At 44.1% G+C, this 144,179-nt stretch overlaps 1 protein-coding gene, 1 long non-coding RNA gene and 1 pseudogene across 4 annotated transcripts; 1 reads left to right on the plus strand and 2 right to left on the minus strand.

Annotated features, from left to right (window-relative positions):
• Positions 1-33,849: 33,849 nt before the first annotated feature.
• Positions 33,850-72,353, minus strand: MOSPD1 (motile sperm domain containing 1). Of its 2 annotated transcripts, none has more exons than XM_075538163.1 (6): positions 72,198-72,353; positions 49,810-50,065; positions 49,403-49,478; positions 46,803-47,008; positions 38,566-38,727; positions 33,850-36,460 (listed from the first exon to the last, which is right to left on the minus strand). In XM_075538163.1, the coding sequence occupies exons 2-6, from the start codon at positions 49,961-49,963 to the stop codon at positions 36,429-36,431; spliced, it is 630 nt and encodes a 209-aa protein (XP_075394278.1). In that variant the 5' UTR covers positions 49,964-50,065; positions 72,198-72,353; the 3' UTR covers positions 33,850-36,428. The 2 variants fall into 2 exon arrangements, with proteins under 2 accessions (XP_075394278.1, XP_075394279.1); XM_075538164.1 differs by lacking the exon at positions 72,198-72,353 and adding an exon at positions 72,160-72,180.
• LOC142434529 (protein FAM50A pseudogene) lies at positions 64,243-65,448 on the minus strand (annotated as a pseudogene).
• Positions 71,877-108,339, plus strand: LOC142433049 (uncharacterized). 2 transcript variants are annotated; one of them, XR_012781070.1, is made up of 4 exons: positions 71,877-72,321; positions 77,077-77,195; positions 85,602-85,704; positions 106,553-108,339. It is a non-coding gene; the product is annotated as an uncharacterized LOC142433049 (long non-coding RNA). The 2 variants fall into 2 exon arrangements; XR_012781071.1 differs by lacking the exon at positions 85,602-85,704.
• The last annotated feature ends 35,840 nt before the right edge of the window (positions 108,340-144,179 follow it).

Here is a 144,179-nt window from a genome sequence, read left to right on the forward strand (position 1 = left end):
AGCAATGTTGATAAATTGTGATTTTAGACATTTTTATGAATTACCTTTTAGCCATCATTGTGACTAAGGATTTTTGATTAAGTATATTAAGATTTTTTTTGCAAGAATGATGTGCTTTCAACTATTCCTTTGGGGCTCTAAAGGCTTGTTTAAATACCAGTTTCCTTTTTAAACTTCTAAGACAGTGGTTCTCAACCTGTGGGTTGTGACCGCTTTGGGGGGGGGGGGTCAAACGACCCTTTCACGGGGATCACCTGATTCATAATAGTAGCAAAATGTCTGTATTAAGTAGCAACGAAAATAATTTTATGGCTGGGGGGTCACCACAACATGAGCTATATTAAAGGGTCGCAACTTTAGGAAGGTTGAGGGCCATTGGTCTTAGAGATTCAAATTCCCTTGCATTATATATACTCTTAAATCTTTAAGCATATTATAAATTCAGACATTACATATTATAGGCAAAATTATGTGTTAAAAATTTAAATCTAAAGTAAATGCTCTAAGTAATTGGGTAATGTAAGCACTTTGAAAAATGGGAATGTAATTTGAAATACAATTGAGAATTGGTTTACATTTGTGTCTGCTAAAAGTTCCCACATTATCAGGAGAAACTAATATATGGAGAAAGACACACTTGGTAAAGTAGAGGCTCATATTGACATAGTCTACAATTTTTAGACTAGTTCCCTATATACAGAAAGGCTTAATTAGATAATTGTTGGATATATTTGGAATTATGGACTTAATTGTTTTATTTAGTGATAATAAAACTTATGAATTCTATTGTTTTTACCCTAAAGTGAGAATTTTTTAAAGTGTGACTTTGTATAAATAAGGGGTCTTCAAAAAGTTTGTGGAAAATTTGACGCTCTTTAATTGCATTTTTCCACACTTTGTGAGGCCCCCTTATATGTTTGAAATGGGGTGGGGGGTAGGGGAACCATACCAAAACTTATGTATAATAGTCAGCTCTTATTCTTACATATTTTAGAAGATGAGATCTAGGACAGATGATTCTTAAAATTGAAGAAAAATGAAAGAAACGAAATAAAAATTCTAAAAAGTTGGTGTCGTGGGTTGAACCACATCTCTGCTAAAGATATATTGAGGTCTTCAATCCTGATACCTGGGACCTTACTTGAAAATGTTTTACAGATGTTATCAAGTTAGGATGAGATCATACTGAGTAAGGGTGAACCCTAAATACACTGACTCATGCCTTTATAAAAATGGGGTTTTCTGCCCCTGTAAAGACTTTACAGCTTCAGAAACTCCCAAGAGGGAAATTCTACTCTGTCCCATAGGATCGCCATGATTTGGAGTCTACTTGCTTTGGGAGTTTGTCGTGATCTTGCTTATTGGTCCTGTTGTGAGTTGGTCCAGTTTTGTTTTTACTATATTGAGGTCTAAGCAACTAAGTCTGTATTCTTTGATCTTCATCAGTAGCTGCTTTATGTCCTTGTCACTTCCAGCAAGCAAGGTTGTGCTATTTGCATATACCATGTTGGTCAAGAGTCTTCCTCTAATCTTGGGGTCACATTGCCCTTCATATAGTCCACCCTTTTGGATTTTCTCTTCAGTACATAGATCAAATAAGTATGGTGAAAGAATATAACCTTGACACACCTCTCCTGATTTTAAGTCATTCAGTATTCCCTTGTTTTATTCGAATGATTGCCTCTCTTGGTCTATGTACGGGTTCCATGTGAGCACCATTAAATGTTCTGAAATTCCCAATCTTTGAAATATGAAGAATATATTATGAATTCATTTGAAGACAGTGGGAAAAGATAGGAAGGCAATATTGGAATCATTGAAACTTGGAATTTAAAACAACTTACAAATCTCCTAAAAAACAAAAAGCAAACTCACTGCTATACCTTTGATTCCAACTCATACCAACAGTATGGGCCAGTTGCCCCGTGGGTTTCCAACATGGTAACACATTATGGGATTAGAAAGCCCCGTCTTTCTCCCAAGTCTTTTAAACCAGCTCTCAGTGCAGGAACCCTTAAGCATTCTACTGAAGATACCCTTTCCATTTTCATTTGAAATTTCATAACCTCACAAGACATCCTGCCGTGTTATTGGATAAGTCTCACTTTTAGAAAGTTCTTACATTAAAGAGGTGGTAGTGGTGGTTAAGGAATGCCAAGAACTGCCAGTGGCCCATGGAAACTAGGAGAAAAGTTCACAGAAGGAAGCAACATGGCCAACACCCTGACTTGGATGTTGAGCCTTGAGCACAGGGAGAAAATCAGTAGATTTCAAATTATATCTAGCATATATACTCGAATATAAGCTGACCCGAATATAAGCCGAGGTACCTGGGAAACCAGAAAAACTGATTGACTTGAGTATAAGCCTAGGGTGAAAAATGCAGAAGCTATTGGTGAGTTTCAATAATCAAAACAAATGAAAATAAAATTACTAAACATTGAAATATCAGTGGGGTAATGTATTTAAATATTTATTTTAAATAAAAAACAAATAAAAGACAAGAAGTCATCTAACATTAGTAAACCAGCACGGTAAGTGGAAAATAGGTTCAACAAAAACAATAAGGTATCAACAATGATACCTTCAGAGTACTATTCCCTGAACTCAATCAGCAACCAAGCTAAAATGTAAAGAGTTAAAATCCTTCAAAACTGGATTCCTCGTCACGATCCGTATCCCAATGCAGAGCTTCAGCTGGTGTGAGGTCATCATAGACGCTATCCTCACTGAGATCGCCGTCATCACCTTCACTGCTGTCATTTTCATATAAAGCACAGTCTTCACTGCCATCCATAGCATTACTAATACTACATTTCTGAAAGGCACGTCGCACCATGTCTTCTGGAATGTCTTCCCATGCATCTTGAACCCACTTTGCTATTAGCTCTATGTCAGGCTTCATGAGATTTCCTCCCTTTGTTAGTCGGGCTTGACCAGATGACGTCCATTCATGCCATATCCTTCGCGCATGATCTTTAAAAGGCTTATTCAAGATACATGTCATAGGACAGCTTTGGTTGGCTAGATGTGAGTAAACAAACATTCAAAGCCCTGCAGTGTCAGCGGGGCTTTTAATGAACAGCGGAGAAACGGCAATCACCCACGAGATAACGGACACTTGTCCAGTTACCTCGGGGGGGGGGGGGGAGGTGGGCAGCAAGATGTTACACCTCACTGGGGTACTACTTACCCATATATAAGCCGAACCCCCGGTTTTCAGCACATTTTTTGTGCTGAACAACTCAGCTTATACACGAGTACATACTGTAGGTGCCTATATCTTCATTTGACTTGTTAGAGCTGAGGTATATCAAATGGGCTATGCAAAGCACATGAGCTAGAGTAGAATTTTGCATTCATCTTTGTCTCCGTTCCTTGAATTATTATTACTCCCACTGCAGGATATATTTAATCTTATCTCCTACATGAATTTTTAGAACTCACCTGGAAGCAACTACGTATAGTACCCACATGAAAATGCATGTGTGGTACCTTGGATATCTATGGGGAAATGAATTGCGGTGCGCCTGAAGTACTTCTAAGCTTTTTAAATCATAAGAGTTGAGCCTGAATTATCTAATCAAACAGGCTTCTCTGCCAGATCGTTGAAATGGTGTGCTTTGAAAAGGCCGGGGCAGTGTGAGGGGGAGGGTGAGAAAAGGCTAGGGGACCATAGGCACTTTGGCAAATAGGTAGCCGTGTTCTCCCCGGATTCCATGATTCCATGATGTCTCACAGATTTAAACCAAGAGTGAGTGCAGTGGATTTTCCCCAAGTGTCTGTAATGTTTAGATGGAAAGCGTGCTCTGGCATCGCATTCAGCCGTTAATAGTGGTGACTGGGGTCTCCCAGAAGTGCATTAATAAGTGGAAACATCAATGGAACCCTAGCCATGGCCCCAGGCTTCTGTGTGTGAAACGGGGGGGCTCTCTGTGGCTTTCCTGAGGGAGCCCTGGTGGCACAATTGTTAGGCACTCAGCTGCTAACGGAAAGCAGTGTTAGGAAGGCGCCAATAATTCCTGAGGAGAAAGATGTGGCAGTCTGCTTCCGTCAAGATGACAACCTTAAGAAACCCTGTGGGGCAGTTCTTCTCTGTCCATGAGATTGCTCGGAGTCACATTCGACTCAACAGCATACCACAAGCACACGGCAACATGGCTCTCCTGCCAGTAATGTGCCTTCGTCCCAGAATTGCTCTTGTCAGTTCTCTAGCGGAAGAAACAGGAGTCAGGTGGGCTCCAGCACTGCCCCTAGCAAGTCACTTCACCTCTCTCAGCTTCGGGTTTCTCAGCTATAAAATGAAGCTGGATTTGATATTTGTATGATCCCTGCTGCCTCTGACAATGTTGTTGATTCTGTGAAAGCATTTGCCTTGCTCTTGGCTAGCACAACAGTGATGCCTTGACACTTCAGAATGCTCTGAGAAAACATGCCGGAAATCTGAGAGCTTCATACCTAAGAGTTGTATTCTTGCCGGCAACAAGAAACTCATTTTTCCCCCCAGCCTCATCAATAGCTTTCCCTCTCTGCTGAATTATGCATGATTTATGATGAAAGGTGTAAAGCTCATTTCCCCTTGGTTTCTTGTTTTGTGCGAATAAATGATCCTCTCAGGATTTCCATATTAATAACAAGTCCTCATAACAAAGCACTCACCAGAAAATTGTCTTTCCGCTGGAACTACAGCTTGTGACCGAGAATATAGTTGGTGTGTGTGTGTTTCAGAGACACAAGGGAGATGTGGCCAGCAGCTACATCCACTACGCAGACTCTGTGCCAGCATACCCTGGGGAAAAGATCACCTAGCACAAAAAAAGACAACTACGAGCTAGTTTGCTTTTGTCCATGATCATTACTATAGGATAATCATTAACTTCACTTTGTCTCTTGCTTGTGCTTGGTAACTTGCCATTGAACACAGATGAAAAGGGTCCCAGCCAGTTGGTTTGTGACTGTGTGGAGGAAGGTGAACTTCATTCAACTTTTTCACTTCTTGTTTACTTCTCCTTTCACCAGACTCCTAAACTATTCGGTGGTTTAGGTTGAGTCCTAGTGGGAGACCATCTTTTCCTAAGAGCAAGGTCTTTGGAGAGGAAGGTGCTGAGACCAGCATGGCAGGCTGTCTTGAGATGTTCTGCTGGAAGGTCTTCCATTTCAACTTTGAATACATCCTCCTGCCACATTCCACGGAGCAAAGATGTTACAACAATGTCCATACTTTCAAAGGTGGTGCGAGTCCGGGCAAAGAGGCATTTGAATTCATTGTAGTGAATCCTTGATGTCACGGTGGCTCTCAACCTTCCTGCTGCCGTGGCCCTTTCATGCAATTCCTCATGTGGTGGTGACCCCCAGCCATCAAATAATTTTCCTTGCTACTTCATCACTGTCATTTTGCTGCTGTTATGAATCAAGTGACCCCTGTGAAAGGGTCACTTGACAAAGGGGTCACGACCCACAGATTGAGAACCACTGCTCTAGAGGACCGTTTGGTAGCATGTATCAGAAGCCTTCCAATTGGCCTCTGGTGATGGTTGAACAACCCGAGGAATAGAAACCATGGCTCTGGCTTGGACATGTAAAAGTAACAACTATTTGTTATATGTATTAATCAATTTACTACTGTTTAAAAAACTTTGAAAATATGCACACCATTTGATTGAGGAATTTTGATGAAAGAATTTCTCATCGAGGAACAAAATGCCCTGCAAAAAGCCCAGTGTCTAACATGCAAGGGTTTGTTAAGCCAACCTTTCTCAAGGCATTTTATAAAATGTGAATAAACAGATATTCAGAAGAATCTGGGCCAGTGGGTCGGAGGGCTAGAGCCCATGGTCAAGTAAGCTTGAGAAACTTGATTGTGTTCATCTTGCTGCTTTTAATTAGTAAAAGCCCAAGAAAAGGGGATTGGCTAGGAAGCCTTTTCAAACTGCTTACTCCAAGTTCCCATGCTATGGGGCTGGTGCCCTGTTGAGCACCCTATGGGAAACATTGGGTTGAACAACTGACATTTTGTCCAAAGAGCTCTGTGTACTTGTTAGGAAGGATGCTATTGATGGCCGTATATCACTCAACAGAAGGATGTTTACTGGAAAGTAAAAGAGCAGGATGAGTAACGGGACTTCGTTTTTGCTTGTGAAAAGCTTATGTATATAATTCACATGGATTTCTATAACACCAGAAAAAAGTCTGTAAGGTTAGATGCCAAAATATTTAACAGTCTCAGGAGTGAGGAAAGATGGATGATTTTCTTCTCATTTGCTCTTCACTCTCTTCGCCTGAACGTTCTCATTTTTCCATGTAGAATAATGGTTACAGGTGAAAGACGAGGCTTTCTGCTTCCATAAAGTTAGTCTTGGAAACTAACCGGGGCAGTTCATTCCTGCCCTATAGTTTTGCTACTAGTTAGAATCAGCTCAATAACAGTGGGTTTGGGTTGCAGGATAGTGACTGTTACTTGTGTAATCAAAGAAGAATCCCTGGAGGCATAGTGAGCTAAATGTTGGACTGCTAACCACAAGGTCAGGAGATTGCACCCATCAGTCCCTCCTCACGAGAAATACTGACTTTCTACTCCCATAATGAATTACAGTCTTGGATCCCATAAAGGCAATGCTACAGTGTCTTATAGGGTCACTATGAGTCAGAATAGACCCGATGTCAGTGTGAGTGAGTTTAAGTATATAATCGAAATAACAGAAATTAAAATAACTATGTTTTTTGAAACTCAAGTTCACTCTCACTGCATGGACCCCTTACCACTCTATGAGCCTTTACTCACTTTAACTCAATTTGCACTTTCCTCCAAGGAGAGCTTGTTGATTTGTTAGAAAGTTCTAGTCATTGTAAAATTCTTCCTGATGGAAAAAAAATTCTTCCTGATTTTGAACTAAAATAGATCTTTCCTCTTTTCATCCTAATTTTCCCAGGAGAATACCACAAAATTAAAAAAAAAAAGGCATCTCCACCCCATTAGCCAGACCTTCAGGTGTTTGGCACCCAGCAACAATAATACCATGTCCTTGAGTCTTGTCTCTTCTTGGTTCCCATTCTCCCCACATTCTTTCTATGGGCTGGTTCTAAGACCTCCTTCTGCCTTCTGCTCTTGCTGTTGTGTTTCCATGAGAAGCTGGTCTCAAGTTCCCTCTGATGTCGAACAGCCTTTCTTGTTCACTCTGTATACAGGCGCGTAGGCTGTGTATGAAAGGGCAGCACCCTATGGGGACATTCCAGGGCACCACATGATGTTAAGCTTTCCTTAGGGGGTGGCATAAGCTCTTGAGGAAACACGAGTTCATCCATGTTGTAGACTTTATTCAAGAGAGCTGAAATCAGTGAAAGACATATCTCTGGCTCGATTTCTTTAGATGAGTAGATTACAGTTCGTCTAATTTCTTATGATCTCAAATTGTGTGTGTGTGTGTGTGTGTGTGTGTACAGCAGACTTTTAAGGCAGTTGAACAGCAAATAATACTTGTATGCCTTGAGAGATTAAACAGTTAAAAGAACCCAGTCATTGTCTCTCACTGATGTATGCATAATTTATTCTTATTTATATTTTGCTTCCGGACAATTAAGCTTTGAATAATATTGAGCTAGTTTGTTAAAGGGTTTGTGAATGGATAGTAAATCCAATGGAAGCTGGAACCCATGTAAAGCAGGAATCTGTCAGAGGGGGGGAGGGGAAGTCATGAGGTAGAATTCTTTAGAAGAAGTGATAGAAAAGTTGTCCAGGCCTTGTCAACAGCAGAACATGTGCAAGATGAGGAAAAATGGGTTATGGTTCTTAGAGATTTCACTACAGTCATTCGATTGCCATCCTCATTTAGAATCATAAGGTGATGATCATCCACACTGTCTGTGACCTAGGACAAAAAAAGTTAACACAAAAACACCAACTCACTGCCATGGAGTCAATTCCAACTGACAGTGACTCTGGTGGTCATACTTTGGGCTTCTCACTGCAAGGTCAGCAGTTGGAAACCCCCAGCCACTCAGTGGAAGCCTAGGGACAAAGGTGTACAGTCTCAGAAACCCACAGGGGCAGTTCTACTCTGTCCTGTGGATTGGAATCAACTCGATGGCAATGAGTTTGTTCTCCTTTTTGTTACACGTGAGGAAATGGACACATTTTAAGGCCAGCTCATTTGCCCAAGGGCACACTACTAGAAAGATGGTGCCAGGATTTGGGCTAAGCATTGAGCTGGGTCAGTGATGCAAACACACCGGTCGCTCCTTGGAAGAAACCCAATGGAGCAATTCAGCTCTGTCTTACAGGGTCTCTAGGAGTCAGAATGACTCAGTGACCGTGTTTCTTGGGGGCGGGGGGCTAGAAGGAGAAGGAGAGGAGCTCTTATGATGGCACAGTGATTAAAATGCTCAGCTACTAACTGAAAGGTTAGCAGTTTGAACCCTCCCAGTAGCTCCGTGGGAGAAAGATGTCGCAGTTGGCTTTGTATAAAGGTTTACAGCCTGGGAAAGCCTATGGTGGGGTTCTACTCTGTCCTATATGGTGCCTGAACATCAGAATCGTTTGACTAGAGAAACCAATTCAGTGACACTCATATATGTGTAAGAGAGAGCTCTATAGAAAAGAGTAATTGTACATTGAGGAACAACAGCCCAGTCCAGATCAAGTCCAATACTAGCCCATCAATCCCTTTTCAGACTCACACAGCTACACGCAATGGTTCTGAATACAGGAAGAGCACAGGCCGGTGGGTGAAAAGGCTTGTGGATCTAATGGCGGTGGCAGTATCTCAGTGATGGTATGGGTCCCCACATCTCTCCTCCAGCTCTCTCAGGTGTGGCTTTTCAACAGGAAAGTGAAACAGAGGCGGGGGGGGGGGGCTGGCCTCCAGGGAGTCATTTATCTCAGTCGTTCTCCCATCAAGCTACCACCCCTTCAATCTTAATACCTTCAAGTTGACACGAGATTACAACTACCACACCCTCCTAACAGATATATAATTTACTAATGATTCTTACAGTTTAATTTTCCCTATTCAACTATAACCCCCATGTAGGGATCTATTTCTGTCTTGCTTTTCCCTCTCTATGAGTATCACACAACAGAGTCGAGGTGTTGCAGTGGGTTATGAGTTGGGCTTCAAACTGCAAGATCAGCAGCTCAAGCCCACCAACTGCTCCACAGGAGAAAGATGAGGCTCTCTGCTCCCATAAAGATTGACAACTTCAAGAACCCACAGAGGAAGTTTCACTCTGTCCTACGTGGTCACTGTAAGTGAGAATTGACTCAGTGGCAGTGTGTTTGCTTGGTTGGTGAATATCATCTAAAGCAGTGGTTCTCAATCTTCCTAACACTGTGACCCTTTCATACAGTGCTTCATGTTGTGGTGACCCCCAACCATAAAATTATTTTCGTGGCTACTGCATAACTGTCATGTTGCTACTGTTGTGAATTGTCATGTAGATATCTGATATGCAGGATGTATTTTCGTGCTTACAAATTGAACATAATTAAAGCATCCTGATTGATCACAAAACACTATGTCACTATACATTGTGAAATATTTATTTCTAATGAGAAATAAATGAAATTTTGTCTTGAAGCATGGTACAGCATGGGTAACAGTCTTCACCCCGGGTACTCGTGTGTGGGTGTATCTGCATGTGGGCGGACTCTCCTGGAGACGGATAGAGGAGTTGTGTCTCAGTTCCTAAGACCATTGGAAATAGGTGTTTTCCAGTGGTAGGTGACCCCTGTGAAAGGGTCGTTCGGCCCTCAAAGGGGTCTGGCAACACCCACAGGTTGAGAACTGCTGATCTAAAGGATCCCTAGTAGCACAATAGGGTAAGCATTGGACTGTGAACCATAAGGTTGTCGATTCAAATCCACCAGCTGCCCCTCAGGAGAAAGATGAGGCACTCTGTTCCCATAAAAATACACACTGTCTATATGTATATATATATCATATTAAATGAAGGGGGAAGTGCAGAGTGGAGACCCAAGGCCCAAGTGTCGACCAATGGAGATCCCCTCATAGAGGGGTTTAGGAGAAGAGATGGGTTAATTAGGGTGTGAGGTAGTATCGATGAAGAACACAGCTTTCCCCCGGATCCTGGATGCTTCCTCCCCCCAGCTACCATGATCCGAATTCTACCTTGCAGGGCTGGATAGGACAGAGGCTGTACACTGGTGCATATGAGGGTTGGAGGTACAGGGAATCCAGAGTGGATGATACCTTCAGGACCAAGGGTGTGAGGGACGATGCTGGGAGAGTGGAGGGTGAGTGGGTTGGAAAGGGGGAACTGATTACAAGGATCCACATGTGACCTCTTCCCTGGGAGAGGGACAGCAGAGAAGGGGGGAAGGGAGACTCCGGGTAGGGCAAGATATGACAAAACAACGATGTATAAATTACCAAGGGCATATGAGGGAGGGGGGAATGGGGAGGGAGGATGGGGAAAAAAAGAGGACCTGATGCAAGGGGCTTAAGTGGAGAGCAAATGCCTTGAGAATGATTGGGGCAGGGAATGTATGGATGTGCTTTATACAATTGATGTACGTATATGTATGGATTGTGGTAAGAGTTGTATGAGTCCCTAATAAAATGTAAAAGAAGAAAAGAGAAAAAAATGATTAGGGCAAAGACTGTACAGATGTGCTTTATACAATTGATGTATGTATATATATGAACTGTGAAAAGAATTGTATGAGCCCCAATAAATTGTTAAAATTAAAAAAAAATACACACTGTCCGAAACCATATGGAGCAGTTCTACTCTGTCTTAGAGAGTCATGAGGAGTCACAATTGACTCCAGGGCAGTAAATTTGGTTTATGTTTGAGTCTCGGCCAAGTGCCTAGAACAGTGTTTGGCTTCAGGTCAGCGGTTCGTGAATACTTGGCAGCAGACTGATGAATGGCAATACTGTTCCCAGTCCTTCATCGTGTGGCCACATTTGATGACCCAGCCTTACCTCTGCCTCCTCTCCCTCCTGTGTGTCAGTGATCCCCGCATACCACATGCACTCCACACATCTCATTCTTTTTGCTCCGCCCCGGGTGCATTACTGGATCAGCGCAGACTTGTGGTTCTAAGAATGCACGTCACCATCTAGGTTGGTGAGGGTCTTAAAAAATTGAAACTTGAGGTTCAATCTCCACTGATAAGAGATTGATTTAAAACAGTCATAATAACCTCCCCTTGATGGAGGATAATTGGACTGAGTCTACCAAAATTACAAATGTGTGTAGCCTTTGAAGCTGCACTTGTGCTTAGAGGAATTCAGCCCACAGCTAGATGCGCATGTGTGACGCATAAATATTGTTGGTGACTCACAGCAGGGCCTGAGTCACTCTGCTCAGACACCGTAGTGATAGCACTCATACAACTTTTAGGTAGAGCTCTATTTATGGACGTTGGAAGATCCTAAGAGCTGACATTATTTCGACTTCCCAGGTGTCAGGCCTAGTGATCAGTTTTTAGATATTTGTATCTCATTGAATCCTCTTAACAGCTCTGTGAAGTAGTTCCTAGAATAGAACCCACTGGACAGGGTGTAAGTCTTTACAGAAGTAGACTGCCTCATCTTTCTCCCACGGAGTGACTGGTGGCTTTGAACCACTGGGCCATTCATTTTTGTCCCTCAGAGGAGCTAATAGGTTTGAATTGCTGCCCCATAGCAACAACTGACCACCTGAATTAGTTAGTAAGTCCCCACTTTATCCAAGATGCAATTGACTCTGAGAAAGGAACTTGCCCCAAACCAGACAACCATTAAGTGGCCAAACTGAGAGAGATGCATATTTGGAAGGGAACAATGAAGGTGACCAAATGGTATGTCCACACTCATCCAGTTTGGTAAAAATACAAACGTCGGAGCACTAATGGTACAGTGGTCAAGGGTTGGCTGCTAACCGAATGATGGGGGGGGGGACTGTCTGTACACGCATGTCTACAAAGATAGGAAAAGGGAACTACGTTGAACAATTAACCACTGAATTAGGGGTGACTTTTATTTTCTTCTCTTAGCTTTGCAGTCATTTGGGATTTTTCTATTAAATCATGGGCCTAACTAGGAAAGTGGGGAGGCCCCGAGACATATGCATTACGTGTCGCAATTAAAAGATTGCGAAACTTGCCTCTTTGGCAGCCCAGTGGAGCCGTGCCGCTGATGGGAGGGGAGGGTTGTCGACGTGGAGACGAAATATGGGAGAACTTTTCTGTGAGGAAAAGGGGGTGGCCTAGTAAGAAGGCGCAGTGTCACCAGGAGAAGGGGTCACCTTGAGGAGGAAGAAGTAAGCCTCCTTCCCAGAAGGCAGGAGGTAGGGGGGTGGCAGAGACATGGGGGAAGGACAAGGTGAGGAAGGGCAATTTGAAGGGGCTCCTGCCCGAGGAGCTAGGCCCTCTGTAGCAGCATCTGGGGTGAGGTTGGGGATGGGGGAGAGGTGTGGAGGATCCGGAACAATCATAGAGCGAAATGTGATCCCGACATATATAAAGGGCCTGCCTCGCAGCCCCTGGGGCCCAGCTGAGGCTGGCCGGACAGGCTTTGTAGAGTAGCCAACGGTCTGACCTTCGCCCGCAATCTTAGCAGCCTGAGAGGGGGGTTGGGCCACTCCAAGGGCTGGACCCTGGCCGAGCAGGTGCAACAGAAGGTCGCAGGGAGAGTGACTAGGGAGTTGGTGAGAGCAAAGGCAAATGGCTGACCCTGGGAGCCACTGGGACGGCGGAAGGGAGGCCACTGATGGCCTCTGGGAAAAGAGGCACAGACAGTGATAGAGGGAGGCTAAGGGGAGGCTGAGGCCAGAGGGGTGTTTCTGAGCTTCAGGTGTTGCCTTGGGCCCCCAGGGGCCTCTGGGAAGAAGTAAAAAGGAGCAGCCAGGACACTGCAAAGGAAAAGGACAAGGGACATAGTAGCATCACTCTGCCCCAGTGTGTTCCCTCATAGCTCTGGAAAGGACACGTGCATTTGTTCTTGGTGCTTCCAATTCCACCCTGGCAAGTTGATCCTGTGCATGTTCAACTGTGAATCCAGTATGCCTGCACGTGGCCGGGGAGTCCCTGCAGCAGTGCTTATAAGAATCTGATCTGCAAGATCAGCCGCTTGAAACCACCAGTGATTGGCTCCACAGGAGAAAGATGAGGCTTCCTCTTCTCAGAAAGAATTTTCCCTGCCAGAGAGTTGATTCCAACTCACAGCCATCCTGTAGCACAGGAGAGAACTGTCCCTGGAGGTTTCCGAGACGGGACTTGTTTCCAGGAGTAGAAAGCTTCAGCTTTCTCCTGAGGAAGCCGTTGGTGGTTTCAAACTGCTGACGTTGAGGTTAGCAGCCCCAATGTATGACTACTACAGTCTCTGAAACCCACATGGCGGTTCTACTCTGTCCTATGGGTCACTGTGAGTCAGAATCAACTCAATAGCAGTGAGTTTGGGTTGCAGAATGGAGTGCTGGAGCGCTGAAAAACCCAAAAGGCAACGAGGATGTGCGGTCCGGGCTGACACGGAGTGTCCTCCAGTCCAACTGCTAGTGGAGGAGGTGAGGTACAGAACGGTGGGAACAGCTTGCGGATACGGCGGGGGGGGGGGGCGGGCTTCAACAAGTTGGTGGGAGATCCTTTCCATTCCTTTTTTGCTGCACACTTTCTTTTTTTCAAATATTTTTATTTGCTGCCCTGGAGTTTACAACAAACCTTTTAAATTAACCTAAGTTCATTTTCAAATAATGCGTACCTTTTCATATTTTTTATCCTCTTTTTAAAATGTATTATTAATTGGGAGTTAACACATATCATAGTTCAATCATGTCAAACAGTGTTGTACAATTGCTACCAAAATCATATTCCAAACATTCTTTTACTTTCCGGACTCCTTGACATCATCTCCTTTTTACCTCCCCACCAACCCACCACTGTACCCACCCACCCACCACCCACCCCCCGGAAACCCTTGTTTTACTTGCTGTCCCCTTAGGTTCACCAGGCCTGAATTGCATATACTGAAAACAGAGCAGCATATAACACAACTTCAGTAAGGTGACCTCCAATGGCATAACACCTCTGAGGAACACCCTAATATGAACGAACAAAAACAAAACAAAAATATAGGAAATATTGAACAACCAGATCAGGTCCATCGTGCATCAGAGGGAGAATCAACTGATAAAGTTTTCACTGTTCCAGTCAAATTTATGCCTTTGATTATCTATCCTCTTCTCTCCAATGCTCTTTAGTAATCCTTTACCCGCCCCCCATCCCTCAGTGATGGATAGGGGGCATTCCCCAGAGGCTTATTTCCAATGTCGTCCCCACAAGTGAATCTTGGGCTCCCACTGTCATCCCCAGCCTTCTGCAAGCCAGCAAGGCCATCAGCTCCGCATTTCTCTCCTTTCTCTTCCCATGCCCTCAGGGAAGCATTACTCCTGTGACTATCTCTGACGGGTTGTCTTTCTTGTACTGCACAATCTTAAATGTACAAATGAACATATGTAAATCTAATATGATTAATGAGATAATACAGATAGAAACCATAATTGTTAGAGAAGGAAATAGTAGGGAACTAGAGGATAGGTATACAGTTCACCAGTGCCATACTGCACCCTGAATTTATCATCCATTCTGGTCACACTATTTGACCACCCCCGCCCCCATGTCCTCGTGTATGCCCAAACCATCCCTGGAAGGATCCATAAAAACTGTCAATATTGGTTGTCTGCCAGGAAGAAGAGCTGTTGGCTAGCTCAAGGACAGGGATTGCAAGTGGATATTGATGTTTGTCCTTTTTATACCTTCTGATCTTTGAGTTCTCTGGGGCAAGAACTGAGGAAAATAACTAGCTGTTTCTTTATTTATGTATATTTCCATGTCTGTCTGTATGTATCGCGTTGGGCTGCGATCCACAAGATCAGCAGGAGAAAGTCGGGGCTTTCTACTCCCCCCAGGAGTAACAGTCTCAGAGACGCACGGGGGCAATTCTACCCTGTCCTATAGGGTTGCTGTGAGTTGACATGGACTCGAAGGCAGTGGGTTTTGGGTTTTGTTGTTGTTGGGTTTGGTGTTTTTTTTTTTTTTGCCCTTTTTTATGTATGCAAGAGGCCCTAGTGCATAGCCCTGGTGGGTGACAAGTTAGGCTACTCACAAGGTCACCAATTTGAAACCACCAGCAGCTTGATGGCAGAAAGAGGAGGCTGTCTGCTCCCATAGAGCTTTACAGCCTTGGGTACCCACAGGGGCAGAGACTACAGGGATGCTGCAGGGTTGCCGTGAGTGAGAATCAACCTGATGGCAGTGGGTTTACTTTGACTTGGTCTATACGTGTGTGGGGGGGGGGGTGTCGGCGTGTCAAAACACCATAGGGAAAGGGAATTAAAAGATTATCAAATTTTCCCACAAACTTTTTGAAACACCCCCCCCCCCCGCCATATGTGTGTTAAGTGTGTATCATTGGACCTGCTTTGATACATGGTAAATCGTTCAAACCACCACAATAAAAACACCCACCAGAGATGGGCTTCAACCCAGTCCCAGTCAGTCCACAGGCCCCTGAGCGAAATGAAATGACCTGGGCGTGGATGATTACCGAGGCTGGGTGATGAGTGCACAGAAGTTCACGTTCGTCGGACACCAGTGAAATGGCCATGTTATCAGGTCAAAAATGATCGGATTTCGTCAACTTCATGTGGCTTGACCTAATGCTGTTCTGTGTTTGTACAGTTGTCATTATAGAAAAGATTAAAAAAGCAAGGGACAGTCCTGAGCGTTCACATCCTAGCTTGTGGTGCCCGTAATTGAGTGGAAATTCCCACTCCCCATCGACTTAGGAAACAAGACTCACTGATTGCCTGTGATAGGGAACCGCCACCAGGCCTCGGCCTCGGGATTTTTCCTATTAGCAGCACCTTTCCCTGGGATGTGTTAATTGAGTGCTACTTTCTCCTTATTTGCTGATAAAGTTCATCCTGTCCTCGACAAATCACCCCTTTCTTTCATTTCGTAAGCTCACTTGACACTCCCTCCCTGTCATTGGGTCTGTTCCAAGCCTGTGACTGCCAGTTATCCACCCCAGGCTGCTGTCTCCAGGGCAGTCGGTATTTGGCGTTGCCCTGGCCCATGAGCCCACTGCTGTTCAACCTTTCCGCCTCCAGTTGTTTTGCTCAGGCCTGTGCTTCTTATGTTACCTCCGATGCTATGGTGAGCTGGGCCACGTGCTAGTCAATAGTTGTCTGTCCTCAAGAGACAGCTGGCTTCCTCTTGCTGCATCCCAGACTGCCACTCACCTCTGCTTACACAGCCCACTGGTATTCCCCATGAAAAATGGGGCCACTGTTGACCCAGCGTTAAAAAGGCCTCTCCTTCAGCAGAGCTCTCACTCTGGCCCCTGAAATCAAGAGTCAAAAATGATCTACCCTCCTGGTTAAAAAACAAAACAAAAAAATAGCCTCCTCTGTGTTCCCTGACTCCATTCACTACCTTTGGCTTGCTTCGTCCTCCATCTCCTCACCAAGACTCTGGGCAGTGTAAGCAGTCAGCATGCTCAGTTGGTAAACAAGAGGTCCAAGCCCACCTAGAGGGGCCTTGGTAGAAAGGCCTGGCGATCAACTTCTGAAGAATTGGCCATTGAAAATCCCAATTCTGTTCTAACACACCTGGAATTGCCAGTAATGAGAATCGGCACCTGATTTTGGTAGTCATGTGGTTTAGCGCTCAAAATCGTGTCCCCCTCCCCACCATTTTCCATTTGAAATACTTTCCAAAGCAGTAAACAAGCAAAAAATCCTTTCTCATGCCTTTTATCAAAATCCATGTAGTGTTCACATCTTGCCACATTCTTTCTCCACCCACACCAGCACACAGGCAAACATTTAAGCATCAGTTACAGACAGCAGCCCCCATAATATTTCAATGTATCTCCTAAGAACAAGGACTCAGTTCCAGGAAAGAAAATGTTGCTATAATACGCTGCATCCATTCTGCCTGTCACCTACTAGGATTCCTCCTTCATTCTCGGATTCCCTTGGAATCGAGAACAGTCCTCAAATGTTCTTTGTCTTCATGGCACCGACATGTGGGAAGAGTGCAGGTCAGTTATCTAATCTACAGTTCACATTCAAAATTCAGTAGTTGTCCCAAGAATGTTCCCAAGGGCTATTTTTCCCAGTCTTCGATCAAGCCTAGCTCACACATTATATTTCATGCTCATGTCTCTTATTTTGCTTTTAAAAAACCCCACTGCTTTCAAGTTGATTCTGACTCATAGCGACCGTGTAGGGCAGAATAGGACTGTGCATAGTGCCCTTGAGGCTGTGAATATTCATGGAAGCAGATAGCCTCGCCCGTCTCTCAAAGAGGTGGATGCAAAACACTGACCTTTCAGTTAGCAACTTGTTGCCTAACCTCCTGTGCCACCAGAGAGCACCTCGTCATTCTCTAAAGTCGCCTGAAATCAAGAATAGCCCTCCACCTTTCTTCGTCTTTGATGCCATCAACAGCGGGGAAGAGTTCAGGTTAGGTCTTTTCTGGAACACCCTTGGTTTGGAGTTCCCTGATGTGCCCTGAGGCCCAATGGGAGGTTATGCCGCTGTAAAGAAGGAACCCTGTGGCACGTGGTTCAGCATTCAGCTGCTAACTAGAGTCGGTGGTTCCAACCCACCTGCTCCTCTCCTCCTCAGGAAAAAGATGTGACAGTCACTTGCTATAACGATTTTCAGCCTTGGAAATCCTATGGGACAGTTCTACCCTGCCCTATAGGGTCGCTGTGACTTGGCATCAAAGGGGTGGGAGTGGGGGATTGCCTTTGTGGGAATAGTACAACATAAAAAGACACATGGGTGATGACACTGACTTTCATCACTAGGTTTAGGGGGCATCTGCCAGGTTTTTCTACTCGAAAGCTATGTGCTAATTTTCTGTTTGTACTTCATAGCTTAATAGTATGGCGCAATACTGTAAGACTGTGCAAATAGCACGTTTCTCATCCAATTTTCACCCAAAAGGTGTAGAATCAAATGGGACATTGTCTGGTCCTGGGCCATCCGCACAGTCTTTGAGATAGTTGAGATCACTGTTGGCACCATTGTGTCTCACCATTTCATTGATGGTTTTCCTCTTTTGACCTGATCCCCTCCTTTACTAAGGTTGGTGTCCTTCTCCAGGGGCTGCTCTCTCTGGACACTAAGTCTAAAGTATGGGAGACAAAGGCTTGCCATCCTGGCCGCTAAGGAGTATTCTGGCTGTACTTCTCCAAGGCAGATTTGTTTGTTTGTTTGTTTTTGGCACTCTATGATACTTTCAATATTCTTCACCAGCACCCTGATTCCAATGCCTCATTTCTTCTGCAGACGCCCTTATTCATTGTTCAATTTTCACGTGCGTATGAAGCCACCAAACTACCTACTGTGCTTGTTGCCAATGCTTGTTTTCAGAATAATACACATGCATAGATTCAATGGATTGCCTTTTGTTCTGCCCTCCCCCAAAATCAGCCAACCAAACTCGCTGCCCTCGAGTCCAGGCTTCTCATGGCAACCCTACAGGACAGGATCGAACTGCCCCTGTGGGTGTCCTAGACGTCACTGTTGACGGGATAAAAAGTCTCACCTTTTCCCTGGGGAGTGGCTGGTAGTTTCAAACTGCTAACCTTGAGGTTAGCAGCCCACTGTGTAACCCACTACAGCAATCGGGCTGCTATTACTGTCCCACAGAAGGGACAAATAGGTCTCAGAACGCCTCCCTGTCTAGGACAGCCACCTCTGGTTGGCATCACGGATACCAGCAGCCGGGCTCTAAAGCACAGTGGTATTCTGCAGCCCTTAGAAATCTTGGATGCGGTCTGTTTGCCTCCTAGCCTCCCTGGCCCTTTGCAAGCTCCAAAATGGACTCAATGGCTTTCCCAAGATAGCACCCCTGTTGAGGGCCAACAGCCGCAGCTGTTTACTCAGTAGGTCTCATGCCTGTAGGTCTCGTGCCTGCGTGCCCCTTGCAATTTTCCATCAAACTTGAGACTAGAGAAGGTGAGGTGGCGGATGTAGGGTGGGGGTGGGGGCGGGGCACGGGAGAGGGGACACTCTTACCTTTCCTTGTGGCAAATTTCCAAAACATGAAACAGGATCCGTTGTCTGCCCAAGCCCTTGAGCCATTGCGGAGACCCACATTCATCAGGCACTTGGATCAAGGCGCCATCCTTATGTGGCTTCGTGAGCGTAAAAGGAAAGGGTCCCCTGACTGCAGGCGAGGGCCGAGGGCAGCACAGCTGAGCTATTCCTGGGTGCGGACAGAGCCTCACTCAAACTCGTTTGAGAACAAGCGTCATGCGGCTTGCTGCTCCCCAGAGTGCTGTGGCCTCGTGACAGGCCTCTCTCGAGGTCCCTCCCGCATGGACGGAAGGAAACTGAACTGAGCAAAACCCACTCAGCCCCCTCGAAATAGGCTGGAGACACAATTCGCAAATGAGCACGGCTCTTCATGTAACGATTACAGAGAGGACAGTAATAGAGAACAATCAGAGTCTGACAGGCTCGCGCCCTGCACCCCCTCAGGTCAGTAGAACTCCCGGAGTGATCCTCCGGGAGCAATGCCTGTGCTACCATTGGACCGATGGCGAGCGTGACGCGCTGAGAGGGGACGCGACTTTCCCTCGCATGATGCCACCTACTGACGTCGGAACGGCCACAAAAGGCCGGGACATTTGGGGGAAGCGCAGAGCCTGGGCCCTTGTAGACACTCAGTGCGTATTTGTTGACTGGATGTGCTCTCGGCACCATTTCCTGATTGGTTGCAGACAGTCCCCCCTGGTTTCTTTGAAGTTTTTAAGTGGAATCCCTATGTGAGTCGGAACAGTTGGGTCCAGCTCTCTAATACCAGCTAGTTAAATGTCTTCCTATAGAATAGACAGTGTTCCTTTCTGTGCATGAAAGCACTTTAGAGAAACACTTGCAGGCAGACTAAAACCTCTGAGTCACGATCTAGTAATAATGACAGTGTTTGCAGGCACACAGCAAAGGGGCATCCGTTTGGCATAATGAACTATTGTATGTACAGGACGGGGGGGGGGAGTTTTTGTATTTTGTAGGTAACTATGGGTCAAACATAAACCAGGTTTGGGGACATTCATCCCTCTGGGGACTGAAGGCCCTTGTTCCACTGTACCCCACCCAGCCAAGCATGTGACAAGATGTTCTCTTACATGCTTCTCTCATAATTAGTTAAGATGTTTCCTTAGATGATTCTCTGATTTGGACTCAGAGGGGCCTGCCTTCCAATTCCAGTCTCGCCACTACTAGCTTGCCCCACTGGGCCAGCTCGGCTCCTCTCTCGGCTGTAGTCCAGAAGCAGACTGGCAAGTGTTTCCTCCCGCAGAACCACCGGTAGATTTTGATCCACGGCCCTAAGGGAGAGCAAGTACAGTGCCACTCAGTTTTCTTAAAATGGACTGCCAACACCAAGGTGTCACCAGGACTGGGATTCTGCCATGATAGAGAATTGCACATGCGGTGAGCATTGGTCTCACGCAGCAGTCTCTTGTTCAGTGTTTTATTGTGGTGAAAATACAAAGCCAGGTGTCCACCAATTCCATCTCCATGTTCACGTGTGTGACGTTGATGACAGTGTTGTACAACCATCTTGCCGGCCCTTTGCAGAGCTATTGCATGGTCATTGGCATCCACTCAGGGCTCCCAAAGCAGACACTTTTGCTTCCTCCATCCCTTCCCCCGCTCTCCATTACCACTAATAATTCCTCTCCATTTGCTTACCTCATATTTTCATCTAAATAGGCTCATCCAGTATTGGCCCTTTTGGAATGTATGTCATTCAGCATGCTGTTTTTACGGTTTCCCCTGTGGTAGGTCCTTGGTACTTCTAGTCTCTTGATGGATGAGCCATGGGGACCGCCCCCAACCCATCCATCCTCCTGGGCTGTCCTCTCCCTCCCCCTCTTTCCTTCCCTGAGGCACCTCTTAAGGGAATTAACACGTCTCTGCTTTGTTTTCCCTCGGGCAGGATGAAGAGCTGGATTTGTCATGTATAAAATCTACGCAAGCATTTCCAGTAGAACGACTCCATTGAAAATGTCAAACCTATCAATTAAATTAGACACATGCGTTGTTTGCCTTTTTTTTCTCCCCTAATGGAGAAATGCATGGAAATGGGAAAACACTGATTCCTAAGCCTCTATGTCAGCAGTTCTCAACCTGGGGGCCGCGACCCTTTCACAGGGGGGTTAAACGACCCTTGGGGGTTAAACGACCCTTTCACAGGGGTCACCCGATTCATAACAGTAGCAAAATGACAGTGATGATGTAGCAACGAAAACAATTTTATGGTTGGGGGGGGTCACCACATCATGAGGAATTGTATAAAAGGGTCGTGGCATTAGGAAGGCTGAGAACCACTGCTTTATGTAGACACAGTTTCTCAAAAGGCAAAGAGTTAGGAGCTCGTCTGGTAGTTTGATTCGAAACATAAAGGAGTTTTTGGCAGGGCACTTATAAGAAGCACAGGCTTGTACTGGTTTTAACATTTTTTAAATTAGTGATAGATCCACATGAAGTTGCCCTTCACCCAGTCTCCCCCAATGGTTACATCTCACATAATTGTAGCATAGCCCAATATAAAAATCAGGCCTGTGTAATTAGTGTCATGTATGTCTATAGTTCTGTCATATTATTACATGGAACCAGCCTTGAAGTCTTGATAGAGAACCACACAGCGCATCACCCCAGTCCCTCTAGTTCTAACCTGTGCCCACCCCAACTCAGTTCAGCCTTTGAGCTGATCCCAACGCGTCAGTGTCCCGTAGGACAGAGGCGCACTGCCCCTCAGGGTTTCCAAGGCTGTCATCTTGCTGGAAGCAGACATCTTCCTCCCGTGGAGCGGGTGGTGAGTCCTAAAAACCACCATGTCCCAGGGCTCTTGTCTCGATCCCTAACCCTTGCTCACGTGTTCTCCAAATCGGCAAATCTGCTGGCACCTGTGGTTTTTCACAGACTCGCAGGCTCAAAGGAGTGGGCCCTCCCAGCCTAATCTTTGTGCCTCAGTTTCCCTGCCAAGTGTCCATCCAGAACTTTCTCTGTGGTTTTATGAGTATTGAGTCATTTGTGGACATTGTTTCGCCCGGTAATGATTCAGTATCCCACACTGGTACATTTCCATTGAGTGATCTCAAGTGCCCTGTCACCTACTGATCGTCCCACTATGCACTGCCCAGTCCTAGCAGACGCATCCGTTTACATTTTCTGTTCCTCTTATCTATCGAGAGGGGTGGGATGCAGGAGGGTTGGGCAGTTCCCAGAAAAATTCCAGAAGCCTTGTATTTAGCTGGTGTAGTTTGACTCCTAGCAACTGAAGGCATTTATGTCCCAGGTGGATTGAAGTCCAAGTGTTTGCCCAGGCCTTTCAAGAGAAAATCTAGTTCGGAGCACAACTCCCCAAGATTCCTTAGTGGCTAGATAACAGAGAGCACACCGCTGCTCTTCCTTGTAACCTCAGAAGATAACGTATCAAAGTTAACACGAAGCTCAGAGGAGCGAGCAGGTGACACTCCTAGACAAGCCGCGGCCCGGCCACGTATAAGCCATACCGAGAATGACTTTGGGTCCCCACACCCTGCCCTGACTTTCTTGACTTGTTTGTTCACGTTGCAACAATCCACCTTGCCTTTCACAAAGAGTTTTCAACAAGTCAATGGCAACTGCAAAGAAATCTAGGTTCGGACCCATTAAAAACACCGAACCAGTTGCTGTCCAGTCAATACCGACTCCTGGCAACTAACTGCTGCTTCATAGAGTTGTCGGTGGCTGCCTTTTTGTTTGTTTTAAAGCGATAGCTAGGTCTTTATTTCTGAGGCTCCTCTGGGTAGGCTTGAAACCCTAACCTTTTACTCGAGCCATTTCTACCAGCCAGGGACTCCTCGGTCACACTAGGATTGGCCACTCGGGCAGCGTTGTGGTTTCCCAAGAAGTGACTCTGAACTCCGTTTCTCTGAACGCTAGCCCCATTGTGGTCCAGTGGCTCTCTTCATCATAGTGTTCCAATTCCCTCCTTGCTGAGTAAGGGCTCCCTGCCTTCCAGAACATTCCTTCTGGGTGAGTTAAGTGTGACCAGTGATGGGGGAAAGGGGAGAATGGCATGTGGCACGGCTCTGGGTCCTCATGCAACCTACAACCAAAGGTTCTCGGGAAGTATGAGTGCATCTCCTTACGGCTCAGGGCTTCTCCTATTCCCATAGATACACTTTCTGATTCCCAAAGGGAAACACACTTCCAACTAATGTCATAATCCTGTTCTCTGCTGAAGGAGCCCGGCTTGGAGCAGTGGTGTAAGCACTCAGCTATTAACCGAAAAATGGGTAGTTTGAACCCACCAGGGGGGCTCCTTGGGAAAAGATGTGGCTGGCTGCTTACATAAAGAGTACAAGCATTGGAAACGCCGTGGGGGCAGTTCTACTCTATCCTTGGAATCGACTCGACAGCAGTGAGTTTTGCCTTTGGTTTGGTTGTCACCTACCTTGGCCTGTTAGGGGGTCATTTCTGTGGCTCTCCTTGTGTTATGTTTTCCTTCCACCTATGCCATGGTAAGTAGAAGCAAGGCCGGAGGAGTCGTCCCGAGATTTGGGTGCTGAGCTTGGTTCTGCTGCTGACTCACTCGGGAGGCCTTCTATTGGAAAGCCAGTTCAAGTGAGAGCTCTTTCCTTGTCTGTAAAAGAGGGACAGAGAATCACTGCCCTTGTGGCCTTACAAAGTGTCCCTGGGGGGTGCAAATGGTTAATGTACTCCGCAGTTAACGTGAAGGGCAGAGATTTAAGTCCACTGAGATGTACCTAGTGATATTAGCCTGCCCGAAACATCAGCCCTTGCCACGGAGCGCAGTCCCACTCTGCACACGGGGGTCAGAGACTCTTCCAGGGCAATTGGGAGCCAAGCGTACAAAGGAAAGGGACAAAAGAAAGCTGAGAAAAGTCTTGGTGAACTTTTTAGAGGGAACATTCAAGAGGGCTTTAAAAAGATGCGTGAGGAAACTCCATCGGTATTTCTTACTTTCGTGTTCCCACGAACTCTTTGAAGCCTCCTTGGAACAGTGATGGCATTTGGTATATTATTTTCTTCCATGTTGAGAAGAGCATTCTTAAAATCACTCTTAAACTCGTAGCTATTTTTCCCTTCCAAAATACCCACCAAACTCACTACCATCGAGTCGATGCGGACTCATAGCGACCCTACAGGACTGGATCCAACTGCCCCTGCAAGTTTCTGAGACTGGACTCTTTGCAAGTGTAGGAGTAGAAAGCTTTGCCTTTCTTCCGTGGAGCAACTGGTGGTTTTGAACTGCTGATCTTGTGGTTGGCAAGCCTAGGCAACCAGAGCTCCTCCCAGCAAGTGTTTTGGTGGGCCCATTTTCACTCAAAGAACAATACCTTTGGAACAGTTTACAGTTGGCCAGAAACTATGAAGACATTCATTACCAGATGGGATGAGACGATCTAGTTATTCTTGTGGCAGAGGAGGTGCACAGGGTTTAGTTTGGACAGGAAGACAATTAGCTTGCTTGAGCCAGTCGCCTCTTTCCATCGGCTCACTGTCCCACAACAGCAAGGTGTGTGTGTCTTGGTCATTTGGTGTAAAGTAGAGCCAGTCCTAACCCCTCTTCCACCTGTCGTGTGTGGTCTCAGATTGTCCTGAGACCATTCCCTGGGGCTTTGGGCCAAGAACCTCATTAGGTTCGAGCCAGACGCTAATTATTCATTAAATCCTCGCATTGCAAAACCAAGTCACCACGCTGATGCAAGTCTCCAGAGTCATTAGGGCAGAGAAAGAGAAGGAAGTGGCCTCATCTCGGCCCAAGATTACCGGGTAGAAGTTCCTGAGATGTTAGGAATTTCTGCTAACCTCAGGGTGTGCTCCAGAAACTAAGCTTTAGTTTAGTTTGTTTCTTTAACCCTTTCCTGTAATGTTTTTTTCAGCTACCCAGAAAATAAAAGGGCCAGTCATCTTGTCCCTAGGTACCCAGGCATTTAAGGCATCCCACAAAACCCTGGTGGTGTATTGCTTACAAGTTGGACTGTTAACTGAAAGGTTAGCAGTTTGAAACCACCAGCTGTTCTGCAGGAGACAGATGTGACTTTATACTCCTATAAAGAGCTACAATGTCAGAAACACAGAGGCAGGTCTGCCCTGTCCTGTACATATGGTCAGTTGGTATCGACTTGATGGCAGTGAGTAAGAAGCCCTGGTGGTTTGTCAGGTAAGTATTAAACCAAAAGGTTGGCAGTTCATATCCACCAGCTGCTCTGTAGGAGGCTATCTGCTTCTGTCAAGTTTTCCAAAACCCATACTCGCTGCCATCCAGTCAGTTCTGACTCATCGTGACCCTACAGGACAGGGTATAACTGCCCCAGTGGGTGTCAGAGACTATAGTAATAGAAAGCGTTTATCTTTTTCCCATGGAGCAGGTGGTGATTTTGAGCTACCTGACCTTGTGGTAAAGATTTAGAGCCTTGAAAACCATATGGCCAGAATTCTGACAGCTCCCTGTCGATGTACTGCTTCAACCCTTGTGAGATTATCTTCAGCAAAATTGTACTTGTATGTGATGTTAATGCTAGTGTGCTATAATTTGCACATTCTGTTGGGTTACCTTCGGAATGGGCACAAATACGGATTTCTTCCCATCAGTTGCCCAGGTAACTGTCTTCCAGATTCCTTAGCATAGAGAAGTGAGTGCTTCCAGAGACGCATTGATTTTTTACAACAGTTCAATTAGTATTCTGTTTGTGGCTGGAGCCTGATTTGCTAATGCTTTCAGCATAGCTTAGATTTCTTTCTTCAAGACCATCGCTTCTGGGTACTATTCTACCTCTTGTGATGGTGCAACGTCTACCTTTTCTTTTCTTTTTTTTTTTTTTCGTAAAGTGACTATGCATTCCATTCTTTTTATTCTTTCTGCATCATTCAGCATTTTGCTCATCCATAGAATCCTTCAATATGTAAACTCGAGGCTTGATTTTGTTCTTCATTTCTTTTCGCTTGAGAAATAAATGCGGAGCTTTTGGTTTTCTAACCGCGAGCATTTACACATTTCAGTACAATATTTTATGTTTTCAAGCCACCTTTTGAAAATCCTGTTCAGGTCTTTAAATCATCTTTTCTTCCACTTGTTTTAGCTGCTGTATGTTCAAGAGCAAGTTTCAGAGTTTCTTCTGACATCCACTTTGGTCTTTCTTGTGGTTTTTAAGGATTTTTTGTTTTCTTCATGTCTGATGCGCTTGATGTCATCCCATAAGTCATCTGGATGATCATTGTTAAGCACACCAAATCTCTACTTGAGATGGCCTCTAAATTCAGGTGGAACATACTCAAGGTCATATCTTGATTCTCATGGATCGATTTCAATTTTATTCAACCTTAGCCTGAACATGAATATGAGCAATGGATGGTTTGTTCCACAGTCAGTCCCTGGTCTGGTTTTAGCTGCAGAGATTGAGCTTCTCCATCACCTCTTCTCACAAGGATAGTCAACTTGACTCCTGTATATTCATCTGACAAAATCCATGTGTATAATCACCACTTTTGTTATTGAAAAAAGATAGTTGCAGTGAAGAGCATGCAATCTCCAGCTTTGTCTCTGTCACAAAGACCAGCTACTGATCCTTCCTCTTTGTTTCCAACTTTCACATTCCAATCACCAGTAATTATCAAATACATCTTGATTGCATAGTTTACCAATTTCAGATTGAAGAAAACCTACCTTTGGGTTAGTAGTCAAGTACTATCCAAGGATGTCCCCATAGCTAACATATAACCTGTCTCCTCAAGATTGGCCATGGCTGGCAATTTTTCAAGCCTGGTAACGAGTACATGGAAGGAGCTCACTGTACTATTCCCTCGATTTTAGGAAATGTTAAAAATGTGTGAAGTTTAAGAATAACCACCAACAAACGGAAAACACCTAACAGACTGAGATGAGCCCAGACTACTAGATGACCTAGTCGTGCGAGTCACTCAAGAAACAACGTCCATTAGAAGGGAGACTGGTGTTGTTGGAATTATCCAAGAAAAGGCATTCCTAGTTTTGCCTCCCTTGAGTTATGATCGCAAAGTCATTTCCTCTGTCCATCTTATGTCGCAGCCTCATGTGTGCCACCTTTGCATTTTGCCGCTCATCTCAGGCCAGGTGTACCCTTCATCGCAGCACATTGTCAAGGCAGATTTTTGCATCATTTTCTTCCACCCCAGCAACCTCCCATGTGCCTTCATCCTTATGAGATCATTTCGTGTATTCTTATCACTCTTGCATCTGGCCTTTCCCTGCCTACCAGAACCACGTGTTGAACTCCCCAGCGGCGTATTCATCACATCAATGACTCACAGAGCATTTGCCCCACTAACTAGAAACTGCACCAAGCGAGAGGGACATTCCCCATCATCAACTTCCCTGAAACAGGCCCAGGTGTTGAGTAGCTGCTGAAGCTGACACGGCTCCAGAGGAGGTGCCTCTTCAACTCGTTGTGGTTGCTGCTGTAGCGAATCGGCCCAGCAGGACAGAACACCAAGTCAACCGTTTCTCCACATACAATTCAGCGACGTGGATGACATTGTGTAACCCTTCCCACCGCCCTTTGCTGAGTCGTTCCTCCACCATTAACCTGTACTCATCACCCACGAACTTTCCTATCTGATCTTCCAAGAGGCTGCTGTCCATTTGATCCCATCCCGATAGCTCTGGACAGCATACAGCGCGCAAAGCAGACATTCCTGGCTGGTGAGACGAAATATATGGTTTCCAGAAGACTTCAGGTGCTGTTTGGGGGTTTTGATGGAATGATTCTCTCAGGACAGTTCACCCACCGGCCATGGCTCCAGGAAATCTGGAGTCCACACAAATTTGAAATTCCGTTAATCTTCTGGACACACACCTGTCTTTTCTGCTTACTCATTTTGGTCTTCTACATTTTAGTTTGTTGTTGCTGAGGACAAACAGCAAAACACCCGCCATTTCTACGGTTTCGATGTGGACTATCTCATGACACCAAGTTGCGCAACTATTCTCCCCCTCCTTTTGGGAGTTGTGTCTCTCCTGTTGATATAAACTTCCTGGTTCCCTCGGGTTCCTGTCTCATCTGTGCTGAGCATTTGACTCACCAAGTGACGGGAAGATCCAAGCGAAAGCAAATAAACACAGGAAAGGGCACAGCCGGGTTAAGCTGAGCCCACTTGGTGACTGAGGTAGCGCAGAGCTTCTCTAGAGAGTGTCCTATTTATGCCTCCTGGCTCTGCTTGTGGTCGACTACATGGCTCTTTGCTGTAGTAACTAAATGCAGGGGCAGGGCATCAGTTATGTGACTCTGCATGGTGGGCAGTTCAACAGTTGCTGTCTCAGAACCCACAGGGGTTCCCTATGAGTCAGCTTGAACTCCATGGCAGTGAGTTCGGTTGGTTGGTTTTTCTAGCCAAAGTCTCTAGCCCCTGCTGAACAACCTTTTTCCTGCACACGTCTGGTAAGAAGGTGGGGATAGAAACTGACAGGATTCACCTGTGGGTAATTGTGAACAGGATTCTCTAGAAAGCCATCCTGCTGAGTATAAAATGAGCCCTCTCAGAAGCAGGAGGACCTCGACTAGCAAGATCCCAGAGTGGAGCGCATCCTGCGAAACCAAGAGTCCTGTGCAGTGAGCCTTCTGGACCTAGCGGACAGCCAGACCATCAGAGGAGCAGCGGCAGAACCAGGAGGCAGAGCCTGGAACAGAGTCGCGGACCTCCCGACTCACAGAGCAAGTAAAGCTGAGTGCTTTTGTGCAAGAGAATAACTTGCAGAGTGGGTACTTCTGGGCATTTAATTGGGGGAACAGGTCTTGGTGATGGTCAGAAGTAGAGCTCAGAGGCTTGGGGCTAAGGCTTACTGGAGTGGGGTGCCTCTGGGCACTTTAATTCAAGAAGTTTGGCATGCTGACCCACGAGCATGGAGCCGAGTGCCTTCGGGTTGAGTCGGTATGCTCCGTGGAGTGTTTCTTAGAAGATCTTAAAGAATTTTGTAACATGTCCTGATAAACAACTATCCTGAGCATTTCTCAGTGGTGTTACAACTTGTTAGCGTCTAAATAAACCTTCCAATCGTGAATTTTGTCTGAGTTCTGTGTAGCCATTGCAAGGCCTCTTAGAGCCCCAAGCAGGAAAATAAAAAATCAAAATAAACTCACTGCCACCGAGTCCATTCCAATTCATAGCGACCCTGAAGGGCAGGAGGGAACTGCCCTTGTGGGCTTCCAAGACTGTGATGCTTTATGGGGGGAGAAAGTCTCATCTTTCTCTCAGCAAGTAGCAGTCATCTCGAACTGCTGACCATGGAGTTTCCAGCTCAACATGTGACCCCTGCACCTCCCAGGTTCCTTCAGACTCAAATAGAAAACATTAAGAGGACACACTCCACACGGCTTTATTTTGATGTCCCATGGCTGGGTCCAATGGCTTTGTTGTTCTGTTTGGTATTTATGTAATCCCGGAGAGTAAAGTTCTCCTTTGTATATTGGTATCACTTCCAGATGATAGGGTATCAAATATTTTCCTGATGAAATAATCACTAGCCTGAATAACAAAGTTTGCCTGTGCTGAACCACCCCTTAGAAATCTTTGCGAATCTCCGTGTGGCCTCAGTTTCTCTGTTTGTTTTAAGTCAATTTAGAAGAGTTCTTTTGAGCACTCTCACTCAGAACATCAGTGCTTTAGGCGCCACTCGAAATCATCCATCTGTTTCCCCAACCACAAAAGTTTGGAACAACCTGGTGTCTATTTCCGGGTTCACTATGAACCCATTGTAGGTGTCTCCTTGGCAGCTACTGTATTCTTTCTACTTAATGGTTGAGTGCATGAAAATATCTAGGGAAGGTGAGGGGGGGCATTGTTTTCAGAACCCCTTCTAGAAACTGAAACTGTACATACTGACTTTGTACGATCTCTGTAGTGGAGCACACCCGTGGCTGAATTGTGCTGGCTAACGATTCGGAGGCGAAACACCTGCCGTGATAGATAATTTCAACGATTGCCCTGCCTCTTGCTGTGCGCTTCCTGTTTGCTAGCTGCTTTCAGGATGAATCATATTTTTGTTGCTTTTTCACAACGACAGCGACCTCTTCCTTGATTAAATTTTGTAATGCCTGCTTCCCCCTTCCTTATCCACCTTCGTCCTTTCCTCTGCGTCTAGGCTCTTCTCTTTGAACCATGGCTGTTAAAAAAAAAATTGCCTTCCTGATAGAAAATAGTGCCCTCATATCCCAGGCTCAAATATATCCCTAGCAATTATTTTAAAATATCTCTCCTCAGGGGACTGAGTGGTGTTGACTGCACAACATAATGAACGTAACTAATGTTGAATTGTATGCATAAAACGGTTGGCACTCAAGTGTTCTAGCATACTTATTTTACCACGCTAAAAAAATTCAGCTATAATAGGAGGCACAGCTTCTATTAAGGGTGATGGAAAAAACCAGGAATAGTGAGGGTTGAACACGGTGAACATTTTCAATGTGACTGAGTCGTATACGTGAAGATCGTTAAAAAAATGGCTAGTCTTTTGTGACCTGCGTACACATTGACAATGTTGTCCAATGTGTGCCATACACAGCCTGGCCTTTTCTCATGATCTCAGCTCCTTGAGCTAACCCACGTCCTACTTCCCCAACTCCCTTCAAAACACTGTCCCTCCAACTCCCAGGGCATCTGTGATCTGGCCACACTGTGCAGCATGGAACTTGGTCATACGTGTTTTGAGGTGCCTTTTCTTGCCCACCACCCTTCATCCACACACCCTTATCTGGACTGTAGGCCCATGGGGTATGATCACTGCCAGACATCCAGTTCTGGTTGATTCCAGCCTGTCAAAATGAAACAGGTTTTTCAAAGGGAATCCAGGACCTTCAGGACCAGTGGTGAGAGTGGCGATGCCTGGAGGGTGGAGGGAATGTGGGGTAGAAAGGGGGACCTGACTACAAGAATTTATATATAGTCTCCTCCCTGGGGGATGGACAGCACAGAAGAGGGCTGGGGGAGACGTCAGACAGTGTAACATATGACAAAATAATAATAATTTATGAATTATAAAGGTTCATGAGGGAGTGGGAAAATGAGCAGCTGATATTAAGGACTCAAGTAGAAGGCAAATGTTTTGAGAATGACGATGGCAACAAATGTACATATGTGCTTGACACAATGGATGTATGTATGGATTGTGATAAGAATTGTACAAGCCCCCAATAAAGTAATAGCTAATCTGGGAGAGAGTCAACTGTCTTGTGATTCTGGGAGTCTAACCTGGAAACGCAGCTTTCTTCTGTTGGGCTACTTATCAAGTACTGGTGGGAAATTAATACACCAAAGCAGGGAAGGAACAATGGCAAGGGGGAGACATTGCTTACCAGTTTCATGTTTGCTATGAAATGCTGCTGAACCATCAAGACTCAACCCCAAGGTTAGAAAAGAATTCTCCCTGATGTTTGTCAAGCACTTTTGTGGTTTCATTTTTTACGCTTATTTTTTTGACCCACTTGGACTTTCTCCTGATAGAGCATATTAACCTAACATCCTGTCTCTCTAGACGGCCGTCCAGCTGTTTTCATGCCATTTCTTGACTAGTGTAATATTTTTCTTCCATTGTTTTGAGAAGACCCTACTTTTATATACTACTAACTGAGTGTATTTTCGTCTATTTCTGGACCTGCCAACCTTTTCCATTGGTCTATTCATGTGCCACTGTTGGAATAATTGGGGTTATGCAAATGTTTGTTTTATTATCTGGAAGAAACTTCTTTTTATCCTTTCTTAAAAAATTTTTTCCCTGGTCATATTTATTGTTCCATATGACTTTCGGATTCACTTGTCCTATTAACAAGCTACCAAACTTCTTGGGATTCTTTTTGGAATCATGTTAAATATATATTGCTTCCAACTACAATAAACTCACTGCCCTGGAGTCCATGCCAACACATAGCGACCCTCTAGGACAGAGTCAAACTGCCCCTGTGGGTTTCTAAGACATTAATGTTTTACAAAAGCACAAAGCCTCATCTCTTTCTCTCCGAGTGACTTGTGGTTTTGAACTGCCAACCTTGCCGTTTGAAGGCCAGAAACTAAACCCACAGTGCCACCAGGCAGTCTATATATAGCTTAGGGGAAGGGAAATCCTTATGTTCAGTTATTCAAGGTACAACAATTGGCCTCCATTTGCTGGCATCACAAGTGGAAGAAGGATGAGGAATCGATGAATGAAACGGACTGGATGTCCAACCAGTTTCTGCCTTTACGGCAATGGAGAGCTTAAAACCATGACTTTCTGGAGTGACTCAGGTCTAATAGCCTCCACAAAGCTACCACCCCGAGGAATTCTTTAAACCTTTTTAAAAGCTATTCCCTAATCTTAGAACCTAACAATATGAGAGGGCTTCAAAAAATTCAAGGAAACATTCTATTATCATGCAGTTCCATTTCTCCATGGGCTTTTTGAAGCCCCCTGGTCATTGGAAAAAGATGTCTGCCTTAAGCAGTATGTTCCTTTAAGAAATTATCTACGTGCGCTCAAATAAATCAGCTAAAAAACTTGATGAGAAGCCCGGGGTCAGTGAACTTGTTAATGACGGTGGAATAGGAAAAGGTTGTTGAGAAAGGTGGCACAACCCAAAAAATGTAGCCCATGGCGCTGGATTACATACAGAGGAATCTTTGAAGTGGCATATGCTTTGTTGTGTGTATCTCACACAACAAAGAACTTTGTGGTGTTGAGAGAACATATCCAAGAATATATCAAGAGTTTTTACATTTGTTCAAATTGACTTTTGCATTTCCAATTTCCCTTACAAAGGGTTTTGGACACTTTTAAAAACATTTAAACCTTGGGTTTTAAGTATTTTCTGCTCTAATACATGGTTTAACCACTCCTATTCTAGTTACCTGCTGTTTAAATAGCTGTTATGACATAACCTGGGAGTTTACTAACCATGATTCAAAGTTTAGAAGCTAAACAGCTCCATACATTCAACTAGCCAAGTGTGGTTAACAACAACAACAAAACAACATAAGCAAAGCTAAAAGAAACATAAACTGGAAGGAAATATTTGCAACTCACAGTAGAAATATAAACCACTAAGAAAAACCCCAGCCATCCAACTAAAGGGGGAAAATGGGGAAGAACATGAGTTAATAGCTCTATGAAAAGATGCTGAAACTCACGTATAATAAGATAAATCAAAGCTATTCTATCTCATAGATTAGATTGGCAAAACGCATGGGAGAAGAGGCACTATTGTACATGTCTCGTGGAATTGGTCAAGAGGGAAGTGGTAAGATTCTGCTGCGACAAGATGTTTATTAAAAGAATGAAATGGTTATAAAAAATGGATTGACAAAAAGCTAGGCATTAGGCAGTACACTATAGAATGTTACCACTTATGTATCAACCAAAATCAAACGCGCTGCCACTGAGTTGATTCGGACCCATAGCAACCCTCTGGGCCTGTGGGTTTCTGAGACTATACCGCTTTACAGAAGTAGAAAGCCCCATTGCTTTGCTCGGAGCAGCTGATGATTTTGAACTGCTGGCCTTGCAGTTTGCAGCCCAACTGGTAACCCACTAGATCACCAGAGCGCCATCTACTTGTGTGTAGAAGCAGAATAAGTGTATTCTAGGATTTTATTTTTGAGGTATGTGACTGTTGCCTATTTAAAACCAGAAATTAAATGAGTCAACTCCCTTGGTAAATTAGGACCGTCAAAACAGTTCTGGCTCACCTACTTCATTGTTATTTTTCTGATTGAATGCACAGGAGCATGAGACACATGGGTAGGAAATTGAAAAGCAAAACCGTGAGCCCCTCTGAGGAAACACAAATGAACGTGTCAATGTGAGACTCAGGTCTGCATTTTCTTTTATTTTAGGTAATTTCTGTCCTTTACAATGTGCTGTCACCCGCATAGACACACACGTGCCTCCGCTTGCACGCGCATGCATCCACACTCATGGGACTTGAGATGGACAGAGAAGCAAGGATAGCCTCCAAACATGGTTTGTCTGTCTTTAAACAAAGATCCACAGTCCATTACATGTATGTGCTTTTCAGTCATTAAGCAATGTAGAGAGGACGATCCACTGAAAGACCTGTGCTCCTCACATGAGTAAACAATGAGGACTTCCTATGAACAAGTACACTGTTAGAAGCAAAGTACTGTTTTCTGCAGAGGCCAACCTCAGGCATCCACTTTTGACTTTACGTATAGTCCTTGAGAATAGTATCATTGCAGTGCATGAATTCCTTCTGTAAAAAGATCTGGAACATGCTTTCCAAGACTGTTAATGCATTGTGCTCTCAGATAAAAATTCTAAGGCAAAAGATTAGTTACTATGATAAGGTAAAACTGCATACAGGGAATTGATCACAATGATCTACATATAATCCCTGGGGGACAGACAACAGAAGAGTGAGGGGAGACATTGGTCAGTGTAAGACATGAAAAAATAATAATTTATAAATTATCAAGTGTTCATGAGGGAGGGAGGGAAGGAGGGGGAAAATGAGCTGATACCAAGGGCTCAAGTAGAAATAAAATGTTTTGAAGATAATGGCAACATATGTACAAATGTGCTTGACACAATGGATGGATGAATTGTGCTAAGAGCCGTACGAACCCCCAATAAAATGAGTAAAAGAAAAAAATTCTGAATGGGGAAAAAAACAAACCTGCATACATATATGTGTGATATACATATATCACATATGTGTGTGTGTATATATATATATATATATATGTTAGAGATCAGAAGAGGCTATAATGTTAAATAGTTGTGCTTAGGGACTTTGGGTACAGTTTTTTTTAATAATAAATAAAAACTTAAAAACATGTTTCAGCGTCGGATAGCAAATAAGAGCGAGCAAGGCTTTTATGACTTGGTTTTGAATGTGAAGGAGGCCAAGCCCCAAACAGACCATATGGCCTCTGGTGATCCCAATTTGGGCAAACCACTTAGAGTGGGTCGGGCAAGGGACTAGGGAGGAATGGGAACCTCCATTCGCATGACTAAACAAATGCCTCCCTTCCTGGAGAACCCTTAGATCAGACAGGGAAATCACTTTATTTCTGTAGGGTTTTTATAAAAGCCTACATGCTTGCTGTCAGGACGGCAACCTTTTCTGTAGTTGATCCGATACATTTATTATGTCCTGTCCTTTGTGAAACCCCGGATAAGAATGCTCTCCTTAAAGCTACTCTCCACACATTAACTGCAAAAGTGTTGTGCTAGTCACACCATGACCACTATTGATAATGATGGAGAAAATCACACCTAGCCCATTGTCGCCGAGTCCATTGCCGACTTTCAGTGGCTCTATAAGACCGAGTAAAAACACCCCACGCTGGGGTTCCAAAGCTGCAAGCTTTAGTGTTAAAATCCTCAAAAGAACAATGATGTCACCTTGAGGAGTAAGGTGTACCTGACAGGCCAAGCTCGGGTGGTTTTAATGGCCTCATATGCATGCAGCAGCTGGACAATGAATAAAGAAGCCTGAAGAAGAATGGAAGCACTTGAGTTATGATGCTGGTGAATATTGGCAATACCACGGACTGCCAACAGAACCACCACATTAGTCTTGGAAGAACGGCCAGAATGCACCTTAGACTCAGAATCCAGGGCGGTGAGATTTTTGTCTCATGTACTTTGGGCATGAAGACATCAGTCGCTAGAAAAGGGCCTCATGCTTGGTAAAGCAGGACTGGTCAGGGACAAAGAGGAAGACCCTTAAGGAGATGGATGGACACAGTGGCTGCAACCACGGGCTCAAACACAGCCACCACTCTGAGGATAGCGCAAGAGCGTCCTGTTGTACCCATTGTGATTTATTCCATTGCACATCATGTCCCTACGAGTGAGAAGCAATTTGATGGAACAGAACAACCCTCTTTACGGAAACCGGTTGTCACATCTTTCTCCTGCGGAGGGGCCGAGAGGTTCAAGCCATCGCCCTTTTCGATAGCAGTCATTGTGTCACCAGGGCTCCTTTCATGGCAGAGGACAAACTATAGCTTACATAAGATCATTAATGCTTATAACTAGGAAATTGACATGACTTTATTTTTAGGTGGGTCAAGTTTGCTCTTCTCAGCCTTCAACTTTGAAGGGTTAATAAAAGTGGATGGGGAAAAGAGGAGAAAGGAACAGGTGTCTGAATTAAAATCTTTTGCACATTAGGCTGAAATAGATATATAAAAAAGATTTCTTCAAATTATTTCATAGGAGTCTCTCAGAAATAGCTCTGTGGGAAATTTTCCAAACAAAACAATTAAGAGTAATTTAAAATATGCATTCCCCATTTGCAATTATTTTAAATCATTCAATAGTCTGTAGCATGTTAATGGAGTGAGACAGATAAAAGGCAGTCCACATTCATGATGTTTGGAAGATAAAAATCATTTCAGAGGTCAACTGAAGCCCTCGTTCATGTTCTGAGTATAGCCATTGTGATAAGACCTGAAAGAAAAACAAAACGGAAAAATGGTAAAATAAAATGCATTTCACAGAAACTGCCATTCAATACGCAATTGTTTAGACCTCAACGAGCAAATAAAATTCCTCAAACAGGCACTTGACCAAGAACTCAAAGTCAATTGGAATTTAGTTGATATTTTACAGAAGAAATCCAATTTAAAGCAAAGGGCAGTCACTGGAGAGATTGCATTACGGCACTAATGTCTGGCCATAACTAATTTAACCATCAAATATACCTCGCACTTTATCTGGTAGCATCAGCTTTAATGATAGCAGACATGCCATTTAAACGTGTCAGTAAAGCCAGCAGACGTCACCAACAAAACCATTTGGGGGCCTATTTGTATCTCAGGGCCCGAGGGTCACCAACAGAGGCATGGTATTCCTGCTCCGCTCAGTTCTTTTGACACCATAGCAATCTAATAATAAAAGCATATGCTAAGTCCTAAAAGAGAGGTACAGAAAATGAGAGATGAAGATTACTCATCTGGGACTGAGCAGTCCAACAAGATGCCCCAAAGAGGTACAAGCTGAGAGGTGCCTTGGAGGAAAGACATAGAAAACCAAGAGATGAGGGGTGTTTGGGGTGAGGATGTGACAAGAATAAAACTTGCAGGAAGAACCTTGGTGGTGTAGTGTATTCCGTGTTGGGTTGCTAACCTCAAGGTTAGCAGTTCGAAACCACCAGCAGTTCCGAAAGAGAAAGATGAAGCATTTTGCTTCTGTAAAGAGCAACGGTCTCCGGCATTCCCATGGGCAGTGCTACCTTGCTCCAGGCTCACGAAACGTCCAAATGGACACCATGGCAGTGCAAAGAGCACGGGCTCCAATCGAGGAACTGTACAAGGAAGCAGCTGGACAAACTGGGCTCTGAGAGCCCTCCAACTGATTGCAGAGTCATCCATTCCAAGCTACGGGGTTGTGCTTCAGTCTATGGACAGTGGAGAACCGCTCAAAGGTTCGGAGTGAGCGGTGGCGAGGATCCCAAAACCAAATAGAGTGCTGTCAATGGAGAGTGGGAAATAGGGGACACACAGAGGTAGACAGACAATTTGGGAGACATGTTGAAATTGCAAAAGAGCAAGCAACCAAAGAAAACAAAGAAGCACTGAGGGCTGGCACCTAAGAATTGGTGAGTGCTGAGTGAGTCCGAGGGGAGTCCCATGTGACCATTTCAAGTCGTCATGACAACCCTAATCTGTGACCCAGAGTGGGTGGGGTTAAACCTGTGGGACCTAAAAAAAATAACACAGCCCCATCAGTTCCGGCTCCCACAGGTTTCACGATGGAAGGAAAGATGGCGTTAACAGGAAATGAGGGATTTGGTTCAGAGAGAAGGGCTCGTCATGATAGAGCATGGCCACACAGCTCATCTGTATCATTGTAAGCACTTTGTTAAATGGCTTCCAAGGACCAAGTCCAAAGAGTAGAAATGCTGCATCCTGAAATATACACATTTTGATACATATTTCACACCACTGGTAAAGCCATATAAGGAAAACAGTTGACTAAAGAGAGCGTTCAACCCTTCAAGTCCATAACCACCCCAGAGGAAAGAGGAAGCTACCCCCTAGGGTTTCTAAGGTTGTAAATCTTTCCTGGAACTACATTCTCCCAGGTTGTCTTGAACTGCCAACCTTCTGGTTAGTAAACCAACCCTTACCCAGTGTGCTACCAGTATCAGATAATAGATAAATAAGTTGTAAAGAACTAAATGGGTGCTGTGGCCAACCCACATATACATTAGACCTGGTCTACTTGGATGAAGTACCGCCAGAATGCTCCCTGGAATTGAGGATGGTGAGACTTGGTCTTAACATACTGCGGACATGTTATCAGGAGACAGGTCCATGGAAACAGACATGATGCTTGGTAAGGCAGAGAGAGGCAGTGACAACAGGAGGAAGAGCCTCAGTGAGATGGACTGACACCATGGCTCAAACATGGCAAAGTCTTTGAGGAGGGTGTATACCTAGGCAAGATTTCATTCTATTGTACATAGTATTGCTTTGAGTCAGAAGCACAAGATATCAGCCTAATAACAAGAAACCTAATACCAAGAAACCAGTCAGACAGAAGACACTTACCTAAAATGTAAGCAGCCACTAATTTCTGGTTCACACTTAAGTGGAGGTAGAGAGGCACCAGCGATCCCACATCCCCCAGCGTAGGAAGCATCAGGGCTGCAATGCATACCACGCCCAGGAAGACCGTGAGGAAGCTTGGGCCCGAGGAGACTGCTTTGTTTTCTGCAAAAAGACAAAATCCCCGAGTTTGCTTCTTAAAACAACATAAGGCCAAATGTGGTTTACAAATACTGTCCACCACTCACCAAGATTCGACAGGTTTGCTTTGGAAGCCCTTCACTCGGAGTCATTATGGGATGGAATGTGGAAATGGGCACCACAAAGTCCCTACTGAAAAGGACAGGGGTCACTAGCCTTTTTGGCACACCCACCCTAATCAGTAGAACGAGCTTGAGCACATACGATCAATGTATGCATATTTATAAGTTATATCTATCGCTACCGCACTATCAGTGTGTCTCATCTGCAACATACCACGAGAACTGAACAATAATATGCTAACAAGAAGTAGCACTTGCAGCCCTGCTACTTTCCCGTACTCCAAGGGATTGCTAGAGGGCACTCCATTTTGGGAGCTCACCACTCTAGAGTTCCATTTCTCTCTAGAAGTCTCTTGACTAGGTCTCAAGACAGGGCTGGCTCCATTTTTTTCAAACGTGAAGTCACAAAAAATATATCATTTGAGTGCTTATACAAGCTGCAGGGAAAATTTTTTCTCTCTCCTCGACCTCATTAATAACGAGGAAAGTATCAGAAACCTTATCTGGCAAATAAACTCATAAATTTGGTTACCATGCCCACTTTTCTATCAACAGTTCTGGTTGTAGGTGTACAATGAACATGCCCAGGTTTTTAAGAAACCTAATTCCTATTAGGCTTCCTTTCATTAAAAGGAATAGCCAACAGCAACAAAAACTTTGTGTTTTATTAATGAAATAATGCTGTTCATTTTATTATTAAGCACAGCTTTTGTAAATTATTAATAACTTAATAATCGCCAGAGAGCTGGAAACCAATTCAGTGTTAGAGTGATTATTTCTTGTGATGGAGCAATAACACAAATACCTTTTTTAAAAAAAAGTCTTCTTTTAGCATCTTGGTATTCATTACTTGTTAAAAGAATGAATTTTCAAGGGCAACGCGATAGTCGCTACAAAGTGCTCAACCCCCAAAACACGAATTAAGGTAATTTCTAGGAATTTTTAGTGTGAAAGGAAACTTCAAACCCATTTGTATAAATGTTTGAACGTTTTCAAAATAGAAATCGATTTCTCCCCACCTCTGGTACTACAATCGCAACAAACAATTTTACAAAGACCCAGAAAAAGTAAAACCTCCTCCATGATCTTATTTTCCTTGAGATAACATGGAACAGCTTGGCATAGATCTTTTCAGAATATATGAGTAAAAACACACATACATTCATGTATTTTTTAATTACAGGTTTTTAGAAAAATCCTTATAGATTTGACAAATTTTATACATTTCACATACAAAGCACATGAAATCTCTTTGTGGCATAAATGGGAATTATATTACTTTTACGGTTCTGTGTATTTTTTTCTCATGTGGAAATCTATTTGAACGTTTTTCTATGTTGACACATGCCCATCAGATCTTGTATGCTGGCCTGATAATCTAGCTTATGGATACTCCTAAATTTAATAAAAACCCAAATAGATGGACATTGAGATCATCTTTAATCTTTTATTATAAATAATAATAAAGAGTATAATTTTCTTAAGCCAGGGGACAGGCACAAATTCAAATATTCATAGCAGTTCATTAATAATGTAATTAAGGCAAACCCACTAAGACACAGCTGTATCTTTGAAAACATCTTTTTATTAACCTGGGCTTTGTTGTTTTGTGAAAGCTACTTACTGGGTTTCTCTTAGTTATATATCTGTTAACTGAAAAACAAAATGAAAGAACTATAAAATTATATTTTGGCACATGGAAAAGGCCTGGAAATAACATACAACCATTATACAAGTAGCTCTGTTAAGTGCTTTTCCTGCATTTGTGAGTGCTATAAATGTCTCTTGGAGACCCTTCGTGGCGTAGTGCGTGTAGCACTGCTAACTGCAAGGCCAGCTGCTTAAACCACCAGCCACTCCGCAAGGGAAAGACTTTCTACTTCCATAAAGAGGACTTTGGGGCCAGGGCGTGGTGCCCCAACAGACTGGACTGGAAAACACTCCTAAAGATCAACAAACAATCCTTTAACTAACTACAAGTTTTCTTTCTTGTTGTGTTTTGTATTGTTTTGGTCATTGCTTTGTTGTATATTGTTGCTTGGTTGTGCTCTGTCTTGTGTTTGTGCATGTTATTATATCTGCAGGTCTGTCTAAATAAGATAGGCTGGATGAACAATTGGAGGAGAAAACAATGGGATTGATAGTTCCATGGGGACATGGGAGATGGGAAGGTGGGGGAAAGGTAGTGGTGTTAATATACCCAAGGACAAGAGAACAGCAAGCGATCCAAATCAGTGGTGAGGAGGGTGTGTGAGGCCTGGTTGGGCATGATCAAGGGTAATGTAACTAAGAGGAATTGCTGAAACCATGGTGGGGACTGAGCATGATAGTGCGACAGGAGGAAAGTCAAAGGAAATAGAGGAAAGAGCTGGGAGGCAGAGGACATTTATAGAGGTCTAGATAAAGACATGTACATATGCAAATATATTTATACAAGAGGATGGGGAAATATATCTATGTGCATATATTTATAAGGTTAGTATTAAGGTAGCAGAGGGACATTGGACCTCCACTCAAGTACTCCCTCAATTCTATGATGCTCACCTTCCCGACACAACCACTGAAGACAAAGTGGGTGAACAACTAAATGTGGTGAAGAAAGCTGATGGTGCCCAGCTATCAAAAGAGATAGCGTCTGGGGTATTAAAGGCTTGAAGGTAAACAAGCGACCATCTTGCTCAGAACCAATAAAGCCCACATGGAAGAAGCACACCAGCCTTTGTAACCACAAGGAGCTGAAGGGATCAGTTATCAGGTACCAAAGAACAAAAAATCATTACATTGCATGCTCATCTCCATGATATGATCGCTGAAGACAAATGGGTGCATAAGCAAATGCAGTAAAGAAAGCTGATGGTGTCCGGTTATCAGGTATCAGGCATCATCAGAACAAAAAATCTTATAGTGAATGAGGAGGGGAGTGTGGAATGGAGACCAAAAGCCCCTATGTAGGCCACTGGACATCCCCTTACAGAAGGGTCTTGGGAGGAGACAAGACAGTCAGGGTGCGATGTAGCAAGAATGAAAAATACAACTTTCCTCTAGTTCCTAAATGCTTCCTACCCCATCCCCCACTCCCACTGTCATGATCCGAATCCTACCTTGCAAGTCTGACTAGACCAGAGGATGTACACTGGTACAGATGTGAACTGGAAACACAGGGAAGCCAGGGCGGATGATCCCCTCAGGACCAGTGGTGTGAGTGGCGATACTGGGAGATCATTGGGAGGGTGGGTTGGAAAGGGGGAACCTATTTCAAGGATCTACATGTGACCTCCTCCCTGGGGGACATACAACAGAAAGGTGGGGGGAAGGGAGATGTGGGACAGAGTAAGATATGAGAAAATAATAATTTATAAATTCTCAAGGGTTTAGGAAGGGGGGGGTGGGGAGGGAGAGGAAAAATGACCTGATGCCAGGGGCTTGGGTGGAGAGTAAATGTTTTGAGGATGAGTGCAATGAATGTACATATGTGATTTACACAATTGATGTATGTAGGGATTGTGATAGGAGTTGTATGAGCCCCTAATGATAAAAAAACAATGAGTTGCAGTCTTGGAAACTCACAGGAGCATTCCTAGAGGAACTGGCCTAGACGGTTGCTATGAGTCAGAACTGACTTGATGGCAGTGTTTGGTTTTCCCATAATGTCTCTTATACAATAAATTTACAATCAATTTATTTTCAAATGTAAAATAACCATGATGTAGCCTTTGAACATTTTCCAGGTAAGTATCACAAGCATTAGTCTCATCTGATTTGTGTTAATGTTTCCTAAAGCCCTGTGAAGATTGTGACAGTTGAATGCTTTTATTGGGGGGTGGAGGGGGGTGTAAAAAAAATCACAATTTGTTTCTTCTTTTCAGTTCAGAAAAACTTAATGAAAAGAGAAATTTTTAAATTCCATGTCCTGAAAGTCCTAATAAATTTCCTATTACTTTCATAGGATGTCAAAATAGACTAAATTGCTCACCACTGTATTTTCTAAGAATATTTCACTGGTATATTACTGGGAACACCTGGATGTTTTTACCACTAAGTGGGATGGGTTGGTCAGGACTAAGGTTGGGGTTCTATTCTAGAAAATGACAAAAGCCCAGCAGGCAAAAGCAAAATGATCCAACAGACTCTTGCCAGATGTGAAATCCATCCAACCTTCCAAACTCAACACATTCAGCACACATTGATTTGTGTGTAATGACTTCGAACCAGGCATGCACTGGGTGCTAAGGAGGAAACAAGATAAGGTGCCTGCCTCCATGGATCTGATGTCACAGTTTTCGAGACTTGTTTTACCCCTAAACAGCGAGCACGGCAGGACATGCCAAAGTCAGCTATCTTCCTCTGCTGAGCTACTCCAATTCTATACATCAGAAGAATTCTGATGAAATAGATACGAAAAGTCCACTATAAAATGAACAACAGGATAAAAAAACTCTCAACAAATACACATAATTATTTTGTCTTTTAAGGGTGATTTTGACATGAATGCTACAAAAATTGAAAAATAATAGGGGTAGTGGTGTATGTGTGTGCTCTTCTGTTTTTAGGCTAGAGAAATACCCAGCATATCTTAGCTTTCAGTTTCTTACTCTAGGTATTTGAATATTGCACTGCACTACTTAACTTTGTTTTCTTGAGCTACTTTTTGAAATCTTCTATTTAGTTCTTTGACTTCATTTCTTGCTCAATTTTGTACTCAACATTGATGTTAGATCAAGTCCTTTTAGACGTGCATTTTGGTCTTGTCTTCCTTTTTTCCTGTCTTATTCGATGATCTCTTGCTTTATTCATGTAGGATGCCTTGAAGGCCCTTTGGTGTTCAATGCATCAAAATGACTCTTGAGATGGTTTCTAAATTCAGGTGGGATAGACCCAAAGTTGCCCTTTGGCTTCTGTAGATTTGTTTCCATGCTCTTCCGCTTTAATTTGAACTTGAGTAGGAATAATTGGAAGTCTGTTCTGCAGCTAGCCCCTTGCCTTTTATTTTTTAATATTAATTGGCTTTTTTTAAAAACAAATGAACCAACATACAAATTCACATATACGAGAGGGTACTCCCCGCCCCCAAACAAACAAAAAATGCTCCACTGGTCGGAGCCTTCATAGTATGCATTTTCCCCAGTAGGCAAGCATCAGGCAACTTGCTCAAAGTTAGTGCACCCAATGGCATCACCTGGGAAGGTTCCTTCTGGTCACAACAAATGTTTTCATAAAAGCAGTTTCACTTGAACCTCATTTTTTTGTGATTGCTGATTTAAGAGAAAAGCATGCAGCTGTGAAACTTTGTTTCTTATTCTGGAAAAGTGCCCCAGAAACTGTTGTGATATTGAAGATAACTTACAAGGGCAGTACTGTGGGGGGTGGGGGGTGGAGAATTCAAGTGTATGAATGGTTTTCTCATTTCCAAAAAGGTGAAATGTCGATTGATGACAAACCTTGCTGTGGATGTCTGTCAACTTCCCGAATGGATGAAAATGTAGACAATTAATGACTGACAATGGACCATTGAAGAGATGGGGAAGTGATCTGGAGTATATTGGAGTACAGGTTAGTGAATTTTAATGGTTTGCCTTCTGCAAACTGAGTGTTCAGAATTTAAGCTCTAATACCATTCCCTCCTCTGGGTTTGGATTTTATTATGTACAATCCTTGGATCACACCGGCTGGTGTGCTTCTTCCATGAGGACTTAGCTGATGCCTCATTAGAATGGCTGCTTGCTTAAGACAAGCCGTTAAAACCCCAAATACTATTCTTTCTCATAGCCAGTCCTTGTATTTAATCACCATTTATGATGGTAAAATAAAAGTATTTCAGATGCTTAGGTAGTTGGCCTTGAAAAGTCTTATCATGGGAAGTCCAGGGTCAGGACTGGAGGAAGACAACAACCTTCAGATATGCAGATGATACAATCTTGCTGGCTGAACGTGAAGAGGGCTGGAGCCATAAATGATGAAGATCAAATGAGAAAACGTTGATGTTTTCCAGGATTTCATTTTAGGATCCACAATCAGAGCTTATGGAATCAGCCGTCAAGGGATCAAATGACCTATTGCATAGGGCGATCAACTATGCAAACATAAAAAACCATTCCAATTCATACAGAACCTGTAAGACAGGGTAGAAACATCCCCATGGATTTCCAAGAATGTAACTCTTTATGGGACTTGAAAACCTCATTTTTGTCTTGAGGAACAGCCGATCGTTTCAAACTGCTCATCTTGCGGCTAGCAGCCCAACTACACCACCAGGGTCCTATCAACCAACTCTTTTTAAATGGGTAAGAGGTAAAGATGCCACCCTGGGGGCTAAGGTGAACCTGACCCAAGCCATAGTATTTTTAATAATCTCATATGCATGAGACAGCTGGGCAATGAATAAAGAACCTGGAAGAATTGATGCATTTGAATTATAGTGCTGGCAAAGAATACTGATTATACCACAGGCTGTCTTGAAGGAAGGACAGCCAGAATGATCATGTACTGTAGACATAGTGTCAGGAGGGCGTAGTCCCTGGAGAAGGACATTCCACCTGGCAGAGAGTCAGTAAAAACAAAGACGACCTTCAACCAGGTGGAGTGCTTCAGTGGGTGCAACAACGGGCTGAATCATAGCAAGATGGTGAGGACGGTGTTGGACCAGGCAGCATTATATATGTTTGTCTATACATACGTGTATGTACACAGACACACACTACAACAAACCCTAAACTCATTGTTCTTGGTTATGAGGCCAGTCTGTTTAATGGCAAAAACCAAATGCTCATTAGATTGCCGTTCTTATTCTAGAAAAGGCATTTAAAAGGGGGAACCTTGCATTTCATGAGTGAGTTAACTTCATGATATTGATCTGACTTCAAAATACATTTGACAGAGGTTTTCCTTTGGCTGGAAAAACGAAAGGTTGATTTTGTTGGTGAGTCACTGAGGAGAAAAAAACTATTTACTAACTACTGCCCAGGGCCTAGTTTCTATCTTTTTCTGGTGATAAAATAATGCCACCAGAGAATCTGGGCACAGCATACATGAACCACTGTAAATCACAGAGGCATTACTCCCTGTTTTATTCAAACAGTCTATAACAAATGCATGGATATTGACTCATGAATTAATGCAATGATAAGATTATTTTTAATCCTTCAAGTATAATGTTACAGTATCAAGGCAGCTGCTCTACCACATTCATATCTATCACATTTATATATATCATTTTCAAAAAGTTTCCATGTTTCTCTATGGAAAATTTCATCCTGCCCCCTTTATAAGTGGGTTGGAAGAAGATAATGAGAAGAGGGAGGGGGCTTGATGTCCAAAGAGCTGAATATGAGGACAGTGTCAATGCTGAAAGACTGTATCATAACACTCGGGAATATCTAAGCTGGAAGGAAATGAGGAATGGAGAGGGATCCAATTAATATCCCACAGGGGATATTATAATCTACTTAGTTTAATTAACTTCAACCTTAATGAGATTTTTCTTCCCAAAATAATATGAACAGTACACCAAGCTTGGTCCATTGCCACACGCAATCTCTCTCTCCTCCTTCAAACTAATTAAATGGGAAAGGATATAGGAAAGTCACAGAATGGAATTGCCAAAATATGGAACTGCCAAACTTACTTGCGTCATAGCTTGGTGCCTGCACGCTCAGATTTTATTGTATGAGAGGGCTTCTAAATGTTTGTGGAAGAATTCCATTTGTTCCATGAATTTTTGGAAGCACTCCCCTCCCCCTCCCAGTGGTGGGTGGTACTTCCAAGATCTGTGCCCTCACCCCACAGCCTCATCTGGAGAGGGGTATTTCCTTGCTCCCAATGTCCAATACCTCTTGGTTCAGTTTTGAAGTAGCTGAATAAATTGAGTGAGCTGACAGTGGCAGATTAGTTTTCTCATAATTATTCTTAGCAACTGGATTATTTTAAGGCCAGAAACCAATGGAGCCCTAAGAAAGGGCTTTCCAACCCACCCCAAACTACCTGGTTGAATTGACTGCTCAAAAATTAAGCTTTCCTTTATTCTTTTCTCTTCTTCTTCCTTTTGTTGTTCTTTTGCGGATGGGAGAAGAGTTGCAACCACCTCTTTCCTTCCTAAAGCCTTCCGCTGGCTTTGCTCGGACACCTGGAGCCGGAATTTGTCTATTACACCATAGTGGCAGGTGCGAACGTCTCGATGACGAATCACACTGGAAACATCAAAACACAACAAAGGCGGTTTAGGTTTCTGGGAGGCTGTCAATCAGCATGCAGCAAGTCAATACAATCAAATATGATTCACTGGCAACCAAATACCCGATTAACAAACATTTGCTAATGATTGGGTGTGTGTATCGGGGATCCTAGTCTAACCCCCTTCAAAATAAGTCAATCTAAAATATTTGATGAAAGTACATACTCTAAAACCAATCAAAAGTTTCTTAAGTTCAAGAATGGTAGGTAGAAAAAATTCATTTGGGCAATGACTTTCCCACCCTGGCTATTTGTGTACAGCAATATGTATTCAACAGGAATACAAGTCTCCTCCACATTTTAAATGCTCACTTTATGCCATTTTGTTGTTCCAAAACACCTACCTACATTTGCACCCATTTTTGCTAACAGCAAGAAATCCAGAGAGCATTCTGGATTTTTTAAGAAAGGGCAAACGTGCGTGGAGATGCTCAGCATTTGCTTTGCAGGGAGCCGGGTGGTGCTGCCTAGTTCTTCTGGGAAGGGCACTCAGCAACCCGGCGACAAGCCACCATGGGCTTTGAAGTGCATCTGTGAACACTCCAATGTTGGTGATGTTTCCAGTTTTACGTGTTATGTGGTCTGATGTGGTAGGCCATTCTCAAGGGGCAGGGGTGGTGGTGGTGGTGTCTGTGAATTCTCAAAACCTTTTTCCCATATAAATAAAATCATAATTGTCTCTTTGCTTTACGCCATGTCAGCTGAAGAAAGGTGTCATGGGAACGCTCTATGCTCTGATAGCAGAAGAAAGTTGTCCCTGAATTTGTTTCTTGCCCACGGCCTCCTAAATGTCTGCAGCCATTTATTTTTCAAGTTATAAAGCTCATCCTAGACTTGAGGGTGAATTCCATGCACACAAGTAAAAATAAGCAATTGGATAAGGGATTAAGCCACTATGACCAATGCAACAGAAAGTTAACAACAAACTTCTATGTGGGGTCGGGGGAAGGGGGGTGGGGTGAAGCTCCTTACTCAACTCGCTGCCATTGAGTCGATTCAGACTCATAGCGGCCCTAGAAGACACAAAAAATTGGCTCAAAAGGCAAAGGTGGACTGCCCAATAAGTAAGGTAAGTATGGGCTTCCTTTTGCTTACAGAGGGATCTGTGCACTACAGATTGGTAAGGAACAGATCAGTATGTAAGCACAAGGGATCCCATGCTTACCTTGTTGAATGGGCAACCTTGTCCCTGTCAGGGACTGTAAATGCGCAAAGAGGCTTTCAGTCTGGAGGAAGGTGCTGTGGGATTGGGAGAGAGGCTGATGTCAGTCAGATCTGGAAACAGAATCTTTGCTATAGAAGACCTGGGAGCTGCAGGGGGGGTGGGATGTGAAAAAAATTGTACCCCATGGACCAGTAAGCAAACACAGACCAGGCTCTGTTTACCTGGCTTATTGAGTAAATCAGTGCTGGACAGATTTCCTTTGCAAGTGACTGTCTACCTTCGAACTAGTTCTTACTGCCTGCAGTGTGTGAACACCCAGAGACATACGCACTGAGGTGGCAGATGTTTTGTGAGGTATATTTTCACCACCACAAACAAAGTCTTTTGAGAGAGAGATGGCAAAAATATGGATGGTCTCTGAGATACAGCCGTTCAGTGCTGTGAGGGCAAGAAAACATATTGCAGCACAAAGCTTGCTGCTGCCTATTTTCTCAGAACGCCAGGTGCTCTGCTGACTCAGCATCCCTCACCAGGGGGCCAGTCAAGAGATCCATCTGGTCAGCACTGGTTCACAAGTGAAAATTAAATACACACAGCTTGACCAAATACCCATTTATCTGACACTCAAGGAGGAAATTATCTGGAAGGGTTCAGATAAGCTTTTACAGATGACCAGTTACACACTTGCCTCTGGTGTGTATAAATTAACTCCCCAGCTTATGAGTGGCAGCATTTCAGCTGGATTTACATTACCGTTGGTTTTAAGTTATGGAGTAGTAACCTTCCCCCAAAGGTCACTATAATAACAGGATGGTCTGTAGAACGCTACAGTTCCCTATGATTATAATGTTAGCTGAGGAACTTGGAAAGGGATGAAATCAGAACGTAACTTGCTTAGGCATGGCATGTTCTCAGTAGAAGCACAACAAGGAAATAAACGTTCCCAGGAACATCCAGATACACATCAGTGCCCATCTAATGAACTATTAGGCAGGGCTTGTGTGACCTGTTTGAAAGCGCTTAGGAACTTTTTAAGAGAGTTTTGATAAGAGACTTAAACTTGCAGCAAAAACCCCACAACTATAAGACATGCCTATGTAGAAGCAGCTTCAGGAAAGGCCCCCTTGCAAGTTTAAAAAAAATTAACACACTTAAAACATGTTACCAGGAAGTGATTTTGACTTACATATCCACACAACACTGAGGCTTTACTGCACCTGCAGCATCAACGACAACATACTTATTTGGAGTAGTACACAAAACTGAAAGAAAAAGTCACAATGGCCATTAGTGTTTTTTTAAAAAATAGATTTGTTTCTCTAAGTCTAACATTAGCAGGGACCAGTTAAAACCCATAGTGGAGCCCTAGTGGTGTAGTGGTTATACATTGGGCTGCAGGCCACACGGTCAGCAGTTCAAAACCACCAGTAGCTCCCTGGGAGAAAGGTGAGGCTTTCTACTCCCGTCAATGGTTACAGTTTTGGAACCCCACAGGGGCAGTTCTACCCTGCCCTATAGGGTCGCGCTGAGTCAGAATGGACTCGAAGGCAAGGAGTTTGAGTCAAACCCTTCAAAGAGACTTAGACAACTCACCTTTGAACTTTAAGGCAAACTCATAGGGATTATACAGTGTCAACACTTGCTTATGTGTTGACTGATCATCTGCATAAAAGATTAGCTCCGTGGGAAACACAAACACAGGAAGGGACCCTTCCACTAATTCTGGTTGTCTTTTTGGTTGATGCATTGGCACTGAGTCCCCCTGGCTGCAGCTCCTGTTTTTACAGTCTCCAAATCTAGTCTGGGTCTGCCTTAGCTTCAGTTAAAAACTCCAAAGCATTTTGGCAATCTAGAAAGAGGAGGGAGAGAGAAAGAAAAACGGTATTATGTTCATTTTCATTCATCTGTGGTTCCCATATCCAATCAGCACACCTTCAGAGATGACTCCAAATCACTTAAACATGATTTCTGGCTTTTTCTATTGGCTTATGGCTATAACTTTTAACAAACTGTACATTAAAAAATAAACACACACAAACTCCTTTCCCATTCAAGGAGCAGTTGAATGAGATCTTGCAAGCTAATATCAATGGTAGGGGCCCTTTACTAAAGGAATAAAGAAAGCCCCTCCCCCCCAACCTTCAAACAAATCATGTATGTTTTCTGGCTTTTCCCATTGACTTATTTCTATAGCTTTTACCAAATGATACATTAAAAAATGAACACCAAGAAAAAAAATTCCCCAAACACACAAGCTCCTTTCCCACTCAAGATTACGACCAAACATCAACAGCAGAAACCCTTTAATAAAGGAATACAGAAAGCTCTCCCCATCAAATCATTCCCCCACGTTTAAATGTGCATCAAAGGCGCATCACTGTTTTTAAACCTTAAAAAAATGACTGGGTTATGCACTGCCTGAACGGAATTTTAAGTGAGCCCATCACAATTCTCAGGCAATTAAAAAGAGAAAAGTTGCTAAGGTTAAATGGGAGAAAACATGAGAGTCACCTTTCCACCCCTTTCAAGAATGCCTTCTTTAGTGCCTTCTGACAACAGGGCAAGAAGCCCAGGCAGCACAATGGTTCATGTCTTCAGCTTTCAAAAGGTCAGCAGTTCAAACCCACTAGGGTTCCACTGGATAAAGATGTGGCAATCTGCTTTGCTAAAGATTTACAGCCTTGGAAATTCAATGGGACGGAGTTCTACTTTGCCCGATATGAGTCAGCATCGACTCCATGGCAATGGGTTCGGTTTTTCAACAGGGGAGGGAGGATGCATTTAATCTTTTTAATCTATGGAACCCCAAGACCAGCTAAAATATTTTGAAAGGAAAGTGTGGAATATTGAAACCTGTCAGCAGTGTTTTGCCCTTTCTGTGAAAAATCAAAGTTCCTAAGCAGGCTTTGGCCTGAGTGGCCCGCAGGTGCCTCCTTCTCCCCCACATCAAGCACACAGGCTTTGTGAGTGCCACTGAGTCCCACTCCAGAGCTGCTGTGGATTCCTCCCAGGGCTGCTTCAGGATGTCCATCATCTGTAGCTGGCAGAATTCCGACTGATCAGTACGATGCTAATTTTAATTGACATATATTCCAATCACGCCCATACTGGGGCTTTTTCAATAAAATGCAAAGGTTAAAATACACACATTCAGAGAGAAAGAAACTGCTTGGTTTTACCAGCTGTATTATCATTCTGGTTGAGGCTTTTAGCAGATAGGATAGCTACCATAAAATGCATGTATTCAAATGCCTATGCTTTCCTTTTTAGTTGAAGGAGCTGAGGAAATTGACAAGAATGATGTCAGAGGCTGAGCAGATACAAGAAGATGAGGGTTTTGTCCTCAAGAACCTCAGGCTGAATGGGGGAGCCCATGTAAATAGTTAAGGTACTGTAATTGTACAGAACACACACCATGTGGCATAAAGTGCTAGGCTATCAGAAGACTACAGAACAAATTCTACTGGGGAGAGGCCAAGCAATGGTACGTGGAGTGGTCCTTAAGGAAGCAAAGGGCACACATGCATGTGTTGTGGAGACAGGGAGGTCATTCAGATCAAGGAATAGCATCAACAGAAGCACACTTTCTCTCCCTGCCAGTCGATGCCGCCTAGTAGTGACCTTATAGGACAGGGTAGAACTGCTCTTTAGGGTTTCTGAGACTGTCACTCGTTATGGGAGTAGAAATCCCCGCCTTTTCCCAAGTAAAGGCACAGGAAGGGCCTAGTCCATAGGCTCTCAAGTCAACCACCTTATGTTTTATCTGCACCTCTTATAGCATGATTGCATTTCATACCAAGGTGGGTTTCCTTTTGCATTACTCTGTCAACGAGTGAAAAGGACCTCAAAGGTCCTTTACACCTCTGAAGATTTTCTTTAGTGATAACGGCTAACATTTGTATGAGTCACAACAGATTATAAACTTTTTTAAATGGCACATATTGAATGACAGATATCTAGGGCTTTGAAAAGTGTGTGGAAACAATTGAAGCAGAATAGAATTTTGCCACAGACTTTTTGAAGCCTCCTCATATATGCAAATCTCTTGGATACACTTGCTGTGGGCCAGGCAATGTTCTGAGTGTTTGCTACAATTATTATTAATTATATTAATAATATACCAATATTATATTTTGATACTTATTGTTATTATTATTATTCCAATGGAGTGTCTCCTCTGCTAAGTAACAACCTTGATGCAGATGGGCAGCCATGCCCTGGGGTGGGAAGGAACCTAGAGGGCAGGGATGAAATACCCCTTTGCTGCCCAGCGCACTCCATGCCTCTCCCATTTGGTGGGCTTTCCCTTACTCAGCACTCTCAACCCTAGCATGAGCAAATTTCCAGATCTCCCCTTGTGTGTCTGTGGCTGTTTGTGTTTGCCTTTCTCTGTTGTTCTGGGTTCCGGCTCCTGGTTTTCATGCCTGGTCTTTATGCCTGAGTATCTTGCAGGTTTTTGCTGCCATTTAGGCATTTGTGTCCTGTGTGTGTGTGTGTGTGTGTGTGTGTGTGTGTATGAAAACTATGTGTGTGCATATGTGCATAACAATGTCCTAAAACATCTGAAGTCCTTGATACAATTGATGTATGGAATGTTGTAAGAGTGGTAAGAGACCCCAATAAAATGATTAAAAAAAAAAGAATTCTGAAGATGCTCAGGGAGAAGGACACTTAGAATTACACCAGTAAAGTTCAAATGCATAGAAAGCTCCCGAGGAGAGCATTAATTCAACTTTAACATCTCACCAGTTGCATGTAATCTTCACTGGCTGAGTTTGCATCAAAAAGAAAGCTGATGATCAATCATTAAAAAGGACTTTTTAAAAGAAAAGCTTATAGTTAGAGAAGAAGGACTTGTAAGTAAGCTGGAGAAAATTATAAAACCAAGACTGGAAAAAGAAAACAAAGTCAGATGGATGTATTAGGATAGAGGTTAATTTGGGGGACCGGTGGGTAGAAGATTATTTTGTCCTAAAATAGAATGTTTGGTTATGCCACAATATAGTAGATAGTAAAAGCTACCTAAACTTGAGGGTATATAGTACGCTGTACGTCAAAGGGAGGTTAAATTTATGCCACCAAGAATAGAAAAATACCTGTGTATTTGAGTCTAACAGTGAGTGCATTCATTAAAAAAAGGAGTATGATCTGAGAAATATTTAACAATGGCAAAGAAAATTGAAACATTAGTTTAAAAATATTTTTGTTTGCTACAATTAATTTTTTCCATTAGCCATTAAGAGGGAGCCCTGGTAGCGTTGCGGGGTAGGCATTAGGCTGCTCACCATAAAGTCAGCGGTTTAAATTCCCCAGCTACTGTGCTGGAGAGAGATGAGGCTGTCTGCCCCCAGAGGGATTACGGCCTCGGAATTCCTATGTAGGATTACTGCGTGTAGGAATCACAGCTTATAAGTTAATTCATTTTAAAAAACAATTTGACATGAAAAGCTTTCATGTCAAATAGCACGTAAAAAATGAGTTTCTAAAGATCACAAAATGTTCTGAGCATGGTGAACTCCCTCTGCACATGACAATTTAGAACTTTATATAAAGTCTTAAAAGAATTTTATGATTATGAAAAAGACCTTACAATTTTAATAAAGTATCTTATTTTTAAAGTTTGAAAATTATGCTAGTTAGGGGAACCTTATGTTTTCTTTGTCTAATATTGGCTAGTGCTCCCACAGAAATGGTATTATATCATAATTTTAGTTTTATTAAACTGAAATATAATTTTGGTTCTTTGACAACAACAAGCCAGTGAGCATAAATTTTACTTTAGATGTTAAGAAAATTTTTATTTGCTATACTCAAATTCATTTCCATGGAGTCAATGCCAACTCAGAACAACACTTTAGGGCAGGGTACAATGGCCCCTATGGGCTTCTGAGATGGTAAACTCTTTATAGCAGTGGAAAACCTCATCATAATCTCTTGGTTTGCTATATAGAACATAGTCCTATTACACAGGATATTTAAGGTTTCCCTAGAAAATAGAGTTAATCATTTATATTCAGAGATCTAAGTTTTTAAACTATGGAGCTTTACGTTACTGTTATACTCAATGCCTATTGAATTTTCTATTTTAAAAAGATATTCTTAGTTAGTTATGGCCCTATTAAGCTTTGTCATCTACAAGTAAAAAGAACTGGGTGACAGTCACATGTGAGGCTGTGCGTGATGTCCTGAAGCCCGACTCTATGATAAGAAACAACAAACACCTATGCCCAAGAGGCAAGAAACGAACTCAGCTGCCATCAAGGCGGATTCTGACTCATAGTGACCCTACGAGATGGCGTAGAAGTACCCCGTGGGTTTCTGGGAGTGTAAAGCTGCAGGAGCAGATAGCTTCCTTTTTCTCCCAAGAAGCAGCTGGTGGGTTGGAACTGCTGATGATCTTCTAGTTAGCAACCCAACACATACCCATTAGGCCATCAGGCAAGGGCTCTTTGAGCATGCAGGATAGGGCCCCCTCATCTGTGGAAGCACTGAGCAGTTTCAAGGATGAACAGATTGCAGTGGTGGATTCTCTGTGGACAACTTCTAACTGCAGCAGTCTTCTAAGCCTGTCTGCCCAGGGCCAGTTGGTCTTTTCCCGAGGCAGACATTCATTGGATTCACTGAAGTTCATCCAGCCAATGGCCAGAAGAAAGCAATTACATAAGAGGTACATAGCTTATCTCAAGGTCATGGAACAAGATCACATAAGCAGAGACAAAAACACAACAAAACATCAGACTTTGTATTTTGTGTTTCAATATATCTGTTACCACATTACTAGGAGTCCTGGTGGCTTCACAGGTTAGGCTGCTAACCACTGGGCCAGCAGCTGGAAACTACCAGCTGCTCCCTGGGGGAAAGATGAGGCCTCCTGCAGCTGTGCAGGCTCCGAACCCAAAGGGCTGCTTCTACCCTGTCCTACAGGGCAGGGCCACTAGGAATCACGTTCTACTGGATGGTAGTGAAGTTATTATTTGTTTGTTGTTGTTGTGTTTTTATCATGTTACTGGTGCAAGCCTTTGAAATCTGAAGTTATGTGACTTATTACTTTGTAATGTGTATTTGGGCATTGCCCTGCCTGACTAGTTTTTAAATGGCAGACTGATGCCCCTTAAGTCATTTCCCTAATGTAGGCTACTCCTTTTTTAAGAGCCTTTCTTTCCTGAATACAGAGTCACTAATTTAGTATTATAAGGAGCCCTGCTGGTGTAGTGGTTACACATTGGGCTGCGATCCACATGGTTAGCAGTTAAAATTACCAGCAGGCTCCGAGGGAGAAAGACTGGGCTTTCTAGTCTGGTAAACATTTTGTCTCAGACACCTACAGGGGGTCATTATGAGTCAGCATTGACTGGATGGTACTGAGTTTATTAGTTTAATTTAGTGCATGCCATTCAAGATGTGTTTGCCATCATATATATAAAATAGTGATATTGCCAATACTTATAGTCAATCATCCTAAGCCTCTGCTTTAAAAGGCTTCCTAGTTACATAACCACGCAGTAGTTCCCCTAAAGGCCCTACTCCATACTCACTGCTATCGAGAGTTGATGTCAACTCATAGTGACTCTAGAGGTCATGATAGAACTGCCACTGTGAGTTTCCAAGAATGTAACTGATTCCAGTATTAGAAAGTCCCACCGTCCTTCCGATGACCAGCTTGTGGTTAGCAGCCCAGCGCATAGCCACCACACCACCAGAGCATCTGTGTAGCCACCAAGTGCTTTCCCTAATGGCTCTACTCAATGCTAACTTGTAAGATCACGGAAGAGGCAATGCTAGGGTAAAGCATGGTAAAGAAATGAGATAGTGTCCAGCTATCAAAGAATGATGTTTGGGGTCTTAAAGGCTTGTCTTACAACAAGCAGCCATGTAAAGGAGCTGAAGACTAGTCCATACAGAAGAAGCACACCAACCTCAATGTGATCAAAGGACTTTAAATAAAACCCATAATCAAGGGGGAAAATGTACGAGAGTCAAAATTAACAGGCCCTTGGTGTCTGTGAGTGGACAAGTCTCAAAGAGCAGAGGCTTTAAAGACTGCCTACCTTTCCTAACAGCAGTGCTTCACGTTGAACCTCTCCTTGCCCTCCTAAACTCACTGCCAGAGGGTCGATTGTAACTCATAGTGGCCCTACAGGTCAGGGTAGAACTGCCTCTGTGAGTTTCCCAGAGCTTGAGAGTAGAAAGCCTAGTCTTTCCCCTGAGGAGCCCCTGGTGGTTTCAAACTTGTGGCCGTGTTGTTAGCTGCCGAATGCATAACCACTACACCACATGGGCAAGGGGGGGGGAGCTGAGGGTAGACATCAATACAAATGTTGTGTTGTTGCTTTTCTCAAGTATAATGCTGTTCCAAAAAGTTTCTCAAATTTCTTCTCAGTGCGATTTTTAATAAACAAACAGTAGTTAAAACAAAATGAAACAACAACAAAAAGAGAATACATAAAGTCAACAAGTTTTACTGACACCAAAGATTTGTCCATATAATCCCTGAGAAAATGTTTGTGTGCACCATTTACCATTAGCAGACAGGCTCCTCCTTTGTGTCCGCACCCCTCTTTTAAAGCTTTGAATAGCTACATGATTTTGTTTTGAAAGACAGAAGAGAATTAAAAAATGTATTCTATGCAAGCATCTCAAGTTACAAAATGTTCCAGTTGTGTTCACTTTCCTGATTGCTAGGGACAATGACTTCATTTAAATAAGAGCGATAATTAAAAATGTGAAACTCTCCAAGCTCACAGCCATGCTCCTGGCAAGCTCCCCGCTGGGCGGTTTCTTATTTATGGAACCGAAGCCTTTTCTGATGTCCGTGCATGTTCCGTAAGAAGGCCACACTTCAATGGAAGGCTAGCAATGCACTGGCCCATCACCAAAATTTGATTAACACAACACACATTCGAGCAAGGACAGAACTAGTTATAGGTAACTCCTGTGAGGAGGATAGTTGTAGGCAAAGCAGAATATACTGCTCTTCCTTTATTCGTCCCTTCCAGAACTGCAATCAAGGTCCACTCTGGAATGATAAGTTAGCCTGTGCCCCAGCTAAGGCCCTGAGTGCCACCTTTCCGGAACTCGATGTTCTCGTTGGTGTTGTTGCTGGGTGGCATCGAGTCGGTTCCAACTCAGGGACCCTACGCACAGAAGGAAACACCACCTGGTCCCATGGCATCCTCTTCGGAGGGCCAGATAAAAACGGATGCCTTAGAAATGGGTGCTGGGGAAGAGTGGTGACAGCACCGTGGCTGCCAAAAGTAGCGACACATCTGTCTCGTGAGCAGCACAGCCAGCATGCTCCTTAGAGGCAAGGATGGGGAGACGACTTCTCACACACTTTGGACCTGTTGCCAGGAGAAACCAGTCCCTCGAGAAGGACATCCTGTTTGGTACAGTGGAGGGCAGTGAAAAAGAGGAAGGCCCTCACGGAGATGGAGTGACCCCCTGGCTGGAACGATGGGCTTCAACTTAAGGGAAATTGTGAGGACAGCGTAGACATACTTAGTCAAGACAAATCAGACATGCCATATTACAGGAATGGAGCCATGCTGCTTGAGTTGAGAATTTAAAGACAAGTGCTGTCTCAATCTCGCTGACAACTGTAAACGGACTGAATAGCAAGCAGACTAAGTCAAGAAAGAAAGAAAAGAAAGCGTCAAACGTTTGAGAACAAACCCTCATGGCTCACTCTTCAGCTACCTGATTTGTCTTGTTTAAGAATTTGATTTGTTGTTATTCTCCTGGTTATTTTTTAAGCATGTTTGTGCATTGTTGTATTCAACGTGCTCCTGTAAGTTGATTGTTAATTACTACTGATCAAGGAGTTTGGCATTTGCTCTGGCTAGTGGACAAAGAAATGCCAGCATTCCCAACACCTTCTCAGTTAAATCTGACAACTGAGCATAGATAATGTGCCCTGTGAATTTTACGGCCTGAGAGTAAAGGCCTAAAGTCTCAAAATGGAGAGTCTGTAGATTGTGACCTGAAGTGTCAACGGGGAGTATGTAGATGGTGAGCAAGACTCCAACCTGGTTTTCATTTGAGTCAGCCTGGTTTGAAGATTCTTCATCTTGTCGTTTATTTGTCATCAGCCTGCTATGACCATCTCCGTGAGCTCCACTTGAATTTAGAGTGTGAATTGCTACTTGAACCCTGCTACTTGAGTCCTCTAGCGGTCCCAGTAATTAGATACGATTGATAAGGAATAGTCAGTTGGAAATTTAACCCCAAAGCAGTAGATAATAGAATCCTTCTGCAGCATTTTGATTGAGCCTGGCATCTGTGATCTGAGTGACCTGTCAGAATTCCAGCGCAACTGCATGTAAATTCATAGTTGGAGAAACCAGGATCAATATCTTGTGAAATGTTAGAATAATTTGAGCACCCACCAAACAGCCGAGTTGGTGGAAGGATGTTTACACTAGCCTCTAATAAATTTCAGTTCATCTAGCTCTGTCCCATTTGGAGTAGCTATACATTGGGCTAAATTGTTGCAGGACAAGGACCTGATATTTGTGGCTAAGAGTACAACCAGGTACCCATCTAGAAGAAAATTTGAAATTTACCACTCAAGCCTTATACCAAAATGAATTCCAAACTATACTAGACTACTAGGGCTTTCTAACCATGACATTTTTCTCTTACTGCCATCAAGTTGATTGTGACTATAAGGATCCTACAGGACTGTGTATAACTGCCCTGTGGGTTTCCAAGGCTGAACATCTTTACAGGAATAGAAAGCCTCATCTTTTCCCCACAGAGTGACTAGAGGTTTCGAACTGCTGACCTTATAGTTAGCAGCCCAAGGCTCCTGACATAGAAACCATAACATAGTGAGAAATACATAATTAAAGAAATTCTGCATGGCAGAAGCCTTTTAAGCAAAGCCAAAAAAAATTATGACTCAGATCACAGGCAATATCTGATTCCTTTACTTTATAAAGAGAAACTTCAAACCATGAAGGAAAAAAGATCACTAATTCAATATAAAATTGTGCAAAGGACATGAATATTTTATAGAAAAGACCATACCAATTTCCCCTAAACTTTTAAAAGGATGTTTCCTCTCACTATAAGAGAAATGAAAACTACTGCTATAATGGAAGATTTTCTTTCTCCCCCAGCGTGCCTGGCGGGTTTGACCCACCAACCATGTGCAAAAATTTAAAAAAAGGTTGACAGTGTGCTGTATGAGCAATTACACAGATGTGTGTGGCATTTTACTGGTGGGGATATAAATTAGCATAACTATCCATACTCTATCTTGGCAACCCAATGTGTAATCACCACACATACTTTCTGATCCAAAGATGCTACTTGCAGGAATTGACCCAACAGTTAGATACGGGAGATCATGTGCGTAAAAATGACACATTTAAAAACTTTTCATTACCAACCCTAAGGATGAAATATTTTACGGGAAACATATCGACGAGAGCTTGGCATTCATTAAGAGCTAGTTGTTGCTATGGAAAGATTGCAAATAGCCCCAATAGCCCTTAAGAGGAGCTTCATTCAATAAAGTCCAGGGGATCCACTCATTGGGAGACCAGGTATCTGGCAACAACAAAAAGGAAGTGCCTTGGGTACAGTCGGTATGGTGTAGTGTTGAGAAAGGCAAGCTGCAATGCTATTATTTGTGTGGAAAAGGGAAGATAAAAGAATGTATAAACCAACTCTCTTGGATAGGAGTGAAATCTCTCTGGAAGAATACCCATGAAAATAGCCACAATGGTTGCCTTGAGAGAATGGTTTGACTGAGAACAAGAGTGTGGAGGAAAATGTCCTCTGAAGTAGACATCTGTTTAATTCTGGACCCTGTGAATACCTATGTAAGAGTCCAATCACACAATTCTTCTCAGGTCCTGATTTGAAAGAGATGCCAGTTTTGATACAATGGGAAAATCAGAAACAAGGGGTGAGAAAAATCTGTTCATTAACTTATCCTTTAACAAGATAACAAAAAGCCTGCAAGTATGTGCTAAAGAAAATGAGTGCCATTATTAAAAATCACTTCACATGCAATAGAAACTCACTGCCAAGGGGGGAAAAATTGAGGGAAAGGGCTAGAGCCCCCTCCCCACCCCAAAACAACTCCGGGGCTGAGGAATGTGAAATAAATCCACACAAACCAACTCTTGGCTCAAATTGTCAGAGAGGAGAGGCTCGTAAATAGTTTTCCTGGCTTTGGATGATGGTGTCATAAAAATTCGGACTGATTTTATTTTGAAGTTTTTGCAGGGGTTGCAATTATTTAATATGGCTCTTCTAGCCAAAGTCTATCACTCCCAGCAAATCAACTTTCCTATATGGATCTAGCAAGGAGGTGGAGGAAAATCGTGGTAGGAGCTACTTTTGAGTAAACTGAGACCAGGATTTCCAGGCATGCCATCCTGCTGCATATAAAAGAAGCCCTCTGAGAAGCAAGGAGAGGGATCTCCTTAGCAGCAAGCATCAGGAATGGAGCAAGTTCTCTGAACCTGGGACCTCCGCACAATGAACCTCGTGGATCCAGAAGATAGTTGTGACATCAGAGGAGCAGCAGCAGAACCAGGAGCCGAGCATGGCGCAGATAGCTGGACTCCCAGACCCATAGAATAAGAAAAGCTGAGTGCTCTAGGGCAGGAGCCCACCTTGTGCAGTACGGTACCTCGGCACCTCTGGAACACTGGTCTCCAGTCCATGCTGAAAACCAGCGAGGCACAAACAGCTGGGCGAGGGCTTTATGCTAAGCCAATGAAACTTTGCTGAAAGTCCATTTATGAGGTGGCTTTCCAAAAGCCAAACCACCCTCAAAGACACAAGTCTGCTCCCGACACTTGTCATTTCATGACTGAAGATAGCAAGCCTAGAATAGCCAAGTGCTATCCCCAGCAGCCTGGTCTCTGTCCTGGCACTTCCTTGTAGTATGCTCGCCTCTACTTCTCTCAGTTCCCATGCCTGCCCTCATCCCTAGAAACCCGCTCTGCTTCTTTCAACTTCTGGCAGCCTGGTGGGTTAAGCAATGAGCTGCTAACGGCCAGTTCTGCAGTTTGAAACCACCAGCCATTCCTTGGGAGAAAGATGAGGCTTTCTACTCCCATAAACAGTTAAGCATCTCAGAAACCCACAGGGGACGGCCTACCCTGTCCTATAGGATCACTATGAGTTGGAATTGACCTGATGACACAGGGGTTTGTTTTTGTTTTGCTCAACTTCTCTTGGAGGATGATCTGGAAAATGCAAGTCGCCAACAAGTCCTCATTGTCCTCATTTTGTTCTTTTTTTCCTTTCTCTGGTAAAGAAAAATCAGTAGTTTCCACTATTACACATACCTGCTTTACTGTGGATGGCTGAATGATGGCTCTCAGTAACTATGCTTGTGTGCTTAATTGTCATCGAGTTGGGTTTCGATTCATAGTGATCCTATAAGGCAGAGTAAGCTGGAAATCTTTAGAGAAGACAACTAACTAACTGCCATGTCTTTCTCAGCAGAGGAGCTAGTGGGCTCGAACTGTCAGTTTCATAACTGCCTCACCAGGTCCCCCCTATGAAGGCAACAATAACCTAAGGCTATCCCCATATTTAACCAGAGCTTAGGGGTATAGTAGATTTACGTGTTGGGATGCTTAACTGCAAAATCAGCAGTTTGAAACCACCAGCTGCTTTGCAGGGGAAAGAGGAAGCTTTCTGTTCCGATAAAATGAGTCTGAGATCTGGTCAGTTCCACTCTGTTCGATAAGGTCGCTATGAGTTAGAATCAACTGGATAGCAGTGGGTTTGGGTCTCATGCTTCTCTCTGCCCACCAACCTTTTACACATTCTTCAAAGCCTAGATCAAGTTCCACATAGTGTTCCTAGACTGCTCTGCTCTACAAAGACCTCACCGATATATTATTTTTCTTTATATTATTTTTAATACTGACTATGGCAAGATTATTTTGACATTTGTTTGGGGTAGATGAATTCTGTCTCTTAATAGATTGTAGGCATAATGCCACCCCCCCCTTTGGTATCTCATAAATGGGTACTCAGCTGGCACTGCATGTCTCTATTAATCCATACGTGTCTATTAAACAGTCTTCTCCCCAGGACTGCTTCTTCCCCCAGATAAACATATTCACTGGAAGAGACAGGTAAGAATCCCAACTGGAGGGTGGCTTAGGTGGCTGCTTGCCTTGAGGGGTAAGGCAGAGGAGTTTATGAAGCTCCAAGCTGGGTGTCCCTCTGTCCTGTCCACATTCCCTTCCATGTTCCTCAGTGCCCAATGGGGACCCCTAGTCTTTGAGAGACAGTGCGGCTGTGCACTGGTGACACAGGAAACAGTTGTTTGGCTCTTTTAGCTGTGATCTGAGCACAATTGGAAAGGAAACCCAGTGTGTGCACACCACCTGGTGATCAGTTTGCAAACTACTCCCCTGCACAGTGACGCCTCAACTGCCTACCCTTCCCCCCCCCGCCCCCCCCCCCCACCCCTTAATGATGTCAGGCAAGGGAAGCCAGTGGGCCAGCCAGAGCCTGTCAATTTCTTTTTTGTGTCATTTTGGATCAATAGGATAAAAAGACTGGGTGATAAATCGGGAAGCTGTGGCATCTCTCCCCATCACTGATTTGAAAATGCATAGACTGTTAAACATCACAGAAACCATTTGAAAGCGTTCTCCCATTTACTCCGGGACTTTGTTGTGAGTTGTAAGTCCACTCCAACTCTGTCGCCCCCAGGTGATAGAACAGAACTGCATCAGTGGGTTTCCTAGGTTGTAATCTTTCCAGAAATCAGGATGCCCCAGTCCCCCCACCCCAGCCCCCAGAGCCACAGGTAGGTTTGAAATGTTGCCTTTTGGGCCAGGGCTTCTTGGTAGATATCAGCTCCTTCTTGGGGAGAGGGAAATGCCTGGTGACGTCGTGGGTTCTGTGCCAGTTTGGGTGGGCCCACCAGCAGCTCCAAGGAAGATAAGGGTTTTCTGTTCCTGCAAAGATTGGCATGTCTCGGAAATATAAAGGCGCTGTTCTATAGTGTCATTGAGTGGAGGTTTTCTCTCTTTTTGTTGGGGGGGGGTTGGTGTTACACAGTGGTTAAAGCGCCCTGCTGCTAACCAAAGGAGGAGTAATTGGAACTTACCTGCCTTGCCAGGGGAGAAAGATGTGGCAGTGTGCCTCTGTTAAGATCACAGCCTGAGGGACCCTATGGGGACAATTCCAAGGGTGCTATGCATAGGTATCGACAGACGATTCCGTTTGTTCTTTGAAAGAGGGGTCCCTCCCTGAGTAGTGTAATCAGTTAAGTGCCAAAAGACTGGTGGTTTGAACACACTCACAGGCACAAAAAGAAAGGCCTGGCAATCTGCTTCGGAAAGAAAGGCCACAGGCATGGAAACTGTGGAGCACAATTGTACTCTGACACACATGAAGTCCCCATGAGTTGGAGCTAATGTGAAGGTAACTGGCTGTGCTTTGGGGTGGGCCAGGGCAGGAGGCGGCTGCAAGAAGGTCCCGGGGGATTCTTGCACTGAGCTGGTTCAAAGTCTGAAAACCATATACGTGTCCATGCTTATGCTGATAGAGTACCCAGCTCCACCTTTGGGCACCCCCTTTTTATCAGGGCCCAGGGATTATCATTCTCCTCCATGCTTGGTATGGCACTTGCCCTTGACCAACCAAACATGAAATAATTACCAGTCAGTTTGTCTGCTTTTGTCTCACTAGTCACTCGGCCTTCTCTTGGCCTTCCTGTCAGGAACTCAGCTCTCTCCCTCTTTCAATATCTAGTGCTGTGCGCTAGGATTTTTCCTGGTGGGTATCCCCTTACAGGTCACGTTTTCCTAAGCAATGAACTAATGGATCACTTTATATCCATCGCTCATTATTAGGCAATTTGTTTTATGTACATATTTCTAGGTTTTGAGTATCACTTGATACCTTCAGTGTTATAAATAGTACTCGGGAATAGGCTATACCATATTCTTAAGATTAAATAAGCATCCTCAGGAGTACATCTTTTTTTTTTCTTTTTTTTTTACTAGCAAGGCCCAGCTTTGAAGGGGGCACCTTTTCTTGCCAATGACTGGGCAGTAAGGGATGGCACCACAGGACTCCAGAGGAGCTGAGGTGTCACCGTGGACTGATTTCAGCGGATGGTGTACCTGTCCCACTTCTTCTCTGGGTCGTGGGGCTCCCAGCGGCTGGCAGGGAAAATGTGCTTGTTTCTCTCGTACCAGCTCCGCAGCACCACCTTGGCTGCATGTGACTCATTCTTCTCTACGGTGGCGTCGCTCAGCAGGCGCACATCATCGTGAACATCGAAACTGAAGAGGGGCCCACTCTTCCCTCTGGCCTTGGTGACAATTAAGCTGTAGAAGCTGTGGTAGTGAGGGATGATGACGTCTTCCTTGACGAACATAAGTTGTGCCACGTTGGCCAACCTGAGCTCGCTGAAGTCTTTGCGCAGGATCTCCAGCGCCTTCTGCAGGAACTGCTGCACAGTGCTGCCTTTCTTCATTTTGACCACCCGCCGGTGCCCAGAGCCGTCCCAGTAGCTGAAGGTAATTTCGATCTCCTCACTCTTGATCTTCTCCTGCTCAGCTTCCCACTCCTGCCGCAGCTCTTCCCACAGCCGATTCTCCTCCTCCTCACGTTCACGAAGCTGGTATCTACATCTGGATTCTTCCTTATCTTCCACCTCTTAATGACAGCCTCCTCTCTATCCGGCTCCTCCTCATGCACAGCGCTCTCTGCCTCGTCCTCCTCCTCCATGTTGAAGGACAGGTTGGAGATCTTCCGTTGAGCCTCCTTCTTGCGCCTCTTCTCTTGTTGTTTCTGCAGCTTCAGCTGAAGCTTCTTCGATTGTTCCTTCTTGGCCAGCAGTTTTTCTCGCTCCTTCACCAGGGCATCCTGCTTGGCCTTCATGTCACCAAGGGTCACCAGACCCACAGTAGTGGACCTGAGTTCTGCTTCCACAGCATCGTAGTAGACTGAGAACTTGCTTTCGGTGTTGGATCTTACACTGTTCATCTCTCTGATGTGCTGTTTCTTCTGCTCCATCTGCTGGAGCTGCTTCTCCCGCTTCTTCATGAGCTGCACGGCTCGGTCCCCCTCGCTGGTAGAGCCTTTGTAGCAAGCCATGGTGGCAGAGGTCCTGAGGCCAGGCAGGGGTGGCAGAGGGTGTTGTTTTGTTTTTTGACTTTGTGGGTTTTTTTTTAACTTCTTAATAGGAAACACAGAGCTATTTCCAGGAGTGATGGGTCAGGAACTGGATCTCTCTCGAATAAACTTTACTGAACTATTTGAATTTTTAAACTGTATGCTTGGATAAAAAAAAGTCAAACTGTTAAAATTAAATTCTAAATGACTTACATGTTCATAACAATTAAAATCTACGGGCATATGATACCAAAGACTATGGATTTATCATTGAACCAGATTTCATGAGGCAGGTCTATTTGTGAACTTCTCCAGCTGAGTTCTAGACCTCAGCAGAGAGTTGATTTCATTATTTTCATCGAGGAATAGCATTTGAATTTCTCACCAGCAAGAAGCACTGCAAGAAGCCTTGGTGGCACAGTGGCTGCAGCACTCGGCTATCCATGGCAATTCCTGAGAGTTCGACCAGCCACTCGGCAGGGAAGAAATGTGGCAGCTTGGTTCCGTAAAGGTTTATAGCCACAGAAGCCCTATGGGACCGTCCCTACTCTGTCCTCTGGGGTTGCTATCTGTCAGAATGGACTCCAGAGCAATTGGGTTTGCGCTTTAATACCTGCTGCAACCTTGATCCTTGTTTCCATGTGAGTTATCAGTCTAATGCTAACAGCAAACTTGTAAGCAATATGCTGTCAATGGACATTATGGGAAGAATACAGTTTGAGGGATAAAAATAACTATGGGGGAAAAGGGAGATTCAAACATGAAAAATCTAAGTTGTGACATCTTTTCCCCCATCTACAGAAAATGATCCAACAGGGAGGGACTCTAGACACTCCAAGCCTCTATTAATTCCACTCACCATTGCTGGAAAGAAATGAAAAGGAAAATCAAACTGATCATGCAGATATACTTCAAGATACCAATGAAAAAATACTTTAACCAACCCCCTCCCATGTTTTCTTTTTCTTGAAAACGAATGTTTTCTGATCCTTGTTTCACAACATCTCAGTATGTCTTAAGTACTTCCCATTGTATGGGCAATTCTTAAAGCCAGAGCCAAAGGAGTTCAGCATAGGAGATAACTATGTTGCAATTTATGTAGCCTTCAAACATCATGGAATCGCAAATTCATTCAACCAACATTTAGGGAGCCCTCCTAGCCAAAGCACTCAGGTAGGAAAGGAGAGTGAAGATGAACAGGATGTCTCAGCCACCCAAGAACCAGGAGAAACCAGGAGAAACCAGACACCCACAATAACGGGGCTATGATGGGACCAGTGTTGAGAGACTGGTCCCTACAATGTGTCCTGCCAGCATACAGAAAGTCACAGCCTGCCTGCACAAATAGGATTTTGCAGCCAGGGGCAGTGGCAGGTAAATTCCCGGAAAAAAAGAAAGGGTATGTGTAGAATCCTGAATGGAACTCTCCAAATGAGCTTTGGCAATGCTCCTGAGATAAAAAAAAATGCGTGCTGGGGAGGGGCAGTTAAGAAGGTGAAGTGTGTGTGGGAGGCGGGGGTGGGGGTGGGGGTGGCTGTGAAAGAGCCAAGATGGAAAATTTAGACTTAATTCTGTGAGGTGCAAGTGGGTATCAAGGTGTGGTCCTTGCTCAGCAGCCAGGGATTCATCTGGGAACTTATGAGATGCAAATTCCCAGTTCCCACCCCCATTCCTCTCAGGCTTTAACTAACCCTCTGGGTGGGCCTGGTAAAATCACTGCTTCAGGCAATGGGAAACCTTGAAAGGACTGTAAGCAGAGAACAGCCCAGATCAAATGTGCAGCAGGGGGCATTCTTTTTCCTGCTAGACCAATGAAGCACAGCGCCTGACACCAGAATTGTTCCCAATCGAAAAAACAAAACAACAAAACTGGGGGCTCAATGGAGAAAGCGAGATGAGGTGGGCTTAGGCTGGGGCAGAGGGAATGGACACAAAATGCAGAGATGGTTTCCCGGTGACCCAAATCTAATAAGGTGATGCATCTATGTAAAGGATGTCACCTAGGGTTGCCAATAATAAACCAACAGACAAACTCACAGCCATCGAGCCCATTCTGACTCATAGCAACCGACCCTAGTCCAAAAGCATCCGGTGCTTTGGAACTGCGGACCTTACTTTAAGCAGCCCAATGAGTGACCCATTAACGCCACCAGGACTTTTTGCTACAAAAGAAAGATGAACGCTAGTCAAATGGATCTAGTTGGGTTGTTTGGAGAAAGAAGTGACCTGCCATAGACCCTAAGAAAGGGGGAGGAAAGTCAGAGCCATACCCCGCCCATGGGTCCCCCCTCCCACATGACCTGGAACCAGTTGGGGGCGGGGGGCTTGAAGTTTAGTTTTCTCTCTACCCATTAGTATACTCATACATAACTCTTTTGTGAGTTTGATTCCTACAGGTCATTAGGAGATTGAGGATTTCTGGATATGCTGGCAAAATCAAGCCTCTCATTCTGAAAGGCTGAAAGTCAGACACTTGTCCTAGTGAACTAAGCAAGGTACAACTTAGGTGAGATACCCTGGCTAGAGTATTCCACTTCATATTCTCGCCCTCTAACTTCATCACCAATCATAGATGAGAAGTAGAAGAATGTAAACACACACACCACTGCCATAGAGCCAAATTCCAATTCATCAGCTATCCTACAGGACAGAGTAGAAATGCTACCTAGGAGTTCCAACACGCTAAACCTTTACAGCAGTGGTTCGCAACCTTCCTAATGCCGCAAACCTTTAGTACAGGTTCCTTATGTGGTGGCCCCCAACCATAAAATTATTTTCGTTGCTACTTCATCACTGTCATTTTGCTACTGTTATGAATCGGTGAGCCCTGTGAAAGGGTTGTTCAACTCCAAAAGTGATTGCGACCCACAAGTTGAGAACCGCTGCTTCACAGGAACAGCCAGTCTTATCTTTCTCCTTCAGAGTGACTGGTGGGTTTGAAAGTACAGTTAACAGTCCAGTGCTTAACCCACAGCACTACCAGGGCTACTAGTCACACGCCCAAGCACACTCACTGCCATTGAGTCCATTTCAACTCGGAGCAACCATATAGGGCAGAGATTTGTTCTTCTGGGTTTCTGAGGCTGCGAGTTTTTCTGGGAGTAGGAAGCCTCATCTTTACTCCTGAGGAGCAGCTGCTGGGTTTAGACTGCTGACCTTTGGGATAGCACCCAACATGTAACCACCCAGGCACCAGGGCTCCTTTCTAATCATAAGGTGCACTTAATTCAGGAAAAGGTATGAGTACACGAAAGGATGCCATACTGGTCTCTGAAAGTCACCCAAGTCAGGGTGAGTGTTACTTGTACTTGTCGGAAAGCAGGGTTTAGCTGAAGTGGCTCGCGATTTCCTAGTGGATTCGCAACTTACATGGCCAATTTACCTAGTGAGCATCCTGCAAGGCACAATTACTATTTCTATTACAATGCTGGATATCTCTTATTGTCTGAGTGTTCCTTCAGTGGAAACCAGTATCTTAGCTTGCTTGATCAATTTATTTTGTATAGGAATGTTTTCCAGTCACGAATAACATTGTTTTTACCACATGATTGTAATAGGTGAGAAACTCCAAACAACCAAACTCACTGCCACCGAGTGAATTCTGACTCATAGTGACCCCGACTGTAGGATAGGACAGAACTACTCCTATGGGTTTCTAAGTCTGTAATCTTTATAGGAGAAAAATGCCTCATCTTTCTCCCACAGAGTGGCTACGGGGCTCGAACTGCCCATCCCATAACCTACGACACTACCAGAGCTCCTTCTAGGAAAGAAAAGAGACCCCAAATTCAAATATAAGGTATGGAGGCACATTCGGTCTTAAACAGGACAAAGAAATAAACATGATCTGGGTGAGGGAGGCCAGCAGGCTGTCCAAGGGTTCACCGAGACTCGGCCACAAAATCAAGAAAGAGACTCTGCGTGGGATACTTACAGCACTGCAGACAGAAAGGTTACCAAGACTGGTTCAGGGCCCTCCAAGCAAGGCAATCAGGGCACAGCTCCTGATTCTGTGGACCCCACTACCTTAAATCCTATAAGACACATCCAGGTAAATCCCTGAAAGGGAAGCTTGGCCCCAGCCAGCCAGTCAGGGTGCCTTGGTGCTGGGCTGCCTAGGGGAGAGGTAGCAATCCACTTCCAAACCCACTGTGCCTTGCCTAAGGGCAACACCATTCACAAAGCCACTTCATGGTCAGAAAGAATTTGATGAAGGGTGAACCTTTGTGGAGACTCAAAATGGATTTAGGGCTACCACTGAAAACTGAAGCTTTCTACTAAACTAGTGCTCAAAGTTTATGCTCTAACCCAGCAGGACCCAGCAATACCAATCCCAGATATATGCCCAGAAGAATATATTTTTTCATCATAGCAGTACCTTGTACAATAGCCCCAAGGCAGAAACTACCGCAAGGCCCACCAAGGCCCACCAGCAGAGGGCTGGATCCACAGACCCACCCAGCAGAGGGCTGGATCCACAGACCCACGACAGAGAATTGGATCCAGAGACCCACTGGCAGAGGGCTGGATCCGCAGACCCGCCCAGCAGAGGGTTGGATCCACAGATCCACCCAGCAGAGGGCTGGATCCACAGAACCACCGGCAGAGGATTGGATCCACAGACACACCTGGCAGAGGGCTGGATCCACAGACCCACTGGCAGAGGACTGGATCCACACACACACTGGGCAGAAGGTTGGATCCACAGACCCACTGGCAGAGGACTGGATCCACACACACACTGGGCAGAAAGTTGGATCCACAGACCCACCAGCAGTGGGCTGATTCCACAGACCCACAGGCAGAGGACTGGATCCACAGACCCACCCAGCAGAGGGTTGGATCCACAGAAACACCAGCAGTGGGCTGGTTCAAGAGACCCACGGGCAGATGGCTGGATCCACAGACCCACTGGCAGAGGACTGGATCCCCCAGGCAGAGGGTTGGATCCACAGACCCACCGGCAGAGGGCTGTATCCACAGACTCACTAGCAGAGGACTGGATCCACAGAAGATCATGGTGAACACTCACCACCCCCACTCAGCCCTCTGGGGAAACCAAGTCCCAGCCCACCACTAACTCAGACAGACCTTGAAACATGAAGCTTGAATGAAATCAGTTAGTCCCCAAAGGCCCAATCCTGTATGATCAAACTTATATAAAGCAGGCAGATATATAGACATTTGAGATTTCATGGTATTGTTTTATGGAATTTGAGAGCTACAAGAGGCCTTCGAGGCTGAAATAGAATCTCTTTATTATAGATGAGGAGACTGAGGGCATCAAAGCATAAATCACTTAATGCTCTTACAGCAGGGTGAGGCTCTCCCAAAGCAAACACTGCCATCGAGTTGATTCTGACTCATAGTGATCCTACAGGACAGGGTAGAACTGCCCCTGTGGGTTTCTGAGGCTGTAACTCTTTTAATGGAATAAAAAGTCTCACTTTTCTCTTTGAGTGTCTGGTAGTTTCGAACTGCTGGCCTTGCCTCCAGAATACTAGCTAGCTGGCAAGAGGATTCAGAGCAACACTGATCACCTACTCCACCTTGCCTCCTGCCTGGATATGGGGTAGGAAGAGAGCAACGGGACAAGCACAGCTGGCCATCTCCCATGCTCCACATTGCCCACTGCCCTCCACCAAATACACACAAGACTGAAAAGTCAGTACCGTGTATAATAATATTTGACAGCGATTCCCCAGCACTTAGGGGAAATATGGAAATGATTCTTATCACCAAGAATGTATGAAATCCTATGTGTGTGCTCTGCCAGGAAAAGTCGACGTTTCCCCTCAATCTGGAACTCACATTAGCACAAAAAAAGTCGCCATGGATTCCAAAAGGGCAGGATTCCTTTTGGGAGCAAGAGTCAACAGACCTCCATGTTCAGGTTTGCCTCCTGCCTCTTAGATCTCCCAGTGAATTTGCAACTTAATCACATTATGATTTGCCCTCTCGTCCCCCTTCCCCCCTCCTTACCCCAAAAGTTCCTCAGATTCTGCTGGGATAGAAAATAGAAATGCTACTTCTGTCCAGAAAGGGCCCGTGTCAGGTCTTTGACATCAGTGACAGTTGAACCGGCAGAATAGAGATGAAGCAGGATTCCCAACTGCACCAGGATAGGGCCCAGCCTTCCAGCCCTCTGCCCCACACCAGCCGGCTCCATGAGAAACCAGTCATGTGAGCCTGTTTACAGCGACCAACTGGTGCAACCACCAGGATCCGCGCGGAGCTCTAGGGCTCGGCGAGGATCCAGGCCACATGGCCCCTGACAGCCCCCGGCCTGCCATCCTCAGCACCACACAAGGTGTCCGCCCGCCCCCTACCTCTTCACCCCACCGCCCTCCCTTCCAGCGGAGCGCAGAGCCCCTGGCCGGCTAGGACGTCCCGGGCTCTCGCTCCCGCCCCGCGGAGCGCCTTCCAGTGGCTCCCGGGGGGAGGGGGGGTCCGGTCGGGCCGGAGGGCAGAGGAGGTAGGGCGAGGGCGGTGTCACCCCAAACAGGCAGGCAGCCTCCCTCCCCCAGCCCTGCTCACAAGGTCCGCCCAAGTAGTAGTCCCTGGAGCCGGATCCCGGGGCAACCAAACTCTGTGGCGCCGCCGCCCACAGGGCCCGGCGCCGGGGCCAGTACCCTCTGAGCCGGCAGCCCGGCCGCGGCCGCGGCGCCCACCCGCCGCCACCCACCGGCCACCGAGACCCCTTGGCCGGCCGGCGCCCTCCGCTGCCGCGCCCGGAGCCGCTGTCAGCGCTCCCCAGCCGGAGCAGGGAGCTGGCCGTCCTGGCCCCGGGACTCCAGCCGCCTAACTTCCCCCATATCTGCCCCAGACCTGAGGAAGTGGGTGACCGGACGGCCGGGGACTCCCACCTTAGCAACACCAGCTCCTCAGAAAGCAGCTGCGAACGCTGCTTGGTTCCTTTGTCGACGTCGCCGGCTGCACTGCCTGCTGGGATACCGGAGGACTGGAACGCCAACGTTCGCAGCCCGAGAGGTGAGCCGCGGTGGGAAGAGGAGGAAGAGGTGGAGCTTCGGCGAGGGCGGGGCCTCGTGGTGGCCACCTGGCCTCTGGGGTGGGGGTAAGGGGGGGAGCGGGCCTCCTTTCTCTGTCTTAGCAACTCGGTGCTTGTGGAGCTTCAGACCTTTGCTTCCTGCTCCTCTCCCCTGTGTGCCCTGGGCTAGGCAGTCACCCTTGACTCCGCCTGCCCCAGTCGCACTCCCTTAAGCTCTCACTTGCAAACACACATCCCATGAGGACCACAGGGGAGTTGATTCTTGCCCGGAGGCTTGGGCTTCACTCTGTCCTCTGTCCCCCAGACGATTTGGGCTCTATGTCCTTGGACTGTGACTACTGCAGGCGCCCCTTGACTGGACTTCCTCCAGCTCTTGCCTTTGCCTAAAACCATCTCCCAGAGAGCAGTCTGGGGATGTAGCTAAAATATGTATGTGACCCTGTTACTAACACTGCTTAAAACCTTCCGTTGTCTCTGCAGTCCCTACTGAATGGAGCCCAAACCCTTCTTTTGTCTCCAGAACCCTGCCCTTGATGCTACTCAATAAACTGGTCCTTTGTGGAAGACAGTTAGGCCTGGGATTAGCTCCACCAGCTCTGTCAGTCACTTTGCAGGGTCCCTTGGAGATTCACTAGAGATCGAATTTTCGAAATGGTCGTGAGGTGTGGAAAGGAAGAGTCTATTGTAACACCCACAGAACCATTCCCTACCAGGAAAACCAGAAACCGCCAAACCTACTGCCTTCAAATCAAATTTGACTCATAGGGACCCTATTCGGACAGAGTAGCACTGCCTCATGAGTTTCCGAGGCTGTACCTCTCGACAGGAGTACAGAGCCCTATCTTTCTCCTGTGAAGCTTATTGGGGGAGATTTCCAATTGCTGACGTTTCCATTAGCGGGACAACATGGAAGTACTACTCCACCGGGGCTCCTCCTCCATCCCCATGGTCCTATCGACCTCCTATCAGCAACTACCCACCAGTCGATGGAGGTTTGTACATCTGCTGTGCAGGTTTCAGCAGAGCTTCCAGATGAAGATAGGCTAGGAAGAAAGGCCTGGCAATATACTTTGGAAAATAAGCCAATAAAAATCCATTAGATGCATAACACATCATGGGGAGGGTGTGGGACTGTTTCATTGTACATGGGAGCGCTAGGAAACGAGCAACAGCCCTACCCAGCAATGGACTGCCAGTACATTCTTGGGCTCAGGCCTCTGATGATTTTGCCTGAATATAACTTCGGTTTACCCGTTTCTATCTGTGGACTACCTACCTATCCTTCAAGTCTCAGGGGAAATGCCCCTTCCTCCAATAAACCTTCCAGGGTCCTCCACGTGAGCTAGTTGTGCCTAAGCCATCACCACACAATGTTGCTTATTCTGCTAGGCAACTCCTCCTGACTTGGGTAATCAATTATTAGTTGGATCTATGTCTTCCTTCACTCAGACCTAGACTTTGAATTCCTTGTCCCATGGCTTTCTGACAAGAAAACCAATTAGATGGAACGAAATTTCATTATTGATGATCACTGCATTTGAAGCTCTAAGTAGGCCCAGAAAGGCCTCATCACAACCACCACCCTCCCTTCACCAGGACATCTCTAACTTGACCTGGTCACGTGTTGTTTTTGCAAACTGGCTAGGTAGCAGAACATTGCAAAAGTCTAAGACCTTGTACTCTTCCCTTGCAGGTCAGACTGGTTTGTGGCACAATACACTGTTGTGGAAAATGTAGCTGGTCTAGCTTGCATGGAATCCAGGGCTCACAAATTATGTCATAGTGCCATAGAGATAACTGAGTTTCCAAATGCAGGCATAGCTGCTTCTGCCTTCAGGAAGCTTTTGACTTCTATGTAGCTCCCATGACCTGTGGTCTCTACGTTCCTTCAGACAGTGCGCACATCTGTGTCATAGATTGTCCTTTATAATAGTGCACATCGTACTTTCTGTTGTTATTGTGTGAGGACGTGTTTATTTATTTTCTCTTTGATTAAACTACAAGCTACATTCTGCCTGGCACAGGTGGTTAATGAGTCTTCTTCTAAACCTGATACTGCTTGCTTCCCATAGTCCAATTTCTTGAATTATTTTCCCAATCTACAAATGGAATAATTATGATGAAAGGATTTAACTGTGATGCATGCCTTGCCTGATTTTAAACCTTGCAGTTTCCTCATTTCTAAAACAAGGACAAGACTCCTTGACCAGCTTGTCAGGAGTTTCCCCTTCCAAGATGAGATGAATCTTAGTGTTGAGCGAGAATACAACAGAAATGTTTACCTGTGTTCTATTGATTGCAAAAGGCATTCAATTGTGTGGATCATAACAAAATACGGAAAACATCTCAAAGAATGGGAATTGCAGAACACTTCTTTGTGCTCATGTGAGACCAAGAGGCAGTCATTCTTTGACAGAAAAAGGGGGATACTGCATGGTTTAAGATCAGGAAAACTGTGTGTGTGTGTGTGTGTGTGTGTGTGTGTGTTTGTGTTTTCATCATACTTCTACAGTGTGTATGCGAACGAATAATCCAAGAAACTAGACTGTATGAAGAATGAGGTATCAGGATTAAAAGAAGACTTATTAACAGACTATGATATACAGATGATGCCACCTTGCCTGCTGAAAGCAAAGAGGCTTTGAAGCATTTACTGATGCACATCAAAGACTACAGCCTTCAGTATGAACTACACCTTTTTGTTGTCTTATAGAAAACAATAATCCTTCTAAGCAGGCCAATAAGCAGCATCATGATAGCCAGAGAAAAGAGTGAGGTTGCCAAGCATTTCATTTTACTTAGATCACAATCAGTGTCCATGGAAGTAACAGTTCAGCATCAAATAACAAAGTTTCCCGTGCAAATCTACGGCCAAAGGAGCATTTTAAAATGTTAAAAAGCGCTTGAGAGGTCCACTCACGAGCCTTTAAGACTGCAGTCACTACTCACTAACATGGAAGTAGAACGTGGTCTTGGTGAACTGAGTAATGCCAATTGACCTCAGTATCCTCTGAGACTATGGTCCTGAACCCCCAGACCCAGTAGCCCATTTCCTCAACGAGTTTGATTGTGTGCAAAGAGCTTTCGCAAATGATCGTTGGAGATGTAAAACCGAATGCACGATGAAAAGTTTGAAAGAGGATTTAAGAAAAAGGTTTCCTATCTTTGCCCCCTGTACGCTCCACTACATTCATGGATAGCTTTACCGCCAAGGTAAAGACCCATGCACAAATAACCTTTGTGGAAAAAAATAGAGATATAGATATAATCCAACTATCTCTCCTACACCTGTTTAGCTTCATGTCTACCAATGTATCTATGCATCTACTTGTTTATCGCCATTATTGCAGGCTTGTGTGTCTAACGCTGCTGACCCCTATTGCCTTCAACTCTTGCACTTCTCCCAGGGTTTTCCCCTTGCTCCGCCATTCTTTTGCTAACTTCCCTCTTACTATATAGTGCCTTCCTCTTCACCCAAGTTAAGACTTGTCTACCCTCTAGCCCGTGACTTACGCCCCCCTTCCGTCCCACCCCTGATAATCATCAAAAATAATGTTTCTTTTAGTGTGCAAACCTTGTCTCGGTTTTTTACAGTAGTGTTCTCACGCAATGTGTGTCCTTTTGTGATTGACCAAGTTCACTCAGCAAAATGTCCTCCAGGTTCAGCTGTAGTAGGTGGTGTTTTGGAGCCAAGAAGAATGATGAAAGTCTAAGACACATAGAACCAATTAGCCCAGTTGACTAATGGACCGTGTGAACACCAGTCTCCACGATCCTGAGACAGAAGAACTAGATGTGCCCAGCTACCACTACTAACTGCACCGAAAGGGCCCAAGTTCGAAGGTCCTGCATAGAGTGTCGGCGAGTGCGGTGGGGTGTAAAACAAAGCCAAACATCGAAAAAAGAGACCAGGCTTACGGGTCAGAGAGACTGATAGAATCCTTGAGACTATGGCCCTTAGCCACCCTTCAGGCCTGAAAGAGGACTTACTCCCAGGGAGCAATTTTCAGCCAAACACTAAGTAGGTCTATGAGGGGAGCAGTGACATCAGGGGGGTAGGAACCCCTTAGAATAAATAACCATGTGCGATCAAAAGGGCAGCATTGACCCAAGGACAGAGTTCAGAAGGGTTAGGAAACAGGAAACATGGGGAGGAAGTGAAGTAAGTGGTGTTTACCTTGAGAAGATTGCAATGAAATGAAACCACGTGTGTATGCATTGTTGAACGTTAAACTCATGATCCGCTCTATAAACCTTCACCAAATGCACAATAAAAGGTACAAAAGTAGGTAAAATGTGAAAAAGCAAAGGTGTCACTTTGAGGACTAAGATGTGCCTGACCCCAGCCATACATTTTTCAATTGCCTTTTATGCTTGCAAAAGTTGGACAATATGTGCAGATAAGGAATATCACAGAAGAACTGATATAGTTGAATTATGGTCTTGGTGGAGAATAACGAATATACCATCGACAGCAAAGGAACAAGCAAATCTGTCTTGGAATCAGTGCTGCCAGAATGCTCCTTAGACGTGAGGACTGGAGTAATTATTTCATATACTTCGGACATGTGATCAGGAGGGACCAATCCTTAGAGAACAGCATCACGCTTGGAAAATTAAGGATCATCAAAAAAGAGGGTGACTCTCTATGAGATGGACTGACAAAGTGGCTGCAACCATGGGCTCAAGGTAGCAACACTTCAGGACTAGACAGTGTTTCATTTTGTTTTTCATAGGGTTGCTATGAGTTGGAGCTGACTCAACAGGAACTAACAACAACCATGTGGCACCAGCCTCTACCCATCTGTCAGCTTGTTGTTCTATGGTGGCTTGCATGTTGCTGTAATGCTGGAAGGTATGTCAACAGTATTTCAAAATACTGCTGTTATGCTTGTTGTTGCTAGGTACCAGCAAGTCGGCTCAGACTCATATGGACCCTATGGGCAACAGAACAAAACACTTCCCGGTCCTGTGACATCCTCACAATTGTTCTTATGTGTTGAGCCCATCGATGCAGCCACTATATCAATCCATTTTGTTGAAAGTCTTCCTCGTTTTCACTGCCTCACTACTTTACCAAGCATGACGTCCTTCTCCAGGGACTGATTTCTCCTGACATCATGTCCCAAATAGGTGAGATGAAGTCTCGCTGTTCTTGCCTCTAAGGAGCATTCTGGCTGTACTTCTTCCAAGACAGATTTCTTTTCATAGTCTATCGTACTTGCAATATTTTATTCCAACACCATAATTCAAAGCTATCCATTCTTCTTTGATCTTCCTTATTCAATGTTCAACTTTCACACGCATATGAGACCATTTAAATTACCATGGCTTAGGTCCGGCCCCTCCTAGCCCTCGAAGTAACACCTTTCTTTTCTTTCCTTTTTAACAGTTTTTTTAAAAAACATTTTATTAGGGCCTCATACAACTCTTATCACAATCCATACATATACATACATCAATTGTATAAAGCGCATCTGTACATTCTTTGCCCTAATAATTTTCTTTTTTTTTCTTTTCTTTTTTTACATTTTATTAAGGGCTCATACAACTCTTATCACAATCCACACATATACATACATCAATTGTATAAAGCACATCTGTACATTCTTTGCCCTAATCACTCTCAAAGCATTTGCTCTCCGCTTAAGCCCTCTGCATCAGGTCCTCTTTTTTCCCCCCTCCCTCCCCGCTCCCCCCTCCCTCATGTGCCCTTGGTAATCCACAGATTGTTATTTTGTCATATCTTGCCCTATCCGGAGTCTCCCTTCCCCCTATTCTCTGCCGTCCATCTCCCAGGTAGGAGGTTACATGTGAATCTTTTTAACAGTTTTGTTGACATTTAAACCACATGTCATACAATTCAATTTTTCAACCATAGCAAGAAGATTTTTGCAATCATCACCACAATCAATTCTAGAACATTTTCTTCTTCCTTGTACTCATTGTTATTATTGTCATTATTTTTTACATTTTTGCAAAAACATTCACAACAAAGCATTCTCTAATTGAATGACCTCTACACGTATACTTCAGTGCCATTGATTACACTCTTCATGTTGTACAACCATTATTAATTTCCTTTCCCAAATTATTCCACCACCAGTAGCATAAATTCAATGCCCCTAAATAAAAACTCTTCCTCCCCGTGGCAGTTACTTAATCTCCTGTCAACTTGTGAAGGGGTGGAGTCTAGCCTGTCAATCAGGTCAGAGCCAATGAGGCCTCTGTGTGGGCATGACCTTCCCCCTGAGGTTTCTGGGAACTCTGTCTTCCTCCCTGGAGGTGGGAAACATACGCTCTGCTTCATCTTCCTGCTGACAAGCCACATGGAGCTGCACTGATGCAGTCAGAGCCCTGGGAGCAGGAGGAGCCATGTGGAGACCCCTGCCAGTGCTGAGATGCTTACAATGCCACTGGATCCACAAGACTTCCCATCCACTGGCCTGTGATCTTCCTGCATTCAGCGTCATTGCATTTGTTTCGTGACTCTGAATGGGCCTTTATAGATTGGTATCAAACATATGAACTAATACCAGACTTATGGACTTGATCTGGACTGGGCTGGGATGTTTTCTTAATATATAATTACTCTTTATAGAAAGCTCTTTCTTATACACATATGAGTGTCTATGCATTTGTTTCTCAATTTCAACCCAGATGAACACACTCCTTCACCCATGGTAACCATTAGTCAAGTTTGTATTCTTTCTTTTTTTTTTTTGTAGTTTACTTGGTATAGTATTCACATATCATACACCTACAACTCTTTTTAAAAGAGTTGTATATACAACATCACAATCAGTTCTAATGCTCCCTCCCCCTCCCACATTAATTGTTTGCTTCCTCAATCCCCTCATCCTCCCTGGTCCCCCACCCCACCTCACCCCACATCTCCATAAACAATTGCATCAGTTATTGTCTGTATGTATCCACTCCTTCTGTGCTTCACAAACTGCGAAACCCAACAGAACAATAAAAAATGGAACAGCAAAAGAAAATAATAATATAAAGATGCGAATAAAGAGTAAGAAAGAAAATACGACCATCAATATTTAAAAAGCCAAAAAGTACATTTTTGTCATGGAACAAGGAAGGAACATTTCAACCTAGAGCTGTGTTCCACCATAATCAAGTGTACAATAATCTCTGTCTGATAGTAAAGCCGTTTGAGTTCCTCACCTGTGACTAGAGGGGATCTGCCAGAGGTTTAATCTGACTAGATAATATGCAGATGGATTTCCGACTCCCACTGTCCTCCATAACCTTCTATAAACTGAGGGTTCACAATTTAGGCTCTGATACTTTTCCCCTCATCATTTTTGGATTTGTTTTCATCATCTTTGGATCACACAGAATGCTGTGCTTCTCCCATGTGGACTTAGTTGACGGGTCACTTAGATGGCTGCTTGTTTGAATGCAAGCCTTTAAGACCCCAGGCACTATTTCGATTGATAGCCAGGCACCATCTGCTCTCTTCAACCACCCTTATCCTCAGTGATTTCTTCATGGAGGTGAGTATCGAGCAGGGCCATGTTATCAGAACTACCTATTCTTGGTTTGGCGCTAGAATTACTTGGGAGACCAGAATTCTTCTGGTTGTCCACAGGTTATTAATGACTCCTGTTTACTTAGGAGTCATATTACGACAAAACAAAAACCAGCAAGATCAACAACAAAACAAACAAAGGCAGAAGAACAAAGAAACAAAAAGTAGAAAAACATTGTTAATCATCTGTAGGCATATAAGGTGGTTGCATTAATAACATCAGTAATTTATCCATTGTCATAGAATTTAAGGTACTGTTGAGATGAGGAGGTTATGTGAGTATAGTCCAATTATGAGCTGCAAACCATGAGTTGTTGTTTTGTCCATATTGATTTCTTAATGGATTGAGTTCTGTTTACACTGAGCATGGGGCTGGTGCCAGCGGAAACTTTCCTGTATCATTTCTTACAAGTGCATATCCTTGCCTATTAGATTAAAACCTGTCATATTAACGCCAGGGAGCATTGAGTTACTCAACATATGGTGGTTCTGGGTCCCCTTTTGTTGTACACCCACTAAGCCAGGGGTTCCACCCATGGTCTGATGACCACCATTTTCACAGTCATGGGGGGTGGGGCACCTGTGGCAGTTACATAATCTGTCAACTTGAGGAAGGGGTGGGGTTTGGCCTGTCAATCAGGTCTCAGCTTCATGACCTCATTTGGAGGCTCACTGTAGGCAGGACACACTCTCTCCCTTCAAGACATTACTGTTGAAAAGCCACATGGAGCTATGCTGATGGCAGCCAGAGCCTTGGAACTGGAAGGGCCACACGGAGACCCACGGCAGCGCTAAGATGCTCCCACCGCCACTGGATCCATAAGACTTTCCACCCTCTGGCCTGTGATCTTCCTGCACTCAGTGTAATTACAAGTGTTGCGTGACTCTGAAGAGGAATTTACAGACTGGTGCTGGAGAATTTACAGGCTGGTAGTGGACATATGGGCTAATAGCAGACTTAAGACTTGATCTGGACTGGGCTGGGATGTTTTCTTAATGTATAATAACTCTTTATATAAAGCTCTTTCCTACACACATGAATGTATATGAATTTGTTTCTCTAGTCTACCCCAACTAACACACCACCCTTTGCTTCCATCAGAGTATTTCAGTTCTAAGTCCAAGGGTACAGGTAGTTTTGAGGTAAAGCTCAGTTTGTTTGGTCTGGCTTCTATGCTGAGTCCTTCTGGTGTGGCCCTTGGAGGATGCTATGCTGTCTATAAGGCTAGTGTCTAAGGTCAGCATAGTACTTATTCCATGGCATGGCTCGCTGAGGGTTACACCCTTGCTTGTCAACACTCTAAAGAGATCTTGTGCAGCAGATTTACCCAATGCACCCTGTCTTTTGATCTCCTGACTGCTGTTTCCATGAGCATTAATTGTGGATCCGAGCAAGGAAAATCCTTGACAACTTCATTTGTTTTTCCATTTATCAGGCTGTTTGTTACCTGTTTTCCCAAGCGTGAGGATTCGGGTTTGCATTGAGTTGTGATCCATACAGAAGGAGGCAATCCTTTGTAGTCATCAGCAAGTGCTTCATGTCCTCCTCACTTTCAGTCAGCAATGTTGTGTCAATATGCCTATTGCAGGTTGTGAATAAGCCGTCCTCCAATCCTGAAGCCACAATCTTCTTCAGATAATCCAGTTTCTCTGATTGTTTGCTCATTTTCAAATAATTACTTGCTCATATTTAAAAAACCATCAGGGCTATTCATGGTGAAGGGATTTCAGAGGAGTTTCCGGACTGAGAGATTAGGATGACAGGCCTGGTGATCTCCCAAAGATGAGCCATTGCAAACACGACATATCACAACAGACAATTGCCTGACATACTGCTAGAATATGATCCCCCTAAATTGAAAGGCACCATAGCCACAACAGTGGATTCAAGCAAACAACAGTTGTGAAGACGGCATGTGACAGGCCAACATTTCATTCTGCTATATAGATGACTCAGCAGCAACTAACAGCCACATGCTGAAATGACCCGTGAAAGTGTCTGTTTACTCATGGCTCACTCCCTTGACTGTGAACTCACTGGGTGCAGAGAAATAGCAGTGGGTTCAACTCGGGATCTTCCTGTCCTATCCTTGGGCCATGCACAGACACAGAGTCATGTATCAGCAAATTTTTGTTGAAGAGTTAATGGCTTCCTTTGTTTTTGTTTTGTTTTGTTTTTAATTTTCCTTGTGTCTTCATTAAAATGGTTTTAAAGATTCTATAAACAAAGTGACTGCAAATGTCCTATGAAATAGAAAAACCCCTCTGGGCCTGTTTTTTAATCTTCAAGAAAGCTGTTGTTTTAGGAATCTTCAAGATCTCACACAGTAGTTACAAGACTGTCAGACATCACCATGTATCCACTCGGAAAAAGACAGGCTGCTTAAGAAAGTACATGTTGTTGTCAACAGCCATCAAGTCAGGCCTGACACATAGCAACATTACCCACAACAGAACAAAACACTACTTGGTCCTGCACCATCCTCCCAATTAATTGGTCTTCTACTTGAGGACCTACTGTGAGTTAGTTAATTTATTGTGCCAACCTGGCCAATAAACACATGTGGGGTTAATTGAAGGGCAGGGGATAAATGGCTCGGTGAGCCTCGCCTTTCGAGTTCTTGGGTCTCTTGCTTTCTGAAGGTCTGGACAGGGTGCAGCCCTGGATGCTGGAGCAACCTTGTGGAGACCCCTGCTAGTGCTGAGATGCTTACACATTCACTTACTCAGCTTTCTCCCTGCAGTTGGCATCATTGTGTCTGTTTTGTGAGAAGGAGGAGGACTCTGTAGATTGGTGTTGGACATATGGGTTAATGTTGGACTTGTGGCCTTGGGCAGCACTGGGTTGGGATGTTTTCTTGATGTGCACTTAACCTTTATATAAAACCCTCTCTTATACATGAGTTTCTGTGGATTTATTTCTCTAAAGTACTCAGACTAGTACACCATGGTTGCAGCCCCTGTGTCAGTCCATCTCCTTGAGGGCCTTCCTCTTTTTTGCTGATCCTCCATTTTACCAAGCAGGATGTGGCAAATATTGACACGTTAGAAGTAGACGCAGTGGGCCAGCATGTGCAGTAACAAGGTTGGGGGAGCATGCCCTCCTCCAGTAGAGGGAGAGTGATCAACAAAGACCGAGATCTCACACACACTGGAAAAGAGGCTAAACTCGGTGATTAGTCTTCCATTTGGATCAAGCCTATGTCAGCAACTCTAGGAAAACACAGAGTCCTCCGCATTGGCACCGAGAGTCTGGGGTGGAGAACTCAGTCAGAGTGTATTGCAGATCGATCGATCGATCGATAGATAGATAGATAGATAGATAGATAACCATACCTTAATTCAAGACTATCTAGACCGTGTACTGATAGTCCATTTTGATAGTCTTTGCCCAGAGTTCCTCTCTTGTTCATTCTTGCTATAGCCCATTTTGAAGAGATGAAGTAATAGGAATCAAATTGTAGTTCCTTGGTGGCAAAGAGGAGAGAGTTTCTTGATTACCTTGACTCCAGTAGGAACTGATGCCCATTGGTCCACAACCTAGCTATACAACCTCAGGCAAATCCTTCCTCCTTCTGGGGCCTCAATTGTCACTGAAACTTCTGGACAATGAGATTGATAGACTAGAATGAGTCTGGCTGGACTGCTCAAAAATTTCTAGACTTTCTCCTACCTTGATAACCTACCCACATGTATAGAATCAAACTCCAGGAAAATTGTTCTGTTATTAGCTTTTCCTTCACCCCATGACCCATACGTAATTAAACTGAAAGGACTTAATTAAACCTAATTTTGGTGTAAATTTTCACTGAAGGCACAATAATATACATACATACATACATACATATAATTGCTAAAATACCAGTTAGTCAAAAACCCAGGTGGAATTGCCAATGAAATGTCAACGTTGTGGAGGAATGATTTCTTTTATAAATAGTGCAAGTGTTTCCAGAAGCATAGGGTGGTCTCAGTAATACCAGAAAGGGCCTATGATGTAGTGAGCCTGTAGGTAGAGCCATTGGGGGATTTTCCCTTCTGTTGTGGCAACCGGGGCACCCATGCTGTTTGCACCTGTGAAATGACAACGCTGCTTCACGAGCCTCTCTGTTCACCAAGCTGGAGAAGGTTGGCCAAGACAAGAAGCCAGTCTTATAGGCAAAGCAGTAAAAGTCAGGAATTCCTGGTGACTCAATAGGGCAACTGTGAGTGCCCCACGTGAGGCATGTGGTTCAATCTGGAAAGCACAGCCTTATGAGCTGCCTCTGGGAACTGGAGGAAGTTGCTTCATGTCTCTGAGCTCAGATTCTTCATCTGGAAAACCTTCCTTCATAGAGTTGGCCTTCATGAGAAGGACTGATGCCTGTGTGTAAACAGAGTAGACCTTATAAGGTACTTGGTACATATTACTTATAGTCTAAAAGTTTGGATGAAAAATAAAAATTAAAAAATCAAGTTTGCTGAGACAAATCAAAGGAACTCCACACTATCTAATGATGGCCTAACCCAGATCTGGGCTAGGGTCGCCTTCAAGATGTGGTGAGGCTTGGCCTGAATCCTAACTCCAGCTCCTCTCGCAGAACCTTGCAGGGGAATTTCAGGCTTTGTTTCCTCATCTTTGTCTGCCTCCATGCTCTCAAACATCCATGCGTGCCATGTTGCTTCCACCTCACCTAGATGGGTCATCAAACCCAGTTGACACATTGTCTTGCCATTTCCCACAAGAAACCCAGACACAGTCCACATTGTCTAAAGGTGGTAACTTTCCTGAAGGTGGGAAGGGTTGAGGTGGAGGTCCTGCATCATGACCTGGATTGTCTTGCTGTTCTACTCTTTCACTTTGATCCTTTCTGAAGCCTGGATTCCCTGTGACTCTAGCCTCAGACTTGGCTGCCTGACTAGTCTCATGAAGAGAAGTCCACCAGGATTCTTTGTATTTCTCTATCTAGTAGGTATGCAGTAAAATGTATTTATATTTATACCTTGGAACTATAACAAGACTTTTTGGAATGTCCTGTTGAAGGAACACAGAAGCCCTGGCAGCATAGTGGTTACAAATTGAACTGCTTTGAAAGCACTAGCTGCTCCACAGGAGAAAGATGAGTTTTTCTACTCCTGTTAAGAGTTACAGTGTCATAAACCCTCAGGGGCAGATCGGCTCTGTCTTACAGGCTTGCTGTGAGTTGGCACCGACTCGATGGCAGTGAGTTTGATCAACTTTATGGGGGCAAATCAGCAGACCTAGCTCACATGGAGTCGCTGGGTGAGTCCGAACTGTCAACCATTGGGTTTTTGACTGTCACTATGAATTGGCATCGACTCCAGGGCATTGAGTTTTGGTTTTTGGTGGAGGGTATATGCCAAAGGACAGCACTAAGATGTCATTACAGTGTATAACGCGTTACACTCCCCAACTGATTGACTTTCCTCATGGGGTGACTTGGAAGGCAGACAGAACAAATTTACCTGGAGTTTTGTTTGGTTGTCAAGTAAGTTTGTCAGTCACCGAACACCTGGGACTCTTTCATCAGAACAGCAGAGATGAGTTCAATGTTTTTGCTGAGTAAGTCATGGGAGGGTGCTGCTGCAATAACACATCGTTTAAGTGTCGCTTGTGTATAATTAGACTTCCTTTCAGTCAGTGTGAATTTTGCACTTCAAAAGTAACCAGCCCTGTAATCAAGTTTGAAGTATTTTCCCAAATGTCCACTTCAGGAGGCAGAGACACGAAGCGGCACTGCCTGGTTAAGGGCATGGGCTGGAGTCATTCAAGTGTGGACTAGCCCTTCATTTTGACGCTGTCTGCCCACGGTCTTGGGTAAGTTTGCCTCTTGTGTTCTCAATGTTCTTATGTGCAAACTGATGGTAATAGTAGTCAACAAATAGAGTGATCGGGGGAATGCATGTAGTTCATGCTCAACAAAGAGTAGTTACTACAGTGATGTCTGTGAACCTGTGGGAGCCAGAACTCAACAGGACTGCCTTATTTTTCTGGGCCTGGAAAGTTTCCTAACTTTTAAGCTTCACTTTGTAGCTCTTTATCGCGAAGAGATTTGTGTAGTTTTTGCCTTACACACACTCTGGTGCTCTCAAGTTGTACAGTATTGGAACAATTTAAAGATCAAAATGTCATATTTGTTTGAGAGCTGAAGAGAAGATATTCCCCCCGTTTGTCTTTAAAAACATGTAGTCACATGGACAACACTTAAACAACTTTAAACACCTCCAAAGATATGTGTTTCAACAAGAAGAAGGTTCTCTTTCTGATCATCCTTTCTGATACAGTAAAACCTTCCAAAGCTGGAACCACAAACCAGAGACTTCAAGTTGGTGTCCTTCACCACAGGGAGTACCCCTTTCAAAGCCATTAGAGACCAAGACAACTGCTATCCAGTAGATTCAGATTCATAGCAACCCAAGGCAGAGTTTTTGAGGCTGTAAGTCTTTGGGGGAGGAGATAGCCTCACTGTTCTCCTGCACAACCACTGGTGGGTTTGAACCTGTGACCTTGGGGTTCACGGTCAAATGATTACCTCACCACCAGTGCCACCAGAGCTCCTTTTTCAAGTCATCACTTCCTTTTATAAATAAAACAAAACAAATGTTTCTCCTTTGGAGAGTTTCTAGATAGAACAAATGGTTCACATGTTCAGTTGCTAAGCAAAAGTTTGGAGAATCAGGTTCACCTACAGGCACCTTTGAAGAAGGATCCAGTGATCTATTTCCAAAAAAATAAATTGACCATTGGAAATGCTACAGCATTCATTTCTACTCTGACACATATGAACGGCCATGATTTGGAGTGGATTTGGTGACAACTCTGTTGTTTAGTGTTTGTTTTACTCCTTTGTGGGCCGCACTATTGGCTACACTCAAAGCTACCCCTGTGGGTTTCTGTAGCAGTCATTCTTTATGGGACTTGAAGGTCCCATCTTTCTCCAGAGGACCAATGACCTTGCAAATCACAGCCCAACTTGTAAGCATTCCACCACCAGGGCCCCCTTCTCACCACTCTTCAGCATTCACTGCATTCACCAGCTGGCTCATAGTCTTCCTGCTCTCAGGGATTCCTGCTACATTTTCTAGTGGCCTTCAATGGACACAGGGTCAATTTCTCAATGCCTGGACTATTCTGCTTTTTAAAGAATTTATAAAGGCACATTTATTAAGTCTTAAAGACAACTCATCCGAACAAGAGAGACCATCAACATGAGGCCATAATGATGCCAAAAGATTTACAGCAAAGCAGTCACCTAAATAGGACATGGACTACAAAGGAAACCATCACCAAAACATGGTTCGTGACAGATCGAATGATCACAGGTACAGGCAAGACTGCAGAGAGAAGCAGGAAAGGGGCCATGAATGAGACATGGACAATACTGAAGATAGAAAAGCTTACAAGCTTTTTTTTCAGGGCCCTCCCCACCAAATCCTCTTCTCCTCATTTGCAATGACTCCTGGGCTTCTTAAAATCAATGTGAGTTTGCTCCATAACTCTCTCTCTCCCTCTCTCTCTCTCTCTCTCTCTCTCTCTCTCTCTCTCTCTCTCTCTCTCTCTCTCTCTCTCTCTCTCTCGTCATCTTTTATGGTGACTTTCAGAATCGTCAGCAGTGGTAGCCAAATACCATCTGGTTTTTCTGGTCTCAGGGACATGGAGGCTGATTTTGGCATGATCTCTTTGTCTTCAATTTTCATCACTTTTCTTTCCTCTGGAAAGGAAGAGACTATTAGTTGGACTTTCAATGGCTGCTTCAAAGCTTTTAAAACCTTAGTCACTACTCACCAAAGTAGGATGTAGAACATAGTCTCGGTGAATAATGGTACGACAATTGACCTAGTAATCATCTTCGTCATTGCCACACACTTGAAGAGAAAAGATAACCTATTTTACTTGATGTAGCAAATGAGAGATACAAAATAGGCCTTTCAGGCAGGGTTGGGCTCATCCCTTCCCTTACCAACTGTATGCTGGTTTGCAGCCCATGCATTTCCACTGAGCTCCAGACCATTTGGCTGTCATACAGACATTTCACTCAATACAATCCAAATCAAACACATGAGTTTATCACCCAAAATATTGTTCTATTTTAGTGATCATAACCCTGTGAATGACTACACCATCCATCCTGTTATGCAAGACAGAATCTTAGGAGTCATCTTTGTTTCATTCAATTTCCTCATACTCTGCATTCAATCACTCACTAAATTCTATTGATTTAACTTCCTATCATCTGGACTATTGTGATATCCTCCTACCTGTACCTCCCCCCCCCTCGGCCTTTATTCTGTTTTCTTGTTTTTTCCTTGTAAAAATCATTTTATTGGGGGTTTGTACAACTCATCACAATCCATACATCCATCCATTGTGTAAAGCACACTTGTACATTTGTTGCCATCGCCATTCTCAAAACATTTTCTTTCTACTTAAGCCCTTTTCATTTCCCCACTCCCTCCCGGTCCACCTCCCTCATGAACCCTTGTTAATGTTTAAATTATTACTATTTTGTTATGTTGTACACTGCGATGACTCCCTTCGCCGGCTTTTCTATTGTCCATTCCCCAGAGAGTGGATTATATGTAGATACTTTTAATTGGTTCCCCCTTTCTACCCCACCTTTCCTCCACCCTCCGGGTATCTCCACTCTCACCATTGGTCCTGAGAGAATCATCTGTCCTGGATTCCCTGTGTTTCCAGTTCTTATCTGTACCAGTGTACATCTTCTGGTCTAGCCAGATTTGGAAGGTATAATTGGGATCATGATAGTGGGGGAAGGAAGCATCAAAGAACTAGAGGAAAGTTATAATTTTCATCATTGTTACACTGCAACCTGACTGGCTCTTCTTCTCCCCACAACCCTTCTATAAGGGGATGTGCAGTTACCTACAGATGAGCTTTGGGTCTCCACTCCACACTCCCCCTCATTAGCAATGGAATGATTTTTTGTTCTTTGATGCCTGAAACCTGACAACTCGAGATCACACAGGCTGATGTGCTTCTTCCATGTGGACTTTGTTGCTTCTGAGCTATATGGCTGCTTGTTTATCTTCAAACCTTTAAGACCCCAGATACTATATCTTTTGATCGCAGGGCACCATCAGCTCTCTTCATCACATTTGCTTATGCACCCATTTTGTCTTCAGCGATCTTGTCGGGAAGGTGAGCATCATGGAATGCCAGTTTAATAGAACAAAATGTTCTTGCATTGAGGGAGTACTTCAGTAGAGGCCCAATGTCCACCTGCTACCTTAATACTAAAACTATAAATATATGCACCTAGATCTATTTCCCCATAGTCTTATATAAATATATTTACATATGTACATGCCAGTATTTAGACCTCTATAAATGCCCTTTGCTCCTAGTTCTTTTCTTTATTTCCTTTGACTTTCCTCTTGTCCCACTATCATGCTTAGCCTTCATTTGGGTTTCCGTAATTCCTCTCAGTTACATTGTCCTTGATCAAGCCCTACCAGGCCCCTTACACCCTCCTCACCATCCATTTTGTATCAGTTGTTGTTCCCTCGTCCCAGGGTTTGTTAACATCCACTTCCTTTCCTCTGCTCCACCTCTCCCAGGTCCCCCTGGAACTCTCAGTCCCATTGTTTTCTCCTCCAGCTTGTTTATCCCACCTATCTTATCTAGATAGACCTGCAGAGATTATAACATGCACAAAAAACCAAGACAGCGCAAAACAACAACAAAAAACAATGACAAAAAAAAAATACAAACCTGTAAATAGTTCAGGGTCTGGTTGTTGACCTTCAGGAGTTTTTCCAGTTGACTCTGATGGAGTGCCATGCCCTGGCCCCAAAATCTATTTTTAGTATTCCCTCAGGATTTCCTTGCTCTGCTCCCCTTGTTGTTCTGTTGTACCCCCTTAGTGTTTTGCCTCAGTGTGGAAGGGTCAGATCTGGTGCAATTCCCACACTGTGTCTCCAGTGTTGTGTCTCATAGTGGGGCCAGCCATATGGTCCTCTCTGTGCATTGGCTGCTCTGAACAGGGATATCATCCTCAAGACTTGGTTGATCAGGATGTGCTTCACTCCCTCTTCTTTACCCTCCATTTGCTCCCGTGTGCTCTGATCAGACATGTCCCTCTCCCTGAGCTGTAGCCTCAGGGCTGTCCTCTGAAGGAAATTCTTCTGGGGGGGGGGGGAGAAGGGGACTGTCCATGTAGTTGGGATTGGGGCTGATCCCTCAGCCCTCTCTATTGGTTCCCTGCTTCATGCCGGTATGTTGCATTCACATCTTGGAGCGCCACGTTGAAGTCTGGTCCCTCTTTCCCTGTGGAGATATAAACAATATCCTCCTCTTGGGTGGGATAGTGCCCTGTTCCCCACTACCCATGTCTTGTTATTTTTCTTTCCCCCCCCCCTCCTTTTTAGTTGGTTACCATATGTATCCACGGATTTGGTCTGGGCCCTGGCATACTACCTGGACCTCACCCCAAGAATGTTTGTATACTGTAGCTTTTTCCCAATGCCCCTTTTTAATTTTTTTGAGCTTACTTCAATGGACTCATGTTGTACTTATACGTTTTTGCTTAGCTTACTTCGCTTAGCATGATTTCCTGCAGTTCTTCCTATGAGGCGATGTGCTTCATGCGCTCATCACTGCTTCTTAGGGATGTGTAATACTCCACAGTTTTGTTTTTTAATCATTTTATTGGAGATTCATACAATTCTTATCACGATCTTTACATCCATCCATTGTGTCAAGCACATTTGAACATTTCTTGCCATCATTAATTCTCAAAATATTTGCCTTCTATTTCAGCCCTTAATACCAGCTCCTCATTTCCCCCCTCCCTCCCCACTCACCCTCCCTCATGAACTCTTCATAATTCATAAATTATTATTATTATTTTGTCATATGTTACACTGTCTGATGTCTCCCCTCGCCCACTTCTCTGTTGTCCATCCCCCAGGGAGGAGTTTATATGTAGTTTCTTGTAATCGGTTCCCTCTTTCCATCCCACATTCCCTCCACCCTCCAGGCATCACGACTCTCACCACTGGTCCTGAAGGGTTCATCTTTCCTGGATTCCCTGTGTTTCAAGTTGCTATCTGTACCAATTTACATCCTCTGGTCTAGCTAGATTTGTAAGGTAGAATTGGGATCATGATAATGGAGGCGGGGGGGAAGCATTTAAGAACTAGAGGAAAGTTATATGTTTCATCGTTGCTACATTGCACCCTGACTGGCTCATCTCCTCCCCACAACCCTTCAGTAAGGGGGTGTCCAGTTGCCTACCAATGGGCTTTGAGTTTCCACTCTGCACTCATCCTCATTTACAATGATATGATTTTTTTGTTCTTTGATGCTTAATACCTGATCCCTTCGACACCTTGTGGTCACAGAGGCTGGTGTGTTTCTTCCATGTGAGCATTGCTGCTTCTGAGCTAGATGGCCGCTTGTTTATCTTCAAGCCTTTAAGACCCCAGATGCTCTATCTTTTGATAGCCAGGCACCATCAGCTTTCTTCATCACATATGCTTGTGCACACGTTTGTCTTCAGTGATCATATCGGGAAGGTGGGCACCCACTGATATGATGTTTTGTTCTTTGATGTCTGATACCTGGTCCCTTCTACACCTCATGGTTGCACACCCTGGTGTGCTTCCTCCATGTGGGCTTTGATGCTTCTCAGCTAGATGGCCGCTTGTTAGCCGAGCACCATCCACTTTCTTCACCACATTTGCTTATGCACACATTTGTCTTCAGTGATCATATAGGGAAAGTGTGCATCATGGAATTCCAATTTAATAGAACAACGTGTTCTTGTATTGAGTAAGTACTTGAGTGGAGGTCCAATGTCCAGCTGCTGCCTTAATACTAAACCTATAAATATATGCATGTAGATCTATTTCCTCATAATTGTATATAAATATATGTATATATGTACATGTCTGTATTTAGACTTCTATAAATATCCTTTGTCACCTAGTTCTTTCCTCTATTTCCTTTAACTTTCCTCTTGTCCCACTATCATGCTCAGCCTTCATTAGGGTTTCAGTAGTTTCTCTCGGTTACATTGCACTTGCTGAATCTCTACCAGGCCTCTCACACCCTCCTTGCCACTAATTTTGGATCACTTGTTGCTCCCCTGTCCCTGAGTTGGTCAATACCACCTCCTTATCCCTGCCACCCCCTCTCCCATGTCCTCCCGGAATCATTGGTCCCATTGTTTTCTCCTCCAGACTGTTCATCCAGCCTATCTTATCTAGATCGATCTGTAGAGATAATAATATGCACCAAAAACCAAGTCATAGCCAGACAGGCGACGAATGAGAACACAGTGATGACAACAAAAAAGAAAACAAATGACCCATAAAAGAATGAATTAATTTAAAAAATAAAGAGAAAAAATTTTTTAAGAAAGAAACACCTGTAAATAGATCAAGGTCTGATTTTTGAACTCTAGGCATGTCCTTCAGTCAGGTCCAATCGGGTGCCACCCTCTGGCCCCAGAGTCTATCCTTTGTACTTCCTCAGGAGCTCCCTGCTTTGCTCCCCCCAATTGTTCGGCTGCACATCTTTAGTGTTTTGCCTAGGTGTTGCGGGATCAGTCCCGGCGAGCCGTGACACTGAATCTCCACTGTTGTCCCCAGTAGGACCCTGGTTCAGTGAGCGACGGTGTTTCTCATAGTGGGATCAGTCATATAGTCCACTCTGTGCATTGGCTGTTTAGAGCGTGGATATCGTCCTCCAGGCCTGGTGGGCCAGGGTGTGCTCCACTCTCCCTTTCTCCCCATTCATTTGCTCCTGCGTGCTCTTATCAGACATGCCCCACCCCTTGCTGCAGCTTCAGTGCTGGCCTCTAAAGTAAATTCTTCTGGGTGGAGGGGCAGTTGTCCATGTAGCTGGTATGGGGGCTGGGCCCTCAGGCCCCTCAACTGGCTCCCAACTCCATGCTGGCATGCTGCATTCACATCCTGGAACACTGGATTTAAGTCGGTCCTTCTTTCCCTGTGGAGACTCAAACAATACCCTTCCGTTGGGTGGGTCAGTGCCCTATTCCCCCACCACACAACTTTTTTATCTTCCCTTTCCTCCCTCCCCACCCACACCTTTTTAGTTGACTACCATATGTACCCCTGGATTTGGTCTGGCCCCTGCCATACTACCTGGACCTCACCCCTGGAGTGTTTGTAGACAGTAGCTTGTTCCCTGTGCTCCTTTTGCATTTTCTTTTCTTTTTTTATATAAACTTACCTCAGCGGACTCACGTTATACTTGTTCTTTTGTGCCTGGCTTACTTCACTTAGCATAGTTTCCTCCAGTTCTTCCCATGCGGCGATGTGTTTCATGTGTTCATCACTGCTTTTTAGCGAGGCATAGTACTCCATTGTATGTATGTACCATAGTTTTTAATCCATTTGTATGTACCACAGTTTTTAATCCATTGTTGCTGGAAATTTGGGTTGTTTCCAACACCTTGCGATAGTGAACTGTGCCGCAATGAACATTGGAGCACAGATGTCTGACCGTGGTTTGTTTCTTGCCTCATGTGGGTGTATGCCCAGTAGGGGGATTGCTGGGTCATATGGTAGCTCAATTTCCTTCTCTTTAGAAATCGCCAAATCGACTGCCATAGTGGCTGTATATACCTACGGGTCCACCACCAGTGGATGAGAGTTCCTATCTCACCACAGCCCCTCCAACACTTGTTGCTTTCTGATTTTTTGAATTGGGCTATCTTTGTGGGTGTTAGGTGGTATCTCATAGATGTTTTGATTTGCATTTCTCTTGTGGCTAAAGATCGGGAACATTTTCTCATATGTTTATTCGCCATTCAGATTTCAGACTCTGGGAAACTTCTTTTCAGGTCCTTTGCCCCCTCCTCAGTGGGCAGTTAGTTTTTCTCTTATTGTAAGCTTGCAATGTATTGTAAATTTTAGTAATAAGGCCTCTGTCTGATGTGTCATTGCTAAAGATGTTTTCCCAGTTGCTGGACTCTCTTATTACCCTCTTGGTGAAGTCTTTCGATGTACATAGATGTCTTATCTTCAGTATATCCCACTTGTCTATTTATGACTCATCTGTATTTGTATCCTTCCCTTTTTCTGATAGCATATGTATTCCCTGTGCCAACGCTCTCAGGTTTGTCCCAATTCCCTCATTAATGGCCCTAATTGTTTGGGATTTTATCTCAAGGTCTGTGATCCACCTTGAATTTATTCTTGTGCATGGAGCGAGGTAAGGGTCTTGCTTCATTTTTCTGCAGGTACATATCCATTTTTTTCTAGCACCATTTATTGGAGATGGCATTTGCGTCCTATTTAATATTTGGGGGGCCCTTTCAGAAATCAGTTGCCTGAATGCTGATGTTTTTATTTCTGGGCCTTCAGCTCCTTTCCATTGGTCTGAATAGTTGTTGTTATACCTGTACCACACTGTTTTGACTACTGTGGCCATGTAGTACGTGCTAAAGTCAGGTAGAGCAAGCCCTCCCACTTTGTCTTTCTTCTTGAGGACTTCTCTGCTAATTCTGGGCTTCTTCCCCCTCCATATGAAGTTGGTAATCAGTTTTTCCAATTCTTTGAAGAAGGATGGTGGTATTTGTATCGGGATCGCGTTGAACTTATATAGTGCCTTGAGCTGAATTGACCTCTTTACTATATGGACTCTGCCAATCCATAAGCATGGGATATTCTTTCATTTGTTAAGGTTACTCTTGATTTCTTGTAGTAGTGTTTTATAATTTTCCCCATACAAATCTTTCGGGTTTTTTTAGTCAGGTGTATCCCTAGGTATTTCTATTTGTGCTTGGCTATTGTACTACCTTTTTAATTGTCTGTTCTGTGATCTTGTCTGATGTGTTGAGCAGTCCAATGGATTTCAGTTTGTTGATTTTGTGTCCTGCCACTCTGCCATATTTCTCTATTGCTTCCAACACTCCATTTGTGGAGTTTAAGGGAACTTCGGAGTATACCATCATTTCAGAAGGTAGCCTAGCCTATTCAAGAACCAATGTTATTGAAAGAATCCCAAGCTGCACCAAAGGCATTGGCAAAAAACAGGCTTCAGAGATTGACAGAATTTCAATAGAAATGTTTCAACAGGTGGATACCATGCTGGAGGTGCTCATTTGTCTATACCAAGAAATTTGGATGACAGTTACTTGGCCAATCAAATGGAAGAGCTATTTGTATCCATTCCAAAAAAAGGTGATCCAATAGCATGAGAACATCATCCAACAATACCCTAAGTATTACATGCAAGTAAAATTTTGCTGAAGATCATCCAAGAATATATGCAGCAGTACATTAGACAGGGATCTGTCAGAAAATTAAGCTGGATTCAGAAGAAGATGTGAAACCAGGGGTATAATTTTCGAGGTCAGATAGATCTTGGCTTAAAGCAGGGAATACCAGAAGACGCTTACTTAGCTTTTACTGACCATGCCAAGGCATTTGACTGTGTAGATCATAGCAAATCATGGAGACCAAATTATGGATATCATGGATAGCAAGAAGAATGGGAATTCCAGAACACTTCATGCTTCATCTGTACATAGACCAAGAGGCAGTCCTTTGAACAGAACAAGGGGATACTGTGTGACTTAAAATAAGGATGTCAGGGTTGTAGCCTCTCACTATATTTATTCAATCTGTATGTTGATCAAATAATCTGAGAAACTGGATAATAGGACAAACACACTTGTATGCACAGTGTGTATTGCTTAAGAAGTATTGTTAGGTAGCTTAGCCTAGGTAATGGGGAAGTCCATTTACGCATGCCCAGAAGAACCAGAAAAGGACAAAGCTGGATTTTCCCGCCAGTGGGTGGAGATGGGCATTACACCTGGAGCAGCCCACCTGGGCCAGGTTACTGCAATTCAGCCAATGGGATCGACCTGGGGTCGTTCACCCAACCTCCCCCAGGAACCCTTAAGAAGGCAGGAACCGAGAGGGAGAGGGTCTTGCTTGGGTGGTCTGGTCGTCTCCGTGGGAGGAGAGAGATCCTTGCGTGACCTGGGGCAGTCTCTCAGGCCTCATGGTCAGAGGAATCCTATGGGTGCCACATAAAACCTGAAGCTTCTTTTAACACTCATTAAATTCACTTGGATCACGAGCCCGGCTTCAGCGTGAAATCTTTCTCGCACGGAGCCAAGGACCGAGGCTGAAATCTAGTCCAGGAGAGAGAAACCTTACAGTATGTTATGTGACTTTAATCATTCACTTGGGGGATGGGGGATGAGATTCACAGCGAGACAAGGAGAATTAATTTTTCTCTGTATTGGGATGGAAAGAAGAAAAAGGAGAAAACAAATTCTTGAAATTCATCTGTTCTTATTTAAAAAAATCCATGGTAGTCGGACAAGTTCAAGTGAGTTGGACTTCTTGTGAGACTGATAGAAGTTAGCCAAATAAATTTTAACTACATATTTTAAGCAAAGAAAAAGTCTCATTCTGTTGCTCACTGCTTGCTATGGGCTACTACTGTTTATTCAAGGAGCTCTGGTGATGCAGCAGTTAAGAGCATGGCTGCTAACCAAAAGATCAGTGGTTTGAATTTATCAGTTGCCCAACTGCTTCTGTCATTATAGCCTGGGAAACCCTATGGGGTAATTCTACTCTGTCCTATAGGGTAAATATGGATCAGAATCAACTTGATGGCAAGAGAAGGTTGCTGTTTCTGCAAACTTCCTTTATCCTTTGTCCAAATATTCACTGGCTATGCTGTTCTACCCATCCCATTCTCCCTGTCTGCCGCCCCTTACAAACAAAAAGCAAACTTCACATCCTTCCTTCCAAGATTTTTCTTTGCTAGTCTTGGAGATTTCTCTCCCACGACTGGGTGCTGGACTTGACCCAGCAGCCCAGGACCTACAAACCCAATGGAGGTGACAGACCCACCCAGCAGCCTGGCTCAGGTTCTAGATGCACATAGCTCTGTTTCCAACCCTGATGGTCCTAAAAATATACCAACCAATGGCAGGTGGCTCGGCTATTTTCAACCTTGGGGGCCTCATGAATCAAAGCCAGGAAACAAAGCAAAAAGAAAAACAAACAAAGAAAAAACATGCCTTTATTGGTGGGCTTCAGATTAAAACAGCTGTCTAGTGGCATGGATTCAACTTATTCTCAGTTGTCTACTTACTGGACTTGCCAACTATTTCCCTTTAACGACTGAATCAGAGTTTCCAGTTCTGCCTAAAACATGAACCTGGGACAGCACATGCAGATAAAGGGAGGGTGGAGTGGAAGGTCAAAGAAATGTATTTTTTCAACTTGCCCAACCCCATGTGGCTCTCAAGTTACAGAGGACATCTGGAATAACAGAGTGACTTCTAATTTCTCTTGTGTTTAAGGCTTAAGGATCATGCTTGTCAGAAAGTGGGTCATGGTGCCCGTTTCTGCTTGTCAAATTAGACTATTCCTATCATTTCCATTTTATAGAGAAGGAACCCTGAGGACCAGAGCGGTTAAATAACTCATCTAAGTTCACAGAGCTAACACGTGGCAGAACCAGAGCCAGGATACAAACTCCAAAGCTTATGCTATTATTTACTCATGTTTCTGAAACTTTGATCCTCAATCTGTCTCCTAGAATTGTATTGTGGAAGAACCAGTTGCTCTTGCTCGAGTTGAGTTCAACTCATGGACAACCCACATGTTGCAGAGTAGATGACTCCATAGGCTTTTCTTTGCTATCATCTTTCTAGAAACAGATTGCCAGGTCTTTCTTCCACTGTATGGCTAGGGGGAGATTGTTGGCACCACTCAGGAACCTTTGTAACCCAGTATGGCCTTCTGATTATGGCATATGAATTGAGTTCTACTTACAATCACAATAGTACCATTGCCTTGGATCCCAGAAAAAAAAAAGAACCGAGGTGGACATAATACACAAATAAATGATGCATTCCTACCCCACCACCTCGCAAGTGACTCCACTCATTGCTATTGAGTCAATGGTAACTAGTGACCCTACAGGACAGGGTAAAACTGCTCCTGAGAGTTTCTGAGATTGTAACTATTCACAGGAGTAAAACCCCCGTTTTACTCCTGCAGAAAAGCCTGCAGTTTTGAACTGTGGATCTTGTGGATCACAGCCTGTTGTGTAACCACTATACCACTAGGCTTCATCACAGTTCATTTGGAGGAAGAGTTTTAAGTGTGCAGAGACTAATATTCACAATGGGGAAAGTGATTTTGCTCCGGCAGAGCACAACCATCCGTCATATTAAATTAATATGAGGAATTAGAATAATTGATTTTGTACTTTGGTTTGCAGTTAATAATGCAAAATCATCCTAGTTTCAGAATTGTTCAACTGCTATGAGTCAAAAGCATTTATAAACCCTTTTATATTAGTATATATTTACATCATTAGTATATACTAAGTCATAAAATGGTTTACGTCAACACTGAGAGCCTGAGGAGTTTTTCATAGTGTCCATACTTTGCTCCTATTTGAAAAACATTTAGAGTGAAGGAAGACTTTACAGTGATGGTCAGCTTCAAGATGGTTCAGGGATTTCCTGTTATTAGAACTTGGCTTTGGTGATGGTTAATGCCTTGGGGATATCTCAAGGGTTCAAGGCGGCTCTGGCGTCCTATAAGTCACCAATGTGTGGGTGGATGCAATAAAGCTGCACGCCTTTGGCATTGCATGCCTTTGAACTTCCTGGATGGTTCTGTCTAGTTCCTGCATCTTAGAACTTTGACTTTCATGGCCTCGTTAACAGAGTCCGTAATATTTTGTCAGTTGTTTCTCCAAACCAGACAAGGCTTGAGGTGAGGAGAGAGAGAAAGTAGCAGTTCTTTATGTGGAATTTCCTCTACTACATTGCACGATGCCTCCTTTATCTCTTCTCCTATTTCCTTCCCAACTTGGAAATAAGCAGAAGGTGGTTCAGAATGGTTTCCTCACCCTTACCCCCCAAAGAGAACAATAGGAAAAAAATCAAAGCCCTGTAAGGAAGAAAAGAAAGCCCCCATCTTTCCTTCCCAAGAGTGAAAGAAAGCATTTGGAGCAAAACAAACTGAGATTCCAGTTCTGGCTTTGCCATTTATTAATTTTTAAGTAATCCATTGTCATCAACTATATTTCAACTGCGATGCTCCCATGTCTGTAGGGTAGAACTCTATAGGGGGTTTTCATGGGCCTTTTTTTTTTTTACTAGATGGCTAGACCTTCTTCCTTCCATTGTGCCTCTGGGTGGACTTGATCCAATAATTTTCAAATAGCAGGTGAGCTCTTCAATTTGTAGGCCATTCATTCACAGCCTCATCAAGTTTCAGGTCCTTTAGATAAGTGGTCCTCAACCTTCCTCATGTCACAACCCTCTCATACAGTTTCTCATGTTATGGTGACTCCCCCAACCATAAAATTATTTTTGTTACTACTTCATAACTGTCATTTTGCTACTATTATGAATCAGGCAACCTCTGTGAAAGGGTCGTTTGACCCCCAAAGGGGTTGTGACACATAGGTTGAGAACCGCTGCTTTACATGTAAGATGAGGAGGTTTGTAAAGGAAAGGAAAGAAAATGAGATGATGTGTGCACATCATCAGAACAATTCATGTCACAAGAAAGTACTTAAGAAACAGCCACTATACTACCTTCCAATTTCTCCCCGAGGACTCTGTTTTTGTTGAGTGTTCTCAGTTGGTTGCTACTCATCGTGACCGTATGTATGCATAAACAAATGAAATACTGCATGGGCCATTGCCCTCCTCAAAATTGTTACAATGTTTGAGCCCATTGTTGCATTTATTGTGTCAATTATTATACATTTATTATACCAATCCACCTCAATTGAGGGTCTTCTTTTCCATGGACCACTTTACCAAGCATGAGGTCTTTCTCCATAAACAAGTCCTCCTTATACCACATACAAAGTGTGTAAGATGGAGTCTCAATAACCTCATTTCTTAGTAACTTACTCATTTCCTCTGTAGCACCTAGTCCATTTTACTATTCCCATCCTAATTCTTCCAGTACAGACAAATGGAAAAATGCTTGCGATATAATGTTATGCTCCCCACCCCCCCAAAAAAAGAATGGGAAAGAGAAGAGGGACTGAAAGTGTATGTATATATGTCTGGGACTTGAACTGCTGTATGTGTAATCCCTTGAGTGGTGGTCTCATTGCATCTCTCAATAAATACCTGTGGGGTGAATGGATAAACTGTGGGAAAATCTGGATGCAGCTAGAGTCAAAGGGAGTGTTTAGGAATGGAAAACAGAACAGAGGGATTATAAGTGACTTTTGGGGTCTTTTTCTTTTTCTCCAAAAATGTATATTGCTATTTACAAATGAAGCATGGAAAAATCAATAACTTCTGTTTGCCTAACAACAAAATGCATATGAAAGATTTCAATAAGGTAAAACAAAGAGTCCACGGATGTGTTATTGAATTATAATTTAGGCATTAAGCAGACTTTCTTGGGAATGCTTCTTGCTCCTTTTATTGTGCTCAAAGGCAGAAATATTTGGGACATTTTGAAGTATTCATACTTGGCAAATACACATAAAAGAAAGGGGCAGAACTTGACAGTAAGTGAAATGTCATGCATACTTCATCATATAAATCAAATTGAGTTGCTATTGAGAAGTTAACCGGTGAACTTATTAGAATTCATTCTGGAAAGAATTTACTTTTAAGATATAGACAATGGTAAGCTCTCCAAGCCTTTCTATTTAGACTCTTGGTGATGGTTTGGATGTACATTGAGAGAAGTCAACCTTCTCATTGTATAGATCATAAAACTGGATCCAGAGTGGGGATGGGACTTCTCATTTGTCTTTCTATGCCCTCAGCATGTTCATTCCCTACACTTACAGAACAATTTCTAGTATCTTGAGTTCTTCTGCTTTCTGGAGTTCCCCATATATAAAATTAGGCGTATCATGGGCATTACCTCACCTGATGTTGTTAAAAGGATTAAATGAGGTCATTTGGCCTTTAGAAGGTGTTAATAACTGCTATTAACTGTACTGTAGTGATTAAAAGGCCATTTTCCTTGCTAATACTTTGGACCACCTAGGGCAATGCACCTACTCTTTATGATCTTCGGTGACCATTTCTTTAAAAAATGAGATGCTACCTTTGAGGATTAAGGTGTGCGTGACCCAAGCTATGATATTTTAAATCACCTGATATCCATGTGAAAGCTGGACTTTTAATAAAGAAGATAGGAGAAGACCAAATGCTAAACGAGAGCGAGCAAGAGAGAGAAAGAGAGAGATGTTACCTTAAGATTCCATATGATCTCCTATATGGATGGCAATACTCTTGCATTGTCTCAAATATCTGGATCATTCAAGTCCTTACACATGGCTAGGGTTTTGTTTTTCTTGATTTTTAATTTTTAAATCAATCACCAAGTCTAAATAATGATTCAAAGGGAATCTTCCAAATGTGAGGATTTTCATAGTGACAGTGTTTGCACCCCCAAAACGGAAACAAACTGGAGGCATAAAACCTTCCGGAAAGGGCCCATCAACACTGAGTACAAAAACAAGGATTTCCTGAATACTTGTGGAAAACACTTTGTACATGCTTGTTACGTTAAACCTTGGCATTAAAAATGAGTTCGATTTCATGCTTTGTATGCCTTCCCAAGAACTTAATTTAGCTCTCCCTCATATTTTGCTATACTTTCTAATTATAGCTTTATTTTTCCAATCTTTCTCATTTTCTTATGCTTCTTCATGGTAGCCTACATATAGACAACATGTTCTCAGAATGCTAAATGGAGATTTTGTTGTTGTTTTTAATTCTGGTAAATACATTTATAACAAAACATGTAATTTTAACTTTCTTCACATCTACAGTTCAATGATATTACCTTATGCTCATCATATTGCTCACCCATCATCTCTGTCTGTTCTCAAAAATTTCCATAACCTTTATTAAAGAGGTTGTGTTAGGTCAGATTGACAGAGAGGCAAATTTAGTGACTCTCATATATGTAAAAAAGAGACCTTTATATCAAGAAGTAATTATATATCAAGTAAACATCTCAGCCCAGTCCAGATCAAGTCCATAAATCCTATACCAGTCCATAAATCTGATACTAGTCTATTAAGTACTCTTCAGACTCATGCAGCCACATGCAATGATGCAGAAAACGGGAAGATCACCGGCTGGTGGGTACAAAGTCTTGTGGATCCAATGGCAGTGGAAGCACCACAGGGCTCTGGTAGGTCTAAGCATAGGCTGTCAACAGGAAGGTGAATATAGATGATAGATAGATAGATAGATAGATAGATAGATAGATAGATAGATAGGAGATTCTCAGGAACCTCCTCATGAGAAAGCCATGCCCACAAGGAGACACCGTCAGGCTGTGACCTGATTGACAGGGTAGACTCCACCCCTACACTTTTAGTTTTCAAGTTGACATAAAATTATGTGACAACCACAGACCACCCCTTGTCAACTCGACACCTTTACACAACTCTTAAACCATACTTAATTTTCAAACAAAACAATAGTAAAATCATTTTTGTGCCTAACAGTATAAAACTAAAATGCATACACTCAAAATATGCCAGCCTCATTTAAACATAATATGTATCCTATAAGTGAACAAAATAAAAATTTATATGCCTAACAGTTGCAGTTAAGTGAACACCTATACCATAATACTATTAAAACATTCCCCCCACCCACGAAAGTTTGTAAGACAGCCACTTCATGCTTTTGCCTCCCCCTCCAACCAATTTTGGGTATACAATTTATATACTGCCCATTTATATCGACTCAGTACTCTGAGGAGACAAGCATGTTCTATGATGTAAATAATCTTCATTATAGTTGTAACCTTGTGTGTCTGCATCCTAAGCAAAGTGAAATCATGACAGGTAATTCTTAAAGTCAGAAGCAATATACACCAATTCAAAGGCTCAAAAAATCTTATCTTCATCTGGTGTGTCTTGGCTGACCATTTGTATTTATATATAGAAGACTTTAATGAATAGAAGAAATAGCTTTGCTTTGGTAGAGATCTGTTTGCCCAAAGGCCTCTTCCATGACTGGCAGTCCTGAATTCAGATTGTAGCCTTCAGTTTGGATAAAAACTCAATGTAAAGAAAACAAAAATTCTCCCAACTGGACCAATAGGTAACACTATGATAAATGGAAGGCAGATTAAAAATATCAAGGATTTCATCTTTCCTTGAATCCATAATCATATTGCTCATGAAAGCAGTGGTCAAGAGATCAAAATACATTAGGTATATCTGCTGCAAACGATCTCTTTAAAGTGTTTAAAAGCAAGGATGTTACTTTGAGGATTAAGATATGCCTGACTCAAGTCATGGTATTGTCAATCAGCACAAATTCATGTGTAAGTTGGATATTGAATAAGGAAGAGCAAAGAAAAACTTATGCATTTGAAGTATGGTATTGGTGAAAAATATTGAAATTACCATGGACTGTCAAAAGAACAAATATCTATCTGGTAAGAAGTATAGCCGGAATGCTCTTTAGAGGCAAGGATAGTGAGACTTCATTTGACATATTTTGGACATGTTGTCAGGAGAGACCAATTCCTGAAAAAGGATATCATGCTTGGTAAAGTGGAGGGGTGGGCTGTGAGAAAGAAGATGGCCCTCAACTAGATGGATTGACACAGTGACTGCAACAATGGGTTCACACATAAGAACTATTGCGTGGCAAGCAAAAAAGCCCGCATGGAAGAAGCACAACCATCTGCGTGATCACGAGGTGTCAAAGGGATGTTATCAGGCATCAAAGAACAAAAAATCATATTGTTGTGTGCTCACCTTCCCCATATGATCGTTGAAGACAAATGGGTGCATAAGCAAATGTGGTGAAAAAAGCTGATGGTGGCTAGCTTCAAAAGATATAGCATCTGGGGTCTTAAAGGCTTGAAGGTAAACAAGTAGCCTTCTAGCTCAGAAGCAACAAAGCCCACACGGAAGAAGCACACCAGCCTGTGTGATCACGAGGTGTGGAAGGGATCAGGTATCAGGCATCATCAGAACAAAAAATCAAATCATTGTGGATGAGGGGTAGTGCAGATTGGGAACCCAAAGCCCATCTGTGAGTAACTGGACATCCCCTTACAGAAGGGTCAAGGGGAGGAGACGAGCGAGTCAGGGTGCAGTGTAGCAACGATGAAACATACAACTTTCCTCTAGTTCTTTAATGCTTCCTGTTCCCCTCCCCCGCCCCACTATCATGATCCCAATTCTATCTTACAAATATGGCTAGACCAGAGAATGTACACTTGTACAGATAGAAACTTGAAACATTGAGAATCCAGGACAGATGATCCCTTCAGGACCAGTGATGAGATTTGGTGATACTGGGAAGGTGAAGTGAGAGTGGGGTGGAAAGGGGAAACCGATTACAACGATCTACATATAACCTCCTCCCTGGGGGGTGGACAACAGAAAAGTAGGTGAAAGGAGATGTTTGACAGCATATGATAAGACAAAATAATAATAATCTACAAATTATGAAGGGTTCATGAGGGAGGGGGAAAATGAGGAGCTGATACCAAAGGCTCAAGTAGAAAGCAAATATTTTGAGAATGAAATGTGCTTGACACAGAGATGGATGTATGGATTGAGAAAAGAGTTGTATGAGCCCTCACTAAAATGACTTAAAAAAATTGTGAGGATGGCGCAGGCCTGGGCAGTGTTTCGTTTTGTTATACAAAGGTTGCTGTGGGGCAGAATTGACTCGACAGCACCTAACAACATAAACAGATGAGTTCCATAAACAAACAGGCTTCACTGTGGATATTGACAAGGCCAGCTTCGCATGCCTTCCCCATACCACCTTTGCTAAAGCAAGGAGTATCTTAATCTTAGTGTATTTTCTTCCTGCGTGCAGCCTCCTGTCCTTTCCCCCGCTGGAACTGCTGTTCAGATCGGGAGCAATCCCAGAGTCAGCACTTCTTTTCGATCCTGTTCCAGGCGCATGTCCTACTCCATTTAGAAAGCAGCATAGCATGCTAGGCATTTAGGGAGGGACTTTCCTGTCCAGCTGTTCCACCTCGCCTGGTTCCAGAGGGCTTCTTTTTCCCATTTGTGGTGAAAATATGCATAATAAAATCTCCAACAACTCATCAATCTCTACACCTACAATTCAGTGACACTGACGACATTCTTCATGCCATGCAACTTTCATTGTTGTCCTTTCCCAAACTATTTCACCACCTTTAACACAATCAGTGTCCTCCTATAAACAACCCCACCCCACCCCCACCACCAGTAACTATAAATAAGCTTGGATTGCTATGTTGTTGTTAGGTACCATTGAGTGAATTCCAAGTCATGGAGACCCTTTGAACCACAGGACACAGGACAAAACACTGCTTGGTCCTGTGCCATCCTCACAGTTGCAATTATGTCGGAGGCGGCCACTGTGTCAGTTTATCTCCCAGAGGGTCTTCATCTTCTTCACTGCCCTGCTGCTCTCCCAAGCAAGATAATTTGCTACATATTTGCTTATTTTATGGAAGTGAGATCCTATAGTATGTGTCCTTTCACAATGGACTCTAACTCAGTATAATCCACAGGGTTTTCAATCGCTGATTTTTTTTTTTTTAGAAATAGATTGCCAGGCCTTTCTTTGAGATTGGGTGGGGGGGATTCAAAATTTCAAACTTTTGGTTAGCAGTTAGCACTTAACTACTTGAGCTACCCAAAGACTCCATTAGTGGCTACTCCCATACTGTCCATTGGGTCACATTGCCATCTTTACAATATTAAGACTTCTGATCCAACAAGCGGCCATCTAGCTCAGAAGCAACGAAGCCCACATGGAAGAAGCACCCCAGCCTGTGTGATCATGAAGTATCCATGGGATCAGGTATCAGGCATCTAAGACCCAGAATAAAACCATACCCAAGGTGACTGCGGGTGTGTGTGTGGGGGCATGGAGTGGAGACCCAATACTCCTCTGTAGACAATTGGACATCCCCTCAAAGAGGGGTCACAGGGAAGAGGTGAGCCAGTCAGGGTGCAGTATAGCACCAATGAAACACAACTTCACTCTAGCTCTTTGATGCTTCCTTCACCCCACTATCATGACCTCAAGTCTACCTTACAAATCAGATTAGACCAGAGCATGCACATTGCTACAGATAAGAACCGGCAACACAGGGAATGCAGGATAGATAAACCCCTCAGGGCCAATAAGGAGAGTACCAGGAGGATCAGGGGATGGTGGGGAGGTGGGGTAAAAGGGGGAATTGATCACAAGGAGCAACCTAGAACCCACTCCCAGGGAGACAAGTAATGGAAAAGTGGAAGACGATGGAAGATATGGAAAAAAATAATCTATAACTTATAAGGATTCGTGAGGGAGGGCAGGGGGGGAGGGAGGGAGAAGAAATGGGGAGCTGATATCAGGGGTTCAAGTGCGAAGAGAATGCTTTGAAAATGATGTTGGCGGCACATGTGCAAATGTGCTTGACACACTGGAAGAATGTATGAATTGTGATAAGAGATGTAAGAGCCTCCAATAAAAGTATTTAAAAAAAGGCTTCTGATCCAGGAACGTTAGATGATTTTCATTCATTTAGGACTCTGATTTCTTTCAACAGTGTTTTACTGTGTTTAGTGTTCAGGTCTTGCACTTTCTTGGTTAACTTTATTCCTAAATTTTTCATTCTTTACGATGTCGCTGCAAACAGAATTGCTTCTTTAATTTCCTTTGCAGATTCTTCATTGCCAGTGTACAGAAGGAACTCTTGTGAAACCGTGATGAAAGCACTCAACTGCTAACTGAAAAGTGGGCGAGAGCTGAAACAGTCTACTTCTGTCAGTATTTCCCACCTTGGAAACGCTACAAACCAGTTCTACTCTGTCCTAAAGGGCAGCTATGAGCCAAAATCTCCTCAATAGCGGTGGGTGGTGGGGTGGAGTGTACACAAAAGCAACAGATGTTTGTATATTAGATCTGGTATTCTGCATCTTTGCTAACCTTGTTTATCCACTCAAAAAACGGTGTGTGCGTGCGTGTGTGAGTTCGTGTGTGTGTAAAATCTTTAGGGTTTTCTGGGAATAGAGACAGATTTGCTCCTTTCCATTTGGAATGCTTTTGATTTCTTTGTATTGCTTAATTACTCTGGCTAGAACTTCTAGTCCTATTTTGAATTAAAAACAAAACAAAACAAAAACCAACCACTGGCAATCAAGTCCATTCTGAATCATAGCAACCCTAAAGATGAGACCAGCCATTTTCCATAGGGTTTCAGAGACCGTAAATCATGGTGGGAACAAAAAGCCTCATCTTTTTTCTCGTGGAGAGATGGGTGAACGTAGCAGCCCCATGTGTAATCTATGGCACCGCCAGGGATTCTGTCCTGTAGAATAGAGGTAGCCAACTAGGGCATTCTTGGCTTGTTCCTGATTTTTAAAGAGAAAGCTTTCAGTTGTTGAGAGTTTTTATCCTGACAGATTGGTGCTTTTTCTGCATCTATTAAGATAATCATGTATGTTGTGCTTTTCTCCTCCTTCGTTCTAAGAACATAAGTAGAATGGGGGGGGGCACCAATAATATTTAATAATAAAAGCACTCAACAAATTAAGAATAGAAGCCCTGCCTCAAGCTGATAAAAGACATCTGTGAGAACTCCATTTAATGGTAAAAGACTAAAAGCTTTCTCCTTAAAATCAGGAACAAGGCAAGCATGTCCTATTTGGCCACTTATACTCAAACTTTGCCTGAAGGATCACTGTGAGTCAGAATCAACTCAATGGCAGTGGGTTTTATTTTTGTAATTCAAAGAGTTTCTAGCCAGAGCAATTAGAAAATAAAAGGGAATAAAAGGCATCCACCTTGAAAAGAAGTAAGTAAACCTGCATTTATTCTTAAATGACACAATCTTTTATAAAAACCCTAAAGAATTGATTAAGGTCTCCATGGATTCAGCCGCCCGCTCCACACACCAACCTCCACCCGCTCCCACCCCCAACATCAAGCTGGATTGCGTGCAGCGCAGCCTGGTGGGCAGCTTCATCAACCACTTTGAGCAGAAGGGATTTTGCATGGTGGCCCTGAAGTTAGTTAAGGCCTCTGAGGAACACCTGAAGCAGCAGTCCATTAATCTGAAAGATAGTTCATTCTTCCTGGGGCTGGTGAAGTACATGAACTCGGGATCAATTGTGACCATGGTCTGGGAGGGACTGAATGTGGTGAAGACAGGCCGGATGATGCAGGGGGAGACCAATCCAGAGGATTCGAAGCCAGGAACCAACTGTTTGTGGGGACTTTTGTATTCAACTAGGCTAGAACATCATTGATGGCAGTGACTGGGTCAAAATCACTGAGAAGGAAATCAGTCTGCTCTAAGCCGGAGAAATTGGACTACAAGATTGGGTCTACGAGGAAGAGGGAGACAAGAGTGCCGTCCCTCTGGCCCCGTGGTCAGTACTCAGTGTGTCTGTTCTGTGTCCAGCTCCTCTTTCCAAACCAATAAAGCCCTTGGGAACTGGCAGACAAAATTGATGGAAAGGATGATTGATTTTCTGATGTTGAATACCTCTTACATTCCTGGAATAAATCCCATTCCATTGTGCTGTGTATTCCTTTAAGATGTTGTTGGATTCAGTTGTTTGTAGAGGATTTTTGTTTTCATTGCTATGTATCTGGGCTATTAGCCTTGTAATCCCCCCCCCCCCAACCCTTGGAGTGTGTTTGTCTGGTTTGGGTATCAGAGTAATGGGGACCTCATATAACGAGTTAGAAAGTGTTGTCTCCTCTTTTATTTCATGGCTATTTTTGGAAGGATTGGTGTTACTTTTTTAAAATAGCTGATTTAATATCTACTTATGAAAACTATCAGTGAAACCATTTGTGCAGAGACTTTTGTTGTTGTTGTTGTTGTTGTTGGAAATGTTATGATTACTGATAGCTGTTGTTGTCAGGAGCCATTGATTCACCTCTGACTCATAGTGCCCTCATATACAACAAAATGAAACACTGCCCAGTTCCATGCCACCATCACAGTTGTTATATCTGGGCCCATTGTTTTGACCACTGTGTCAATTCCTCTCTTAGAAAATCTTCCTCTTTTTATGATGATGTCTTTCTCCAGGGACTCATATCATCTGACAAGATGTGCAATGTCGGTGAGAGAAAGTCTCTCCATCATCACTTCTCCGGAGTATTCTCTCTGTACATCTTCAGCAAAAATTGTGTTTGTTCCTTTAGCAGTCCATGGTACCGACAGATGCTTCACCGGCACCATCACTAAAGTGCACCAGTTCTTTGCTAATCTTTCATAATGGCTATCCAGCGCTCACATGCATATGAGCAGATTGAAAACGTGGCTTTGTGGAAATGTAAAATCCAACGTTCTTTCTAAGTACGGCTTAGCACCACAGGCTAAGTCCCCACAACTCTTCCTGGAGAGAAGCATTAAAAAAAACATTTATCTTACATCAACAGATGAATGAATAAACAAAATGCTCATATAGTGGGATATTGTTAGCTTCTATTAAGTCAGCTGCTAATTCATGGAGACCTCAGGGCCAACCGAAAAAAAGCTGCCCACTCATGAAAAAAAGCTGACCCTCCTCATGATCAGCCCCCTATGATCCATAGCATTTTCACTGGCTGATTTTTTTTTTAATAAATCACCAAGACCTTCTTCCTAGTCAGTCTTAATCTGAAAGCTCTCCTGAAATCTATTCACATCATAGTAAGACACAAACCTCCACTGACCCATGAGGTGCATTGCTACACATTGAGCTAAAGGTTTGTCAACTTTGATGATCTTTTCAATCCACCAAATTTTAGTTTCATAAATCTTCTCCTGTTTTTCTATTCTATCTTTGGTTTCCATTCAATTGTTGTTTTATAAAAAGGAATTAATATATTCACTCCTTGTTTGGGTCACAATAAAAATTCCTCCATGTTTCTTAACCTCTCTTTTATATTTTTCTTTCTTTTTAAAAAATTTCCATCCTGTATTCTGGTTCATTTCCTCAGATAAACTTTCAGTTCTTTTGTTGTTGTTTTTTAAAATAATTTTATTGGGTGCTCATCCAACTCTTATCACCATCCATCCATCCATCCAGTGTGTCAAGCTCATTTGTACATTTGTTGCCATTGTCATTTTCAAAACATCTGCTTTCTACTTGAGCCCATGGTGTCAGCTTCCCATCCCCCCCCCACCTTTTGGTTATTTTTTAACTGTGTTTAATTTAATATCTGAGGTTTAAGTTCTTAAGATTCTATTTTCCATTCTAGAAGGTTTTGCTTTAATTTTCAATTTCATCCCCATAGTGGTTCCCTTCTTTGTTATAGTTTATAATTATTCTTTTATACCTTTTTACATTAACAAACACTTTTATATTTTCTTTCGGATTGTATATCTTGACCTTGTGGTACACAAATTCTCTCTCTCTGCAATTGCCACTTCTTCTTGGTGGTTCATTTACTCATAGATATTTTTAACGTCTGACTTTGACTTCTTTAGCAAGGTTTCTTTTTCTTTGAATATTTCACTTGCATTCAATTGTAAAAGCATCCTTTAGAAGGATTTTACTTTTTGTCTCCATTGAAGCCTTAAGGACCCTAGGTCAATTGTATGTTAATTTCTCAATCTAGCTCTTTCAGGACATATGGTTAGCTGCTAATTCAGACCTTGTTATATCTTTATATCTAGGCTGAAAACAATGTCATTTGTTTGCAAGGTAAGTTTTTTCCACTCAAAGACCTGGGCAGCTAACAAGTTCATGTGCTACTCCTCCAATCTGAGGAACTGCTATTTTCTGTCCTTTTTCATGGAATCCGGACCTTGTCAGGGTCCTGACTTTACGCAGGGGCCCAGTGTCTGTTCTCTGCCTCACTGAGCTAAGGCCACAGCTCAGCTCTCAGAATCAGGCCCCAGCCTCCTTACTGCATTGTTTTGAAATGGGGAGTGCTATTGGCTTTATTAAGCTGACAATTTTTCTTCAAAGGACCTGTCGGGCATACTGTCAGAGATTTAGCAACTTTGCCCCCCAAGCACTCAAATGGTAAACGGCATCCTCCTCCAGTCCTGAAAAGAAAAACAAAAAAGCACACATGTCCTAATGCTCCCAGTGGAGTATTGACATCTCAGATTCTGAGTCTGATATCCTATTTGAGCAGTTGTAGTATCATCAGGAGCTTTCTGTTGTCAGTCTGAATTCTGTCTTTGTGTTTTGTTTTACATTTGTTGATTATTCGTGCTCAGCTGCTTAAAACTTTGTTTCTGTGGTTGCTATACACTGTCCCCTATTTCTGGATTTAAGAGGAGTCCTCATTCAGGTTAGGTTACCAATATGTTCTTTTCACATACACAGCAAACAAATTTTACACTTTGGGGCTTTTTTATGTTTTTATTTTATTTTTTTCTGTTTAAAAAATTATTTTATTAGGGGCGCATACAACTCTTATCACAATCCATACATACATCCATTGTGTAAAGCACATTTGTACATTAATTGTCCTCATAATTCTCAAAACATTGGCTCTCCACTTAATCCTCTGACATCAGCTACTCATTTTGCCCCTCCCTCCCCGCTCTCCCTCCCTCATGAACCCTTGATAATTTATAAATTATTATTTTGTCATATCTTGCACCATCTGGCATCTCCCCTCACCCACTTTTCTGTTGTCCGTCCCACAGGGAAGAGGTTATATGTAGATCCTTGTAATAGGTTACCCCTTTCCACCCCACCTTTGCTCACCCTCCTAGTATCTCCACTCTCACCATTGGTCCTGAAGGGGTCATCTGTCCTGGATTCCTTGTGTTTCCAGTTCCTATCTGTACCAGTGTACATCCTCTGGTCTAGCCAGGTTTGTAGGGTAGAATTGGGATCATGATAGTGCGGGGTGGGGAAGAAGGAAGCATTTAGGAACTAGAGGAAAGTTGTATGTTTCATTGTTGCTACACTGCACTATGACTGGCTCCTCTCCTCTCCTTCTGTAAGGGGATGTCCAATTTCCTGCAGATGGGCTTGGGGTCTCCACTGCACACTCCCCCCCAAACCTGATCCCTTCTGCACCTTGTGGTCAGACAGGCTGGTGTGATTCTTCCATGTGAGCTTTGTTGCTTCTGAACTAGATGGCTGCTTGTTTGCCTTCAAGCCTTTAAGACCCCAGACACTATCTCTTTTGATAGCCGGGCACCATCAGCTTTCTTCACCACATTTCCCTATGCACCCATTTGTCTTCAGCGATTGTGTTGGGAAGGTGAGCCTCATGGAATGCCAGTTTAATAAAACAAAGTGTTCTTGCACTGAGGGAGTACTTGAGTGGAGGTCCAATGTGCATTTACTACCTTAATACTAAATGTATATATACAAACATATGTATATGCACATAGATCTATTTCTACATCCTCATAGATAAATATATGTACATATGTACATGCCTGTATTTAGACCTCTATAAATGCCATTTACCTCCTAGCTCTTTCCTTTATTTCAAAATTACTTTACTCTTGTCCCAGTATCATGTTCAGCCTTCATTAGGGTTTCAGTAATTCCTCTCTGTTACATTACCCTTGGTCACAAATTTTACACTTTTGAAAGAGATGCTGTTATAAGAGAAAAACAAAATAGCCAAAAAATAAAATAGTAATGAAAACACTGTAATCCTCCAAAGAACTTTAAAAGAGGCCCAGGATGGCTAAAATAAAAGAACTGACAGTGCCAAATTTTGCCTAGGATGTGGATCAAGTGGAACTCTCCTATATTGCTGACGGGAATGTAAAATGATACAACTTGGCAGTATCAATTAAAGCTAAACATTACCTTCTCTATGACCCAACAATTCTACTGGATATATTCACAAGATTACTGAGTGTTTGCAACATGCAAAAATGTTCATAGCAGCATTATGCAAAATATTCCAAACCCTAAAATGTCCATCAGCAGTAAAATGGATCAATAAAGCCAGGTATGTTTGTGCAATAGCATACAATACATCTATAAGAAATAAATGATCACTACACTCACTATTAGGAATGAATGAGAGGGGCAAAAGACCTTCCCAAATAAATACAAATTTCTAATTTCATTTATATGGTGTTCAAGAATGGGAAGAATGGATCCATGGTGGTAGAGGTCCAAATAGGAGTATTCTTTGGGGAATATAGATTCTGCTTCAGTATATGAGGAAGATTCAAAAAGATTGTGGGAAATGTCCATGATCTTTTAATTCCATCTCGTACCTGAGGTTGAAAGACACACTCTCAGCAGGGGGTGTTGAACTCCAGTGCTCCAATTCAAAGCCCTGCATGTGCTTTCTCTCTCGCTCTCTGCTTAGTTCTATGTAATTGTGTCACGTGTGTAGATTAATGGTGGTGACCAGAACCACAGTCAAGATACAATGTCGTTCCACCACATGTGCTATCCTTTTATTGCCACAGTCTTCAACCTCCCACCTCCACCACCCCTAACCCTTGGCAACCACTAATCTGTTCTCCATCACTATAATATTGCCATTTCCAACGTATGTAAAATGGAGTCATCCCATATGTAAGATCCATTCAAGTAGCTATATGTGTGTGTGGGTGGGGGGGAGTCTATTTCTTTTTATTTGTAAGCATTATTCCATGGTATAGATGTTTCATAGTTTGTTTACCCCCTGTTATGAGTTGAATTATATCCCCCCAAATTTTGCACAAACTAACCTCTAGATCTATGTTTACAGTCCCATTTGGAAGTGAGGTTTTTTTGTTATGAGAATGAGGCATTATTCGAGAAAGGTGCATTTTAAATCAATCTCCTTGGGAATACGAAAGAGTAGATTAAGCCAGCAAGCAGGGATGGCTGAAGATAAATGCCACTCCACATGAAGATCATCAAGGAGCCAACAGACAGAAGAAGCCTTGAAAAAAGACAAAGAGCAAGTTGACCCTAGAGCAGGCTGCGAGAGAACGCCTTCCCTTGGAGCTGACACCCTGGATTTGAGCTTCTGTTTTCTTTAACTGAGAGAATACTGTGTTAACGTTACACCTATTGTTTCCGTTACAGCAGCACTAGGTAACTAAGACGTGTTAGGCAGGGTTGTTTAGAGAAACAAAAATCAGTGACATTCATACATGTACAAGAAAGAATTTTATATCAGGAAGGTGTCCCAGCCCAATCCAACAAGTCCATGGGACCCATACTAACCTGAGCCCTTTGTAGACTCACATAGCTGCAGACTGATGATGCAGAAAATTGAGGTGAGAAACAGGGGGAATCACAGGGTAGTGGGTGTGGAGTCATGTGGATCCAAGGGCAGTGGGAGCTTGGCAGGGCACCGGCATCTCCTAGGATCAGTGGCCTACATGGGACCACTGCTTGAGCTAGACACAGAATCTAAGCAAGGAGGAAGGTGAAAGGCAAGAGAGAGAATGTTTCCTAGTGGCTCTCTTTAAGAAAAGGCTACATCCCCAAGGAGGCAGTTTCAGACTGTGACTGGACTGATAGTTTGGATTTTACGCCTGCATTTTCATCCAGGTACAAGTTGACAGAAAATCTAACCACTGTATAAGACAACCACTAAAGGGCATATGAATTCTTACAGCCAAGTAACCATAAACAGTCATGCAGAGGGTTTTCTGTGGACATAGTTTTCCTTTAAAAGTTATTAGCCTTGACACCAAAAACACAACCCATAAAAGGAAGATTTGAGCCTCCTCAAAATAAGACACTTTGCCCTGCAAATGGCCCTGAGGTGGTTTTAAAAGGCATGCAACAGATGGGAAGGAACTTTAAGTGTGTGTGTGTGTGTGTGTGTGAGAGAGAGAGAGAGAGAGAGAGAGAGAGAGAGAGAGAGAGAGAGAGAGAGAGAGAGAGAGAGAGAGAGAGAAAAGCATTTGACTGCTAACCGAAAAGTCGGTGGTGTGAAACCACCAGCTGCTCTGGGGAAAAAGATGAGGCAGTCTGTGTCTGTAATTACCGGCTCAGACAGCCTCAGAAATCCTATGGGGGCAGGTCTGCTTTGGTCCCTATGAGTCCGAATCAATTCAATAGCAACGGGGTTTAAGATCTGTCCATCCATACCCATCTTCTACATCCATATCTGGAGTTACACAGTGGCTACAGCACCTGACCCAAGGCATAACATTGGTGAGGACGGTATAGGACTGGGATGTGTGACCTTCTGCTGTGCATAGGATCACTATGGGCCAGAACTGACTTGATGGAACCTAACTATATCTATCTATCTATCTATCTATCTATCTATCTATCTATCTATCTATCTATCTATCTATCTTTCTATCTATCTATCTATCTATCTATCTCTAAATGCATCTATAGCTATACCAAATTAAACACACTGCTACTGAGTTGTTTATTATCTATATCACCATAAACATATGCTGAGTAAGTGAAAACCATGAGTGAAAAGGCATGAGATGCAAAAGGACATGTTGTATTCAGGGACTAATGATTGTTCTAATGAGTCTAGAACAGAGAAACCAAAGTCCAGCTACTTGCCACATTCAATAAAACTTCTTTAACAATGTTGCTTAACTTTGTTTTCAATTCCATTTCCACTACTCTACTGCAAGCCTGTTTCCTCTCATACCTGGCTCACTTGCCTTCTAACTTGTTTCCTTTCTTCCTGTCTATTTCCTCTTCACCTCTCTCAAATGCCAGTGTCAAATTAATTTTCCACTTCACTTCCCTGCTTAAGAAAAGCTGTGACTTATCATTGCCTGTGGGACAGAGATGTGGCAATTGGCTTCCGTACAGGTTTACAATCTCGGAAACCTTATGGGACACTTCTATTCTGTCCTATGAGGACACTATAAGTCAGAATGGGTAGGAATCATTGCCTGTGTTCGTGATGTCCATTCTTGGCACCATGAACTTCTAGAGAGTCCAGAGATGATATTTCATATGTCATTTTTTCTGTGAAGAGAGTCCATCGCTTCTGTTGAGAGCCAAAGCTTCGCTCGAGGTTTGAATCTCAATCAGTACAAGCGGCTTGGTCTGCTGTTCTCTTCTTCCTCCCCACCGAGCAATGGTTTCTTGCATTAGTGGTTTTAAGGGCATGGGGCTGTTCCTCATCCACCATTAACAACAGAGAGACCCTTGTTCTCTCACTACCCATGTGGGCATAAACTGGAGGGCCCCTTGCTCTACTCCTTACTTGCTTTTCCCCAGAGCAGGAGGAGAAAGAATACTGATAGTGGCCTGATTTCTATTCGTTCCAATTCTGGACAGGGTTAATATGTTCAAGGTCACTGTAAATAAATGGCCTAACCTCTTGCTCCATTTCTCAGTACAAGTGTCAAGTACTCGCCCAGCTTCTGGAATCAGGTCAGGGCTGCTTCTGGCTGATTTAATCTTACGGGGAAGAAGTCAGAAGTGTATTTTGGCCTTATGGCCATGCTATGTTTTCCAATATGTTTTTTTCAGTAATAATGCTAATATTCTCATTTCCATTTGATTCTTTTGTCTACTTCTTTAGTGGTGCAGAATCCAGGGAGTGGGGGGGAGTGTGGATAAGCATCACATTTTCCCCATTTCCCTCACCACTATTGTTGTTTTGGGGTGCCATTGAGCACCTCACAGCAACTCATAGCAACCCATTCAGAGAACTGTCCCGTAGGGCTTTCTAGGCTGCACTCTCTACAGAGCCACTGGTGGGTCTGAACCCCTGAACATTTCACTGGCAACCAAGTGTATAATGAGTCTGACATCACCAGGGCTCCTTCCCTGAACTATAAATAGCTTTTTATTCAGTGTTTAAAGAATTCCATCACACACACACATATGCATGCCTCTTGAGAACCTACGGAATCATGCCCTTCCCAAACCTGCCTCTGACACTTACTGCTACTGCTTCCCATAACAAAGTCTATTGTCATTCTCTTATCTTCTTCCGTTCAGTCCAGCCACTGGGTCTTCCCATTTCCCCCACCTGGAGAGAATACTATCTAAATCCTATCCACACTTCAAAACCAAGGTCAACTTCCTCAGTGAAAGCACTCAACTATTGCAGTTCAAAGTTTGAATGTATTTATTGTCTGTGCATAAATTATTGTTACTCTTTTTCTTTCTTTTTGTCTCCACATTTGCTCTTTCCCCTAAGTGAATTAGCGAGTCCTTGGAAGTGTGAACCACACGATCTCGCTCCATGCTCTCAAAGCTTCACTCAATTTTGAATCTCAATCCATAGTTGTGGCCTGATCTTCTGTTCTCTTATTTCTCCACGCTGGGCACTGGCTTCTTGCATTAATGGTTTTAAGCCAAGGGCATGAGGTTGTTCCTCATTCACCATTAACAACTGCAACGGACTGACTTAGAAAGATAGAGGAAGAACTTCCACTTGTGAGGCGCTTATTCTCTGACAGACACAGTGCTTGACCTGGATTAACTCACAGACTCCTTGCACCAACCTCATTCTCAGCTCTGACTCATGGTTCTTGATGTACAATAGAAGGAAATGTTTCCCAATTCAGCGTGCTCTGTGGGCTCTCTGTAATGCTGGGGTCCACTAGTGTTGCAATTGCTAGCCCTTTCAGATGTGAAGCCATGAACATTTAGCGTTTAGGTAATGTACGCAAGGTCTTTTAAACTAGAAGTGGCCCAGCCAAGATTAAGACTCAGCTCTGCGCTTTAGAAGCCCTCTTTCTAAACTGGGGCTGTACTACCACCTGGGGAGCTTTTAAAAGTATGAATGCCTGGGGTCCTCTTCCAGAAAACCTGCCATCAATGGGGGGAAACCTGGACAACGGGACTCCACAAAGCTCCCCAGATGATACGCATGTATAGCCAGGGCTGGATCCTGATTTCTATACCACACAGTCTCTGCTGTCAGAGAAAGTTCCAGAAACATGTATCTGTGCATGCATCAGTCCTCAAGGATTGATACTTTGGAAAAGTAGGCCCTGCCCCAGGCTCTGGAATTGTAGTGATAGAGTAAATGAGTGGTCTTTTGGGGTGGGCGCAAAGTCTATAAAACACACACTTGTCTCTTTTTAACTTCTGTTCCTTGGCTCCTTGGTATGTTAATGAGACCATATTAATGTAAGGCATGTCTTCAATCAATCTCTTCTGGGACCTAAAGGAGCAGATTCAACATCTGCTGTCCAGCCAGCAAGCAGAGAGGGGAAAGATACCTTGATGTCTCCCTCCCTCGCCTAAGGCTACACCGAAGCCTTGGACAGGCCTCCCTTTCCAAAGTATCAAACCCTGAGCGCTCACAGTATTTAAGTACACTATGAAAACATTTCTGATTAAAACAAGGACACACAGTCCACAGTTAAGGCCTTATGCACTGCTCTCCAAAGGTGATTAGTCGAGTCAGCCAAAATCAAGGCCCTTTCTCTCCCTTGAGCTCATGTGTCCTTTGTGCCAAGGCCACACAGGACTTGGAACTGGAAGCAGTCTGGCTCAGAGTGAGGCCACGTCTCTCTTCAGGGCTATAGGGAAAGGCCATGTGGAAAACAAAGCCCAAAGTACAAATTCTACTAGTTTCCTGGAAACTCCTGGGCAGGTTTCTCAGTGGTTAGCAACTTAATCCTCTCTAGAGCAGTGGTTCTCAACCTGTGGATTGCGACCCCTTTGGGGATCAAACGACCCTTTTACAGGGGTCGCCTGAGACCATCAGAAAACACATAAATATTTCACAATATATAATTACATTTTGTTTTGTGATTAATCACTATGCTTTAATTATGTTAAATTTGTAAAAATACAACCTGCATATCAGATGTTTACATGACGATTCATAAAAGTAGTAAAATGACAGTTATGAAGTAGCAACGAAATAATTTGATGGTTGGGGGTCACCACCACATGAGGAAGTGGATGAAAGGGTCGTGACATTAGGGAGGCTGAGAACCACTGCTCTAGAGGGATGACCCACCCACCCAGACTCTATGCCAGCACTCCTTTTCCTAGACCAGAACCCGCTACCCTTAAGTAGACCCCATAGGACAGAGTAGAACCATTCCCTAGGGTTTCTGAGGCTGTCGGTCTTGACTGCCTCCTCCTCTTTCTCCCATGGAGCAGTTGATTGGTTTAAACCACCAACCTTTCAATTCGTAGTCCAACACTTAACCCATGTTCCTTCCTTTTCCTAGCTTAAAATCCACTATTATCAAGTCGATTTCAATGCATATGGATCTTATATAAGGCTTCTGAGGCTTACTAAATGTTTGTGGGAGCAGACAGGCTCCTCTCTCTCCTTTGGTGAGTTCAATTCACTTACTTTGCAGTAAGTAGACTTACCGGAGAGCACCACCTTGCTCCTTTTCCGGGAGGGCCACAGAAGTCAATAAGTAGGTCTTGGTGGGGTCAGATCAGCAGCCACAGGAAGCAGCGGGTCTCTCAAGACAGGCCAGAAGAGGCCAAGAGGAGCGTGGCTGAGTGTCTCGTGACTGCCATAGCAAAATCTTACCACCTGGGGGACTGGTAACACCAGAACCTTATTGTCTCACTGTCATGGAGCCTAGAAGTCCAGATTCATGGTGTGGGCCTGTAGGCTCTCTCTGAAGGCTCTAGGTCATAGGTTCCCAAACTTATTTGGTTTATCACTCCTTTTTAGAAACAAATCACAACAACAACAAAAAAACACAGCGCCATCCTTGCCATTAAAAACATTTGTAATAGAACCCATAATCCAGTAGAAAGTGTATATAAAGTTTAAAGCATCTGCTTCTGCAGACCGGGGTTGTTCCAGCCCCCCTAGGGAGCAGTAGTGCTCTCTCTAGAGGAAGGTCCTTTCTTGCTTAGCTCAGCTTTTGGTCCTCTCCTGCCTTCCTGTGAGTGTAGATTCATCCCCACAGGGCCGCCCTTCTCCCGAGACTTCCTGTTGGAAGGTCTTGTGGGGGATACGTTTCAACCCGTAACAGGGTGACTGGCAGTGCTCCAGCAGGAATGAGGCACAGTGGGCACAGTGGCTACTGTGTGCCAGCGAGCGTTGGAGATGGTAGAACAGGGCTAGGTGTCAAAGGAGATGTCTTTCCTGTTCTCTCGTATATTTTCCCTTTTTGATGCAGAAAAAGTCACTCTTTTGGAGTGCAGGGCATGATGCATTGCTATAAATATAAGATGTAGAGATTTCCATCACTCCAAATTTCTGCAATCCCTTGAAATCAGTGCCTTCTTAACTCAAGCCCCTGGCAAGCACTGATCTGATTTATGTGCCCCATAGTCGTCCTGTACTCTGGGAAGCCCAGCTAAGGGTCCAAGGTTCAGGCGTTCGACGTTCACAGAGTCAGTAGCTTTTAGAGTCAGCCGCTAGTCCACATGCTATCAGAAGGGACCAGTCCCTGGAGAAGGACAGCATGCTCGGTAAAGTAGTGCGGCAGCAAATAAAAGGAAGGCCCTTATGAGACGGATTGACACATCGGCTGCAACAACGGGCTCCAAAGAAGAAAAATGGTGAGGAGGCACAGAGCCAGGTGGTGCTTTGTTCGGATATAATTAGGGTTGCTATGAGTTGGAACCGACTTGACTGCACCTAACCCCACTGCTCCACAGACGTTGCGGAGGAAGAACCAGCGTGAAGAACCCAGCAGTCCATTGAAAAATGATGTCCGGTTTTGAACTGTGCAGTGGTTTTCTTCCCACAAAACTAAGAGAGGGGAAAGCTCTACGGGAACCGTTTGTAAAGACAGGACTGCTGTCACTTTGCTCGGAAAGTTTCCAAGTCACTGCACTGGCATGATGCCTGGGCGATGGAGACCTACGTGGGGACTGTCAGGTGGGAAGGGGCCAGAAACAGCCCTCTGAAGGTCCTCCTTCTTGAGGAGGAGCTTCTGGCCCACGAGTAGAGCTCATGGTCTTTCCAGAAAGTATCACAGTACAGGGGCCAAGAGATTCACATATCAAAGGAATGTGGTGCTATGCTTCTGTCAGTAACAACAGAGCGTGGACGAGGGATATTTATTGGGAAAAATAAGACTATTTACATAGATATCCCAACAAGCTTAGACACCGCAATAAACTTTCGGTTCTTTCATTGCCTCCACTAATCCTAAGAATATGATCTGACTATTCCCATTTCATAGATGTGGATGATCAGAGAGGTTGGGTAGTGTGTCCAAGGATATACAGAAAGTAAGTAAATGGCAGGACCATGATGTGAACCTAGGCCTGCTTGGCTGTAAGACCTATGTTCCATCCTATTGACCTGGCTTCCTTATATGTATTTTTCTGGGGGACAGTGAGTGGTAGGAGCATGATCACTAAATAGTATTTAATAGACTTAAAGGGGCCAAATATACATGTTAGGCCCCTGTACTCTTCCTATGTGATGACTTGATGGCAAGTCAGTGATTTGAAACCACTGATTTTGTCTTCTCAGAGAAAGAAAGACAAGGCGTTCTATTCCTGAGAAGGGTTACAGTGTCGGAACCCACAGGAACAATTCTAGCCTGTTCTGTAGGGCTGCTATAAGTTGGAATTGACTCAATGGCAGTGAGCTAGAATTCTATATATGTATTTAATTTAGCTATTATTACAAGCTTCTTTCCTCAGAGTAGTTCTGCCATTCTAGTTAATCTCCTGCTCCTAGATTAGGTCAATATGCTTCCTGTCACTTTAAGTTGGAAGTCCTGACCACATATCCTAACCATAAAGTTGACTCGTTGTTTGTGGTGTTAAGCTACACGGCTGTATCTGTGTCCCCAGTGCCTTAGGCTGCTGCTTGTAGTTAGACTCCAGCTCTGCCTCTCATGTCTGTGTGAGATCACTGCAGTAGACAAGGTTCTGCGCTGGGATCTGACATAAATGCTTCCTACAAAGCTGCACCGCAGTGTTAGGGCATACAATTACAGGTGACCTCAGTAGTCTGCACGGAGCAAAACCTCTTGTTCCACAATGGAAAATACTAATCTTCTATGAATAGTTCATGTAGCTCTAGCAGAGAAAGAAACCTCCACCCAAAGCTCTTCTTGTGTCATTTTTGGGGCATGACATAATGATTACTAAATAGTTACAGGAGTTCTGTTCATGTCAGTGCTAATTTTTCTTTCTTAAGAGCATTAATTCAGGTAATGAGCCTCTGCAAACACTCAGCATCCATTTGTGAAGATTTTTTAATCTGGGGAGCACCGTCCTGTAACCCACCCCTGTTTTGCAGGCACTACCACTTTCATCGGTAGCGCTCCACAAGAATCCACCAGGTCTCAGTATTTGGTTGTTCTGTGTTGAGTAATGGGTTCTAGGAAAGGCAATGAAACTTGTTCGGCTGACATGAATTTATAAAACTGGTATAATTACTATTTATAATCTCTTTGTGCTGAATGAAAAGAATTACTTACTCCAAGTTCTCTTTATGGAAGAGGTCTGTTTTCTTTAGCCTCTTGCACTTTAAATTAACAAGGTAATTTTATTGAATGATGATGCGTTCTAGCTAGTTGGATCGCCACAGACATGACATTACCATTCATAAGAAAAAAGAACTAAGATGAAAAGTATTTCATATGGGAACAACACTCAGGTTTGAAGCAGGATTCTACTACTGATGGGCACCAATGGATGTGTAACTGATTGTGTTAGGCCTGGTTGACAAGAAAAACAAATCCAGTGACACTCATATATGTGTAAGAAAGAAACTTATATCAAGAAGTAATTGAATATCAGGATAACATCCCAACCGAGTCCAATTAAAGTCCATAAGTCCGATACTAGTCCATAAGTCCCTCTTCAGACTCACACAGCCACATGCAATGATGCAGAAGGCAGGAAGATCACAGGCCAGTGGGTGCAAAGTCTTGTGGATCCAATGGCAATGGATGTATCTCTAGGGCTCCGGCAGGTCTTAGAGTGGCTCACTGGCATCAAGGTGAAGGCAGGGAGAGTGGGGAGGTTCCCAGAACCCTCCTTATGGAAGGCCACACTCCTAAGGAGGCACCATCAGACTATGACCTGATTGACAGGTCGAATACCACACCTACACTATTATATACCTTCAAGGTCACATGAAATTTTGTAACTACTACACTGATGAAGCTCTGTAGCACTGGAAGCACTTGCTTGCCTAAGCCAAGACATTTAGAAGATACCTGGCCAGCCAGCTAGAAGATACCCATATCTGTGCCCATTCCAAAGAAAAGTAACCTTACAGAATGTGGAAATTATTGAACAATAATTGATATAACCCACAAGTAAAATTTTGCTGAAGATAATTTTTAAATGGTTATACTAGCACACCAGCATGGAACTTCCAGAAACCAAGCCAAATTCAGAAGAGGATTTGGCACAAGGGCTATCATTGCTGATGTCAGATGAACCTTGGCTGAAAGCAGAGAAAACCAGAAAGATGTTTACTAGATTATGCAAGTGTGTGCATCATAATAAACTACGGATAACATTGCAAAGAATTGGAATTCCAGAACACGTCATTGTATTCATGTGGAACCTGTACATGAACCAAGAGAGAGAAGTCTTCCGACAGAACAAGGGGGAAAGTATGTGACTTAAAATCAGCAATGATGAGCATCACTGTTCTATGCTTTCACCACACATCTTCAATCTATGTGCTGGGTAAATAATCTGAGAAGCTGGATGATATGAAGAATAGGGCATAAGGACTGGAGGAAAGCCTATTAACAAGCTGTAATATGCAGATGACATAACTTTGCCTACTGAAAGTGAAGAGGACTTGGAGCAAGTAATGATGAAGATCAAAGAATATAGCTTTCACTATAGGTTACAATTCAATGTAAATAAAACAAAAATCCTCACAACTAGACCAAGACAACATGAAAGTAAACAGAGAAAAGATTAAAGCTGTAAAATATTTCATTTTATTTGGATCCATAACAAACATTCACAAAAGCACAAGTCAAGAAAGCAACCAAAGCATTGCATTGGTGTGGTGAAGTGAAATTACTTACTAACGCCTCTTTCATATCATTGTTACTTTAACCAAATGCTTGGGTTAGACTATAAAAATAGGGTGTGTGGGTCACTAATACAGGGAATTGGTCAGTTTTCCCATTCCACTGGATATAAGAGTGAGACATCGCAGAAGCACAAAGGGAGGAATCCCATGATCATCAAGAAAGAAGAGCCCTGCTTGATGCTCAACTTCCTGAAGAGATCACTGAAGATACAAGCGCTATAGCAAAGTGTGGTGAAGAAACTAGATGGTGCCCGCCTAACAGAAAAAGTAGCATCGGGGGTTTAAAGGCTTATCTTCAAACATACAGCCATCTAGGTGAAGCCTCAACTAAGCCCACATGGAAGAAGCACACCAACCTGTGTGATCCTGAGGTGTCTATGAGATCAGGTATCAGGATTCAGAAGACCCAAAACAAACAACCACTTTGATGCAAACAAGGTAGGTTGGAATGGAGACCCAAAGACCCTCACAGAAGGACACAAGGAAGGATGAGCCAGCCAGGGTGTACTGTAGCACTGAAGAAATGCACAACATCATTCTAGTTCTCTAATGCTCCCCCTCACCCCCACTATCATGAACCCAGTTCTACCTTACAAATCTGGCTAGACCAGAGCATGTCCAGTCATAGATATAAGAGCTCTCGACACACAGACTCCAGGACACATAATCCCTCAGGACCAATAATGAAAGTAGCGACACCATGAGAGTAGGAGAAAGGTGTGGGGAGAAGGGGGACAAAGGGGAAACTGATGGCAATGAACAATGTACAACACTCCCCTCTCAAGAAGGACGAACAACAGAAACATGCGTGAAGGGTGACAGTGGTTGGTGTAAAATATGAAAATAATAATAATTTAGAAATTATCAAGGATTCACGAGGGTGGGAAGGTGGGGGGTGGAGAGGAAAAGGAGGAGCTGATACCAAGGGCACAAGTAGAAAGAAAATATTTTAGAAAGATGATGGCAACATAGGTACAACATAGGCACTTGATACAATTGATGTAAAAGCTGTAAGATCCCCCAGTAAAATGATTTATTAAAAAATAAAAAGAAAGAAGAGCCCTGTCTGATACTCAACTTCGTGAAGAGATCACTGAAGATACTGATGCTATAGCAGAATGTGGTGAAGAAACTAGATGGTGCCCGCCTAACAGAAAAATTAGCATTGGGATCTTAAAGGCTTATCTTCAAACATACAGCCATCTAAGTGAAGCCTCAACTAAGCCCACATGGAAGAAGCACACCAGCCTGCATTATCCAAGGATTGTGAATAATATAATCCAAATCTAAAGGAGGGAATGGTATCAGAGCTTAAATTCTGAACACTCAGTGTACAGAAGGCTATGGATGATGGTGGAAACCCAAAATCCATTTCAGGTCTTACATAGAATAAGCGTCAGGTGAAGCCTCTTGAACGTAGTCCAGGGATGTGACTAGGCCTGCTATCAGACACAGATTATTGAAAATTCTATTCTGGCAGATGTGGTTAGGTTAACATGTAATACCTTCTCATGTGATCTCCCTCTTCCCCCATTCTTAAGTTGTTTTCATTGTTAAAAAGTGAAGGGGAAACACACGTGGATTAAGTCCCTGGTGAATCCCCTCTGACCATGAACCAGGGGTGAGAAGAGCCTTGCTAACATGCAGAGTGCATTGGAAAGTGGATTGTGGCAGATGCAGTTACATTAAAATTTAGCACCCTATCACTTGCTCTCCCTTATGATCCATTTAAATTTGTTCTAATTTTTAATATTTTCTGCTTCCTTTTCAATTGAGGTTTGTGTCTGTTTCCCTTTGTTATTCTTGTTAGTGTGTGTGTGTGTGTTTCAGTGTTTTTCTGTGTATCACTCCAGGAGGCCGTAAGTGATGAACAGTTCCTTGGAGATAAGGTAGGGCAGGTTGGAGGGAAACAGAGCTAATAAAGGTGACGACAAGAATGAAGAAAATGTTCTAAAACTGAGTGTAGGACGATTATGCAAATCTTTTTGCTGTGATATTACTATTTAATTGTATGATATGTGAGTTATATGCTAATAAAACTGATGAAAATATAAAGAAAGAAGAGCCACCACCAGTGGAGGTACCAGAGGTTTACCCAGGCCGATACCATGAGACAGAGCAAAGGAACAGTGCTGAGACCATTAGACAGTGCGAAGGAGCAGTGTTGAGAGCGCAATGGACGGTCTGGCCCACAGAACAAAACAGAGGCCAGGAGACCGCATGGCTGAGAGGCTAAGAACCAAAGAGGTGTGGCCGCTGGCTGAGAAGAGGCACTGCTGTGAAATCAAGAACCTGCTAACTTCTGTAATAAATTCCCATAATCATGAGAATTGTCTTTGAGTTCCGCATAGCCATTGCAATGGACTATTAAATCCAGTGGAGAAGTAGAGTGCCATGGGATGAACAGTTGGTAAAGAACATGTCTTGCCTCTGCTTTATGGCAATTGGTCTTGGACTAGGGCTGGTATGGAGTCTGACCTACTGGAGGCTGGACATAAGCCCTATGCCATTTGCTCACTTGAACTACACTGCTGCTCAAAACCTTTTTAAAGAACTGTCTCTCTCTGATCCTCTGCCTCTCAGTAGTGTGGTCCCCTGGATGTATCCCTGAGAAGGTTTGAACCCCCCTGGATGATTGTACTGCCTCCCACACTTTATACCTACCCTCTGACTGGTTCCCCGCAGTCACAGAATCCATTCTGCCCCTGGACTCTCTCTTGATTCAATTCCAGGTAAGTGGAGCACCTTTGGGGTTTGAACCGCTGACCTTGTGGTTGGCAGCACAATGTGCAGCAGCACTATGCCACCAGGGCTTCTGGAGCCCACATCAGCAACTCACTGCCATCCAGTGTCAGATTCTGACTCACAGGGACCCTGTAGCACAGAGAACTGCCACTGTGGATTTCCTAAACTGTAACTAATTTTTAAATCATTTTATTGGGGCCTCTTACAGCTCTTATAACAATGCATACACCAATTGTATCATGCACATTGGTACATATGTTGCCATCATTTTCAAAACATTTTCTTTCTACTTGAGCCATTGATATCAGCCCCTCTTTCCCTCACCCTCCCACCCTTGTGAACCATTGATAATTTATAAATTATTATTATTTTCATATTTTACACCATCCGTTGTCTCTCTACACCCACGATTCTGTTTTTTGTCTCCCTGGGGCTTGGGGGACAGGTTATACATCAACCGTTGTGATTGGTTCACCCTTTCTTCCCCCACCTTCCCCTTACCCTCATGGTATCACTACTCCTATTATTGCTCCTGGGGGTTTATCTGTCTTGGGTTCTGTATGTCGAAAGACCTTATCTGTACCTATGTACATGCTCTGGTCTAGCCATAAGGTAGAATTGGGGTCCTGATAGTGGAGGGGAGGAAGCATTAAAGAACTAGAGGAAAATTGTATGCTTCATTGGTGCTACACTGCACTCAGACTGGCTCATCTCTTCCTTGTAACCGGTCTGTAACGGGATGTCCAAATGTCTGCAAGTGGACTTTGGGTCTCTACTTTTCACATCCCCTCATTCACATTGATAGGATATTTTGTTCTGGGTCTTTGATGCCTGATACCTGATCCCATTAACACCCCATGATCACACAGGCTGGTGTGCTTCTTCCATATGGGCTTTGTTGTTTCTCAGCTAGATGGCCACTTGTTAATCTTTAAGCCTTTAAGACTCCAGACACTATATCTTTTGATAGTTGTGCACCATCAGCTTTCTTTCACTTTGTCTTCAGTGATCACGTCAGGAAGGTGAGCAGCACGAAATGTCAGGTTGTTAGAACAAAGTATTCTTGCATTTAGGGAGCACTTGAGTAGAGGCCCAATGTCCATCTGCTACCTTAATACTAAACCTATATGTACATAGATCTATTTCCCTATGTAAATATATAAATATATTTACATATATACATGCCTGTATTTTAAAGTGACCAGATTTTAACATTGGTAAAGTGGGACACCATCGGGACACCATTGATAAAGCTCTTATCCTGGCGAAATAGCCACCTGGCAGCCGAGAACTGTATACCCTAGCTTGTCATGCATTCTTACCAAAAATCGGAACTTTTAAAAAATGCCGTGGGACACGGGAAAATTTGTTAAAAATCAGGACTGTCCTGCCAAAAGCGGGACATCTGGCCACCTTACTGTATTTAGACCTCTATAAATGCCCTTTGACTCAGTTTTTCCCACCATTTCCTTTCCTCTTGTCACACTAGCATGCTCAGCCTTCTTTTGGGTTTCAGTAATTCCTCTCAGTTACATTGCCCTTGCTCAAGCTCTACCAGGCCTCATAACACCCTCCTCATCACAGATTTTTGGATCACTTGTTGTCCCCTTGTCCCTGGGTTTGTTAACACCACTTCCTTTCCCCCACCTGCCCCTCTCCCATGGCCCCCTGGAACCATCAGTCCCATTGTTTTCTTCTCCAAATTGTTTATCCTGCCTATCTTATCTAGATAGACCTGCAAAGATAATAATATGCACAAAAACAAGACAGAGCAAAACAAAGCAACAAAAGAAAATAAAACAACAACAACAAAAACAATGACAAAAAAGAGAAAAGCCTGTAAATAGTTGAAAGTCTATTTGTTGACCTTTAGGAGAATTTTCCAGTCGAGTCTGATGGGGTGCCACGCCCTGGCCCCAAAGTCTATTTTTGGTACTCCTTCGGAACTTCCTTGCTCTGCTCCCCTTGCTGTTCTGTTGCACGCCCTTAATGTTTTGCCTTGGTGTGGAGGGGTCAGATCAGGCGCAATTCCCACACTGTGTCTCCAGTGTTGTCCCCCATAGGGCTATGGGTCAGTGAGGGACGTTGTGTCTCATAGTGAGGCCGGCCATATGGTCCTTTCTGTGCATTGGCTGCTCTGAGCAGGGATATGGTCCTCAAGGTTTGGTGGGTCAGGATGTGCTTCACTTTCTCTTCCTCCCCCTTCATTTGCTCCCATGTACTCTGATCAGCCATGTCCCTCTCCCTGAGCTATAGCTTCAGTGCTGTCCTCTGAAGTCAATTGTTCTGGGCGAAGGGGTGGCTGTTCACGTAGTTGGGATTGGGGCCAGTCCCTCAGACCTCTCCACTGGTTCCCTGTTGCATGCCGGTATGTTGCATTCACATTTTGGAGCACCAGGTTGAAGTCTGATCCCTCTTTCCCTTAGCATTTTCTTTTCAAGTCATGTTGTAATAGTTAAATGTTCTTTTCCAGCTAGAAACAAGATCGGCACCTTATTCTTTAGGTCAATTAAAAAATATTCATACCAGGCACACAGAAATTAGTCCCTAAATTTTCAGAAGCTGAGCACCACTGTATAAGCAGGTCCCAGATTAAACAAGAGAAATTCTTTCACTGAGAGTCACCACTATTCCGATGTCTCACAAAACAGATTTGTTTTCGGATACATTTGAACCTTCCATAAATGGAGTCACTATTTTTGTGCTTGGCACCTTTACTCGCCATTATTGTTTGTGAGACGTATGTTCTTGTTCAGAGTTGTAACCCATGGATTCTCATGTTGTTTTGTAATCCATTATGTGTTTGTCTAAAAGGCTATCTCCCAGGAATCCAGCTTGGGAGGAGTTAGCCTAGGTTCTACCCGCTTCTTACTAGATGGGACATGTCACATAACAATCCAGCTTCCTGAAGTGTGGGGGAATGGCTAGCCCCCCACAGCTAATCGTGGGTTTGATAGGCACAATTGTACGATTGAGATATATAAATATTTTATTAAAGTCATAAAGAGCATGAAAGATAGAAGAGAGATTGAAATAATGGAGTCAGACACATTGAACTCATGCATACTGGGTTCAGTCCAAATCCCCCTCTTCCTATCATGACTACAGAACCCAAAGATGTAATCATCTTAAGTCTTTTATGGATGCCAAAATAAACATTTTCATCGCTGAAGTTGCAAGAACTTTAGGCTCAGGGCACATGGGATAGATGGAAAGACAAGGGACATGGCACACCTGGATTCCTTTGTGTGGAAGGAAGGTGAGAACAGTTGCATGACCCCAAGACTGCCATTGATATCACTGACTTGTGCAGGTGAAAACAATTGAGTGGGGGTATGCTTTGAGCTCAACAACAGCAACAATATAAAGAACATAGAACGCAGTTCTACTCTGAATGACGACTGCTTTGTTTATTTCGTGTTTATTTATTTATGTTGTGCTTATTTTTAAATACAGGAAAATAACTGGTCCCAAACAACAATAATATAAGCTTACAAAGTAGAAGGTCTGTGTTGTTAGGGTGCTCCTGGCCCTTCCATTCCACCGCACACTACACCTGAGGAGGGATCCTCATATTAAATGCATGGAGAGTGGAAAGGAAGTCTTGGAAACCATGTTCGGGCAGGACACACCATCTAGAAAGCAGGAAAACCTTTGTTTTCTAGAAATCTCCATGGTTCTACAAGGACATGGCCAAAGGAGGCATTCTGGCTGACTTGGCGCCTATTGGCCCCAATTGGAGTTTCTTATCTTCCCTAGACTCTGTGACCCTCGAAACTCTTTAAACTGGCATCTTCTTCAAAAACTCACTGCCATTGGATCAACACTGGCTCATATCAACACCCAGGGAATTTCTGAGATTGTGCCCACTTAGAGGAGGAGAAATCTCAGTCTTTCTCCTGCCCTCTTCCCCCTTACTCAGGTGGAATTAGATTCACCCGTACATTTTTGCCCCAACCCTCACAGCCAGTTTCCAAATCCAGTATGCCTCCTGGCTCTCATTTCACTGGTGTCCCCTCTTCTACACAAGCCCAATTCCAGGTTCGTCCCCATCTTAACTGTCCTAATGATGGAGGCCCAGTCCAAATGCCAGTCCATTCTGGAACCGATCTTCCTCTCCTTACTGTCACCTTTCTATCTTAAGGCGACTGTGAGCACATAGCATTCCACAAGAATTAACCTTCCAGGACAGAACCACTAGCAGATGGCCATGATGCCCAATACGTGATTGCCTGCAGTGGGATCTGCCCTTCAGTTTAGTCTGCTATTTCTTCCTTAGATTAGAAGCAATTACTGAATGAACCACGAGGGGGCAAAGCTGCTTCATTTCTACTTGCCTTTTTTTTTTCTACTTGTCTATTTCTTTTTCTATTCATCCATTCCTTCCATAGTGTACAAAGTGGGAAACCTAACGTAAATACTAAAAAGCCAAAAAAAGAAGAAAGTAATAAGCATAATATCAAGATAATAAAAGCAAAGTGTAAGAAATAAAAGGCCACCGTCATTATTTTAAAAACCCAGAGAAGAAATTTCTATCATAGAACAAACGAGAAACACTTAACCTAAAGCAAATTCAGGTTGAGGCAAGAGGGAGGTCGACTTGCCAAGGAGCATATTAGACCATTTCTTATTATACAGTGGGACATTGGGAAATCCCATTCAAAAAATGAATAGGACAAAAAAAATCTACCCGACATTCCATGTTTCAGAAAACCACTCACAGCCCTATGGCCTTCTGCTCGCAGGTTTCACCTCTGTTATTCGATGGCTGATCCGATTCTAATTCATGACACCCTGAGGTGGACAGAGAAGAACTGCTCAATAGGGATTACAAGGGTAGAGTGGTTTGGAAACAGATGTGTCTTTTGAGGTGCCTCTAGACAGGTTAGAACCACCAACCTTTCTGTTAGTAGCGGAGTTTTTAACCATTTGTTCCACCCAGGGACATCTCAACAACCCCCTCCCCCACCCCGCCCAGCAAATGTACATCTATTAACCTTAAGAATGTGAAATGCCTGACATATAAATCCAGGAAAATTGGAATTTGTCAGAATCAAAGCAAATGTGTCTTGGAAGAAGTGCCGCGTTCCTTGGAAGCACGGATGGGGAGATGTCTTCTTATGCACTTTGGGCATGTTGTCCAAAGAAACTGTTAGGGAGTTAGAGGCAGAAGTAAGGGTTGCCCCCCTACATGCCAAAGCCTCCCACAGGAAGTTGGAAGCGGCTTCAGGCTGGGGGTGCGCTCACATTCAGGCTGCTCCTCAGTGGGGCTGTGGGCTTTTCTGGCCTCAGGTTCCCACGTGGAGGTGTGAAGCACCCCAGGGTGCCTGAAATGCCTGTCCTTCATAAAAACTCACTTGGATCACAAACCAGGCTTTGGAGTGAATTCTTTCTCCAGGGAAGCCAAGGACCGAGGTATTTCCCACAGTGGGGGTGGGGGGGACCTGATGAGACCAGCCCCTGGAAGAGAGTCAGCAAAAAAAAAAAAGGAAGACTGTCAATGAGAGGGACTGACACAGGACAGGGACTGTATAATCAACCCATAACCTCTTCCAAGACTAAGCTTTCAGACAAGGGTGTATTCACAAGTGGCAGGGGTTAGAATAGCAACACAGTGGGTCTTTGGGAAAACACTTACCAACTGAATGCAAATGGAGATTTGTTGACAGTACCTGCCAAACTGCCCTGGGCATAGTGGTTAGCGCTGGGCTGCTACCTGAAAGGCTAGCAATTGGAATCCAGCAGCCGCTCCAGGGGAGAAAGATGAAGCAGACTGCTTTGTGACGATCCACAGCCCGGGGACCCAGAAGGTGCTACAGGGTGAATGATGGGCTGAGACTGAGTGGACAACAATGCGCTGGGCCTGCATTTGGTCATCTTCCCAGGGGCAGATCACCAGGTCTGGGCCCCAAGAAGTCACTGAGTGGGTCCAAACAGCCAACCTTTTGGTTCAAAATCGAATGCTTTCCTGCTGGTGTCACCAGGGTTCCATCTAAAGATATGGAGGAATGCACAAAGCAACTGGAATGAATTAAAAAAAAAAGGTCATCATGGATTGGGAGCAGTGGAAGGAAAGAAACAGGGGAGTGTGTGAGAGCTAGTCAATGTGACACTGTGCTCTGTAACAATAACAGGCAGGTCACCCCCCCCTCCCCCCACCCCCGTCAGAAATGGAAAATTTTTAAATTGCAGCCTAACACAGGTGTAGCCCAGCCCAGGATGTTTACGCTCCAAGAAGCAGACTAGCCTACCTATAGTATCGTTTGGCAGACCACTGGGGACAAACTGACCTTAAATGTAGAACTTACTTTGTTAGACTTAAAAACTGTTTTGTTTCACCTTCCTGAGAATGCTTTGCCAGTTTCGCACAAGAACTTGCCTTCCCCCTCCCCTTGCTTGGCAAGACGCCCCACAAAAAAAGTATAATACCTCTGCTTTAATGCTGTTCAGGGCGCTCGCCTTACAGACTGAGCCTGCCTCAGTTGCTGGTGAGGGCCCAGATTCGAATCTGTATGAATAAAGCTTTACTGTTTCCATCTCTGTTTCAGTGAGTGGTCTGGGTGAGGGTCTCGCTCACTAACAGTCATTTAAGGGCATGCTACTTGACAACTGACGAAGTTAAACTTTATTTTCCCCCTTGATGCTCAACAACTGCTGAATTTCTTCCTCGTGAACTGGGGTGGGGTGAAGGAGTCAAGGGAAACTTCCAGAAACTTGCTGCCTTTATGAACATGTCCTATGTCTTAGAGAGGGTGCACTGTGGCCATGCTCCATCTCTTCTGGGAAACACTCAAAGCCACTGCCAGTGAGTCAGTGCCGACTCATAGCAACCCTACAGGAGAGAATACAACTATTCCTTAGGGCAATGATTCTCAACCTTTCCTAATGCTGTGACCCTTTCATACAGTCCCTCATGTTGTAGTGACCCCCTCCAACCATCAAATTATTGTCGTTGCTATTTCATCACGGTCATTTGGCGACTGTTATGAATCTTCATGTAAATATCTGATATGCAGGATGTGCTTTCATTGTGACAAATTGAACATAATTAAAGCATAGTGATTAATCACAAAAAAATACGTCATTAAATATTGTGAGATATTTCTTTCTAATGACAAATAAGTGAAATTTTGTCTGGAAGCATGACGTAGCATGGCCGACAGTCTTCACCGTGGGTGCTCATCTGTGGGCGTATCTGCATGTGGGCGGACCCGCCTGGAGACAGTAGTGGTGTCTCGTTTCTAAATCGGAAATAGGTGTTTTCTGATGGTCTTAATTAGGCAACCTCTGTGAAAGGGTGTTTGACTCCCAACCCACAGGTTGAAAGCCGCTGCTTTAGGGTGTCTGAGGCCATCAATCCTCTTTCTCTGAGAGAACAGTTCATGGGTTTGAACTTGAGGCTAGAAGGCCAACACTTAACCCATTATACCACCAGGGCTCCTTTCAAGTACGTATGTGATTCTAAATGCAGTGCGTGTTCTTACTATGACAAAGTTATCATGAGTGAGGAGGATCGCAAGCCCCCAAACCACTTCCCCAGCCATGTGCTGCTGGATTCCTCAGGAGTTGGGGACAGGTGCGCTCCAGAGAGAGAAGGACGCCTTCTAGGACGTACTTTCGACATCCATTACATTTAGAACCACGCCTGCCACAGTCGATGGCATCGGGCCTGGAAGGATTGACTTAGGAGGATATGCTTTGCAGGCCCATATATTTTCTTGAATGTCTTTGCAAAACAAGTCCATGGGGTTAACTAGGGTTTGGGCAAATTCACACAGGGGCCTCGCACACAAAACCCCGCCTCCTGTGACCTTCTTATGATACAATAGTATATTTCTGCCGGCACCCAGCTAAATCTGTGTGCATGCAAATAGTCCCAATTGACGTGTTACACTTTTGTTTTTTTCTCATAAGTTTACATTTTAATTGCTTTTGTCCACCTTGAATTTTGCATACTCTGTATATCCAGATGCACCAAAGAACAAGATGGCTTGTTTGGTTCTCGTTCTCTCTCTCTCTCTCTCTCTCTCTCTCTCTCTCTCTCTCTCTCTCTCTCTCTCTCTCTCTCTCTCTCTCCCCCCCCCCCCCTCTCTACCTGTCTGCCCTTTGCTTGCTTTTGTTCACGAAGTTGTTGATTTGTTACTAGGTGTCATTGAGTTGGTTCCAATGCAGAGTGACAGTATGTATAAGAAAATGAAACACTAACCCATATGGCACAGTTTAGGAAAGTTGTGACTCAGGGTTGAATCCTCTCACCATGCTTAGTTGATCTGTATGTTGTTGTTTGGTTAGGCGCCACTGAGTCCGTTCCGCAGCACAACAGAAGGAAACACTGCCTGGTCCTGCGCCGTTCTCATCATTGTTCCTATGCCTGAGCCCATCAACGCAGCCACTGGGTCAACCCATCTCCTTGAGGGCGGGCTTTCCTCTTCTTCGCTGCCCCTCCTCTTTACCAAGCATGATGTCCTCTTCCAGGGACCGGTCTCTCCTGACAGCAAATACACCAGACGAAGTCTCACCACCCATGCTTCTGAGGAGCATTCGTAAGACTCAGTGGGCCCGCCTTTGTGTCCCGCACTGGAAGGGGTTTCTTCCTAGGAAACTGACATTGAAACCAGCTCAAAGACGCTGTAACGATGGAAGCAAACTTGTTGCAGCTGGGTCAGGTGTAACAGAGGCACCACTTCTACTTCTAGCTCTGTAGAGGGCGCTGTCGCGTAAGCGTTGTACTAGCAATGCTGCAAACCCACCAGCTGCTCTGGTAAAGAAAGATTGTCAGCCTCAGAAACCCTTTCTCGTGAGTCAGAATCAGTGGTAGTGTGTTTTGGGGGTTGGCTTGGGCCCAGCTGTGCAAATTTTGTCGGGGAGGGCAACGGCACTATGCTTTCATTGCTGTTTCAACATCTCTATGGCATCCCAGCAGCTTCTACTGGCTCCAGCTAGCATCCCAATTTGCCCCAAACAGGTAGGGTACCATTGGACCTGCAAAACCCAAAGGACCAAAGAGCAGACCCACTTGTAGCGGGGAGCCTGGTTTTCCCTCTGCACCCACACTAGCCTGTGTGTATTCAGGAAAAAAAATCTGTGTTTTCTAAGTCTTGGATGGTAGCAAAAATTTCTGCATTTCCCATATGGATTTGCGAATGTTCTTTTATTTCCTCTGTTGATAAGGAGTAGGGGCTGTCCAGAAGCTTCCACGCGTCTCTTCTTAGCAGGCAGCTAATGTGGGGGTGGGTAGGAGACAGGTATCAGCTTCTGGTGAGATATTCCTGAGGTCAGGAGACTTGCTGGAGGAACCTGTACTAATGGAGTGCTCCGGGGGCCCTAGGGAGAAAAGGAAGGGGACAATCTCCCTCGCTGCTGTCCTCGGAGGGGACAACAGAGGACTGCAGTGCTTTCCAAGGTAGCATTGACAGTGATGCCATGTGAGGAGCACTCCACCTAGACAGGAAACTGGGGACCAGGATGTCATCTAGGTTCTGAAAGAAAACTCAAATGTCCCAGTCCGAGGGGCCTCTCAGACATAGTGTAGGAGCTCTGAGAGGCTGGACATCAACCACACACTAAACCGAAACCCAAGTACACGTGTGTGCTCTCAGCCTGAAAGCAGAGTGTAGTGGTATCCAATGATAAATAAACCCGAGAAGTGATGGAATAAGCCCAGGGGAGAGGCGCAGGGCCCCACGAGGCCCAATAAGAGCAGACTTCAGGAAGGACTCCATTTCCCTCTGACTTCACTTGGTGGGAGATACTATGGTATGAACATGAACTTTAAGCCAATTCATCTCTGAAGGTTTGGGGGTGTCCTACTCCCCAACACAAGTTGTCAGACTCACAGGTGGTAGAGAGATACACAGCGGAATGTCTGAGCAGAGGTGTCTGAGAGAGTTGGCAGGGAGGACCTCCCTGTCACATGGGAGAGGGTCCTCCAGGGGGTGGCAATGACCTTCAGGCCACCATGGGGAAGAGGAGCCGAGGCCCTTTGTGTTCTGCATGCAGACCAGCCCCTCGGACAGGAGGGAGATGAGACAGCCCAGATGCCCTTCTAGACCGAAGGGCAAGAATCAAGGTGTCGGTCACCTACAGCCCAGGTTCTCTATGAAATCCCACCTAGGGAGCCCCGGCCCCAAGCACCCTGCCTGGTATGACTCTGAGCAGGACAGATGGCATCATGCTGGGTCTCTGAACTGGTGAGGTGAGACATTCGAATGGCCACACTGCCAGCATTCCCTTAGGCAGCTGAGACCCAGCTGTAACTGTTCTTTGGGGCTGCCATCATGCACCCACTTGCCAATACAAAGGTTCATTGAGAAAATGCTTAATCCCTGCTCAGTCGCTCAGAGGAAATGTCCCTGCCGTTCATGGAACCACCGTGCTGTTAACCTCTTGCCTTGGCCTGAGCTATTCCGGGAGAGTCCCCACAACTCCCACCGGTACACTCATGAGGTGCCCTCCTCGTGGTCAAAGCAGCACTTCTCATAGGGAGCTAATAACTTTCTTTTTCTGGCCACCCCCTGGCTCTACCAGCCTCCTGGCCCCAAACACCCCAAATTCTATTGCTCAGAGTCCACACCTGGTCTACTCAGTGAAGCAAATGATATGTCCGCCGGCGGCATCATGACCATGTTCCTGCAAATCATACACTCCAAGCAGGAGAGTTTCCCTGTTAGTGTACATGCAGTAGGACAGACAAACAGAGAGACTCAACAGCAGGAAACAGGTTTATTGGAGGCGACCTAAGAGGGACCTCTGACCTGAGTCAAAAAAAGGCCCTCTCGGTCCAGACTAGCAGTGGCCAAGGGGGTACATTTATGGGTGGGATGAGTGAATCACGCTCCTCTGCAGGTGGGTGGCAGATTACTGATCAAGATATTTCTTCAGCAAATATCCTGTCTGCTGGAGTGAGAAATCACTGAACAGGATGTTTCTGTGGGTGGGAGTTTCAGTGAGTCATTCTCCTCTCACTAACCAACACATTATCTTGGAGAAACATGAATATGCTACAATATCCAAGGAGTCGAGGCAATCGACACAGTACGTAACATGTACAATGAGGGTAGCATGGTTGAACTCAAGAGTTCATTAATGCAACTTAGCCTTCTCAGAGTCTGTTTCTAAACACTCAGTCTAATAAGATCTACACTGAGATTGGTTCAGTGAGGGTTGGGTGAGAAGTATCTAACCAAGCAGCCAGGCCAGGGGACATCATAGCAAAGAAGGGGGATATACATCCCCTGTCCAGGGCAGCTCACAGACAACAAGGGCCCTGTGTCAGGCTGCAGGCATCTAGACCAACAAAACCCAAACTCACAGCCCTCAAGTCAATGCCATGGCAACCCCACAGGCCTGAGTAGAAATACTCTGTGAGTTTCAAGACTGTAACTCTTAATGAGAGTAGAAAGCCCCGTCTTTCTCCTATATGGGGAGCTGGTAGTTTCAAACTGCTGACCTCTTAGTTAGCAGCCCAACACCTAACCACTGTACCACCAGGGCTCTTGTTGTGTAGTCAGGCCCTAGGAAACGTCTAGTTCTTACACGGTGCAGAGTATTGTCAGCAGAGCAGTGCATGTAACTGCTTGATTACAACTCAGTGCTGCAGCATGCTTTCCTTATGGCCTTAAACAAAGCCTTTGGGTCAAGGTGCTGTGGAATCCCGTGCAGTTCTGTCTGGAGGTTTCGGGAACAGTGTACTCGCAGCAGCACTTCACAGTTCTGTGTCTCCAAATAAGCACTCAAAACTCATTCACTGCCATCAAGTCCAAGGTGACTCTTAACTTAAGGACCTTATTGGAGAGGCTAGAAATGCCCCTGTGAGTTTCCCAGACTGGAACTCTTTTTTTTTAAAGGTAACATTAATGCTTTAAATGAAAATGTCCTCTCCACATAATTCATGGAAAGACTTATTTTGCTCTCTCTGTGTGTGTGTGTGTGTGTGTTGTCATTTTGGAAAACAAAAACAAAACTAAGGTTCCAAAGGCTTTTGGGTAAAGTAGTTAAGGCACTCGGATCAGTCTGTGTGGTCTGGTGTGGTGAGCCCGCAGGGCTATGGCACCAGGCGGCTGCCTCTCCCTCTGCCTGCCTTGAACTCTCTTGTGCTCCCCCTCCAGCTGCCCATGGGTGCTGAGGAAGCCTGAGAAGCTCAGAGTGGGTGCTTTGCTCTGCTGGCTCGGTGTGTTGGGGTGCAGGGTGCCGGTCATTCCATTCCCGGGGGCTGAGCAAAGCCCTCAGCGGCTGTGGCCAGGAGGGACTGGTCCTGCCCCAAAGTAAAGCCCGGCTGGTCAGCGGTCCCCTGAGATGCCTGCTCTGTGGGGCTGACCGCAGGGGCAGCCCTGGGTGCAGCCTTGCTGGACTCAGCCTGGCAGGGAGCAGCTGTCCTCACTGCCACCCTCTCTTCCTTGCGACTGGCCTCCTTGGCCAAGCTCTCCTTGCGGCTTCGGGTGATGGCCATGTGGTTGCTGGTGCTCAGCGTGGACTCAGCCTCACTCTCAGAGACGGGGTTGTTGCCACTGTGGGTAGACTCGTTCTCGCTGTCATCCTGGTCGCTGTCCTTCTCGGGGTGCCGGGTCTTCTGGTGGATGCGCTGGTGGCGGACCAGGCTGTGCTTCTGCATGAAGGTACGCTCACAGGTCTGGCATTTGTACGGTCTCTCCCCTGTGTGCGACCTCATGTGCCGGGTCAGGTCCTGCAGAGACCAGAACCTCTTACTGCACACGCTGCACACCTTCCAGACTGGAACTCTTTACAGGACTAGAAAGCCCCAATTTTTTGCTTCAGAGCAGCTAGTGGTTTCAAACTGCTCACCTGGAAGTTAGTAGTCCAATACGTAACTATTATGCCACCTGCGCTCCCTAAATATGCCTCCAGCAAGCTACTTATCTCCGTAGCGCCTCCAAATGAGGTCATCAAGCTGCGACCTGGTTGACAGGGTAAACTCTATCCTTTCACTCCTAAATTGAGAACAGATTATGTAACTACTACACCTCCCTAATCTGTTCTCTTTGGAAGTGAAGAACACATGTCATTTCACCTTTCCTAGTCAACAAACACCCTCCCAACCTCTCTCTCACACACACACTTTCCTGACACACTAACTTCTATGTTTCTCAAAGAAAAAACAATTCAAAGAGAGTACAAAATAGACCTAAAAATGGCAGGTGGTGCCTGAGGCTCGGGATCCTCTCAGCTTTGAGGTAAAGGAGGAATTGAATAGTTATTCTGGACCCTTGACCGGATTCAGTCTTGGATTGCCAGACTCACCCTCCAAGGCCCAAGGGCACCCAAAAGTCACCATCCTCAGTCACTATCCTTTGACAGGACCCAGGTAACCTTTTGGTTCCCCCAAAATGGTCAGCAATGAATCCGATGGACCATAAAAGGCTGCATGAAACTTAATGCTTAACATCCCAGGATTTGAGTTCGAGGTCACCAATATTTGGTGTGGACATTGGCCTGTGGTGCTGGAGAATATTGACAATCCCACGGACTGCTGAAAGGACAAACTGATTTGTTTGGGAAGAGGTATGGTCAGAGTGCTCCTTAGAGACAAGGCTCACGAGACGTCGTCTTCCATGCTTTGGACACATTGTCAGGAGAGACCAGTCCCTGGAGAAGGACGTCGTGTTTGGTAAAGTGGAGGGGTGAAAAGGAGGCGGAAAAAGAGGAACGCACTCGACGAGCTGGCTGACCCAGTGACTGCACCCATGGACTTGGGCATAAGAACAACGGTGAGGCTAGCCCGTGACCGTGCGGTGTTTCCTTCTGCTGCGCACCGGGTCGGTCTGGGTCAGCACCGACTCGCCAGCACATAGCAGCAATCTACTTGACTTTGAGGGGCATCCCTCATGTCTATGGGCTGTTGCATCCATGCAAAGCACTGCTTTGTGAGAAAAGGGGCACACCCACCCATGAGGCTGCTTTTTACTTGGCCAGGCTGAGCAGTGTTGCCCACAGCAGGGTACACTAAGCTCTTCCCCACTCTTTCCCCACAAGAGGGAAATCTAGCCCCAAACGTCGGGGCTGGGAACAGGGAACAACAGGTGTGTGCAGAAAGCAATGAAGTGGCAGCCCAGGAATAGTGAAGCTTCCAAGGTTCGGGGCCTTTTTTGGATTTAGCCAATGGGATACGTCTTGGTCGCCATCATATCAGCTACACTAAGTAGATTTGGCTAAAGGTTATATTTCCACGCCCCTCATCCTCACCACCCTACTCTACCCCTTCATGAGTCCAAAAGGATTTCAGCCAATTTGGCATGCCATTGATGCGGTTTAAAGGGGAGCCAGATACTTTTATCGACTTGAAATTAAAAAGAAGGGCTGTTTGACCTCTGGCGTGCACCTCAAGCTCTATGAGGCTGCCTTGTGAGCCAAAGCCCCGGGGATAGAAAAAGAAGGAGCAAGAGGGAACTACTGAGACAGAAGTTTCAGAGTCTCTCACACAACCTCCCAGAAGACTTCTTACTTACATTGAGCACTCCCTCCCCCTGAAAAAAATAATTGTCCAAGTTTTCATCTGAACCTTCACAAATGAATCACGGCCCCGCCCCAGAAATAAAGGACTTTATGCCTATGTGCAAGGAAAGAGCAGGGCCCTTTTGGGGTATTGCCAATTCACAAGCCCTGTCCTTCCGTCCAAAGTGTTTGGCAAAACCTAGAAACTTCTGATAGCTGGGGAAACCACTCTGGGTCATGGAGGGCATTCATGCTGGTTAAAGCGGATGGTGGCACCGGGCAGGGCAAACCTGGTTCCTGGGATACGTCTTGCTTCAACAACAAGATTACAGAGGTGTGGCTTCCAAGGAGCTGGATCCTGTGACTTCTTGGGAAGCTGGCCGGCCCTGGGAAATGAAACAAACTTACAAAAGTCATTATTTCAAATGTCTGAGGGCCTGGGGGTGAGGAGGAAGAGAGAAGCTCAATGGACAAAGCAGCATGATGGATTGAGGGAATGGGGGGGGGGGACTGTTTCCATGAGGACCTACTAGGCGATGGGTGTTTTACAAAGCTCAGCCCACTTGGTTCTCACAGCATGGCTGATAGTCAGGCAATACTTTCAAATGGCAGACACAGGAGCTGAGCCTCATTGCTGAAAGTGAGAAGGAGCCCAGTGCCCAGTAAACTCACAAAGAGGAGACTTACTGGTCAGTATGTGGTCCCAGTCATCTCTGCAAAGCAAGTTTCTCATTAACAGCATACACACGGGCACGGGTTTGTAGAATGATTGCCCTACATCTCCCTTTAATAGCCGGCCCACCCCATCGGGATCACGACTAAATGCCGTCCCAGTATGGCAGTTGGACTCTGGACCAACTGCTCTTCAGAGCCAATCACTTGGTACAGTGTTTCCGGAAGGTGCTGGAATGATCCAGGCTGCAAAAGAAGATACCTAAACTTGGACATGGGCTAGAGCAGGGGGTGGCAAACTTTTGAGACTGAAGAACCAATCCTGTCCCACACAACAATTTAAAAATGATTTGAGAACCATGAACAGATTTTTACACACAACTGATCGCATCATGATCTGAATAATATCCTTAACATTTTTTCCATTTTACTTCAGAGCCACATGTAGACACCGAATGAGCAAAGCATGGCTCTCGTGCGGCAGTTTGCTGACCCCTGGGCTAGAGGACAAATGTGTCTAATTACTAGGGAAGCACTAAATCTCTCTCCTTTTAGAAAAGGAGGTGACACGTCAAATTTGTTTGGGAACCTATGGTCTATAAACTCACTGCCTTCTAGTCGATGCCGATTCATAGTGTTCCTATAGGACAGGGGAGAACTGCCTGCCCCTGTGGGGTTCCAAGACTGTCAGACTTTGAAGGGGTAGAAAGTCCCATCTCTGTCTTGCAGAGCCACTGGTGGTTTTGAACTGCAGAACTTGCAGTTAGCAGCCCAACGTGTAACCACTACACCTCATTTTCATAGATGGACCTGATATTCAATTTGCCTTCAAATCCACATTCTGATCCCTGAATCAAGAGGCCTGCGGAGCACAGCCACCAACCATCCTTGGACTCCTGGTGCTTCCTTTCTATTCCCATCCATCCCCCCCTGCCGTTGCTATTGTGAAAAGGATAGGAGGGGAAAGCACATGTTTAAATGTCAAGTTTCTTTGAAGTCTGATCCCCAAATAAAGTCAATGTCTCCCTAACAGCAGCACCTGCAATGTACAGAACCACACAAAAGGGGTCTGGGCAAAGATACCATTGCCCTATTAAAGGAACAGGCCATAGAAACAGGGTCTCTAGTTACCATCAGCAGAAGTTAGTACAAAGGACCTTGGGAGAGCCCGAGGCACTTTTAAATAGTGGCTATCTTTAAAGACTCAGGGAAGGACTCTCAAATGACAGCATAGGTGATAAGGGCAGATGTTGCCACCTGCCCAGCCTCTCTCACTTTCTCTTTTGGCTGAGCCTGGGAATTCATTTGGTTCTATTCTCTTACCAATACAGAAGCACTGTAGGAAATTTCTGTAACTTGGAAACTCCTGTGAGGGAAAGGCTGGGGAACATGTCCACTTTTCCTTGTCCAAAGGATTTACTGACAATGATTGGTAGGGCCAAATGACCAAGTCATGCAGGAGTTCCATGTGAGACAGGAACTGTAGGTCTCCAGCCAATAGTTAGGCTAATCCCACATTGGCTCCCTTCTGTTTCAAAACTAAAAGTGACAAATACCCAGTCACTGATTTTAAATAAGTTCTCGAAAAGAACCTAGAGTAAGTTTTAACTAAATACACAGAGACCATAAGGATGCAACCAGGTAAAAGGAAACCAGCTCCACCCACCAAATCATCCTTTTTCTCATTTAAAAGTGAAAATACCTCAAACCTTAAGATCACCAACAAGAACGTATGAGATCAACATTTAAAAGTTAAAATGATATTAAAGAACTATCACGCTGTAATACAAAACACAACACAGTGTCCAAACATGGTTAAGTTCCCAGAAAAATGATAACTCCACACCATTTACAGGAGTCAATAGAAAGCAACACTACCAACAAAACCAAACACACTGTCATTGATTCAACTCCAACTCATAGTGAGTAGAGAGCCCCGTTTTTCTCACAAGGAGGGACTAATGGCTTCAAACTGCTGACCTTGTGGTTAGCACCCCAAGGTAACCACTACACCACCAGGGTTCCCATACTCCAGCAGCCAATTATTAATTAGGAAATGCCAGCAAGGCTTCAAAAATGCCAGCAAAGTCATGGGGAAATTCCATTTGCTTTTCCTTCCAGATTCCCACAAACCTTTTGAAGTCACCTCATAAATTAAACTTCCACTTGTATATTACACGAGGGATGAGCTGTCAGGTATCCACATCCGAGATGCCAGGGAACCACGAAATCACATCCGTGTGGCAGAAAGTCTCCTGGAAGGAAAAAGTAGAGTCAATATTGAAATGAGCGTGGTCATGTGAGCTGGACATAATTGAGTTTACCTGGGCCTCACCTTCATCTAGCATGATAGGTAAGATGAAATTATTGACATAAATAGTACCCACTCTCTCCATGTCTACAAGTGAAACTCCAGCCATGCCTCAAGGTCCCCCCCCCAACCCCCGCCCCCAGCTCCAAGATAGATTTTGCTCTTATTACCGCTCTCTAGAAAGTGTTTCCCACATCTATGCATCTTCTACTCACCGATGCATGCGCATACTGCCACTTGTTGTCATCTCTGACTCTGGAAGTCTGGTTCCCTCAGTTTACCTGGGACCACATCAAGGGTGCTGAAACAAAGATCTAGCAGAGTGTGTCT

This window comes from Tenrec ecaudatus, chromosome X (assembly GCF_050624435.1).
Source record: "Tenrec ecaudatus isolate mTenEca1 chromosome X, mTenEca1.hap1, whole genome shotgun sequence".
Taxonomy (NCBI): Eukaryota; Metazoa; Chordata; class Mammalia; order Afrosoricida; family Tenrecidae; genus Tenrec; species Tenrec ecaudatus.

Bases quoted from the DNA above. Each gene is read 5' to 3' on its own strand.
- MOSPD1 (XM_075538163.1), bottom strand. From the start codon at position 49,963: ATGCATCAACCAAAAAGACAACCAGAATTAGTGGAAGGGTCCCTTCCT. The intron at 49,479-49,809 runs GTGAGTTGTCTA...TTTTTCTTTCAG, and splicing joins GTTTGCCTTAAAGTTCAAAG to TTTTGTGTACTACTCCAAAT. The intron at 36,461-38,565 runs GTAAGTGTCTTC...TTTTTCTTTCAG, and splicing joins AGTGGCTGCTTACATTTTAG to GTCTTATCACAATGGCTATA.